Source organism: Acipenser ruthenus, chromosome 3 (genome assembly GCF_902713425.1).
Source record: "Acipenser ruthenus chromosome 3, fAciRut3.2 maternal haplotype, whole genome shotgun sequence".
NCBI classification, from domain to species: Eukaryota; Metazoa; Chordata; class Actinopteri; order Acipenseriformes; family Acipenseridae; genus Acipenser; species Acipenser ruthenus.
Window position 1 is genome coordinate 100,309,646 of NC_081191.1, and position 144,179 is coordinate 100,453,824.

The 144,179-nt window shown below is 39.0% G+C and overlaps 1 protein-coding gene across 1 annotated transcript; it reads right to left on the reverse strand.

Moving 5' to 3' along the window:
• Positions 1 to 15,437: 15,437 nt before the first annotated feature.
• LOC117435767 (probable G-protein coupled receptor 158) lies at positions 15,438 to 118,586 on the reverse strand. The gene is made up of 11 exons (XM_034059181.3): positions 117,261 to 118,586; positions 105,594 to 105,699; positions 58,518 to 58,620; positions 52,046 to 52,275; positions 48,499 to 48,567; positions 32,951 to 33,060; positions 28,027 to 28,265; positions 23,976 to 24,114; positions 21,411 to 21,516; positions 20,196 to 20,342; positions 15,438 to 19,496 (listed from the first exon to the last, which is right to left on the reverse strand). Exons 1-11 carry the CDS (start codon positions 118,139 to 118,141, stop codon positions 17,637 to 17,639), a joined length of 3,990 nt encoding a protein of 1,329 aa, XP_033915072.3. The 5' UTR covers positions 118,142 to 118,586; the 3' UTR covers positions 15,438 to 17,636.
• Positions 118,587 to 144,179: the final 25,593 nt, after the last annotated feature.

The window sequence follows — 144,179 nt, forward strand, 5'->3', positions numbered from 1 at the left end:
TGTCATATAGAATGATAAAGTATGCTGGAGCTTTCTTATGAAAATAATTATATTATATTTGTAATTACTGTTAGAATACTGATACATGAAAATGAAACATAATTTATTACAATACAAAACACCATTTAAGAAGAATTTTGTTGCCTCATTCTGTTGTTTTATTGCAAAAAGTAAAACTTTATAGAAGTACAAAAATCTAACTAACACAGAAAGCTTGTAGACTGGGAGTTATAATAAGTGCTTTTGCTTTTGAAAACAACAAGCAGGGAAGATGGCTGTCTCCGATTCAGCGAGGGAGACAAAAAAAACAAACAAGCTTACTCAGTAATTATGCATGAACAGCCCACATTTAATCATAGCTTTTCAACATGCACTTTATAATTTACACTTCAATAATGATCCTTTTCTGGGGAGTGTGATGCCCACTGAAGCTGGCCCACTCATTAGATAAAACCAAATGTGCTTATCTTTCACATTTAAATATTCAGTTCAACAACAAATCAATGCAATTATTGTGTGAGTCATTCAGCTGCTGAATCAAACATTGTGTCACTGAACATATTTCAGTTGCTCAGACCTTAATACTGATACTGATAATAACATATTACATAACTGCTCTTAAACTACATCAGGGTCATTTTGAGTAGCTTTTATCATTCTAATTTGCATAAAGAAAACCAGTTTTTTCAAAATCATAACAAAAACAAAAGAACATTATTTACACAAGGTGCTTATATGGTTGGAATTTTCAGCACTAATTTTGTTACTCAAAATAGTGCTTGAATTATTATTTTATTACATTTTTTGCATATATTGTTCAGGAAATCAAGAAGCTGAAATCATAATATAATGTGACCCTTTTATATTCAAATGACACAAGAAAGACGCGAACACTCCATCTTTTTACCAAACCAGGGGATACTTATGGCCTCACGGGTGCCGGAGCCCGGGGTGGAGGGTGGCAAATGGATCCACTCGTTTTTAAAAGTGCTCTGTTCTATTGTCCATAGATCTCGCCAGCCGATCTTGCATTGTTCCACACTCTCCATTCTCCCTGCTTGGCCTGGGAAACTGCCTTTACGCACCTCGTCCTCTCCTCCTGCTTTTGCACCTCATTGACTACCAGCTTCATTGAGCTGGGGCTGCTTTGTGCCATGTAGGAGGAGCTGAACTGAGACCAAGGCCTCCTCTTCCATGCTGTACTTGCCCCATGATATCACCGATATAAAGGGCAAGCTTTGCATCTTCCACAGGTGCTGCCGCCCTCACACATTCATTGTGTGACTTTTATGACCCTTAATAATAGACAATTAACACAAAATAGATCATGGTCCTAAGCAGATGCTCAGAATGAGCTGGAGGGGTTAGTGGCGCATGTGTGCAGTCTATTGCTCCCAACACGTTGGGGAAAACAGAGTGAAAAAAAAGTGGACTGGAAAATGCCAGCAACAATTGCGATTGTTTAAAACATGCTTTCAAAAGTTCTTAACAAATTGATGCAATTGTAAGTGTTGCTTTAGTACATCTCATTATAATATTTGAGAACCCTCATCTGCACTAACTCCACCCCATTTTTGCGCATTTATGCCGGAATGCACATTAACTAAGGTTGAACCGCGAAGAAAACTGCTGCCACAAAGCATTCCCTAAAAAGTCGCCAATAACATTGCGCTTGTTTAGTACATTTCATCCTAGACTTCCAACTCGTTTGAAACAATTGTGACAGACAAAACACTTTAGTACTTCTACCACTAAGGCTTTTAACAGAAGCTTTAATGCCCCTAGCTTGGGAACCAAGAGATTCTATAGAGAACAATGATTATTTAATGGTAACTTGTGTTCCTTGAATGAAAGATTATGTAAGATTATCTAATGACAGACAGATGCCTGACAGGTAACTGCTCCTCTATAATACAGTCTGTAATGGACAGGTGATGGATGAAAGGCACTAAATAATTCTGGAAGAAGTTCTATAAATATCAGAAGTGTTAATCAAGTATTTTTTAAAACCCCAAAGTAATGACTAAAGCTAAGGTTTACAATTTTAGAAAAGCAAACTATGAAGGTATGAAACAGAGACTAACAGAAGTAGATTGGAGTAAAAAACATCCACAGAAAAAGGATGGCTGTTTTTTAAAAATGTAGTACTAGAGGTGCAAAACAATTACATCCCAAAAGTAGACAAATCTAAATCTAAAACAAAATGGCCAAAATGGTTTAATAGAACAATTTAAAAAATATTCAGCGAAAAAAGGCACTTTACAGAGCGTTTAAAAGGGACCAAAAACAAAGTACACAGAAAAAGTACTTGGAACTGCAAACACAAGTCAAAAAGGAAGTTAGAAAGGCCAAGAGAGAGATAAAAATCAATATTGCTAAGGGGGCTAATACCAATTCCAAAATGTTTTTTCAACTCAATTTTTTATACTTTAGTGAAATGCCACACATGAAAATGATGAAGGTCATGACATTTTTCCCTCGCAGCTGTGCATGCCCACCTCAATCTGGACCTGAACACACTTAAAACACTTTCAATTTCAATGCAGAATTGTGAACAATTGTGGGGTTTTTTTGTATTTTATTTTTTATGTTCAGTCTACGGATCACATTCTAAACCAGTTTCAAATCACTTCATATTTTTTTTTTTTATATAAAACCGCATACACATGAAATATTTAATTTGGTACACATAATTAGGGTTCTATCAGTTCAAATGAACTGCATTCAGTACATGAGAATGGTTCTATACAGAACATAAAGACAGGGGAGTCCATACTAAATGAATCAAAGCAGTGGTTCAGGCAGGGAACTCACTTTTAATCAGTCAGTCAAATCAAGTCATCAAGCGTCAATAACCAGACATTGTCAATCGAAATAGCCTTACCTATCACTAACAGCGTAATTACTTATCCAATGAGCATGAAGGAAAGGATTTAAATCTTACCTGAACCATTACCTCTCTGCTGTGAGTTAAGAGTTCGCCTCCTCCTCCCCAGCCTCCACCTGTTTTTTGGCTTCGTCTAAGGGGGAGGGCAGTTATCCTGCCCCCCTGCCCATGGCTTCACTACAGTCAGCCTCTGCACTTATCAGCGGGAAAATTTATGGACAGGGGTTTTCCCGAGGCGAGGCCAAAGATGTATTATATGTTAAATGTTTTATCCAAGAACGTATAATATGCATAAATGTGTTATCGTGTCTAACCTGTAATAAATATTTTACCTATCGCATGAGTTCCCTGACTGAAACCATGTGGTTCTATATAGAGAAATAGAATGGCAAATCAAAAAGGCGTATAAAGTTATTTAGTCTTTAAAGAGATTGCAGCTCACAAGGTATTCCATACATTTTCCTTTCATGCACATTCATTCTCTAATGAAGTCTCAGAAGTGCAGTTTGTCTCCACCCCTTCAGGCCCTTCTTTTCTGTCAGTTACCAGCCTGCTGCTTCCCTAATGACTGCCACTCTTGCAGCCAGTAAGATGCTTGACCTAGAAGACACTGCTGAGATGAAATGACCTGGGAAGTGCCAGAGTAAAAGACAGATAACCTGAGAACACTTTTACCTGTGCAGTCCCAACACATTTAACACATTCTCTACCCTTGCAAATGTCTACAGATTTTAACTGCAGAAATGGTCTTCTCCATTACTTGATAAAGACCAACACTGTAATTATGATTACTTGTACACATTGTATAAAGCATAAATGCTGAACACATTCACCTTCAGCCCAGATGCCAGGGGAAAAGCACTAAACTAATTAAATAAGAAGATATTGCTCATTTATCTGGTGGATTGACCTACATTTAATTCCACTGTATGGTTTTTAGGTCAGCTGAAGGTGTATTAGGGTTAAGCACTCCTGTGTCTAAAGATGACTCACTTAAGGTTTGGAATACACAGATCAGTATCTTGGTTAATTCGATTCTCCAGGTTTACAGTAATCAGGCACAATACACTATTGGATTCCGTGTTGGGACACTATGGAAGATCACGTTTCAAGACAAACACCAGCAGAGTTAAGTTCAAAGTGTAATCCATTACCAAGTTCCAGAGAAAACAGAGCACAAAGCACAAAGACTGAGAGACCCATAATGGTTGTTACAGGTACCTTACAAGTCCAAGTAGAAAAATAGATTAAATACAAGAACATCAACCTCTGTTAGAGCTACAATATAGCTAAAGACTCTCATTTGTAATTTTCTACTTACGTAATAGAACATTCTTCTTTCAGCTCAGTCAACGCAAACAGGTTTCAAGAAGATAGGAAGCTTGTCTCCACAGATAAGCTTTCTTTGAGGAATATAAACATAAACAGAAGTCTAAAAAAAAATGTAAGACACAAGAATTCAGTTTTAATTTTTTTTTTTCTTTTTTCCTTGGCAGTTTTGTTGTGTTTCTGAAAGGAGAATCCACCCAATAATTATACACGTACAGTAAATCAAAAGGTCTCCTAAATAGCCCTCTTTGTCTACACCTTCTTGTCACCTCCTTTAAACTTTATGTTTAAAAAAAAAATCCATTGTTTTCTACTTATTATTATTATTATTATTATTATTATTATTATTATTATTATTATTATTATTATTATGCTAGTATTTTGATATCCAGTATGAGAGAAAAACCCAGTACAACTGTACAATACTTGTGTTACTTTGTACATACTTGTACAGAGATACCGCATAATTTAGATTTTTTTCTGTGCATAATTCTCTGGGGTGTAAAGTTTGAACCACACATGTTTTTATTGTGTTGTTTGTACCTTGTAATTGTTTTTTATACATTGCAGTTGACTCTTTTATTGTTTTCTAGGACCCCCTTGTGAACAAGGCTTCTGTCTCAATGGGTAAATCTCCGGGTTAAATAAATAAATACAAAATGTCCTTCGTTGGTATCATAACTTTGCTCATGTTTCCACTTGTAATGCATTATCTCACCCCATGTGTTGAATTTTAAGAATGTTATCAGCACCTGTTTTGCCTGTGGAGTCCTTCTTCCTAATGAGTCGCTGTTATCAGGCTATTCACCTGTTCATTTCCCTTTCAATGTGATGCACGGCACTGATCCTCCTTCATCAAGCTGGCATCCCATGGGAAATATGACCAAGCTCATACACCGTTCCCCAGTTCATCCACATCCACTCATTTCTTCAAGAATAATAGAGTGGGTTTTTTTTCTAGTCTCATTGAGAGATGAAATGAATCTGATCTGATATTATATTATATTATCTTGTATGACCGCTTACCTTCTAAATAGGGCTGTGATTCACAATTCCACATTAGAAAATATAATTTGTTTGAACTCAGAATAAAGGAGAAGACCTGTTGGAGAAAGCTAAGCATCTAGAAATGAAAATCTCACTTGATTGAGGTATAAAGCATTTGTAATGACCCAAACTACTACCCCACATTTATTTTGAACTCAGTTTTATATTTGAATTGCTGGTGCAATGATCCGGTTAATACCTGTTTAGGGTTTATACCTTTAGATTATTAGGGTCTGCCTGCTACAGTTGGGCTCAGTCTAAGACAGCGAGAGGTTAATCTGATGTTGCTCTGGACAAAGAATCCCACTGGAACAATAAGGCCAAGTAAAAAAAAAAATAAAAAATCTGGCTGAAATTCAAATGGGGAATAATGACCTAACTGACTTTTCCTTTCAGTCTTATTTAAACCTCCCTCATGTCACCTGTTGACCAAATCCCACTTGCTTCCCTCTCCCATTGGGGTGTCGTACCAGGAGTCAAAAACCAATAACATCACTCCTACCTCAAAAGAAGTGAGCGTGAGAATGAGATCTGAGCCATGGTGTTTGTTTTTCTTTATCCCTAGTTGTTGTTAATCTGTTCTTCTTTCTTCTCTTATGAAGATAGCAAGTTCTGCTTCCATGCTACTAATCACACATTCACTTTGGCAATTACATTATCTTTATAGTCTTGCATAATGTTTACGAATGTTACTATCTGATTTACATCAAGCAGCTCGCTTAACTTCTATATTTTTACTACAGCTGTCCTAAGGATGTGGTTTCTCTAACTTTTTCAGTTTGGTTTTCATCCAATAACACAGAATGTGCACTAGATGTGCATCTTTCTTTATGTTTGTAGCTTTTTCTCTTCTTCCCTTCTCCTTGATAGTTATTGACAGTGAGATTTTCAACTCTAAGCTGCTTAGCTTCCTCCATGTCTTCCCTTTTATTCTGAGTTCAAGCAAATTATATTTTCTAATGTGGAATTGTGAATTAGGCCTATAGCCCTATTTAGAAGGTAAGCTATCATACAACATCAAATAAATCAGATCAGATTCATTACATCTCTCAATGAGACTAGAAAAAAAAATGATGCCTCATGATACCCTGTATTTTTTAATATTATGAATACTGATTTAGAAAGTCATTGCAAGCATGTCTTGCTTTTTTCACCCCCTTTGCTACAAACTGAAACTATACTGAACATGTTGCACTTGTTGCACTCAGCTCACTTTACATCTAGTTTCAAAGGCATTCAGCTATTTCTACACCACGCTTGAATACACACATCTAGAGAAACATATTGATGAACAAGAAACTGTGTTACTCGGTTGTAATTCAAACAGGACAAACATCAAGGAAGCAAACATATTGTATTTTCACCAAGTGCTAAGTGTGTCACATCTAAATATTTTAAACATTACAAATAACATTATGTTGTTCGTTAAAAACAAATGTTGGGGGAAAAAAATCAAAGAAGTTGTATTTTATGTAGTACAGTACTGTTTTTGTTCAGTTGGTGTATGCTGCCACCTACTGCTAACATTTGTAAATACCCACGTTGGTTTAAAAAAAGGCTCCCTGCTTATCTAATATTTATATCTTCGATGACAGGTGGTAGGACGTTCCACTGTGTAATTAAGAGATATATAGACTTGGAGGATGAAATCAACAGCCTTCTGTATTTAAGTTACTGAATGGTCTTAGCTTAGCTTTCTGTTTCCAACCATATATATATTCCAGTATCCACTAGGTGGCAGTGTCATTCTGTTTCTTATATACTAAAAGCACCGTATTTCTGTAACTCCTAATACTACAACCAGAAGTATAGCTGTATTTGTAACCCTGTGTATAGCTTCACATTATTGCGCCCTCTAGTGATCTGACACTTTATGGTGCTGTCACTTATTTATATGAAGGTACACTGACTTATCCAAAGAGCTACTTACTGTTTAATTGTCATTATTGTTACAGCTATAGCCAAAACTTTTCTATCACCCTATAGAATTAACAAATGTTGTTTAATAAAGTCATTTGAAACCTGCTGAATAATGTAACGTTATAGTGCAGTACTGTTATGGCTTCCTGTAGACTTTTGCAATATAATTGTGTAGTTTCTTTAATTACATTATGTTCAATACATTTTAGTTATGTCTCAATCCTAAAATTTGATGTGATGCTAAACCTTTGGCCAGAGCTGTACCGGTCCTCTAATAAGATTATTGTGTAACGGTAGTGTTTAATGCAGATAATCACAAACAAAGAGTACATTTAAAGTTATCTGTAACAGGGAACCGGGTCGCTGGTTCCTGCGCAAGTGTGTGCCTGTAGAAAATCAGCTGCAACGCGCAGTTGGAGACGCGTTGCTAAGCAACCAGTTGAGTGGCAGGCTCGTCCTGAGCTAAAGTGATCGGGAGGTCTGGATTGGCTGGGGGGCGTGCCTGGGGATGCTGCGCAGAGCTCAAAAAGCGGCTGTGCTACAGCTCGGGGCTGCTGCAAGGCCATTGCTGTACAGACGAGAGCTGTGAGTTTGTTTACATCCAGGAGGGAAGCGTCCGCTTTGCGGGAAAGACTACTACGGAGCCCTTTAACTGCAAGACGGGGCCTGTGAAGGCAATTGCCCAGCCAGGACCGTCAGAATGGCCCGGAGTCGCTGGGAGGCCAGGACTTCAGAAATAACACAACAGAAGTAGGTCAGCTTAGGGGAGGTGGATCCCAAAACAGTATATACAGGGTTACCGTAGAGTAGTAGATTCCTGGAGCGGGACGTTCCTTTTAGTGGTACTAGCGCTCGTCATTTTGTGTGGCAAACTTTTATTTTTAGCTTTTGTTTCTTTGTTTTTATTGCTTTGTTAAATGTGACACTAGGTCGACCATCGCTGGTACCCTAGTGTCAGTTTGGTGCTAAAATTAAATCTGCACGCCTGAGCGGCGCATCAACACCAATGCTCTGTGTCTGTCAGTATTTTCCAGTGACTACCCACACATGTAACACGTCACCCTGTTACATTATCATATTAAGCCTTTTAAAAACTAGTTTCTCAATCGGACCAAGGTGTTATTTCTAAATGTTCTTATTGTAAATCCTAATCCATTTACCTGACTGCCATACAGCAGCAACTTGCTTTATACAGGTTTATATAAAAGTTTAGGATACTTCAGTTAGAATAACACACATTTGTACAGTAAAGCTATACCTGTTCTTGCGGCACAATGTCAGCTGATGTCAAAGATGGTTTTCTTTGGGAAGTTGGTACACCGTGTCCTGGTCTAATGGCATTGTGTCATTATGCTGAAATTACACAGATTTTGTTTCTAGTTTGTTTCATTTACACAAACTCTAAGGGCCTTATTTTAATAAAATGTACACTACAGTCTTTTAACTCCCTTTTTAAACACCTGTTCATTTAACACAACTCAAACAACACAAGAACGTGTATTAACGAGAGGAGACCTCCCTGGACTTGTACTTGACACTTTTAGCTGTATAACCAAGCATTCTGTTCGCCTTTTTGATTGCGTCCCCACACTGTCTTGTTGCTGACAGTGATGAGTCTTTCTCTTGGTCAGCCTGTTCTACTTCCATACCTCCCATTTGGTATTTGGATCCTACATGTAACACTTTTTGTGTCCACCCTTGCAGTGACTTTATTATAGAAGTCTAAGAGGTTTGTCAGACAGCAGCACCCTTTTCTGGATCTGTGTTGCCTGTTAAATACATAACTGTAATGTCTGAGGAGTCAGCACAGGTGAATTTCTAAAAATAAAGACACACACACACAAAAAACAGACCAATAGCAAAAACCAACTGATAAACAAACCTATCAGAAGGCAGGTTCCTTAGCCCTATTTTAATAGCATTTCATAGGCTAGAAGAGTCGAGTATGGCATTCAGTCTCTACAGTACTGTATGCCCACTTTACTGCCAAGACCTTATGGCATTTTGGAAATTTACCATGCGTTCTGCAGCTAAGTCTCTAGTTTTGTTTTCCTCACTCTGCTGTTTCCTGTATTGTGCTTGCTGGGCAAGATCAGCACAATAGTCTGGCGATTGCCGCCTTTGCTGCTGTTTTTTCAAGCACTGTGCAAAAGAATGGAAGTGTATGGTTTAAATTGTCAAGTATACTATACAAACTCTAAACTACATACAGCGGTTTGGTAATGCAATAATAACAAATCATGTGTATTTTAGTATATCATTGTGGCAGGGCAATGGGCCTGCACAGGTAATTTTGTAAATAAAGCTGTTTATTTTCATTTAAGTTTGGATTAAAATCTCATCCTGCAAATACAGGTGTGAAATGTGGCAGATGGTCCCTTAGGGGGTTGGTAATAATCACAGCTTTCATCTGAGGATTCTGTGCTGCTGTGCTCTGCCTCCTCGCTGGCCATCTGCATGAGGTACAGAATTCTAAAATGAAAAGCCCTTTGGTTACCAGTCCCCTATGGCACCGTCTGCCAAATTCCACACCTGAATTTGCCAAACAAATTCAAATAACCAGAACTTTACAAACACACATATTCATACTGTATTTACAAAGTTACCTGTGCAGGGCCTCAGCCCTGCCACAATCATAATCATAATCGTGAGAGAGAGAGAGAGAGAGAGAGAGAGAGAGAGAGAGAGAGAGAGAGAGAGAGAATCAATAATCAGGTGTATTAAATCAAATTAATTTTTTGGATGTTTATTTATATAAGAACGTAAATCGTTTGAGTACCACTGTATATAGAAAACCAACAGATGAAAATACATTGTTATCAGCTGACAGTTATCATCCTATCTCCTTAAAGAATATATATATATATATATATATATATATATATATATATATATATATATATAATACATGGATATGAGTATCTGTAATAAAAAGAAAATAAACGGGTGTTAAAATTGCAACTGAATTTAATGAATAACAATAACATAGATTTATGTCAGTATTAAAGAATCTTAATATTCATGAACGGTGAATTAAATTGCAAAAAATAACGTGTTTTTAAGGAAAAGTTTTTTCAATAGGGTATACTTTTTTTTTTCTTAGTCGCTATCAGGGTCGAAGATTATTTGTCTCGCTCGCTTCTTTGTTCGTGGAGGATGATTGTAAATTCACAGAGACAGATTTGTTAAAAGTGCCTAAAAACCACGAATTGTTGGTGTTGTTGAGTAATTGAAAGCAAGGCCTTTTGTGTTTGAAAGTGGTCGGGGTGCACAGGAGTCAAATATGGGTCAAAGGTCAAGTATAATCTTCTATATATATATATATATATATATATATATATATATATATTATAACCGAGCAGGGAGGGGGTTAATATCCTCCCTACATAAAACGTGGGTATGCACGGTTTGTTTAATTGTTTATTTTATTTTATTGTTAATTATCTCCTGCACCTGGAAGTAATTGTAAATTAGAACCAGGTGCAGGGTATTTAAGAGGTGCAGTTAGTCAGCACTGGACTGCTGAGTAGGAGGAGACAGAAGGTGTGCTCTGTTTCCGAGGAGTCAATGTAAAAGGAAGTACTGTGTGTTTTTGTTTTTTATGCCAGGTAAACAGCTTAGCCGGCCTGCGAGCTAGTCAGGGACCTGCGTAAATGTGTATTTCGAGCTCCAAAGGAGCTAGGTGTTTATTTTATTTTTGTGCATTAAATATAGCGCGTCAGCGCTTTAAACTCCATTTCTGTGTCCTGGGTCTCCGTATTATAGGGACAAACAAACACGGGTTACAATATATATATATATATATATATATATATATATATATATATATATATATATATATATACTGTATATATATATATATATATAATTACAGACAATGCAGGTTTGAATATCATATTTCATAATGATAAAAACTGCTAATTTCCCAAACCAGGTTAAAAAAAATAGGCTGTTAAAATGATATATATATATACAAATAATAATAAAAGAGAGAGCAAAGCTTTTAGGGTAGGCTGGTCTACAAAATATTTGTTTGTTTGTTTGTTTCAGGCAGAATTGAATGTGAATCCTGGTGTCCTGGATAATTACTAATAATGGTCCATTGATCTCCCTCGATAACATAATCTAAAGTTAATTTCTATACAAACTCTTAGAGAGAAGCAATACGTATGATCTCAGTCCTGGATCTATAATGAACATGTTCATTTAATATACAATCAGTCTAACACACTGTAATTGAGTACATTTTTATTAAGCAAAAAATAACAAATGTTGTTTTGAGAACTGTAATAAAGACCCCTGTAGGAAATGATGGTGCAGTAAGCAAACTGAACCCTGAGGGGCGATGCAATGGTTTAGCCCAATAAGAATGAACTGATATTAAGTTAACTTGGCTCATGTATCAGTGACAGGCTAGTACACTGCATTGAGTGCATTTTTCTTTTTAATATGTGGAGAGTTAGCCTTCATTGACCTCCCAGTTAATTAAATGCAGTATCTAATGAGTGTTGGGTAAACAGTTCCTAGGTGCTTTAGGCTAAGCCAGCAACATGATATAACATGGTGCTGCTGAGAAATAAAGTTTCAAAAATCCAATTCCCAGAACTTCTTTGGCCTTAACTGAAAACCAATGGAATTATGGTTAACACTAAAATATAAATGAGCTTTATCAACTTTTTTATTATTATTATTCTTCTTATTATTATTATTATTATTATTATTATTATTTCAGGGAAAAAAATATTAGAAACTGGCAATAAAATGTTTAAGTACTTGTTGGTGCCATTATAAAAGTGACTTATTTTATAATTTCATCAATGTATGTCAAGAACACAAGGCAGGCTGTGTTGTCAGATTTCGCACTTACTTCTTTTATTGCTCTGAGCACACTCTTAAACTCGGGACACGTTTAAGGAGGACAGAGATGTTTTGGACTATAGTGGATTGTTCGTGCACTGGGCTTGCAACGTATCCAGACAACTTTTTAATAATCAAGAAAATCACACAGACTCATTTAATTTGAAGTTTTAACGAATCAGAGCAGTAATAGTGCTCCTTCGGTTTATATAATGCTTAATAATGGATCGAGTGGTTGCAGGCCACTATGGATCCCTGCTAATAGGCAGTCTGTGCGTTTCCAGTGTCTTTACAGGTTTAACAGCATTAATACTTCAACACAGTAATACAGGTATGGTTATCACATACTCAGCCCTTAGGCTAGATATGCAAACCGCTAAAGCACCCATCGCTAAATCCTAAAACATCCAATATATCACTCTCCAAAACTAAAATGTAAATCCTGTTCGAATTTGTATCCCAAAGATCAGCCTCCTTTCAGTAGCTGTGACAGTCTTGGGTCAGGTTCTGCTCTCAGTGAGTCTGTCAAAGCCACCACAGGTTTGGGTGACAGTCTTTAATAGCCTGATACCTGCAAAAACTGAAATCTTGTTAGCTGGGCTCCCATCTCTACATTCTCATGCTTGTTGTCAGTGGGAAGACTTCAAATAAATTAAGCGGTTTCTATCAAAGAGCCATCCATCTCTGTCGCATACACCTTTCACTCAAAAAAGGTGCTCACATCTTGTACAAGGGAAGACAGGTTTTAGGGTCACTCGTGACAGTATGCTTGTTAATGTATTAGAAACTGCTGAGGATCTTTCAGCCAATCAGAGGTCATGTTTCACCTGCTGTAAGGCACGTCACAAAGAAACCCCATTCATGATATCAGTCGTACCATACTGAGTTTCCAGTATGCTTTATTCTCACCTTTGGAATGTTGCTGGCCTATCAGATCGCTGGAATTTGCCAAGTATTATTTGATATCAAATTTAAAATAGTAGGGAATAAATGACGATGTAGAACCTTCACAATTACTCTGAATTCTGTTAATTGTTGGCTCCTTTAAATTATTACTAATACATTCAAATATTCATTCAAATATTAATAATTATCTGCAGAAGAAATATTAGTATATAGATACACACGGAATGCAGTGCATAAATTAAAAACAATGATACTTTAAATCAGTTATTTTTCAGTTATATTTCCATTATATTTTATATATACTTCCATCTCCAGAAACCCACCATGTATTAGTCACAGCATCCACCCATGACATTATCTATGATTAAAGGGAATCTAGCGGTCATCAAAGAGCTGAAAAAGAGTAAGCTAATATTCCTCAAAGGATACCAATTTAACTTCCTTGCAGTACCTAAATATATGGAATCTCATGACATATTTACTTCACCTTCAACTGTACCGATACAGCCTTATTAATGTTGGGTATTTGAATGGCAAATCGATTTGCCACGCTGCAGACACAACCTGCTGTAAAACAGAAGATATTTCGAAATGCACTCGCTAACCATACTGTGATGGAAATCAAAGAATATTAATACTGTCCATGATGCAGAATGTATAAAAACTAAATCAAAACTTTGACAATCCACTAATCGCACTTAACAAAACTGTATTTAATAGCGTTTTCTTTTTTTTTTGTAAGTATCTTATTTCTTCTACTCATGAAAAGAAAACGCTGTTAAATACAGTTTTGTTAAGTGCGATTCACGGGTTGTCAAAGTATTGATTTGGTCCCAGCCTTTGTCAGGATAATTAATACATTTATTTAGCAAAAGTCATGAATGCACAGCCCTGTATCTGCCAGACATGCAGAGTAAATTAAAATTAAAACTTTGACTGCCTTGGTGGTTCTAGTGTTAAAATTATATCGAGCCGACTCCATTTCTTAATTAAACTCTTGGAAAAGTGTTGATTGTGAAATTCACTTTTGTTTTTTTTGTATTCTGCTTCATTGATCATGTAAAATAAAAAGGCAGCTCCATATTTTTAATTCAAACCAAACACAAAAAGCAAGTTCAGTTAAATTGCTTTTCCCAGATTTAAAATCTTAATGACTTGTTGCAAAAATGTTGTAACCTGTTTGGCAAATAATAGTTTCCTCTTAATTACACTTTAATTAAATCAATTTAACTTCATTCTCTGCTTGCGTTCAGTTTGAATTAAAAATAAGGAGCTGCCTTTTTTTTTACATTATCATTGAAACAGAATCATAGTCTCAATCAAGTTACGAGAGAAAAACTAAAGTGAACTTGTTTCACAATCAGCACTTTTCCAAGAGTTTAATTGAACGGAGTCGGCTCAAAAAAGGGACATCACAAGATCAAAAATAAACACCGGAAACGAAGAGCCCTAGTTATATGTGAAGTTGAATCACCATGCCCCCTATGGAATGATAATTTGAATCGCCAGCATTTTTCTACATGTGAAATGCTTTCAGTCAGTAATCAGTGATATAGAAACAATTGGCACTTGTGTGTGAAAATGTTAGACCACTTTCTTACTATTTTAAATGAATTGCACATGTGGCCTATTAAAGTATTAAAATCATCAATTAAATTAGACAACCACTAATTTGCTTTTGTTGAAAATGTTCCATGATTTTCAGGTGCAGTGATTTGATTTCATATGCACAACAAATCAAAACCACAGTAGCAATGGGGGTGTTCCAATAAATTTGCACACTACTATACTTTTTTTTTTTTTACTTGAAAATTCAAACCCATGTACCCAGATGTGTCAAGTCTTCACCACAATACTTTAAACTGCTTCTATAAATGAATAAAACATTAGAAAGTGCTAGAGTTCAAAATTGCAGTCCCTGGTTCATCTGATTCCTAAGTATACCAAGTTTCACGAAGGTCTGTCTTCATGTACTGTATGGTTTGCCTGTTCAACAAGTACTAGAAGAAGAAAGTGGACACGATGTCTTACTCTTTTTGACTGCCTGTCTCTCCTAATATATCAACAGATATTAAAATATAGTTTTGTGTGTGATGTTAGAGTGTTAAGAGCTGTCTATTTCATGTTATATTTTTGAAATGTCACATTTTTCCATTTTTGACAGTTTTTCGTTAAGCATATGGAAAACTACAAAGCGGTTTGTAATTCAATATGTTAACTTAACATTGTTCCGCAGGTTTCATTTGACTTTATGAAGCAAAATTAGTTGATTCTTTATAGAGGGTGATGCAAAACCTTTGGCCATAGCTGTACATACAGTTTAACCGAAGAATCTAGGCTACTGCTTTTGCATGAGAGGATAAGGTACGTAGCCATGACATTTGAATGATATTCCTTCCAGCTGGCCTGAGAGAACAACACTAATAATCTTGTTGCTGTAGCCACGTTTTTTGTGCGTACGCTTTTAAAGAGAATAACAACGTATTCAGTTTTATATAAATGTTTATTGCAGAGAAGATATTTTATTTACATGCTATCACAACACAATATAAATTTACCAAATATTTTCAGGTGGATGCTATAGCTCGTCATAGAGGATTATTATAACAAGCACAGAATACAGTGGGTAAGGTACAGTTTCACTCACTATACAATTCATAACCGTCCAATAGCTAAAGTTATTTAGGGCAGTGAAATGTCAGTCCTACCAATTCTTGTTTTCATGCAAAAGAGCAAGGCAAAAATACTCTAAAATAGAACAATTAGCACATTCAATTAGAACAAGTTATTATTACTAAATTAGCTGAGTAAAATTTCTACCAACTGGACTTTTTCAAACCCGACTGATTTATTTTTAAAAAATTATACCCAGACAAATCTGGCATTGAATGGCTCTGACACAGCACATGGTTAAATAGGACATTTGAAGGAGTAATCATTAAACAAAGCATTCTGTTTATTACACAGATAAAAGACATAACAAGCATAACTGATTTATAAAGGTGACAGATTGTCAACACTGGACACTGAAGTACTGCAAGCAGGTGTAGTATATTCTAGCCAAGTTTCCCACACAGCCCCACCAATGTACCTCAACCTCCATTTATACACATTTTAATGCAGATAACTGGTAAAAGTATGATACTATATTCAAAGCAAAGTGAAAGCATGGTTAAGCATGGGAAATCCCTGGGAACTACAAAGAAAACATATTTAAGTATGGTGATGCATAGTACAGTATTACAATGGGAAAAGCCTGGTTTAAAACAATGATGTGTGGGCTGAATGGTAGTTCATTCTCCATGCTTATACAATGCTTTCCCTTTGAGCAAATTTGAACAAAATAATTATTTATTACTGATTGTGATAGAGTTTTTAGTGGTGTGTACACATGTCTATTCAGAACTGGAGAATGCAGTTTCACACAGGACTCCAGCTTGCATTCGAGTCTTGACTGGTACTGAACTTGTAACCCGGAAGTGAAATCCTTTTCATGTACTGTACAGCAATAAATACGACTAAAGACTTAGACATGACATTGAAGTCCAATAGAATGTCCATTATCCACAAGGGTTATATCTGATTGAGCTACTTTTTATAACAGGCCGTCCACACACTGTTGACCATGATTCCACCGAGTTGCATGGTATTCTTTTGTAAAAAAATAAGAAGCTTAAAGTTCTGTTTGATTATATTTCTAGCACTTTGGATAATATAAATCCTCTAACTAAGACACGCCTACATCAATATACTATGCTTAAGCCTTAATAGTTTTAAAGAAATGTAATATTTGCTTGTCTTATAATACAAACACACAGACATAACTGATTGAATTAGCTTTACTAACCTAAAACATATATAAACAAATCATTACGGTAAGTAATTTACACTTTAAGACGGGTCTCCAATCCTGGTCCTGGAGGGCCGATGTCCCTCCTGGTTTTTGTTCCAACTGTACCTTAAATTACTTAATTGGACCAATTAAGCTTCTAATAAGAACTTAATTGGTCCAATTACGTAATTTACGGTACATTTGGAACAAAAACCAGGAGGGACACCAGCCCTCCAGGACCAGGACCGTGCTTTAAGATAAATGGATTCTTGGTAGGACCACTGAATGCAATATAAACCAAGGGTATGCATACCTCTGGTGGGAAAATCAAAGCATATAAATTCACTATATAAAAAACCCTGAATAATATTCATTATTAAACTATAATTTTGAAGGATATATACTGGGATCTGTAAACACTAGACAGAACAGAAGATCCACCATATAAACCACAACAAATAAAACAGCAATGTAAAACAACTTGTGACATCAGTGGCCATGTGTACACGTATTAAATGTGAATGAAGCTGAAAGTACCGTACAGTTAAAACTGGTATTTTATGTTGCAGTAAAAGTGCCGTACAGTTGCATAATTTGAAATATTAGAATATTGCCATACATCAGCAAAAATTCAGAAAATACTCACTATCAATCTGGAATGCTTTATATCAGACGTGACAGTTTGTTAAAAGGAAGAAAAAAACTAATGATATTTGGAGGAAAAAGGCAACCTAGGTAAAACCTCCCTTCTGTTCATTCCTGTTACTTCTCTTTGTCTTTTGGGGTTTATGAGGTTCATCATGTGAAAAATAAAGCTCCATGAGCAATGAATATGCTGAATTGAAAACATGTGACGTGTCATGCATTATTGCCAGTTGTTTGGTCATCAAAGTCCCATGGACAAACCTCAGCCAATCTGGTTTGACCAGCTGCTCCCCCTTTGGAATTTGGATTGAGTTTTTCTCTGCAAGTATTTTTGTCAAGTTCTTTAGTATCAGGAAAGCCCTCGAATTCCCAGGGGCAAATATCTGCTTGTTTGTTCTTGGCTGCACTCAGTTCATTCAATGTGCTTTTTCTTTCCTGTGTTGAAGTATCCAGGCTGCTTTCAGTTTCCCAGGGACACATTTCTGCGAGTTTTGATTGGCCGACAGGTTTCTGTGTACCTTTTGTAAACACAGCCTTCTCTCTGCTCTTGGCTTTACCCTTTTCATCATCCCTGTCTCGTCCCCTTTCCTTATCTTTTGAAATTGAGAACAGTCCTTTCTTCTTCTGAGTTGTGTCTTTTGTTTTCAAAGAGGCAGTGGGGGCAGCAGTTGTGTCAGAATTAGGTGACAACTCAGTGTCATAATCCCACGGGCAGACTTCTGCCTTTTTGGGTGTAGGCAGCTGTGAGCTGCTGTTAGATTGTGAGGCATTCGACAGAAGTTGCTTGCCTTGAACATCAACTGGGAATGCATTCTTTTTCTGCCCTCCTTGCTTGATCTTGTCTGGCTCTGGTTGTCTAGCTTCAACTCCGCGGGCTACCATCTCTTCAAACTCCCAGGGACAAATCTCAGCCTTCTGAGCTTTACTAGAGTGCTCGCCTTTAGAAAGGGCTGGTACAGACTGGTGGTTTGCCAGTGGTTTAGACCCCTCTATCAAATCTTGGGGCTCCTCAATGTCCCAAGGGCATATTTCTGACTTGTCAAGGTTCTTCTGAGTTTCTTGTTTAATTTGTGAAGACAAATTCTCCGTAGCTTTCTGCTTGTTCTGTGATTTACCCTTTGCGTGGGACCCATGGGCTGATATGGATTCCATCGGAGCGATAGATACGTGCTTCTGGGCCTTATTTTCTGGTGGAGTGGGAGGAAGGTCCTGAACCTCCCATGGGCAAACCTCAGCCACATCAAACTGATCTTTGGGTCCTGTCTTCCCTGGGTCAGGGCTGAGAGAAGTCTGACTGCTACTCCCCTGGGGCTTCATTATTCCTTGTTTATTGGACTTTTTAGCCTCTTCCGCATGGCTGGCGACATTTTTCTGCTGGTGGTCGCTCTTCTCAGAGTGAGGCTTGTTGGACTCTCTCCCCTTCTGCTGTCTGCTGTTTTCCTCAAGGCTTGGGGCTTTTCCTGTGAGCCCCAGGGTTCTCTCCTTGGCACTGGCAATAACACTGAGGGATTTCTGCAACATGGATGTTCTGGGGTGCAAAGGTTTCTTATCTGCTGTCAAATTGTGTGCACTGGCAGATTTGCAAACTAATGGAAGAGACTCTGTGGATTCAGCCTCAATATTCTCTGTGGACTTTTTCTCCTGTTTCCCCTTGCCCATTAAGGTATCTAAGAGGGAGCTCTCAGTGGTAGAAACTTCCATCTTCTCAGTGGTGGGGCTGCTGGAGTCCTCGCTCTGGTTCCTTACGTGATCATAGCTGCTGTGTGACTTCTTGATGGAGAAGACTTTGCTTTTCAAAGACTCCTCTTTGGTTTTTGTGCTGGAGTGCGCAGGGTCAAAGGGGTTTCTCCTCAAAGTGCTGATGCTGTTTCTGGCACTAGTATGATCCCCCAATTCCTTGTCTTCCCGGCTGCACTGTCTGCTTACAGTCTCTGGAATCTCAGTAATGCGCCTCATTATGGTGCGGCCAAGCCCCTTCTTAGAACTTCTTTTCTTCTGCAAGTGTGGATTGTTGGCGACCATCTTCTTCCTCTTATAGATTTCAAGCTGAGAATAAAGTTTCTTCAGTTCTTCCTGTGCGATTAAAAACAAGAAACAATAATTGTTCCATCTTTAAAAACAGTGGATCTAATTTAAAAACGTCACAGCTCATAAGGCACATATGGCATGCAGCAGTGTACAGGAACATAAATTAAAACACATGCAGTTACTGATGTCATTAAAAAAACAATTTGCATGCTTCTTTCTTTACATAAATAACAGACAAGACTTTGGCTCTTCATAACAGTTTAAATAATGAAACACATCATGTTTTATTGTTAATCCTGAAGACTGCCTCATACTTAGGGGATATTTCTAAAAGAATATAATTCAATAAAATGACTGCTATTTTTGTAGTCCTTTTAATGACATGGTACATTATGGCAGTTCAAGGGAAATAACTGACTAATAATCTGGCATCTCAAGCCATGAAGATCTTGTCAGTGTTGATAAATAAATGTTGCCTCAGGTGATTGATCTATCCTGGCTACGGTGAGAGACATGTTTCAGCACTAACAAACAACACAACCTCTGCTCACATTGGTACGTTTTTCCAAAAGACTGTCGCATGACCTTACGCCACAGCCATTACTAGAACTGAGCTGGCCCATTTCGTCTGGCGTCTGCAATAAAAACCAAACTGGCATTGCCCAATGTTTTTTTTTGTTTTTGTTTTTATTTTCTAATCAAATTTAAAATTAAAGTATCTTCAGAAGAGTTTTGCTTGTTTACCCGGATGTCATCTGGATCCAGGCTGTGGTCACTCCAGGCTGAAGCAATGCTGCTGTTCAGATAGGACCCCGACCTGCCTAAATCAAGGTCATCCTCATAGGCTTCAGCAGCAGTGTCGTCTCTCTGGTTACTCCTTGCTAGCAGGAACTGGATACGGGGCATATAACACAAAACGACCCCTTTCACTTTAACCCGTACTGCATCTTTAGGCTGCTATACACCAAAAATTCAAAAAGGCCTTCATGCCTACAAAGACGTGTTACATGACATGGTACATTATGGCAAAAACAGCAGTCTCTTAGAGCTTGATGTTTATGTATACTAGTGATGAGACAAGGACAGAGAGATACTGTATCTGGGACCATAATTCCTTACAAGGTAAAGAGAACACCTTAAATCTACTATGTACCTGACTGTCAGCTAGTGTTACCTAGACAACAATGGAATTCTGCCTGCTGCTAGTCAGAACCCTACTGCATTTGATAACAGCTGTAATCTCTAAAGTTGTATGTACCATAATGTATGGCTAGTGATCTTCATTTACGGTTTTTATTTTTGATCATGTGATGTCCCTTTTTTTTGAGCGGACTCCGTTTTATTAAACTCTTGGAAGAGTGTTAATTGTGAAACAAGTTCACTAGTTATTTCTCCTGTAACTTTATTTAGACAATGATTCTGTTTGATTGATAATGTAAAATAAAAAGACAGCTTCTTATTTTTAATTCAAACCGAACGCAAACATATGAGTAAATTGATTTGATTACATTGTAATTAAGAGGAAACCGTTACTTGCAAAACAGATTATAACATTTTTGCAACGAGTCATTAAGATTTTAAATCTGGGAAAAGCAATTTAACTGAACTTGCTTTTTGTGTTCTGTTTGAATTAAAAATAAGGAGCTGCCTTTTTTTTTTTTTTTTTTTACATTATCGATAAAACAGAATCATAGTCTCATTCAAGTTACGGGAGAAAAAACAAAAGTGATCTTGTTTCACAATCAACGCTTTTCCACAAGTTTAATTAAGAAAAGGAGTTGCCTCAATATGACTTTTAAAGGGACGTCACGTGACCAAAAATAAAAACCAAAAACGAAGACTCCTATGTATGGCTCACTGGTCAAATATTATTTAGTTTTTGTATCCCCATAAAATATATTATACGGTACATTTTCTAATTGTTGTTTTTACCATCAGGAAAAGATGAAAAAAGAGTACCTTAGGTAATAGCAGCAACCCCAAGGAAGCAGTCACTGTCAAGTGTGTGTGAGCAAAGAAGAGCATAAGCATCCAGTCTGGATGAAGTGTAGAGGCTACAGTGAACCTAGAAGAAATAGAAATCACTTCAGCACACTCACAACTACTTAACCTGCAGACTCCAGAGACACTCTTTCTATGTTCTGATTGGACGACAGCAAACACGCGTTGTATAATAGAATATTCTGTTGATTTATAATGATACCCTAAAGTGTACTAAATGCTGTGAGAAAATAATCCAATATCCACATGAGGCAAAGCTAAGTGTTGTTAAACAGCCAAGGTCTGTGGATATTGGATCATATTTGAACACCCTGGAGTGTGTTATTGCACTTAGAAAATAGCACCCCCACTTAACCCCACCCCTTTCAAAGTGAGCCAAAGTTCCAAACTGTGCTGGTATGGTGACATACTGTATCTGCACAGGTTGGAACATTTGTTAGCCAATGAGATTGCTCCATCTATTCTTGCCATTTTATAACACACTTTATAAGAACTGAATATATGTGATTTATTCATGACATTTTTAATATTGAAGTTGAAAGCTTGCAGAAAATGGGACAGTGACATCATAACACTGCTGTATTGTGATATCCAAATGACCTACAGCTATGGCCGAAAGTTTTGCATCACCTTATAGAATTAACACATTTTGCTTAATATAGCCAGATGAAACCTGCTGAATAATGTTATGTTAAGTTTTCCATATACTTAATGAAAAAGTGACAACAATGGAAAAACATGACATTTCGAAATCTAACATGAAATACTGTACTATTTTTATGGCTTCCAGTAGACTTTTGCGATATAATTTTGTAGTTTCTTAGATTACATGATGTTAAATAAAATATCTAAATGACCATATATTTTTATTTATTTATTTTTTAGTTATGTCTCAATCCTAAAATTCCAGGTAATGCAAAACTTTTGACCATAGCTGTATATTAGTGATTTACACAAATTGCTGTATTATGCATTTACTAGCATACTAATACTTTATGGATACAGCCCCATATGTAATGTGAATATGTTCATGGCCCATGACAAACTCCTTCCTTTGTGTCCCAGTTTATTTATTTTTTGTAACATTAATGGTACTGTAGTTCACATGAACCTATTTGTTTACATTGTGCGAGAGAACACGTTTTACTTAGTAAATGTGCTTTTCAGTGTGGAAGGCTAACCATGGGATCACAAGACATCTGTAACTATATCCATGCTAGAAGATGGTTTACAGATTGAGCCAGCCTCTTCAGTGTAAACCACAATGTGACTGACTGGCCTGGGAAGAGGAAGCATGATTCCATCCTAATTCAATATTATGGTGCTAAATAACAGCTCTGTGACCCTTTTATGAAATCTGAAAGTCATTTAACCCTTCCTCGTCCATACAGCCAGGGGATGTTTGCAGTTTCATTTCCTCATAAAGGTTGGTTTTAGAAGTCATAATAAATATCCACAGATGAAGCGGAATGGTTCGCAATGTCATATTAAACATCACTACCAAGAAATGCAACTGGTTCCTGACAGAGAAAGGGGAAGCAGCTCAGGCTACATTGTTTATGTGTTTCAAGATTTGGAAATGTGGACATTAACCTTTTAATTGATGGGAACCCATGCAGTTTTTATTCAAATTATTATTTGTTTTATTTGTATTCATGGCATACTGTTATTCTCCATGGAATGTGGAGTCTATTTTAATCCCATTGATACCACAGTAAATGGATTTTACAGTACTGGCTGAAGTAACTTCAAGAGTGAGTAGTTTTTTTGGTTTTGTTAACTGTTCCCTTATCTTTGGTGATGTTTGCAAACATTCTTTGCAGCTCTTCAGTAGTAACTGCCTGCCTAAGACATACTGTACAGCATGGAACGAAGGCTAGATCAACCAGGATCTTTATAACAGTACGTAAGTGAAAGATAAAGACTCTGGGTGATCTAGCCTATGATACATTTATCTACGACTATAAAATTATATATCATTCCAACATCATAAAGTGCTACTTACTATAAAATCAATGTGCCTGCACAGTAGCTGGGCTGGAAGTTGACTGCAAGGACTATTTTGGTATTGTTTTGATTATTATTATAATTGTTTTTGATGAGCGTTGTGTTTCAAAGTAAAAAAGTCCAGCTATTAATTTTGTGTCTTGAACAACGTTACATACCCTAGTTTGGCTGAATGAAGCTAGTCCTTTATTTCCAGAGCAATTCAGCTCTATACAGAAGTGCCCTCTGGTTAAAGTTCAGATAGCTGTGGGTTGTGGCAGTGAGCACTAAAGCACATAGCTGTGAGCTTTAACACCATAATCAACATGCTAAATATACAACAGAAATCTGCAGATTTTTTCAAATGATATCACAGTGAAATTTTAGTCCACTGTGACATTGTACAAAATGTATTATTATTATTATTATTATTATTATTATTATTATTATTATTATTATAAACACCATTAAAAAGCCATGTACACACCAAGAGGTTATTTGTTTTTCTCATTAATAAAATGTCTGCAGATTGCTTACCTAATGATATGGAATATTGCAGAGATAATGAGTTCATTATGGACAGCAACGGCCATGTAACGTGGCTCATGAAATGCTGATGGCACTGTCCGTACGGCATAGCAGAGATAAACTCCCCACAAGAGGAAAAGAAATTCAGCTGTTTGGGAAAACACAAACAGGAAAGAGGTTGACAGCCAGCCTAATCTGCAATCAACTGCTATCTAAATAAGAAATGGATTAAACAAAAGAAATCCAGTTTTGGACAACGTGAATTCTAAAATGTAACAAACCCACAAATAGAATGAATATATTCAAAATGCTACATTGTGAATGCATTCACAAACACAGTTTCCATGTATTGCCAGGTTTTTAGGTCCATGTACTAATATAATGTGTTTGTATAATACTATAGGACAAAATAAACAGAATCGTTGTTAGTGTGATTTTTTTCATTTTACTCTTCCTTTATTTGTTTTACTGTAAACTTTTAAGTTGAAGCCGTACTCCAAACAGAGGTTTATTAGAAAAAGTTCTTGTTTTTTTTTTAATAAGCATACTCAGTTTAAAAGTTATATACAATATATAATTCAAGGACACTTTAAAACAGATCAGGTAGTGAGTGTTAATTGCTGAAGCTGCCTCACTACATTTATTTGTTATTTTACTAGTTGGCAGTTATATTAGAAGCACACTCCATTTCAAAGATAAATACACAGTCATGTATTTATTACTATATTTATTTGTTTTTTTCTCTCAAAATTACTTTTCCAAGATAAGTTATTGAATTGTGCTACAGTACTGGTAAAAATATCTCCTTCGGTCATATTTTTTTAATTACATTTTTAGAAATTTACAAAACTGTTTATGTAAACTCCATGGGGTCTGAGAAGTTGCACTGCCAAATGCTGAACATAATTATAAAATATGATACAAGGTACATGTACCGGCCAAAGGGGAAATACAGGGGATCCAGTAAGGTATCACAGACATAAATACCATTCCAGGTGTGAAATGTTTTAGAGGATAGAGGAACACATTCATGTAATTTTGATGTGTGGTGCAGATTAATAGTATTTCCCTTTTCTGTGCTGTTTTTTATCTAAACATTCTAACATCTTTGTTTGGGCTATCATCAAATATTTTTACATACCACACATTGCAAAACGACAGACTACTGTCAACTGTTAATATTCAAACATATGGACAATCTTGTAGTACAATAATATGTCACAAAGCAAACACTTTTCCTAGAACATTTACATACAATATTCCAATACGTCAACAATCAAAAATAGTGAAACAAAGAAGTAAGGATATGTACTGTAGCTCAGTAAAAAGTTCAATGCCAGGGTTGGTCCTAGTTGGTTTAAGAAAGAAAGAAGGTCCCCATGCCTCAGCTAATCATTTCATGTTTTATAATTCCAGACTGGATCTTTAATTAGCACATTTATAAATAAGAAATACAGCATAGGGGCTCCCTAGTGGCGCATCCAGTAAAGACGCGGAGTGCAGGGTGTGCCCTATAGTCTGGACATCGCCGGTTCAAGACCAGGCTATTCCATTGCCGACTGTGGACGGGAGCTCCCAGGGGGGGCACACAATTGGCCGAGCGCCGCCCGGGGAGGGGGGGGAGGGGGGGAGCGTCCTCAGCCCACCGCGCACCAGCGACCCCTGTAGTCTGGCCGGGCGCCTGCGGGCTTGCCTGTAAAGCTGCCCAGAGCTGCAGCTGTAGCTCTGAGGTGGCTACATGGTGAGTCTGCACTGTGAAAAGAAGCGTTCGGCTGATGGCACACGCTTCGGAGGATAGCATGTGTTCGTCTTCACCGCTCCCAAGTCAGTGCAGGGGTGGTAGCGGTGAGTTGAGCCTAAAAATAATTGGATATTCTAAATTGGGAGAAAAATACAAAAAATAATTGGCGATTACTAAATATTAAAAAAAAAAAAAAAAAAAGAAATACAGCATTAATTGAAGAAACATTTGCTTTCTGAAACATCTATAATCATCATTGTTCAGGCTACCGCTGCATCCGTTGTTTGCGTGTTTTAAAGTGCTCGTTGTACTTTCTTAAGATTTCTAGTATTTCTTCTTAGCTGCTTTGCCTGTCAGAATTGATTCCGGCGCTAGTTTTGAAAACAAGTAGCGTGTCTGTTTAGAAGCACACTGTATTCTGGCAGCTGTAGAAATTGAATTTTTAAATGCTCTTTTCCAGGCTGTCAGTACATTCTCTTTCTAGTTCACTGGCTTTTTCATCTACGTTGCTGACAGTCCTGGTAAACGCAACAAATGGATTTTATTTCATTTGATTGATTTTTTTTGTTCTTCTTAGTAAGTATCCATATTTAAATTAATCATAAAATAACTTATCTAAACAACAATACAAAAAGTATTAATTTTTTTCCCCTTATTATTTTGATTTACATTAATTACTCTAAAATCACCTTTTAAATGTATAACTATGATTAAAGATTTAGATGTTTGGGTTTGCTTGTTGGTAAAACTCACAATTGTTTGGTTGTTGGTAAAACTTTGTCTTGGCTTTGAATCTTTTTTACATGAGTTGAACTTCATATCCCATTGCAGCACATTGAAAATGTTACAGTACTGTACCTCCAAAACCCCTTCAAGATTAATTAGATGCGGCATGCATTTTCTCAAATGTAACTAAGGCTGACAGTACAACATTTCGTTGGAATCTAGCCAAAAGTTGAACTGGAATTGGAAATATGAGCTTCTATGACAGATGTTATGTTATTTATATTTTAAGAATATAACACAGTCACATTTTTTTTTCTACTGCACAATATGCTCAATATTAAGTATAACTTAAAAACAAATAGATGCATTTTGTGAAGTACTACAGACTTAAAGTCCCACAGTCTACCAGTATGGAATAGCTTCAGACAGACTCCAACCCCTGATCAGAAGTCATACTTGGGGCAAATAAATAAAGTTGTTTCCATCACAAGACCATACCAGTAAAAATGAGAAATATACTGTACCTGCTTTACTTCTTTACAGAATTGAGTTCCATCATTTATATGAGGGGTAATCAAATATACTATACAGTGATCTGAAGGCTGATCAAAATCTACTATATAACAGCGAATGATGCATTACCAAACAAAACCAACAAGGAGTTTTCAAAACACAGAAAATGCAGTGAGTTCCTATGCCCAGCACAACAGAGAGCTGTCATCAGAATCAGAGGAACTAAATTACACATGATAAAAACATAAATCTAAAGCCTATAAACACAGCCTTGTAAATAACAGGAGATAGGGTATGGTCTTCTTCTAGCAGCTGCAAAAAAGGGGTATTTTTGCTATTTGTAATGTATCTTTGTTTAAAATGACAACTTATTGTGAAATTGGTATTATGGAACTGCTTAGAAGCTCCTGCCAATGCTTCTACCTCAGTCCACATTAACAAATAGATATGACTCATTTAATAATAATAATAATAATTTATTTCTTAGCAGACGCCCTTATCCAGGGCGACTTACAAGATATCACATTATTTTTACATACAATTACCCATTTATACAGTTGGGTTTTTACTGGAGCAATCTAGGCAAAGTACCTTGCTCAAGGGTACAGCAGCAGTGTCCCCACCGGGGATTGAACCCATGACCCTCCGGTCAAGAGTCCAGAGCCCTAACCACTACTCCACACTGCTGCCCTGAATTTATCCTATTCTTTTGAACCGCACATGTTTTTATTGCGTTGTTTGTACATTGGAATTGTTTTTTATACACTGCAATCGTATGTTTTATTGACTCCCTTGTAAATTAAGCATCGGTCTCAATGGTTAAATAAATACATAAAAATAAATAAATACATAAGAATGTGTTGTTTTCTTAAGGAACATTAAACTTTAAAAAAATGTATCCTGTATGTAATTGATTAGAATAACAATAACTGACTGAAAACATTGACTGAATGTCCAGGGGAACATTTTAAACTCTGGAAGCCTACTAGAGAACACATTAAGCTATCTTCAGATTTGGTGCACTTCTGGAGGTTTTAAGTGAGCACAGAGCTTGTCCGAACTGAGCAGTGCAGAACTTACCAATGGCCATCATGTAGTCCCAACGGTCCAGCAGACACCTTTTAAACTGCAGGTTGTCTGAAGTTCTTCCATCAACAATGAAGGACACATTCCTATCCATGTTCTGACAGACAGCAGAGGTCCAGGAAATCAGAAACCAGCACACAATGAGCAGAATCACTGCCAGCATTCTGAGCACTCGCCAGCTCGTCATGTAAGGAATTCTCTGCGCTGTTCGGGACAGGAACACCTTTAGAACTCTGCAACATTACAAAAAGAATACATCAGTCGTGCCACTCCTCCAGATGAATGATGGCTGGTCAAGTATATGCAGATTTGGGATTCACACACCTCTACTTGGTGGTAGTTCTAATCCCGTTTCCCTAAATCTGGTGCCAGATTTTACATCCACCCATATTACTGTGAACTTGCATATGTTATGTGAGGTTAAAATGGGAAAATGAATGAGTTTAAATGGTGGGTATATCAATTATTTTGGGTGAAATAACCCAGAACACAAAACAAAAATACCAAAGAAGGGCCTGGATTGGAACTGACTACACCACTGGTCTACAGCATGACAGTCTACTGAAGGTCCTTTAATGAGAATCCATTTTATAATGATTTCTGCCTGGTTAACTTGACCTTTCCTTGCACCTTTCATAAGAATGTGCCCATATTGCTATTTTAATTAGGTGCTGCATGAGCACGTTCTTGACATTTACACATTACCTGATATTAGCACTCCAGTACAGTTTTTTTTTTACTTCTGCAAGCTTTAAATAGAGCTGCTAAGCATTAATTGTCTTTGTGGTGCAGCACCTATGCAAGAATGCCCTTTGGCTGAGAAACTGCATCACAGTGTCTGCCATATGTATAAATAGCAGAGGGAAATAATGAGGCAGCACTACCCTGATGTAACAGTAGAGGGCACTGCTTAGAGAACCAGTTATCAGTCAGACTGCTTGTCGCTTGATAGTGCAGTGGAATAGCCCACTGTGATTAAAGCATGACATTTGGCAGAAATGTAGTTCAAACATAGTTGATCGTTTTCAAATGTCAACCCATCTCAGATTTTGATCTTGAAAGCCATTTTCAAGGTCATAGGTGAAACAGGGTAAAAACAGTTAACATGTGATTTACCATGGGTTTGTATCTACAGGACCATATCTGTCAGACACAAGTGCTAGAGCGGCATTGTTCTCCTTATGTTGATCAGGAGCTACTTCCTGTTGTTCACCCTTGCTCATGGGAGGTAGATTGATACACATGTGTCAGATTTACCTTAAACATGGTAGAAACATGGAAATCATCACAGCACTGTCGATACATAACATTACAGTCGAGCAATGCTGTCTGTAAAAATGCAACAGAAGTTTAACTGACATTTTGCTTCAGTGGGTCAATGGAAAGATCACAGCTAAAAACATAATTGCTTTTTCCTTACATTTTTTAAGAAACAAAATCATATACACTGTGATGTATATGGAACAAATCTAACCAATGTGTTTGTATACAGAAAGAGGTGATAATGTGTGTCTGACCTTCTCTTCATAGGACAAGGTAGATCAATAAGTACAGTACATTTAAATGAATACATTGACCAATCCTGAGTTAGTTACTCTCACATCACAGCACTCTACATTGTACACAGAGGTAGTGACATAATCATAAAATGTAATAATCTCAAGGCTGCCATTCAGAGTGCTTTTTTGCAAAACAGAAGACTTTGAATAATTAATAGGAAAACCCTTTCCTTGTCATGCTTCAGTGACTGCAGCATAGTGACGTAAGTCTACCAGATTAACCACAACCCATGAAAGCACCCTGTGTGGGCCTGGGGGAGACAGCTAAGCAGTAACACACGTCAATGTGCAATACTCGTCAATGGTTACACACGTTGGATTTGTTCTGTCACCTCATGTCTTAATTATTGAGCTGTCATGACTCTGCAATGCTTTTTTGCTTTTATAGTCATTTTTGTCAATTCATAAAATGTATAAAACGCATTGTTACGAATGTATACAATGTTATGAAATGCATTCATAAAGCGTTTATTTCTTTTGTAAATGGAAATATTTAGGGCTGTAACGAAAGGAAAACATCTGAACATATTTCTGAGTGTCCTATTATTTTACAGGTAATCTATATAATACAATGCAAGATATGCTGTATGGAATAGTAGTCATGTGTTTATAATTTTAAAAAATGATGGCGTGCCGAATATCTGTTAAGAAAATGTCATTTATTTTTGAGAAAGAATAATGCAATAGTAAAAAGTATATTACTTGTTCCGTACACATCATTTTTCTGTGTAAAAAAATACATTAAAATCGCCTCGCAACTGCAGCCCAAAATCTCGATTAAGTTATATTTCATTAACAATAATACAAACTGAATGTGTGAAAGGCAAGCTAATGTATATAGAAATAAGTGTAAGAAGATTTTGCTGCACAATATCAGTGGTCATGTCTTAAAGAATTTAGAAGCTTTTTTGAGTGTGTGACCAGTCCCATCTCCAGAAATATCAACAATTAAACGAGGTATGCATGTTTGGTTTAACATTACTTTGTGGAGACATTCTTTAATTAATATATTACACATTCAGAGAGAGAGAGCGAGAGAGAGCGAGAGAGAGAGAGAGAGAGAGAGGCAGGGAGAGAGAATAATAGACAGGCTGCAGTGACTTGCAAGGTTACAATTCCATCAAAGGCTTCTGCTGATGTAATGAACCACAAGAGTGAAGCAATTCTAACCTAAAGTAGTTCATTTCAGCCCATTTCTTATTTTCTATAATATATGGATTCCACAACATTTATTAAAATGAATAGGTTTTTCATTTTAAAAGACAGTAAAACACCACAAAAGACTGTGACCACCTTGTTAAATACAATGTGGTCCCAACATTTGCTTGTAATTTCCCGGAGACGGCAGTTAATTCTCTCTTACTGTAGGTGATACTGTTGAAATGAAATAGCAGCCTACACTCCCAGGATACCTCTCACAGTCCCAACTTGTTTACATATATCGGGTGCGATCAACTTAATTAACATAAAATAATCAAATATGGAGACGCCAGGATTGTAGTGCATCACTGAGATCAGGTTTATTTACTCACACTAACAGACTAAGGACTCTGTTGGCCAAGCCCACAACCAAAAACAACAAAAACCTATGTCTAAGTGCTTGCTCTCTCCTACCATGCAGCAACAGCCACTCCGCAACAAGCAGTGTAGTGTTTTGCCCGTACACTAGGACTAACCTCCGACCCCAGGAACTACCACAGCCTCTGAAGACAAGCCTCAACTACTACCCCACCCACACTTGGCAAACATACACACACTCACGCACCTGACTATGAACCCCAAACGATCTCCCCACCCCGGATACACACCTTTACAACCCCAACACCCCCCCACCCCGCATACACACCTTTACAACCGCCCCCCCCCCCCCCCCCCCCCAATGGCGTGGGCGGTCTCACAATACACAAAAATGACAAACAAACACACAACTGTTTACAGTCCCTTCAGGGGCAGCGAAACAGGAGTCTGAAAAGTTCCACGACAACTAAACACAACACAGGAACCTACTATTAAACAGGACAGCTAAGCTGTTCACCTGTATTATTATTATTTATTTTTTAGCAGACACCCTTATCCAGGGCGATTGTTACAAGATATCACATTATTTTTACCTTTTTTTTTTTTTTTACACATTATTTTTACATACAATCAAAATTTTTTTTATATACATTATTTTTACATACATTTGCCCATTTATACAGCTGGGTTTTTACTGGAGCAATCTAGGTAAAGTACCTTGCTCAAGGGTACAGCAGCAGTGTCCCCCACCTGGGATTGAACCCACAACCCTCCGGTCAAGAGTCCAGAGCCCTAATCACTACTCCACACTGCTGCCCAAAACAAAACAAAATAAACATAGGTTTAACACAAAACACTATACAAGGTTTAACACCGGGCTTCACACTTCAGCAGCCCTGAACACACTGGCTGCACTCCTTTTAAACCCTGCACATGGCTCTAATTTACAATCATAGCCAGGTGCAGGTGATAATTTCCCAATTGGAGGCTTGTCAGCCCCATGGCCTTCTGGGAACTGTAGTCCTGTGCTCCCCAGGACTACACATTCTCTGCTCACTGTTTCACAGTATATACTGTATATATAATACCTTGAATGAGCATTTGCATAATGATCTTGAGAAAAGAATGAAGTATCTTCTGTTATACTCTTTTAAGTCTCTTTAAGAAAGCAGTCTTGTGCAGTCTGCTTTGAATGTGAAGGAGAACAGCTGTTACAGCCTGTAACGTTGATGAAGCACGGATATCTTTCATCTTTTTTGCATAATACAATAATACAATACAATTTGCTTTTTATTTAGCACTCTTCAAATGGAGTATCCCAGGGCACTTTACAATAAAAACTCTTCTTAAATAAAAAGAAAAAAGCCACAGGCCTATCCAACTTAGCTCAAGAATAAGCTAATGCAAACAAATCGGTTTTTAAATTTGATTAAAAAGACTCGACTGTGCCAGCATTCCTGACATGACTTGGGACAGAGTTTCAAAGGCAGGGAGCACAGCACCTAAAGGCCCTCATCACCCCTCCTAATCTTAGATAATAATCAATTACACTTGTTTTATATATTTGTCAGTGCTTGAATAATAAATCGTGACAAATTAAATAAATAATCAGCCGGTTACTTTAATGAATCCAATAAATCCCTCACTATTAAAATCAGAAAATAGAAGAAAAAATCAAAGGTTGCTAGGTGAGAATGGTATCTCATGTGAGAAGATGCATTGATGTTGAATAGGCTGCAGGTGTCGTATCTGCTAGGGCTGAATAACTGCACAGCTTTGAATTCAAGCCACACATTAAAACAGAAATTATTATTTTCATGTTATCATGAACAAGGATGTACCTGAAGAGCTTGAGAGTCACTGTTCCATAAACAATAGCAAAGCCGAGAAGACGAACCCATCTCAGAAGAATACATCGGAATATGCTCGGCGGAAAGTATAGAATAATAACCTACAGAAAGAGAGAGAAAAGAAATACAAGTTAAGAAGTAGGCCAGCTGTATTTTATATATCACTAATATGTCTTGCTTTGTCTACATGTACCTCAATGTTTATTTAAGGCAAGCTGTGTTAGATGCTTCAGTAAAGCCTTTTATAATGTAAGTATATAGATCTGTTTCTAAACATTGACTTTGTCAATGGAGCTTCACTTCGGTTAATTACTACTTGGAGTAGAAAGGAATGCAGGTCCTATTTTGTAGGTAAAAATGTTTGTTCTTTAAACCATAATAAAGCCTTTACAATTTAGAGGCCATTGTAACAAAAATAGATTCATGTGAGGACAATTTGTGGTTATGTTAAGCAGCAGAAGATTGCATCCTATCTACTTAACATCAACAGCAAGCAGGGTCCTCTTGTTGAGGCTCAGGAATTAATGCCTTGGATGAGATGTCAGCTTTTTTCTCATCTCTTTTAACAAAGGCAATAATAGGCTAATACAAGATATTTCAACTATGTTGTGGGCTAACAATCTGCTCCCTTTTTTATACAGCTTTCTAAATTACTATCATTAAAAGGACCGTGGTAATTTACCCTTAACATCACATACATATTGTGAATCAGATGATAATTACAATAATTTGATAAATGGTACCCATATTTATGGCCATGGCAATTACAGTCTGCATTACCATTCGCCATCATTTATCTACTGCTGAACCATAGCCTCTCCTTTTTGTACAGCTGTTGAAGCACCAATTGTTAATGCCAATATTTGTAGGTATTGTGGATAGAACTCAATTCTCTGAATTTTTATCCTATGTAGTTATGGTATTATTTATTTCTTAGCAGACACCCTTATCCAGGGCGACTTACAATTGTTACAAGATATCACATTATTTTTACATACAATTACCCATTTATACAGTTGGGTTTTTACTGGAGCAATCTAGGTAAAGTACCTTGCTCAAGGGTACAGCAGCAGTGTCCCCCACCTGGGATTGAACCCACGACCCTCTGGTCAAGAGTCCAGAGCCCTAACCACTACTCCACACTGCTGATAGATGGTAGTAAGTGGCCCAGTAAATCACCCGTGGGTGAAAACTCCAGCTGGATTAATATAGCATTAAAAAGCATCTGTTCAGATCATTAAAATAGACTCCTTATTCTATTTGACATATTTGACCCATTGTTGTTTTCGTATGATGGTGTTTCCTTTGTTATAGTATTTTCCTTTGTTATAGTATTAATGAAGCCGCTGTCATGAAGGAGGTAAAATTATTAAACCCAGAAGCCTAACTCGAATAGAAAACCCAATTGGTCTTTCGTACACCCTTTTTGTTGTATTGCAACTACAGTATTTATTGACCCAAAAACATTTGAGATTTCAGAAAAAGTACCATTAAGCCATTTCCATAAATAAAACCGAAGGGACCCCACAGTGCTATTAAAACGCCTGGACTGGGGCAGCTTTGCAAAGCAGCTCCTATTAGCTCTGGCAGTCTCTGTGCAGTTTGGCAAACATCCCTCCAGATTGCACACTGTATATCATGGAAGAATTCAGTTTGAAAACAAATGAGGTTGGGCTAGCTTAGGTGAAGTAGCACAGTCAATTCTAGCTAAAGGTATACGGAACATCTCTTTCCTTATAGCCATGGCTAACAAGTAAACATAAATCAATAAATAATAATATTTTCAGTTAGGCCGTGGCATATTGGATTCATATAAGTGTATCGAGCAGCCGATTGCTTTGATCTATTCATTTACGTATTTATTTTGTTCTATTTTCAGTTTAAATTGGGATGTTGCATCCTTCCCCTGTCTGCAACGTCTACTGTCTCGTTAGTGTCTTACTATTGGTTGATGACTGAAGGAACTTTCCTTTGATTGGTTCTTTGTTTACCAGGGTCAGGGGTTGTGGGAATGGTGTCTCTTTGACGCTCAGTTGAGCTGCGGCAGGTGAGGAAGCAACGTCTGCTGTATGAAGTGATGGATTTGCACAGACAGGCCCTGAACCGTGTACAAAGACATCTGCTTATATACGATACACTCAGTAGCTTCTGCCATATAATGTTCCTTCCAATTTTTTTTATTAATTTAAATCAAATATGTCAACAGCTTTTTTTAACATCTGGGCTACCCTAAGAAGTGCAGCCTAGTCCCTACCTATTTGATATTTTCAAACAATGCCACCAAAAATATTTTGCTCCAAAATGTTGTTGGGGAAGCATCATCCCCAGTTATTGCAAATAGAAGAAGCATGAAGTTGTGCCTCAAGCACGTTATTAAAACACCTCTTCCCAATTTCCACTTGGCTTATTTGGTGTAACCAGAGAAATATTATTTTGTAATCAAATAACTTCCCACACAAAAACACACAAGCTAGTAAAATGTGATTATTTTTAAATCCATGTTATGCAGAACACAAAAAAATAGCATCTAAAACACTTATTCTACCAGAAATGGGAGTTTTTGTGAACAAAACAAAGCATCAAATCTATGAATTATCTAAGGGGTGTGTCATATAAGATTGAACAGTTTGTAAACATGAAGTAAAATGGTTTAAAACCAATGGAGCTTTGTTGAGAGAATCACTGGATACTATTACTAGATATTATTTTATCTAAACAGCACAGAGACCATGTTCTACCAGGTTCAATTAGCCTGTGGATTTTAGACCTTGAAATGCTGTATCAAATGTACTTTATGCTCTCCTTTTACTGAAAGTATCGTCAGTCCATTTTATCTGATTTTCTCTCAGGAATGAATCTGTGCCATATATAGTGTGGTTACTACTTTTTGCATGCTAAGGGATGAAGGCATGTTCGTGTAACGACCTTTGGTAATGAAGCCATGGCAATCTTTTTGTTTTAATGCGATATATGTGTGATGTATGCTGCTGCCTTGCTTTAGTTCCTGCTACACAGCGGTGTTCCAATGTTTCATCAGTTAACATTTCTGCTGTTGTCCAGTGAAAAAGTACCTTTGCTGTCACATTGTTTTAACCTCTGGCCATATCAACACACACACACTTTTTTATGACTGTATACATCTGTCTTGTTTTGGTAACTGCTGTTGTCTGAATGAATGCTAATCAGCAACATGGATGCTCATTATAAAGCCACTTAGCTTGTTCCCCCCGGTGCTGATATACTGTAGTGGAGGCCAACGTACATGCATATAGTATGTCACACTTCACATGTTCCATAGATCTGGAAAACCACTGTCCAACTGTCATACAACTTGGTACTAACATTATTTAGTTTACGTTGTTGAGAATATCGCATTGTGGAGGTCTAGGGAGGTGTCTGTCTGTCTGTCCGTACGTCCATCCATCTGTATGTCACACTTACATTTGTGCATATCTCTGCAGAATCACTTATCCAGTTGTGAAGATCCTTGGTATTCACATTATTTAGCTTACATTTAATCAGAATATTAGATTCTGGGGATATAGTAGAGGTGTCTGTCTGTCCATCTGTCTGCATGTAAAACATGTTTGCATCTATCCAGAGAATCATTTATCAAATTGTAATTAAACGTTGCATTGCTAATCTGTACTATTCTGTATGTATTGTTGATATATGTCATGGTCATCAACTACTTCATCATACTGATAGCTCTCATTTTGAATGCACAGCTGTGGCAGATGATGTATGTTACTGTTTACTTTACATAATACATGATCCTACGAGAAAAAAAAAGATGTCTTAAAGTTGTAAATCCTATCACACACAATCCAGATTGCAAAGGGTTCATTCTGCAGGAGCCTACAGTTTGCAGTAGGTGATAATGACTGCTTACGTGTTACGTTATGCAAGTGAGCAAAATCAACTCTATTTTGAACCTTAAACCTAGATGCTAAATGTTAAGGGATTCACATCAATATGAACTCAAGGGTCTTTACTGGATTCCTTTCCTACGTCAGTGTCGACATCACCTCACTGTGTGATAATATATTCTAACCCATATGAAACTGCCACAGACAACCGTGAGTTCAAGTGGAGGTCCATAAGAATAGCAGCCATTCCACTGGAATTATTTTCCATTCCACTGGAATTCTTTGCCATTCCATTGGAATTCTTTTCCATTCCACTGGAATTCTTTTCCATTCCATTGGAATTCTTTTGAATTGTTGGCTATTGCTTTAGTGTGAAACCGATGTGGGTGCATCATGCACAGGTGGTCTCTCGTCAGAAAACTGGAACTATAATATAACCTATTGCAGACTTGCTCAAGAATGCAAACAGCCTTGCATCCCTTGACAACCATCTGTTTTAATACCTGATAGCACTCTGATTTATTAAGGTCAATGAGCACAGGGTCAATATGTAGCATCCTTCCATCTGTCAAACATAAGGATTCAAATGCACTGCAGCTTTGGGAGCTGCGAAACGCCAGAGACCAAACAAGTGCCAAACCTACATCGACTGGCTCAGTAGAAAAAATGTTCAGCAATGTTGTATTAAAAGAAAAAGGGTTGTAGCATAGCAATAATAGCACATTGATCGCTCCATTGCCTTTAAATTAGAAGTGGGCAAAGCTCATTGGGTTTTAGATACAGCCTTACCAGTAACACCCCTCCCCCCTTCCTCTCTCTTCCATCTATTGCTAATCAATGAATTGTTGGAGAATAATTGATTATTGATTGCCATGGTTTTTATTTTTTAAAACCTCAATTAACCATTAATCACCTCGGTGCCCTATTCCGAGTCTCCAGTAGCTATGCACAAACTGTTGCTAACCTTACACACTGCTAGACTAAAGATCTTCTGCTTGTCTTTGTTTTTGTGATGAGAAATAGCAGAATCTAATAAAAAAGGATGGCATATAGCTTTTTAATAATAGTGTTCCCAATGCATGTATTATATTACCATGTATAATAATATGCGCGTTCATGTTTTCAGTGGAAGTGTAATACGTCTTCTGATTATGAAATGCTGGCGGCTTGGGGACAGACTTTGACCTAAACCACCAAAGTTAGCTGTCTGAAGCAGGTGATTGTTGGCACTGCATTTTTTATTAAGTCTAATCCCCGACTCTCTCAAATTCCATCAGCCCTCACGAGGACTTCAACAACATACTGCACTTCTCAAAATCTATTTGTTTATTTAGCAGACACCTTTATCCAAGGCAAAAATGTCTTCATCTCACAGGGTCTGTTCACTTAATATGAACATCCCTTCATCTAGCAGGGTCTGTTCATTTAATATACATGGTGGTGGATCTATATACATGGTTTAAATCCTTAAAAGAAGGGGACATTGTGAAAAGTAACTCTCATGTATTTATGTAACCAGGGTATTAGGACCCGATACTCTTTAGATCAACTGAATAAACCCCAATGTCTTCTAAGCACAGATCTGACCGATTCGGTTACTTAGCCTATAACCTAATGTTTTCCAGTTTCTCAGAGAAAAAGGCTTTTTGTGTGTCAGACTGTTATATCTTTGAGCTGAGTGACAATGAAATAATGCCATCATATGTGAAATGAATCCACACCGAGCTTCCCAATTTCACCATCTGCCAATAGCTTTCTATAAATGTGTGAACCAAAAACTAATGGTGAGAAAAATCAGTTTTTGAGAAGAAATAATCTCCTACCTACTGTACAGTGCTGGGCATCATCACACAAGGCTAAGAATCTGGAGCTTTGTTTCACTGATCCATTTGATTATTTTATACATGAGAGATGCTAAAAGTAAGGAGCATGCATGAACAAAAGCACAAGGAATACTAGTGCTTCATGGGCCAAGGAATTCTATATTCCCCAAAAGCATCCTGTACAAAAAGCTACATTGTTTTACAGGCTAATTTAATAAGTCTCTAACTACTTATCATCTGTAGACAATAAAAATGTAAATGAACTGATTGCAATCAATAAGTTAAAGTTACAAAACATTGATTAAAGGATCGTTCTTCAAGTCAAGGTCAGTATTTAAACAGTCCTTATTGATCTCCATTGGCTGCTTTATTTCCTGCATCTTCTAGATTTCAATTATACCCCCTATACCATTGGAAAACATTGCATCTTCCATAAATTACATCTGGAAGCCATGCAGGCTGCTGCTTATTTACCTGAACAGTCATGGAGCTTCATCACATGATAGTACTAGAGGTGCAAAACAATTACATCCCAAAAGTAGACAAATCAAAATCTATCATAAAATGGCCAAAATGGTTTAATAGATCAATTAAAAAAATATTCAGAGAAAAAAGGCACTTTACAGAGCGTTTAAAGGGGACCAAGAATAAAGTACACAGAAAGAGTACTTGGAACTGCAAACTCAAATCAAAAAGGAAGTTAGAAAGGCCAAGAGAGAGATAGAAATGAGCATTGCTTAAGGGGGATAAAACCAATTCCCAAAAGTTTTTCCAATATTATAACAGCAAGAGAATATTCAAAGGGGAGGCAAAATGTCTAAGAGATACAAATGGCAAAATCATAGACAAAGAGAAATAAAATAGCAATAGTTCCTATCCAGTCTTAAATAACTTTAGCATAACAGAGGCAGAAGTGTTAAAGGGACTAGGAGTCTCTCAAAATAAGCAAATCCCCTGGGCTGGATGAGATCCTCCCAATAGTACTCAATGAAATGAAAGAAGTTATTTACAAGCCGCTAACCAAGATCATGCAACAGTCTCTTGACAAAGGGGTTGTACCGACAGACTGGAAAATTGCAAACGTAATACCGATCCACAAAAAGGGAGACAAAACCAAACTAGGTAACTACAGACCAATAAACCTGACTTCTATTATATGTAAACTTATGGAAACTATAATAAGATCCAAAATGGAAAATTACCTATATGGTAACCAGTATCCTGGGAGACAGTCAGCATGGTTTTAGGAAAGGGAGAACATGTCTGACTAACCTGCTTGATTTGTTTGAGGATGCAACATCGACAGTGGATAATTGCAAAGCATATGACATGGTTTATTTAGATTTCCAGAAAGCTTTTGACAAAATCCCATATAAAAGAATAATTCTCAAACTGAATGCAGTAGGGATTCAAGGAAATGCATGCACATGGATTAGGGATTTTTTTTTCTTCTTTTTTTTATAAATGTAGTCGTCGCCAGTGATTTTTATCCCAGTTTTCTCCCCAATTTGGAATGCTCAATTATTTTTATCCCGGCTCACAGCTGCAACTCCCGAGCCGACTCAGGAAATGGCGGAAGACACATGCATCCTCTGAAACGTGCCCCACCAAACTGTCTTTTTTCGCACTGCAGGTCAACAGCGAAGCCAACAGACCCATAGTGCTGGAGGACAAAACAGATCTGAGTGGCTTCTACAGCAGACACACAGGCGCCCTGTCAGCCATAGGTGTCGCTGATACGTGGTGAACTGTGGATTACCCTGCCGACCGGAGCCCTCCCCACCTGGGCAGCGCTTGACCAATTGTGTGCCGCCCCCTGGGAACTCCCAGCCTCGATCGGCGATGGCATAACCTGGACTCGAACCTGCGATTTCCAGGCTATAAGGCACATCCTGCTCTCCATGCGGAGCGCCTTTACTGGATGCGCAACTCGTAGAAAACAGAAAGTACTGATTAGAGGAGAAACCTCAAAATGGAGTGAGGTAACCAGTAGAGTACCACAGGGATCAATAGTAGGTCCTCTGCTATTCCTAATCTACATTAACCCTTTGCGGTCCTATGTCGTACCCTGTCCGACATCATCAAAAATATATAAAACACAGGTCTCTAGTCGTTTTTTTTCCAGAAAAAGCCGAGAAAATCATTCAATGGCCGAGTGAGACTAATAGGAGCCGAGAGAAGCCGGAAAAAAAGGGGGCGGATCTGAGCAATACACACAGCCCCGGCACCACAGAGATAACACAGACATAAACAAACAAGATAGCTGCTTCTACATCCAACGCTCAAAGAATCACAGACATTTGCAGAGCTTTTTGCGACGTTATAGTAATAAAATAATGACTTGGATCGCATTATTGAGGAGTTTGGTGATAAAACGAGTGATCCGGAGATGATTTATCGGTATGCACGACTATGAAGAGGTATGTAAAAAATACAGCGAACAAGGGGTGGGGCAGGGCTGGAGATGCAGTACTGAGTGTCCTGGTGATATGCAGTGCCTTTCAAACCTGTTTTACTGTGAAAAAAAATACTTTTAAACAGCGTGTCTAAAATAAACGCATCTGAATAAATGGACCGCAAAGGGTTAATGACTTAGATTCTGGTATAGTAAGCAAACTTGTTAAATTTGCAGACAGCACAAAAATAGGAGGAGTGGCAAACACTGTTGCAGTAGCAAAGGTCATTCAAAATGATCTAGACATCATTCAGAACTGAGCAGACACATGGCAAATAAAGAAAAGTGTAAGGTACTGCACTCAGGCAATATAAATGTGCATTATAAATATCATATGGGAGATACTGAAATTGAAGAAGGAATCTATGAAAAAGACCTAGGAGTTTATGTTGACTCAGAAATGTCTTCATCTAGACAATGTGGCAAAGCTATATAAAAAAGGCCAACAAAATGCTCGGGTATATAGTGAAAAGTGTTGACTTTATATCAAGGGAAGTAATGATAAAACTTTACAATGCATTAGTAAGACCTCATCTTGAATATTGTCTCCAGTTCTGGTCACCTCGCTACAAAAAGGATATTGCTGCTCTAGAAAGAGTGCAAAGAAGAGCAACCAGAATTATTCTGGATTTAAAAGGCATGTCATATGCAGACAGGCTAAAAGAATTTAATCTATTCAGTCTATTAATCTATTCAGAACAACGAAGACTATGCAGCAATCTGATTCATGCATTCCAAATTCTTAAAGATATTGACAATGTCGACCCAAGGGACTTTTTCGACCTGAAAAAAGAAACAAGGAACAGGGGTCACAAATGGAGAGTAGATAAAAGGGCATTCAGAACAGAAAATAGAAAGCACTTTTTTCACAGATAATTGTGGGAGTCTGTAACCAACTCCCCAGAAATGTTGTTGAAACTGACACCCTGGGATCCTTCAAGAAGCTGCTTGATGAGATTCTGGGATCAATAAGCTACTAACAACCAAACATGCAAGATAGGCCGAATGGTCTCCTCTCGTTAGTAAACCTTCTTATATTCTTATGTTCTTATGATGTAGAGGGAAGGGCTGAAGCCTCTTGGGAAGAATTTACCATTGGTGCTGCTTTCAGTCTTAATAAATGAGAGTGGGTCACTGCCAATAGAAACCCCTTATACTAATGGTGCTCTCCACAATTAATGTTTTTCATAATCCTCTGTGAATAACCCTTTGCAGTCTGACAAAGTTTCAAACACCCACCAGCTGGCTTATAGAATCCCACTGAATTTGCTTTAATGATCTACTACTGCTGTGCAGAAAGCAGGATATTTTACCTGACTGATGACAGATTTATCCCACTGACTGAACTGATAGCTGCTTGTCACTGAAGCGTTCAGCTTCATACCTTGTTTTTGATTTGTTTAAAAACATGGATAGTTAGACATTTCAGAATCAAAAAGGACTTGCAGCATGTGTTGCTACAGGATAGATCTGCATTACTGGAGCCCCTAGATTATTCCACCTAAGAAGACACTGGCATGCTACAAGAGATATCTAGTATGCTTGAACTGTAGTCGGATAACAGCCGATACTCGTTCAACAGCCTGTCTGTAAAAAAAAAAGGATCAAGCCAAGTTAGCAAATGTTTCTATGTATTGTTTTTTCAATGTCTGTTTTGATGGACTTTAATACAAAAGAAAGTATTGCACTTCCGAGAGCTGAAACACAACCAAATGCATAGCATTCTTTATTTTTGTCTATTTAAAATCAAACTAACCATTTCCAACTAGTGTGGATCTATATTAATGAGGTCTGCAGCCGAGCAGTGTTGAATCCATGTAGGTGTTCTGTACCCAGACATGGGGATCAACAGGCCAAGACAACCAGATGCAAAGACGGAGAAGGGGCATGAACTTGGAACCATGTACTTCCAAGAATCTTAGCGTCTTAGTAACTGTACCAAGAAGCCAAGCAGTTTGAGAAGTATTGGCTTGCATGCATTACCTCTCTTTTCCCACCCCATTACAAAACATTCACTGACATCTAGCTTGGGTTCCCCTCTCTCCTCTTGACCATGAACATTTGCGTTTGATAAGACTGAAATATTATGATTTGCCCTGCACCCCGTACCTGCTTAATAATGACTTGTTTGAAAACAATCTTCCCCATGTTAATTATGCTTTGTTCTGTTTAAGATAAACTAGTTTTTTATGATATTGTTCCCTGGGTTCTGCAGATGAACAATTACAAATCTACACTCATGCAGGCTTATTACTGGTTCGTTAATTCCTGTAATTAGTCTGCTCAGTTCAAAGCAGATTCAGCAGGTGCCTGATTGCTCTGATGGCTACCACTTCATCATTTTAGCAACACATCTCAACAAGATTACAAAGTCCTAAAGACTTTGAGTATGGCATCACCCTTATAAAAGATTCCCATAATAAAACCATGGCAAAGTTTAACAAGGCATAGTGAAAACAGGTAAAGCATAGATAAGCATTGCAAAGAACAGCAAGGTATGGGAAAGCATATTAATAAACATGGCAAACCAGGGTAAACTAAAGTAAATGCATAGTACAACCATGTGAGAAAGAATGGTAAAACTACAAAAATACCATGCAAATATACAGTGGTAAACTTTTATAAGAGTAGAAACTGGAAATAGACAAGACCCTTCCCTATTTACCCCACTAAGAAACACTGCAATCTTTTTGTAAAATATTTGGACTGTTAATGCAATCTTTTTTTATTTATTTAGATATATTCATGTACTGTATTATATGGCAAATATATTTCATTTTACTGAAATAAACGGTGGTTACCACTGTATTACACGGAGCCCGGAAAGGGACGAGAGAAAAGAATTGTGGGAATGATTTAACATCCCGTTGGAACGATTTAATATCTCATGCGCACGACACAGGTATCGCGTGGCCACGAGAAATGTGCAGAAAAGATATATATATATATCTTTTTTTTCTCTCATAGTATTTCCACACATTTCCAAAAAATAAATAAATAAATAAATTCTGATGGTGTGCATGCATAGTTTTTTGGGGGTAGATTAGATATTGAGAGCAGTGTCTGCCTCTTTATGTATCTTTGTTTTTATCGTGCTTAAATTTTTTTTTTTTTCCTGCATGACCAAAAGGTCACTTCACTGTAAGTGTATCATTATACAAGCAAAAACTACTTTGTACATAAGGCCCTATTTCCAGACATGCTTCTCAGCCAGCTGTCACATTTCCACAAGCTAAGTAGACAGGGAAATTAAATGAGTACGCAAAGCTTTCTTTACTACTGGGCTAACATACGGTACTGTTTATACATAAAACCTTATCCCCTTCTAAAAGTATTGAAAGGACTGGTTTCAATTAAAATGAACCCCACCAGGAATTAGCTGGGACAATTGAAACATCTTGCAACAGAAAAAAATATATACAGACTTGTCATGGGAAATGAATACTGTCCTAGGCACTGTATCAGTGATGGGCCTAACTCCTATTGGCAGTGTTAGGACAGAATTCTAAATGTATTGTGGTTTATATCTCTGTTCCATCCTTCATCTTTAGACTGATATGGTTAACTTTTAAATAATGACTTCATCTTTCACAATCCTTTATTGTTTGACATTAGCATTTGATCAACCTTCCGTCTTGCCTTTTTATTTCACTAACTTCTCTTCTAATCTATACAACACTTGGATGTGAAGTCAGAGCCACAATGCACAAATGAATCTTATTTTCTCAGTGAAGATGACATCTTGACCCGGGGGGGGGGGGCTGCTGCACACTTGATAATGGGCCTGCTGCTCTCCAAACTGGGAAGTGTAAATTACTTTCTGTGGAAACTGTACAGACGAGGATTCCTCCAGAACAGCGCTCTGTCATTCACAGCACGGTTTTCATTCTCCCAACCGAGGCGCTCTTTCAGTATCAGTAAAGGTCCCATGTTTTTCAGAAGAGCGATTGGGACCACTCTACATTTCTGTGATGGTTTTTTCAGCATGTCTGCCAACAGAATTCTGATATTTCTATGAGACTGCATGGGACATAAATTGGGCTCAATTGAAAGAGAAATATGGGTATACTGTATGGGTATGGGAAGGGACAATGGAGATAAGAAAACCAAGCAAAAGAGAAAAGCTTGTCCCTTAAATATCATACTGTATATGTAGAGATATGCCTTAGCAACCAACAGAAACATTCTGAATTTTAGAATTCAGCACACACTAGATTAATCTAATGGAATCTCAACCATTGACACTTCAAGGATGCCTGGCAAAGCCAAAACAGGCCTTCTTCCTCATGAGATACATACATATACTGTACATACTTGCATTCATGATACAATTATACAGTATGCTATACACGTTGGTGGAGATTGGTGCCAAAGGAAGGCAGTTCTCATGTTAACTTGTTAGAGTTTGACCGACGGACAGACGGCCGTATACGGGCCTAAACAAAAAATAAAACATTCAAACCAAATAAAGAAACCTTTTTTTTACTCTAATACAGTAGTCTTTTCCCTTACTGCACAATGATTCATAGTGTTGTGTAGGTTTGCTTGCTCCACATAAAAGACTTATTCAAACAGAGGCTGATGTTATTGCATGTGACATGCTCAACAAAACTGCATTACTCTACGAACCAAGATGACAGAAGACTGGGACTGTAGATATTTCAGTTCATGATGCATTGGAGTTATTTCAAATGGTAGTGCTTAAGAACCACGTATAATTTATTCCATTTATGCTGTCTGATACAAACCTGAGCGAAGTCTTTCAACAAGCAGATGAAGAAAAACAAGTTTACTGTGACCAAAAAAAAAACCCACACCAGATTACATTGGTAATAATACATTGGTAATAATAATTGGCTATCTATTTATAGAAATGATTATTATGAAGAACAGTTAAACCTGATCTTAGAAACAGGTTACGAATAGTTTTTGGACCGACCTTTTTCCCTTGATCACCAACTTTATATATCATCATCAACATCATCATCATCAACATCATCATCATCATCTTCAGCCTTTTTCAATCCACTGCTGAATGAAGGCCTCCCCAAGATTCTTCCACAAAAGCCTGTCTGCTGCATCCCTCATCCACGTTGCTCCGGCATGTTTCTTAATTTCATCTTGCCATCTTCCTGGAGGTCTTCTTCTTGGTCGCTTTATATCTCTTGGGATCCAGTCTAATATCTCCTTGGTCCAGCAATGGTCTGTTCTCCTTGCTACATGTCTGGCCCACTGCCATTTCATATTTTTCGCTCTTATAATAACATTGCATACTTTTGTTTGCGCTCTTATCCATTCCTTCCTTTTCCTGTCTCTTCTTGTTATTCCCAGCATGCATCGTTTCATACTCTGTTGAGTCATTTGTAATTTTGTAGTCATTTTTGCATTGAGGGTCCAAGTTTCGCATCCATAACTTAGCACTAGCAGCACGCATTGGTTGAATACTTTCCTCTTGAGGCATAAGAGTAGTTTCCCTTTCAGAACCATGCTTAATCTTCCAAAGGCACTCCAGCCCATTTTGTTGATTTCGCACATTTGGTTCTCCGTTGCCGAAACTATGGAGTGGTATATTTATTGAACATGACTTGAGTCTTCTTCAGGTTCATTTTCAAACCCGCTTTAATGCTAGCCTTGTGTAGTTCTTGTATTCTTGTTTGTAATTGTTCTGGGCACGTTGTAAATATGAGGATATCGTCAGCAAATCGTAGGTGATTCAAGTAGGCTCCATTGATCTTCAGCCCCTTATTTCCCAATCCAGTGTTTTGAAAATCTCTTCAAGGGTGGCCGTGAAGAGCTTTGGGGAAATTGCATCTCCTTGACAAACTCTTTTTCAATCTTGATTTTGTCGATGTTTTTATGGAGTCTTACTGTGGATGTTGCATTCTTGTAAATGGTGCTGATCAAGTCTCTGTATGTTTTCTCAATTCCTTGTTTTTTCAGAGAGCTTAATACAGATCTTGTGTAAACAGTCAAAGGCTTTTTACACTAGCAAATACCCGAGCCGAGGCAGAACCAAGCTGTGAAACTCCAGCCCTGCAACATAACTGACTCTGACTCGGGGCCGAAGCAGGCTGTGGGCGGGGTTATTGCATTTTGTCATCACGCTCAAGCGTCATTACAAGAAAAAGTGGCAACCCCCAGGACCACAACCGCTAAATGTTTTCTTAACTCCTTAGCTTTACGTCGCGGGGCACATAACACACATCTGACTGAAATAGAAAATAAAATAACTCCCTCTCTCTAATGCACATATAGTGAAGCAAAAATGTAACTTTCTGTGAATTAACCATGCATAAAGCACTCCATGGGCTCGCTCCAGGTTCGGCTGCCGGAGAGGGGCTGAAGCGTCTCGTCTCCCGGAGAAAGCTGCAGCTCCTCCCCAGCAAAAAAATAAATACATTAGGAAAGATAACCATGTAATAGACCTAATATTTATTTAGTTATAAAATGAATGCTGAATAAGATGTCTGTGTTATAAAGTGCCAGCGCAGCTTTTCTTCAGTTCAGATGCTGAATCAAAAGGGAGAGACAGAAACGGAAGTTACACTGATAAGTTGTTTACAGTTTGAACACCGGTACTGTATTTATGTAGAAATACTGCACTATAGGGAACTGTATTTCCCCCCCCGCCCCCCGCATTTTCAGTACTCCGCAAAAAAAAAAAAAAAAAAAAAAATCCATGGTAAAAAAAGATTTTATTAAATTAATGTTCTATTTTTGCAGTCTGCGATTTAATGTAATCGACTCAGCACGTTCATTATGCGTGACGTCTCTCAGCTCGGCTCGTCTTTCTCTAGTGTAAACGCAACTCAAGCTACCTTAGCCGTACCAGGCTGGCTCTGCTCAGCACCGGCTCGGCTCAGGTGTGCAGATGTAAACGGGGTATAAATGGGTCTGCGTAGCAGGAGTGATTTAAAATATATAGTTGTATTTAGGCACAGGGATTGCACAATCACTTCACCTGCAGATAAAGTATGTAATAGTATGTGAGCACGGGGATTGCACAAATGAGTTCACGTGCTGAGATTCAACTGAATAATTAATTAGTAATTGAATGCCGGCACAACTGTATATATAGAGGCACGAAGCACTCACTAGGGGTTGTGTGCTCGTGAGTGGAGAACGGGTGTGGAGAGGAGATAAAAGAATAATAATTGTTAAGCGTGCTGGCTTTTAAACCAGCACCATACTTGTTTCTTCGTCCACTGTTTCTTAGTGTCTGTTCGTTTTGTCAGTCTGTTTTGGCCAGCGCGCCGTTTTCTTTTTCCACAAGCCACCCTGGACAGAGTTTCATGAAGATCACATTTTCACACAAGTTCAAAATGATTTCAAAGGGTATTTCATCAAGCACTGTTTTAGTTTGTATTCATTTAGACAGAATGTGTTACTTACAGGAAAGTAAAGAAGCAAGCCTCCGAACAGAATGGTTTCCAGAAGAACCAAACCCGAAGCTCGGATACTCTGAAAAAGATACAAGAATTATTCAGCAGGGTCACAACAGTAAACATCTTCAAATGCCATTTCAATGTATATTTTTTCAACTTTCACCTGTTACAGTCTAACCCTTGTAATTATTCTGCAGTAAGGGTTCTGTTTCCCATACTGAGATTTAATGATTTCACTCTCCCTTTTTCTAAATTCACAGCTGCTGTGGAATGTTAATTCCTCCTTGTGTTTGACATGCAAGGCTTATGTTGACTTCAAATGCTCGACACTTGAAAAGCATCACATGTCTTTCTGGAGCACTGACATTAAAGACAATAGGCAGCTAGTTACCGTTACAAATTAGCACTGACTGTATGAGAAACAAAACATGAAAAGATATACTGTATCATTTAAAAATGTCCAACCAATCAGATGCCTTATTCATGAGTGTCTCTACATCTACTGGGAATATTAAAAAACGTACAATTCCAGAACCTTTTTATTAGGAAATAGCAGAAGTAGTTGGGTGGTATGAAGTTCTGATTTTTGGGCACACATTTTCTTTACAATAACCACAGAAAATAAACAGAAGGCCTAAATGCATTATATTGAGGTAGAGACAGTGGTAACTGTATTCAAGTGGTCACTTTAAGAGTTAACTTCAAAGAGCGAGCATGTTCAGACTTGTGTTTACTACAGGAAATGCCAGTAACAGGAATAGCATCCCAAGATACTGACAGCCTGCATAAACACACACAAATGCTATTTAGCATCAATTGCACCTGACATGTTTTAAATGAACACTGGCAACCCACATTGGACAAAGAATAACCAGCTTGACTTACACAAATGTATAAAGAGTTAACAAGCTAAACTTTTTCTTTTAAAAATCTCTGCTCTTAAATGTCCGAATAGGCCAGGCTTCAGACACACAAATAAAGAAAGCTTATATAGTAGAGTCAGTTATAACTAAATGGCCAGCCATCTATTTCGGCAATGTATTACTTTATTTTGTGCTGGCTGATTGTCATGTAGTTATTCTTTCAGGATCAATGCTAGAACCTGCTTTTATGATTTAAAAAAAATGAGTGGAGAGCAAAGGTTAATTATTATTATTATTATTATTATTATTATTATTATTATTATTATTATTATTATTATTATTGCAAGAATGCCCACGGCTCGTTCCTTATGTTATTAAATCCAGTGATATTCTTGCAGATGCCAAATCATATTTTCCTTCTGACCCACTGTGACCCTATTTGTAGCTTTAATGCTCCCATTTCTATTTCATGAAATGGCTTTTAAGCCTACAAGCTAATTTTATTTGTAAGTCAGTCAGCAGTTTGCTTTAGTTTTAAGGGGAAAAAAAGCAATGTGTCACCTTGAGGCAGACTAGAATAGAAGCTAAAAGGACATCATCTCCCATTTGAACACAACATGAGAAATAATAATAATAATAATAATAATAGGGCTATAATGTTCCAAATATCTATCTATCTATCTATCTATCTATCTATCTATCTATCTCTCTCTCTCTCTCTCTCTCTCTCTCTCTCTCTCTCTCTCTCTCTATATATATATATATATATATATATATATATACACAAAAATCCATCAATGCAATGAATGGAACAAATCATGCTTTCAGGGAGAAATTCTTTCAAAACATGCAGCTGTATTTCTTTTATACAGTATAACTTTAACATTTTACCCAAATGCTGAGAGTACTGCAAGTGCTTATGGTCCCAAATATGTACAGCCTTAAGCTGAACAAAATTGAATTAAAACTAAATTCACGGTAATGCCACCAAGACCAATAAAGCTCCTTCTGTATGTATTCTTCCTGACAGACTTCCAAGCTAGATAACATTTTCTTGGATTAAAATGGTTTGAAATGTAAGACTGACCTCATAATCTGTTTTAAAAATGCATTCAATACATTGAGGTGAAAATGGACCGACCCTTACATAAAAAGCTGCATTTTCCTGCTGATGCTAGCATAAGTGTCAGGTGCGTCTGTATTCTGGACTGCAGAAGTGTTTCTTGAGGAACAGTGATGACCATATGAGCCATTTTTTTTGCCGTAGATTTTTAATGCAAGAAGTAATCAATGAGGAATGGTCATGTATTGTTCTGGAAACCATAGCCCAAACCTTGCTGACTCAAACCAATGTAATCCTAACTGTAGTTTATAGGACCTACAGTATGTTAAATATTCATTTCAAGTGGAGTGGGATTGGGCACAGTTTGTTATTAAATGAAATTATATATATATATATATATATATATATATATATATATATATATATATATATATATATATATATATATATTAGCAATCTCAGTTAACACAGGCAGACGAAGAGTGGGCGCGAACCCGGGACACACTAAAGCATAGCGCTGATACCGCTGTACAAAAGAGCCGGCTCCTTTGCAAGGAGTGTATATCGGGCATATGTCTTTCTTTGTGTGATTAAGTCACCTACCACCCCTGCTGCTGCCTTCCCCCATGCACGCTATAGTACATATACACTGCTGTGCAAAAGTCTTAAAGGGGGGGTTATACTACCATAGAATCAACCCACACCATCTACAGAACATCATGTCACGTATACATTTTAAATAAAACAAAAAAAAAGTTTTACTTTTTTTTTTTTTTTTGGACGCTTCTCACGTCCCCCCTTGGACTGCTTCGTGCGCCCCTCCTGTTGAGAACCACTGGGTAAATGTGACGGATTGGCTACTACAAGACTTCATATTAGCTGCTCATGTATAATTTATTTTGAGTTGTTGTGATGACAAGTTTTTGAAGATTTTGATCAATGTGTATTAAAGATTGCTAAATGACAAGCTTGGTTTCTTCTCACCCAAACTAAGCTGTATTAATAAAAGTCAAAGTTGTTATAATAGTGGAAAACACTAGTGGAGGCTTTGAGTAAATTGTTGATGCTCATGACATCGATATATATTGTAACTTTTGCATAGCAGTGTATACTGTGTGGGTTTTTTTCATAGCATTTTTATATTACGTAAATTGGTAGCTTCTGAAAAAAAAAAAAAAAAAACATGTCACAAATGCAAGCCAGCCAAAGCAGGGTTTCACATCTTTCAATGGGCAATTTCACGCAAATCAAACATATCCTGCGCAAGTAGCTTTTGTAAAACCACTGAATGGTCAGAAGAAAAGGGATCAGTTTTGTGTTCCTCATGGTTAAGTCCTCTGTCACTAATTGTTTTCTGTGTTACCCACACAAATCATGTTTAGTGTTTATCCTACTCAAATACCTTTTTAAAACCTTATTCATACTAATAAGTGATAAGAGGAAATACGTTTAATATCAGATAACATGTTGTTCTTATTAAATCCACAATTTAACGTAGAGCTGGCTGCGTACTTTGATCCAGCTATTTATTTTTTCCCCAATTTCGAGCATGAGAACATTTGAAGGATTAACATATTGCATGTACTGTCAACTAAAAATGCACAGACAGCAAGAACTTGTGTTTTTACCTTGTTTCGCCGAAAATGATAGACAACCAGCATGCTGATGAAATCCATCAGCATGCAGACTGCATGGAAGGAAAGGATAGATATCCGTAAGTACCCATCCTCCTGGGCATAGCAGGGGCTCTCGTCTGTGCAGTAAGAACATCCTGCTCTGCAGGGCAGACACTCGTGCACTCCATCAGACAACTCCTCTTCATATGGGCTCCCAGAAACTGGATTTTCTTTTGCTTTCTCTGAAAATACAAAGTCAAAGCTATATATTAATTTGGGTTTGTTAAGAAAAGCGTAACAATAACCCTTAGATGTTATGATCCAGGGCTTCTCATCTTTAAATATGTACATAATTATGGTTATTAAACACTTTATTTTATTTGCAGTAAAAGCCTGGAATTGTTTCCCGGTTCAGTCATGGCAGGATTAAAGCATGCTTTCTGGGTGACTGGGGCATCTCATATTGACACTGCTTGTGTTATCTCTGTCTGGCCCCTAGTGCTGTCAACTCAGCATGTTTCATGAGCACGGAAAATAAGTCACAAAATTATTGTAATTGTAATTTTGCACTTACATGTTTGTTCATGAATCACGATGGCTTTTGATGACTGCCATACTTGTTCCATGTTTGGTATTTCCTTGTGTAAATATAATAGATGAAGCCAAGTTCTCGAGATGGTATGGGAGATAAAGTATAGTAAAATACATACAAATAAATAACTAGATACAAAAATAAGATGGAGCACCAAAGGAGGAAAAAGTACGGTATAATATGCTGTGGATAGCAGGGGGAAGTACGGTATAATATGCTGTGGATAGCAGGGGAAAGTTCTGTATAATATGCTGTGGATAGCAGTGGAAAGTTCTGTATAATATGCTGTGGATAGCAGGAGAAAGTTCTGTATAATATGCTGTGGATAGCAGGGGACAGTTCTGTATAATATGCTGTGGATAGCAGGGGAAAGTACTGTATAATATGCTGTGGATAGCAGTGGAAAGTTCTGTATAATATGCTGTGGATAGCAGTGGAAAGTTCTGTATAATATGCTGTGGATAGCAGGAGAAAGTACGGTATAATATGCTGTGGATAGCAGGGGAAAGTACTGTATAATATGCTGTGGATAGCAGGGGAAAGTTCTGTATAATATGCTGTGGATAGCAGGAGAAAGTTCTGTATAATATGCTGTGGATAGCAGGGGACAGTTCTGTATAATATGCTGTGGATAGCAGGAGAAAGTACTGTATAATATGCTGTGGATAGCAGGGGAAAGTTCTGTATAATATGCTGTGGATAGCAGTGGAAAGTTCTGTATAATATGCTGTGGATAGCAGTGGAAAGTTCTGTATAATATGCTGTGGATAGCAGTGGAAAGTTCTGTATAATATGCTGTGGATAGCAGTGGAAAGTTCTGTATAATATGCTGTGGATAGCAGTGGAAAGTTCTGTATAATATGCTGTGGATAGCAGTGGAAAGTTCTGTATAATATGCTGTGGATAGCAGGAGAAAGTTCTGTATAATATGCTGTGGATAGCAGGGGACAGTACGGTATAATATGCTGTGGATAGCAGTGGAAAGTTCTGTATAATATGCTGTGGATAGCAGGGGACAGTTCTGTATAATATGCTGTGGATAGCAGTGGAAAGTTCTGTATAATATGCTGTGGATAGCAGTGGAAAGTTCTGTATAATATGCTGTGGATAGCAGAGGACTCTCTTTTATTATACAGCATATTACAACCTGCCAGTCCATCCAAGTGTTGACTCTCAAGGGAAATATAGCATTAATTCTGTGGGAGCAGAGCTTCTTCAGGTTTTCAGATGAATTAAATAAACTGTTGACGACAGTTTTAGAAGTCTTACTGGATTGTATTTATCTGCTATAAGCTGTGCCCATGCAGTCCAACTGGGATTCCTTCACACATTTCAAGTTTGCTCATTTTGTTTTCCATGACATACCATTCTAGTCTCGCCATTTCACTTCTATCCAACCTCAACATGTTTAAAGTAATTATAGCTAACAATAATTCAATAAAACCTAGCAATCTTACACTATCGTTAGCTACATGGGTCTCAGCTGTGCAGCTTTAAATGAAACGCATGTCATATATATGGGGTTGGAGTTGCAGGTACACAAGTTCAGCCTCTCAATACACAGTGAGACTTGAAATATAGGTCTTGAACAGGTCAACCAAGTGGTATGGTGCCCGGCCAATAAGGGTTTTTCAAGGCAACCAAGAGGATGTTGTTGCTGATCTAGTAAGCAACGTGAAATGTGAGGTACCAGTAAAAACAATAAGAAACTATAGACACTGGTGTTTTTGTGAACATTAGCTAAGAATCCCTGGTTGTATGGTGTACACCTCTGATGTGGAGGATGAAACAGTTTAATTGAACTTGACTGAGAGAATGATGTAAGGCAGCTTTGCACTAAATATACACATTCTCTCTCAAAGCGTGTGGTCTGATTGAAATGCTACTGCCAGATGTAATTACTTCGCTTGAGTGGCACCATCCAAAACCTTCTGAGAAAATGAAAGTTTGTTTTTCAGTATATGTAAAAGCAATTCATGAAAATAAATGAAAAAAATATAATAATAATAATAATAATAATAATAATAATAATAAATACATTAATTAATTTGGATAATGTGGGTAAATTCATTATCGCATGGATACAATGGGGTTTGTCTTGACAACATCAATAAAGAAGCAAAAACACTGTTGGGCAATTGAACTGGCATTAGTCTACAGTAGTTTTCACAATACAACATGCAATCTTTGCATAACGTACATGGCTGAGCAGCTTAGGGTTACATCTCTAGTATAACGTGCACCTCAAAGCAAGGTATTACACTGTCTAGAACAGCATAACCCGGGTATACTGTGCGGATACTATGTAAGGAATAACACGCAAGAAGGGGGCGTTGTGCGAGGTGCAGTCGCACAAGGGGGCGTTGTGCGAGGTGCAGTCGAGAAGTGGGCTGTATCAGTACAACCCACGCCTTCAAGAGTTCACTTTATTTTCTTGTAATGTAGCAGTCTGTATGTTCAGTTTTTATATTACATGAAGTCTATACTTTCCCCCATTGGAAGATAAAGCTGGGCTGTGATAAAAAAAAAAGACCCTATTTCACTATTGTGAAAAGGTGGGCTGCATCCCGCTGCAATAGATGAACACAGGTTTCAGGCCTTACATATCCATACTGTGGGCCATTATTAGTACTTTGGTTCTAGGTTGTAGGAAAATTAAGAAAATGGAGTGTCTGGCTTTGGAAACATGGCCATGTATTTTCAAAGCAGAATGAACTTGCATAGGCGAACAAAGAAATACAACATTCCCCAGAAGCTATTGGACACGCACTGCGCACCAGATAACGTTTTGTTTATTTCATACTTTCTCTGTAACTTTATTGCTCGTATTCCTCCAGGCCTCCAATCACTGTTTATTTAGATATTATTATGTCACCATAAGAGTTTTCTTTTTTTGAAATCTAACTCTCCCGTTCAGCTGTTTGTTCCAAGCATTCTGCAATTTCTCTTTTTTTTTTTTGGATACCCTGGCAGTTAGGGAGCTTAAATTTCCATCACCTTCATTTGCATGTCTCAGAATGAGGATGTTTTCCAATGGTGAAAAACTATGCATTGCAGGTGATGATGGGTTTTATCACCATGTCCTGTAATACAGCTGTATGTGCAATTATGTTATTTATTTGTTTATTTATTCATCATTAAGGCTATGCTACATCAATGTTTTCCAGCAATAAAGATTAGGGGAAAGGGGAAAAACCCTCCAAGAAAATATTCTTCAGACCCCTTAAACATCTTAATCCCAGTAGGGATGTACCAGTGGTCCCTTTTATAAGTATTGCTTGTCATTGGCCCCTGGGGAACTGTTGTAACGTCTGTATAGATCAATGTGGTTAGTGGGCATCAGGGTCTAACACAACACTTATTATGTATTGGTCTTTCAAAACAGCTTTGACAATCTTGGCAACAGTCCGGACATTATTGTCCCCATATTTTAGCTGTGTCTTTTCTGGTTGCCAAGTTATTCAGAGTAAAATGCCCCTGACACAAATTATGTAGGAGGCTGTGTGGTCCAGTGGTTAAAGAAAAGGGCTTATAACCAGGAGGTCCCCGGTTCAAATCCCACCTCAGCCACTGACTCACTGTGTGACCCTGAGCAAGTCACTTAACCTCCTTGTGCTCCGTCTTTCGGGTGAGACGTAATTGTAAGTGACTCTGCAGCTGATGCATAGTTCACACACCCTAGTCTCTGTAAGTCGCCTTGGATAAAGGCGTCTGCTAAATAAACAAATAATAATAATAATGGAAACAGCACATGTATGGATACACTGTATATATGAATTCAATTAACAAGCCATTTTTAAAATATGAAACAAGCTATTTCTCAAAGGCAATGTTCTGCAAAACACATGATTTACACAGAAGTCCTTTATCATTAGTATTAGAAACTGCTCTGTAAAAATCAATGACTCTAATTATAAATTCTTATCTTTGTTCCTTGCACAAGCTCTGGATCGTGCACTGCTGCACTTCAAAAGATAAAAACAACAGCATGCTAAATTCATTATATTGTGACCTTCATATGTACCATTTCTGTATTTCCTTATTTATTATTTCTAATGCTGACACTAGTTGCTATTTTGCTTTTCCAGTTTATAAAAAAAAATAATAACTTTAGAGCAGTTTGTATATTAAACACACACACACAAAAAAAGATTTTATAGCATCTTTTTTTACCATGTGCATTTCCAATAGGTTCAGTCTGATTCTATAAATCTTAGAAAAGCTTTAACTGAATTTCCAGAAAAACAAATAGACTTATTCAACAATCAGGTAGATCAGAGAAGTTGAGGGGCTAAATATAAAACAGCTGCTCACGCAACTAAAGTACAGATAAAACAGCATTTTAAAACAGATCTTCTCTCAATCACAGTGTGCCAATCAGAATCACAGCCACAGCTTACCTTATTATCTCTTATGTACCACAGTATTTTTCCACAGCATTTTTGCAGTTTTGTGCAGTAACTTCTTTGTGCTTTACAATGCTTACTCGTGCTTTACCATGCTTTCACTATGCCTTTGTTATGGTTTCACTATGGTCAACTTTTTAAGGGAATTCAAGCTGATAAAAATGATAAAGTGAAATGTATTTAAATATAAACACTTCAGAATGTAACCTTGCCTACGTTTACTTCCCTAAGGCTTGCTTTTAAATCTAAGCAGCTATAACTTGGTGTTTAATGTGTCCCAAGTACCAGCTAAGGAGAGCCCCCTTGCCTACATGGAACAAGGGGCCAAGTGGAGCTGAAACATTATTGTAGGATAATTGAACATTTGTGGAGGAACTGCAATGAGGAGCAGTACAATTAAACGCAAAAACTGTCCATTTAAATTGTCATTGTGTGGGATAATCTGAACAACTTAAATAGAACAGGGCGCAAGTAACAGACCACCACCAAATCTTCCCAAACAATGTTCTTCTCCCTACCATATATATAAACATATAAAAGGATGGATTCCTACATTACTCTGCAAATATAAAAATTTTCACAAAGACTTTCTTCTCTAATATACTTGATAAGATGGTGTACTAGCTAGTTGATTTTGATAAAGTTTTCTAAGAGGAATGACCTAATGGGTTAGGCACTGGGCCACCCTAACCCCCCCCCTGTATAATAACCCCCCCCCCCAGTATAATAAACCTAACCTTACATTAGGTTTACTATACTGTTTGGCTCCAGGTTTACTGGGGCAGTCTGGTACAGTTCAGGGTTTTCAACATCTGAATGCTTTTACCGGTCTATTTTCCTTAACAGATGCCAGATGACAAGCACCAGATTTCATTGCAATTTGAACTGTTAACCTGGAGCGATATGGTCACTCTACCTTTTAACCACTGCAGAAATCATGTTTATTCAGAGGATTCAGAAACCACCACTTGACTGGCACTGGGTAGGTTCTATTTCTCTGGTGTGTGTTGTCTTCATGACCTCTCTGAGATCCTGCTGTCTCCCCTGAATGAGATGTTCTGCTGTTGACATTGTGTTCTACAATGAAGTCCTTTACTTTCCAGAGCACAATCGTTGTGCACTATGAGACAATACCATTCCCCTTCACAGAATACTTTTTAAACAACAAGCTGCCAAACCATCCCCCAACATATCTCCTAACCCTCTCAGTTTCTTACATTACAAACCAGGGAGCACATTCATATACCCAGTAGGAAGCTTTTGTATTCGCTTCATTCTATAAATAAAGCTTGTTAAAATGAGGTATGTTTTCTGGATACTTGGGAGCAATACTGGTGACAAAACAGCAGGGCTGAGACTCTTTATAGGGGTATATAACCCAAAACCCCCGAGCCAAGGGGAATTGACTGTGTAACCCTTATCAGGTTAAAAAAATGAATGGTGCATTATTAATGGTATCCTTATTTCTGAGGCAAGGGGCACTTACTTGTATAGCCATTGACTGAGAGCCGGCTGGGATGGTAGAATCCATGTCTGCAGATGCATTGGTACGCATCAAGAACAAATCCAAGTCCTTTAATTGGTTTGCACTGGGAAAAAAAAGAAAAGAGCTTTCTTAACGGGAATGTTGACGTATATCTATACAGTGTGTATTTGTAACTGCATGTTCCCCCTTAAAAATAGGAATACAGGACAAAAGTATAAATGATGGGCTCTACTGTACAGTATTTCTAATGCTATTTTACCCACATCTGCAATAATATAAAGTGTGCAACAAATGATAAGACAGTGTACACTATTGATATGGCCAGAGGTTCAACAATGTGGCAGATAAATACATTGAACAGCACTTGCAATTGAACTTGACTGACACTAAATAAGCCTGTAAATATGAATTGATCTCTTTCAAGCGGTGATCTCGTGAGGTTTCTCAGCAAAGGGGTCATTCAGGCCTATATATTGCCTCCAAAATATTAATGAATATAGTATGAATATTCCCATGGCATATACAATATATATATATATATACATTTCAACATTTTATTATGTGGCCATACAACTGTATTTGTTATTGATGCCCATTCTTTGAAGGATTTCTTCAGGGCTTTAATCACAGAACCCTTTCGCACAGGCTGGGATCCACTGTTCAGTCAGGAAACTCATGCGCTAGATTATTTATTAAAGCTTAGACTTAGACGAAGCCCAAAGCAGGCAGAGGCTGGGGAGAAGGAGGCAAACTCTGAAGCACAGCAGGGATGTAATGGATTAGGGTAGGATATAAATGCTTTCCTTGACAATCACTGGCCGTATTGTTTATCAAAGGGCACATAAGATACTATATTCGTTTGACAATTTGATCTGGTCTTGGAAGCACCTAAAACAGGCCTGATGTTTACATGATTTTGACCTAAGGTTAAAAGTGAGTTTCTTGCCTGAACCACCACTGTGCTTAATTTCTAAACATGAAAGATTTGATCTATCTTCATTTTAAAATGAATCTTAAAAGTACCAGAATGGCAATTAAAATATAGATTTTTCTAAAACAAATTCACGTTTTATTTGTACATTGAACTTGAGATAACATTTAATAGGTAATGCATGCGCCTCACATGTGACTTTTAGGCTACTCCTCCTTGAAAGCATCTAGCAGGTAAATGTTGTCTTTGGTGGTTTGGTTATTTTCTGGCTATTTTTATCATGCATGTTTTTTTCTATTCCTTTCGATTATGAGGTCATCACCAGCGCAGAACTTCAATCACCACGCTGTCCTGTATAGTACATCATGTCCTCCCCCTATCTTTGTTCTGGAGCTCTGCATCCACTAAAATTACAAATTACACAAACGTTCAGTTATTTTTCATTCGTCACCAATTTAAGAACTGTATCAGTACAATCTGAATTGTTTTTGAAAGTATCTTAAAAGTATTTTTTTTTTGTTCCTAGTGTCTATTCAATGGAAAGACTAATTTGATTTCTAAAATAGATCGCTTCATTGGTGCCCAGGCACCGAAATTAGACCGGCCAGGTGCCATATAAGCATTTTCATAACAAATTGGTAAAGATTCTTAAGGTAATTTTTAAGTCAAGGTTCTGCCTATAGAAAAAAGTACCGGAATAGTGTTCGGATGCCTGGTAAAGTAAGAGGGTAGGTGTAGCCCCGCCCCCCCCCCCCCCCCCCCCCCCCCCCCTTCAGTTTCCGCATTCTAAAATAGATTTACAATAAAATGTAAATCTATTTAGCATGAAACACTAGGTCTGCATAGAGAGGAATCATGGACTATTTTTAGCCCATTGTCTGTGATGTGTGGTATCAATTGTATGTGCATATACAGCGTGGCTGTGGGCCTGGCTCAGAGGTGGCAATACAATGGCTGCTATAAACCATAGAGCACATTCCCATTAAACCTCATCATTTATTAGGCTTAATGAACTCCATTGTGAAGATGGGAAAATCAGTTATAAATGGAACTCTGGTTCCAGGGGCATTATTAACTGAACAAAGTCTGTCAGGAAAGGCAAACCCCATGTCATTTTTTGAACATGAACTTCATTTTCAACAGCATTCTGTGTTGTACACGCATTAAAACAGTAGATTTAGAATAGAATGGTTTTCTATGAAGTTGTCTGTTATATTAGTAGTAGTAGTAGTCGTAGTTGTAGTCGTAGTAGTAGTATTTAAAAAACAGAGAATAATATAAGCCTCATTTTATTTATTTATTTTTAAATTATTGGGACTTTACCAAGCCATTATATAAGCAAAGTGAAGTAGCCACAGGCAACGGTACTGTACACATCACCCGCATATTCGTTCAGCCAAACATAAAGCAAACAATGACTCAAAAAAGCAAAACATGCTATATTTAATTCCATGCCACAATATAGGATACTTTTCACCTACAAAGTTAGGAAATCAGCCTTTCAAGATTCACAAAAATAAATCTGTGTCGATAAAGAGTTGCACCATCCTCACTTATTTTGATCCTCCCTCATTTGTTTCCAAGCTGCCTCACAGCAGATGTCAGTTATATCAGTGTAGGCAGCATGGTGTCACCCAGAGTAAGAAATTCAGAACGGGTAGAGACTTTGCTTCATGAAACCTACAAGCTCTGCTTTAGCAGAATCCAATTAAATCATCTGGATGGAAGAACGCCTTGTCCTGCTTTAAAAGAAAGCACCCTTATTATTGAGATGAAAGCCTCACGATGTTGAAGAGACTGCATTTTACATGTCAGGGGCTGCAGTCATCTAGCGCAAGCTCCAATTCCCAAGCTCATGCAAGACAGTGAGGCACAATGCATTGTGGAAATCTCTTGCACTCTAACCCTTGCACTCTAACCCTTGCACTTGGCAGCTCTATTGAAGTTTGCTTTATACGAAGGATTATGGTCAATAGCCAAGTCAAGTGCTGTTTGACCAGTTCACAGTACTATTTAAAGGTTTGTTTAAGGACAGGTATAAATAATGGATTTCAAGGGATATGTAGGCACACATTTCTTTCATATCTCTGCCGCATTTGGTAATTGAATGTTATGATAACACTAATTAAACTGTCTAAGGATTACTGAAATACACCCACAGGGAAAATGTCTGGATCATAAAAAGAAGGGGAAGTTAAATGTAATGTGATTTTAAGCTACTTTCTTTTTAACTCTTAACAGTTAAGGAGCTGTCTTTTAAGAAATGTATGAATGTATCTGTCCTGTAGTTTCAGCATAAAAAAAACCAAGGGAAGTTCCTTATTAAAGTCACATGGGTCCAGATTTTTGCAGGTAAAAAGAAAAGTCCTTTACCTTCTTCACAAGAAAAAGTGTGAATCAAGCCTTCGCAAAATTGCATTAAATAAATATATATATATATATATTTAAATACGACTAAGAGCTTCATAAACTTGAATGGTGGTTAAAAAAATGAAGGTTTCTAAAAAATAAAAACATTTTCTTAAATAATATAAAACTCCTAGTCTATTTCATACCTGTAGGAAGTAACTTTCATATTTTGTGTGTCAGTTTGAAACATATGCAGATTTTCCAAAGATCAACAGCAGCATAATAAGTGAATATTTAAATTGAAAACGCTTTGGGACTAAAGTACTTCCAGAAAGTATGCTGTATGAGGTGTAGGCCTATGTATTTTACAAAAACCCTTCATACAAATTTATATTCTTCACAGCAGCATATACATCGTAAATAAGCTCTATTGTAAAAGGCTGGTAGTATGTATGAGAAATATCTATTTATGAATATATCGAAACACTGCAATCGCACATGCAAATTAATGTAAATGTTTCTAAACAGAGCACTAAGAAATCGTGCTAGGGCAATAAAGAGCAAACTTTTCTTCATCAAGATCACAGCAAAGAGAATGCCAGTTCCTTTACTGGTCTAACCTAATTCCATCAACGCCCAGTTCAAACTCCCTACAGCATAATCAGTGAAATCCTGCGCAAATAGCACTTTGCCCTTATGTTTGCATTTTACTGTGTTTCATCAAAATCAGCCCATTTTCTTTTAGATTCAGTACAATTTCTAGTCATAAATACCAGTTACGTTGCATCACCCATGAGTTATTAGATTTTATTTTACCATTATTCATTCTAGTATCAGCACAGTCTATATCACTTTACCTCCAGTCGAGTGTTTTCTAGTTTTTGAAGAATCTCTTAAATCAGAATGACAGCTCACACAATAAACACTGAAAGGATTTTAACCACTGTTGGCAATGTGGTGATTTTTAATAGATAGCTACTTAAAACCAACCTTAAAATAAACATGCTAACTACAGTCATCCAGATGTATCTAAAAATAAAACGAACCTGTCTACACTGTTCACACGTGTCCCCTATTTAAATATAACACAATACAGTCTACAGAGATCACTGCGACTGTTGTACAAATTGCTGTTTTATAAATCACTGCAGTATCATTTACACCATTTTCAATACTGCCACTTGTGAAGTCGTTTGCTTTTGCCAATTGACCCCACATTCATAGTACTGCTTAGTTTTAATGCTTGAATGTTAATGATGCTTATCAACTGAATTTAAAACAACATGTTCTTTTTTTTTGTTACGCAAATGAAAACCGCAGTGTTAATGGCTAAACATATTAGGAAAGTGATAAAAAAAAAAGGCCGGGTAGCATAATCTACTACTTTCGTGTACCCATTTAAATGAAATATTTTATATTTCAAATGAGATGGAAATGAACCGGGAATTCTAATCTAAATGAAGAACATATTTATTAGATGGTCCAAGTCACGTTTTGTTTGCAGCACAGTAGTGTTTTTTTTTTTTGTTTGTTTGTTTTTTTAATTACACTCTACAGCTATGGCCAAAGGTTATGCATCACCTAGAATTTTAGAATTTTATATTAAGTCGATACCCCATAGGTCATATCCTTTAGGGTTAGGGTTCGGGTTGGCATTAATGTTTTGGGTTAGGGTTCAGGTTAGGGTTATATCGTGCAAAAAAAATGTACATTTACTAAGTTACTACTATGTAAATACACAGGAATTGCACTGTTCCTACTAATGCTGCATTGCAAAAAGCAGATGCAGAGCTTCATATAAGGAAAGCAATGCAATCCAAAATGTGATTCTAACATTACTGTAAAATACTCTTTATACTAAACAGTTACGGGGATTCAAATTAATGTTTTATTTAACTATAATTAACATGTAAAAAAGAGAAACTGACATTAATCTGTGATTAACTCAAATTATTTTGTCTAATCTCTCACTAATAACTGAATAATTTCATTAACCTGAAACGAAAACATAATTTAGTGATGTCCTAAAAAATAGTTTTTTTTCTTGTTGTTTACATACTTTACGATAATAGTGAATTACTGAAAAATGCTTAAAGAGTGAAATATTGCTCATTAAAAAAGAATAATAGCAATGCCTTTGTGCTCCTGTTATTTGGTTAATTTAATTTGGCAGGGATGGCAGGGCTTGTCTCTCACAGAACTGCAGTATTGCATGGAAAATCAAGAATTAAGTTATAATGCCAAATGCATACCACTACTAAGCAGAGCCTCTGCACATGGGAGGGAGTTCTGCTCTTTCATTAGCTCCAGTACAAATTGGAGGTATTCCATGCTGGAGTTGTGCTCCTTTCTGATAACAGGATCGCCCCAGGTAATTCTGGACTCATTTAATAGCATCCTGGTGAGAGCAGCAGGTGTGCTTAGCGCTGTTTGTGGGAAGGTCATTAGGACAGTGCGCTCAACTTTCTTTCCTGGACCTAGTGATATGGAAGTGGGCAGATGCTGCTCAAGCTTCCAGAACTTTCCGTAGCTGGGGAGTGGAATATATCTTTTTAAGCATATGACTTGAACCAAGAGAAAAGCAGAGTCCATTGAGCCAGTCCATTAAGAGGCTCGACTGGCAGTCTATCAAATTTAAAACATTACACATCACCTCTCTTGCTTGACTGTGTAATTTCTTGTTCTATATGAGGAAAGCCAGATCCCATCACTGCATACAAGAACAGGGTATAAAGACATCTGGCTTGCAATTTCACAAAAGAAACAAGCTTTCGGTTCATGCCACTGTCACCCAATCAATGTAAATATTTTCAAATGCAAGCATTAACTCATGTTATGTGTTTTATTTCCTGACATGAAACAAGTTACTGCTATAATGGACTGCAAATGTTATACTGGAAGTATCTTTTTGAGTGTTTTGGTCTATGTTTGCTAAATGTTTAGTGGTTAGGAAATGTACGTCTAAAAAGTCACATTTTAGAATTCTGGGAAGTGGTTTCTTTATAAGCGCTGTATTACTGCATGCGGGATTTTCAGATGTTCACAAGATTGTTCTGAGCGACAGTGAAGGGCAATAGCGGACAGATTTGCCGGTGCAGTTACAAACAGTTTTGCTAAATAGGGCCCTTAATTTCATATAGAAAATGGATATTTCAACCCAGTAAGCGCAATTGTCCTCATTTGAGGACAGGCTATTTAAATGTTCTCTTCAACTACATTGTTATGATAACTAACTCTAATAACTGCAAAAGTTAAGTCTAGATGTAATGTATCAAATTACATAACTACAGCTTGTGTTCTGGTTTTTTCCAAAAAAACATTTATTTGGTACTCAGTGGGTTACATTTGTCAATAAGCTAGAGATACCACCTGCTCCACCTTTACATCTTGCTATATGTCAGTATATATAGCATTTGGTAAATGAGAAATGTGATGACAGAGACAGCAATAAAGTCTATATAAGATCAAATTCAACAAGCACAAGGATTGAAAGAACAATTGAAACTTGTGAGGAGAGACCAATGGAAGGACTACGTTCCCATTATACTTAAAGACAAGGACAAACGACAGCTGTGAAACAGAGTCTTCTATCACAGCTCATGGGGTTTAAAGAAGTGTACTCAAGTGAAATATCAATTCAGGTTCCGCTCAAACAGATTGTGCTCATTAAATATAACAAACCTTAACTAATCGCAGCTTTTTCAAAAAAAAAATCTTTCCCAAAATGTGTCACTCAATGGTTGTAAAGCAAAATAAGTGTCGCCATAACCTGAACTTGTTTTTATATTGCCTACATTTATTAAAACTGCAGCAACACATTGATTTGTTACTGATGTTTACTTCACCCAAAGCCTTTTGGTCAATTAAACCTGAGGGAACACAAAGCCACTTTTTTAGGAACAGTGGCTTGAAACCTGGTTCCAGGAGACCAAGTTTGAGGAAATGTTGCTGTATCAAACCCAAAGTCTCCCCTGGTGTGCCATGCAGTGGCCTGAAACCTAGTCTCCTGAAACCAAGTTCCAAGTGGCTTTGGGTAGGATTTTCAAATGTTTGTAAATGATAACTCCAGTGTTAATCAAGAAATGGGTATGTTGCATTGATTTTGGCATTTTCAAGCAGTCGTTATGACTATTTCGTTCTTAAATAATCGTGCCAATGTGATTTCCGAAATTATGTTGATTTAGGAAATAATGTTAATATCTTAACGAGTAGAACTTCTTGCGACTATTTATTTTGTTTGTGTTGGAATTTAAAAACAAATCCATGTTAATTGTCGTTATTTATCAGGAGTTAATTTGCACTGAAAAAGAGGGTTTTAATTAATGAAAGAGTATATAACTCACCTTGAAACAGATATTTAACAGACCGTGGCTGTGACGCCGACGATACAGAGAGTGTACAGGACCACGGTTAATTTCTTACAGACTACCTAGATAATTCAATATTTGTAGTTATGAAAATATTTTCTATACTTGTGGTTATGAATAATGAGATTTATTCACTTATTTTAACCATCTTACGGAAGGTTTGTTGTATTGTTAAAGTGATACACCGTTATTTGCACCCAGTGTAATGTTACTACCAAGAAATTATCAATGCAACTGTAGCCTATTTGAATTCTGTATACGTACATTATGTTACAGCTGACATCTACTATAGATTTTATTTGAATTATACAACTGAAACCCTGGTATAGAAAATGGCATATTATATATTACAATAAAGTTTGGTGATTGCGGATTTGCAATGTGTCCTTGGCTTTTAACAGCTGTGTCTTATCCACACAAGAATGAAGAACAGGCATCAAGGACACACAGCGATGCACTGGGAATGTGATCGAGATCATTGACATGGATTTTGCCTAAATGTATTTGTAATGTTGTTTGACTTCCCCCACACTTTATGTACAATGTACACTGTCACCGTCATACATTTGTATGCATATAAAATGTTCTTATAATACTATAAATGTTCAGTAGCTACTTCTAATCATGTTGAGTTTATTTATCGCGAGCAAAGAGTACCAGAGAAAATGCATGATTAGAGGAATTCAGCGAACAATTAATTATAAACAAATTGTGTGTTGGGTTAGGGAGTTCTATCATAATTTTAAAAGCTTAATAAATATATAATGAAGTGTTATATACATGGTATACATGTATAATATAGTTAACTACAAACTCAAATGCCACTTCAAACGTATGTATTTATAGCCTACAATCGTACATACTAAAATACAGACAAAAGTGGATGTCATCATAAGAAAATAAATTCCAACCAAGATGGTTTATGGTATTTTTTTTCTTTTTAACCAAAAAAAGATTGCAAAATGCACATTAAAAGAGTTGTGTATGTGGCAAAATATCCCCCCAAATGAGGGGAAATTACCCATGGAATATATATTTTTTTTAATCCATGCAGTCCGATTTTTACCCACATGCCAAATAATGGTAAATCATCATTTTATATGTGAAGTGTTCTAAATAAATGTACATTCTGCATGACAAAATGCACTATTTAAAATGGAGTTTACCAATTATACACAACATAGATATTCCCATTATTTTTTTATTTCCATGTGGCTGCTGCTCGCTGGTGGGAGAGCCGCCTCCCTGTATGCTAGTAGTTTCCATAACAGTGAATTATGCTTCCATTCATTTTTCTTGATCTCGTTAACTAAAGCTCTCGTTACTATACCACGAGTTAGATACAATAACACTGGTTTTTGAAAATCCAGCCCTTTGTGTTCTCTCAGCTTTACACAACAACCATGTTTACCATAGGATAACTGTGTCACATTATGTACATGAACAACGTTATTACGTAGGTACTTCAACCATAATGTTCCCACGCAATAATACAAACCAATTACATTAATTATAGTAACTAATGCAACCCATGTAATTAGATCATATGTTTTAAGGAATTTGTACTTAGGACATCTTCATATTTTGTTTTCTTCAGGTGACTTTTCTGCTTTGAAACTGTAAAACAGTCTAAAAGGAGATATATTGTTTGCTGCAGATTTAAACAGAGATTAGATTCAAACAACCTAATACCTCTTGAACCTACGGCATGTTAACTCCACATCCAGGAATCAGCTTCCAAGAATATATAAGCTCAGCATGACAACATGTCTCTCAGACCAATAACTGCTTTGGGTCCACTGAGTTCTAAAATCAGGGAATTTTCGTGAACAAAAACAAAGACTCCCCGGTGCCATAATCAAAGGGGCTTGTCATATACGACTGAAGGGCTTGTAAACATGCAGTGAAATGTGACGATGGTTACCATAAAACACAAATGTGACTTCAATCACAAATCACTGCTTAAATCTCCCATCAGTGTTCTAAGATGCAGCCGTTCTAAAACAAAGAACACACAGCACTAAATTTAAACGATTTTCCCTGCTCTGAAAGCAGTGGGGTAATCAGCCCTAATTTAAACTCCTGGTGCTGTTATTCAGTGCTATGAAGATTATACCAGCTTGGACTGTTTCTCAAATTCACTACTCAGGAACCGGCAGTGGGAAAGGAAGGACAAGTCGTTGGGGACTACAGTAGCATGGCTTTTATTTTAGCATTTACTAATCAAACGCTGGCTTTTTAGGGACTTGCCGCTTGCTCTACATCCTGTGGGATACATTTGTGTTATTCCACTTAAAGAGTAATAGCGGGGTTCCAAAAAATAAAGCATTACACATCTCACATGTTGCTACAACTGTTTAAATAACATACCTGTAATTTTTTCTTTTCATTGTTAACATCCTGACAACTTTTTACACTTATAACTTTAAAGTCTGTTCAAAATGTCCGCTCTAGTGCACTGATAGTGAAATAATTATTGCCCACATTGTCAAACAGGTAACACAGCAATATGATCCATGGCAGGGGGTTCAAACATCAGCGTTATTGTATCGAACTCTCGGTATAGTAACAAACGCTTTAGTAGCAAGTGATTTTCAAATGAAATTTGTTAATAAAATCAATCAGATATGCTTTGAAATTGAGTCGATGAGATCGTTAATGTACAAATTTCTCGTTAAAAAGCTTAATTGTCGCAGGTCATGTACATCACTTTCTGTCTCAACTAGATAAGGGGAACTCCTAAATCAAAATGCATGCTAACAAGATCAAGAGAAACTAATGGAAGCATAATTCGCTGTTATAGAAACTACTAGCACACAAGGAGATGGCTCTCCCACCAGCAAGCAGCAGCCAAATGGAAATAAAAAATCTGGAATGTGCATTTATTTAGAAAACCACTATAAAATGCTGATTTACGATTATCTGGCATGTGGGTAAAAATTGGATGGCACGCTTGATAAAAAGAAAATACAATAAAGAAATATATATATATATATATATATATATATATATATATATATATATATGTAATATTACAATACAAGGTACAGAGTTTGTTCCTAATTTATGCAGCTGCTCAAACCCAAAAGGATGAGAGCTACAAAATGATGGCACCTTCACCATCTCCCAGCACACCATTTAGAATAAGAGCAGGATAAAATATACTATCAAGACAGGAGCCCATCCCCTCCAATTTCACCTGCAAGCTGGACTACTTCCCCTGCCAGACGAACAAATACCGCAGCCGACGTCAGATGGTTTGTTTCAGTTGCTAAATGCACAGAGGGAGGTAAATAGTGGGCAAGGTTCCATCATCAAGATATTGGATGCCATGAAGGACCAACAAGGACATCAGTTGGTAGTTGTGCAAAACCTAACCGACCACCAGAGTCGTATGGTTGAAAATCACCAGGCTGTGATGCAGCAAATGTCAGAGATAGGCACTTGCCTTAGGGATTGTATGGCTAGCTTGGTTCCTAGTCTACAAATTCTTAGTTCTCAGCTGCATCACATGCTGGAAGTGTACAGGGACAACAGACATTTCCTGTTTCCCAGGCTGTCTGTCCCTCTGCGTCGCAGTGACCGACATACAAGTAGAGGGGAAAAAATAGTATTTTTAATCAGCCATTTTTATTAATTTATTTATTTTTGTGTGAGGTGGGAGGTAAGCCATCTATAGGCTTGGTTGGAATTTATTTTCTTATGTTGACATCTACTTTTGTATGCATTTTAGTACGTAGGATTGTAGGTTATAAATAAATAAGTTTCAAGTGCCATTTGTGTTTATAGTTGTTAGTTATTATTAGTGCTGGGACATATATCCGAATATTCTAGCGCATATTTTTTGACATGTATTCGGATACAAAAGTCAGATGTTCGTATTCGCTACAAATGACAAAAATACCTTGCAGTTATTAACCGTATCACCAAAATTTGCATGACAGTTAAAAAAAATGGCAAATGAAAAAGAGCTTTCTGTGATATGTGAGATTATATATATATATATATATATCACTGCAGCTCTTGAGCCTCTATTTCAAAGTTTTAGACAGCAAAAAGTACACAAACCAGATTATGCGCGCGCATGCATAGTGATCTCTATGGAAAGGGTTAAAAATATGTTGTGCTGCTTTAGAGCGAGTCAGAATCTCATGGGACAGAAAAGAAGGCAAGCATGTCATTCTGAAGTGCCTCAAAATGCCTTGCTTTATCGCCTGCTTGATAAATAAACTAAAAGTAGCCACAGAACACTTAAATTATTATAAAAACAGTTTATATGCATACAAATGTGTGAAGGTGAAAATGTACATAGCACATAAAGTGTGGGGGGAATCTGACAACATTACAAACACATTTAGGCAAAATCCATGTCAATGATCTGTTGCCTGACAGCCCTGGCCCTGGCGGCTTCTCCGGGAGGAATATTCTGAGGAGGCTCCAATCATTCAAGATGAGGCGCTTCCTCCTCACCTTCCTCAAGTGCTCGAGCATTTCTTGGTCACCCAGCAATCATCGACATATAGTGCAGGATACAACACGATATGAAGATCCTAGCCACAGTTTGGGGGTTGTATTGAAGCACACCCCCTGATTTGTCGAGACACGAAACCTCATTTTTAGTAACGAAAGGTTTGCTCGATCACATTCCTAGTGGACCTGTGTGCCCTATTGTATGCCTGCTCTTTGTTCATGTGTGGATTAGACACAGGTGTTAAAAGCCAAGGACACATTACAAATCCACAATCACCTGTAAGGAATCTTTATTGTAATATCTAGTATGCCGTTTCTATACCAAGATTTCATTATTGTACAATTCAAATAAAATCTATAGTAGAGGTCAGTTGCCATATATTGTACGTATCCAGAGTTCAAATAGGCTTGCATTGATAATTTGATAAATTTGCATTGATAAATTGAGAATTGATAACAATACACTGGATGCAAATAACAGTATATCATTTTAGCAATACAACACACATTCCATAAGGTTACAAGTGGATTAAACAAGTGAATGGTTCATAACCACAAGTATAGAAAAGGCTTAAATATTTTCATAACTACAAAGATTGAATTATCTAGGTAGACTATAAGAAATTAACCCTGGTCCTGTCCTCCCTCTCTCTCTATCGTCGGTGTCTCAGGTTCGCACTCAAGCTTTAAAATTACATTTGCTGCTACTGCTGCCTCTCCCAGCAAAGCCACACTGTAGTTTGTTTATTCTATTTTTTTAACACCAAAGAACTTAAATGCTGTTTCAAGGTGAGTTATATACTTTTTCCAAGTGCAAATTAACTCCTGATAAATTATGACAATTAACACTTTGAAACTGACTTTAAAGTTCTAAGTGTAAAAAATGAGCAGGATGTCAACAATGAAAAGATAAATGACAGGTACGTTATTTAAACAGTTGTAGCAACACGTGGGGATGTGCAACGCTATATTTTTCAGAACCCCGCTACTTACTCTTATAAGTGGAATAATGTAAGTGGGATAACATGCTTGCTGGGTTTCAAATGTGTCTTTGGTTACATTCCAATCCAGTAGTGTGCTGCTGAAATTCAGGACGGAGCTGAGCTTCGGCACTTCAAACAAAACTGCCACTGATTTGGGTTTTATAACAACTTTTAAATGTCTGAAATAATTTCAGAATGTCAGCCATAAACAGGCTTTGAAATGAATCTGCATCAAAGCATAGTCTGTTGACTTAATAGTTTAAAAAATGTACACTGTTACATCGAGGGCCATGTAGAAACCGTATACCACAGTTACATCAAGAGGGCCGTATACAAGCCGTATACCACGGTTACATCATGAGGGTCGTGTAGAAACTGTATACCACTGTTACATCAAGAGGGCCGTGTAGAAACCGTATACCACTGTTACATCAAGAGGGCCGTGTAGAAACCGTATACCACGGTTACATCATGAGGGTCGTGTAGAAACCGTATACCACAGTTACATCAAGAGGGCCGTATACAAACCGTATACCACGGTTACATCATGAGGGTCGTGTAGAAACCGTATACCACTGTTACATCAAGAGGGCTGTATACAAACCGTATACCACGGTTACATCAAGAGGGCCGTATACAAGCCGTATACCACAGTTACATCAAGAGGGCCGTATACAAGCTGTATACCACTGTTACATCAAGAGGGCTGTATACAAACCGTACACCACGGTTACATCAAGAGGGCCGTATACAAACCGTATACCACGGTTACATCAAGAGGGCCGTGTAGAAACCGTATACCACTGTTACATCAAGAGGGCCGTGTAGAAACCGTATACCACTGTTACATCAAGAGGGCCGTGTAGAAACCGTATACCACTGTTACATCAAGAGGGCCGTGTAGAAACCGTATACCACTGTTACATCAAGAGGGCTGTATACAAACCGTATACCACGGTTACATCATGAAAGTCGTGTAGAAACCGTATACCACGGTTACATCAACAGGGCCGTGTAGAAACCATATACCACGGTTACATCAAGAGGGCCGTGTAGAAACCGTATACCACTGTTACATCAAGAGGGCCGTGTAGAAACCGTATACCACGGTTACATCAAGAGGGCCGTATACAAACCGTATACCACGGTTACATCAAGAGGGCCGTGTAGAAACCGTATACCACGGTTACATCAAGAGGGCCGTGTAGAAACCGTATACCACGGTTACATCAAGAGGGCCGTGTTGAAACCGTATACCACTGTTACATCAAGAGGGCCGTGTAGAAACCGTATACCACTGTTACATCAAGAGGGCCGTGTAGAAACCGTATACCACGGTTACATCATGAGGGTCGTGTAGAAACCGTATACCACTGTTACATCAAGAGGGCCGTGTAGAAACCGTATACCACGGTTACATCAAGAGGGCCGTATACAAACCGTATACCACGGTTACATCAAGAGGGCCGTGTAGAAACCGTATACCACGGTTACATCAAGAGGGCCGTGTAGAAACCGTATACCACGGTTACATCAAGAGGGCCGTGTTGAAACCGTATACCACTGTTACATCAAGAGGGCCGTGTAGAAACCGTATACCACTGTTACATCAAGAGGGCCGTGTAGAAACCGTATACCACGGTTACATCAAGAGGGGCGTGTAGAAGCCGTCATAATGATGTGTTGCAATTTGAAAGCTGATCAAATCATGAATTTTCCTGGCTGTTTCAAATGTTTGACTGGTATCTAGTAAGGCATTTGTTTCAGGTGTCACCTTCACCATAAAGGTATTTTAAATAATAATCATAGCTATCTCCCTCTCTCTATTTCTTTCTCTCTCTCCAGTTTGCACTCAGTTCTAAGGCTACAATTAATCTGCAGTAAACCTGACATTCTAAGATCTGCCTTCTATAATTAAGTTCACCTGCCTGTCTCTGCAGCAGCTAATTAAACACATTACTGTGAGAAGGAATCGTGATGACAAAGCTGCATGCACTGGTAGTCTCAGCACCATGTGATTCTGACATGGCCAGCCATGTCTGCTGCTGATTGAGGAGATGGCAGCAGTGATGACCACAATAATTCCAGGTAGCCAAACATGTACCTCAATCTACATCTGCTTTACATTAGCGTGAGGAGGAATTCATTGTAAGCACAATTGTTTTCTTTACCGATAAACCGTGAAAGATGTAAAGTACCATCATGCGCAAATGTGAAATCACTCTTTTCTTGGCATATTCCTTTACTGTTTTTTTGTAGCTTTGTGTCTTTTTTTCTCTGATGTCTTTATCGAAACTGTACATTAGGAACAAATTAACCTTTCCCTACAGTGGCTGTTTTTAAATCAATGCCACCTTTCCCTGGGAAAACTTGAAATGTCTTTGCTTTATTCAGACTCTGGAAATAACAAGCGATGAATCTATTCAATCTTTGATTTAATCAAGTTAGCCTTTAAGGGGGGGTGGGGGGGGGACACTAAATAAATCCAGGATCCTATACTTTATCTATCTACATCGTGTAGAGAGTGCTGTAATAGCAGACAGAGCTGTAGATGTTACTTTGGAATGTATCTTTTTTATAATGAAAACAATGTGATTGTCATTTGTTTGTAACTGACTGGGTACGATTGTCTGCTACTGTTGTCTTCCAAGTACCCCTTGGAGATAAGATGTATCTCTCAACGGGTTGCCATTCTTGTTAAGTAATATGTAATTAATTTGAATAAGTACACTACCTATACTGTTGTATAATGCCCTGTATGACTGCTGCATTTCTACTTCCTTATAAGTGCAAAAGGGAATACAATTATTATTTATTTCTTAGCAGATGCCCTTATCCAGGGCAACTTACAATTGTTACAAGATATCACATTATTTTTACATACAATTACATTATTTTTTTTACATACAATTACACATTTTTACACTTGGGTTTTTACTGGAGCAATCTAGGTAAAGTACCTTGCTCAAGGGTACAGCAGCAGTGTCCCCCACCGGGGATTGAACCCACGACCCTGTGGTCAAGAGTCCAGAGCCCTAACCACTACTCCATTAATCTGAGCCTTACAAATATGTACAAAACAACTGGAGCAGCCATATTAAGATGCTGGGTTAGCATCTCAAAGTTGTATTTCACTCCAAACAACTCCAAAATCTCAGACATTTAATTTAGGGACTTGTAAGAAGCCTAATAGATGTCAATCCTTGTTTATTTTGTATTGCTCCAGCATTGCCCCAGTGTCACCCCAGTGTTCCTGGATTCTGGTACATTGTAGCACCTATTATCTTGTTGCACTGTGTCTGGGGTGCAGCAGACTTTATAGTTTACTTCAAAAACAGGCCCTATTTACATAACATCAAATTGTTTTTCATACCAGGATTTCATAACATATGTGGCACAATTGATACTTAAATGAGCCCATACTGTATAATTGAAACCCTGGCCTGAGGTTGTTTCGCTTCTGCTATCATTAAGTAATTAGGCATTTTGTGTAAGAAGATTATCAAATTTACTCTTGGTTATGATCAAATTGTACATCAGTGTACTGCTGCAGCACGAAGAGTTGCATTGCATGGAGCCATGTCAAGCATCATTGGTATTCCCTACTGCACAACATAATAGATGGTAAGAGCTGAACGTGTCTGACAAAGTGTTAGTGTAGTCTAATTGTAATGTCATTGTGCCAGAGGTGAGAAGAGACTTTAGGAAGGCTTCCTGTCAATACATTACTCCTCTAGACTGGAGGCAGCCTGACAATCAAAACATTACATGAGTCACGTTCCAATTGGAATCTATTAGCAGCAACTACGCTTATAATTTCACTGAGACTGTAGATCTCAATGTCAAAGAATTCTAAATGTTTAAACCACAACAGAATCTACATGAACAGATTAAACGTTAATATCTGTTTGAGTCTATATTTCATTTAGATTTAATGACTTATAATACGTTTATAAGTGTCCAGTTACTACTTCTAGTCATGCTCATAGTGTAGGTACATCTGTGAACCAAGAGACAGCATTAAGGAGAACCATCACTACAAATAAACACTTTTTATTGTGTTGTATTGACGAGTTGCATCAGGTGGGTTTAATGAGTATGATGTCACAAGCATGCTTTATTTTCCATTCCATTATTGAGAAATAACTAAAATTATAGAGAGAGCAGTGTCCTGTCAACTCTGTTGCCTAAATATTGTGCATTTAGCCTCAAGTATAGTCATTTTTACTATGTATTTTGAGTACACAACTTAGAAGGGCTTTATTGAGGGGAGGGGTTATTCCAATAAAGGCTGTTACTGTAATATGACAGGATGCACATTTCAAAATGTAATTTGTGAAACAATTGAGCTTGGATACGCACGGTCAAGCACAGATGTCTGTTTATGACAGTGACTGTAATTACTTCTTGAGGTGACTCATTCCCTCTTCCATTATCCAAGCGACAGATGTGAATCTGTGGGGACGTTGCCCATAACCTTTAATCCAATCACTTTGAATTAATAATATAATCACAAATTACAAATTAATATAATGTATCAGTCTCTGCAGGTGGTGTCTTGGCTAAGGCTTTAAACGTGAATATGGTATACGATTCCACACAAGTGGTAAATATACAACCAACTAAATGTTTTTTACTGTGATAATTGTTTGTTTAAGTAGCGCCACAAAACAGAAACACATGCTTTACAGTTTTCCAGGTTTGGTTTCAGTCTCATGCTGGTTGCCATTTTCATCTATATTTTGAATAGTAAGTCAGTGACATGGCAGTGTGTTTCAGTTTTATTCTGCGTTCATTTTATTTGACGAAGCTAAACCACAAAATTCAAGTTTGCAAATGGAACAGTAGTGATCAAAAAAGACAGTCCATTAATCAAATTTGGCCATTAACAGCCACTTGATAAGGTCACTGATGATTGTTAAGTGATAAAAGTCTATTGAAGGTCACTGTATTAAAAAGTCAGAACAGTTTTAATGCTTTAGATTGAGGTCAGATCTTTGCACACAGGGCATCCACAGTGTGGTACTGTATCCCAGTCAAATAACAATAGTATGATACATTGAATTAATCGATATACTGTAATAGTTCAAATGACCCTAACCTTTTGCTATTTTTAACAGCACCATTATAAAACACGTTTATTTGATAATTAGATAGCTCTTATAATGCGTTAAAATATGTATGTATAAAGAAACACACAATTTCTGATTGCCTGCCCAGTTGCGGCTCTCCATACTGTACTTGACACTTAATATCGATAGGTTGCGGACGCAACCCCAGTTCCCTGAAAGAGAAAATAACCATCAACGTATGGGATATTGCCGTCAGGCAGTAGGGATTGGCTGAGCTGTATAGCAAAGCTGCCGATAGGCCTCCGCGCGAGCTGCCGTGTAAGCCCGCCCCCATGGGAGCTTACAATGCACCGCGCGTGGAGACTCCGTTCCTCTTTTGCTTCAGGCCGTGAAGGCTTCTGAAGCAACCTCGCAGCTTGATGGTTATTTTCTCTTTCAGGGAACCGGGGTTGCATCCGCAACCTATCGTTCCCTTTCAAGTCGAAAATAACCATCAACGTATGGGAACAGTGTACCCAAGCTGTCGCGAGGGAGGATTCTCGGCAGTAGGACAGACTTACGTCATAACGCAACTGCGTAGGCAGTACATCTACGCATATGCGGAGCTGCGCCTCAGCGTCTATGCTCGCAATGACACCTGTCCTAAGGTGGAATAGTCACACCATATTGACAACCACTCTATATGTCCGCAACCTGAGGCGTCATAGAGTGTAACACAGATGCTCCAAATGACGGAGCAGAGGATTCCAGTACATTCAACCGGTAGAACCTCGTAAAAGTATGCGGTGTAACCCAACTGGCTGCAGTGCAAATGTCAGACACCGGCACCCCTCTAAAGAGGGCCCAGGATGTTGCCATACCCCTAGTGGAATGTGCCTTCAACTGCCCTGGTGGCGGAAGGCCCATAGAATCATATGCTAACTTAATAGCATCCACTATCCAGTGGGAAAGGCGTTGCTTAGACAACGGCTGACCCAAAGTCTTAGAACCATGGCATATGAACAGCTGTTCTGTTTGCCTCACAGTCCTTGTGCGGTCAATATAACACCTCAATGCCCGCACAGGGCAGAGCATGTGTAACCGCTCTTCCTCTGGGGAAGAAAAAGGAGGAGGATGGAATGCCATCAACTCGACTGGTTGGTTCATATGAAACGGGGATATGACCTTGGGTAAAAAGGCCAGATTTGGACGCATGGAGACCTTAGAACCGTCTCCTGCGAAACGAGTACATGATGAATGCACCGAAAGTGCATGTAACTCGCCCACGCATCTTGCTGATACCACTGATAGCAAAAACGCAGTCTTCATAGACACAAGCTTCATATCCATACTGTGGAGAGGCTCGAACGGTGCCTTGGTAAGGGCTTCTAAAACCACATCAAGGCTCCATGACGGTAAACTGGTCGTCCTTGGAGCCGCAAGCGTCTTGCACCTTTCAGGAACTGAGATGCCAGAAAATGGCAACCTGGTGATAACCCGTCAATGCGTACATGGCAAGCCGATATGGCGGCTAAATACACTTTAAGTGTAGAGGGAGATTTCCCCTCATCTAGCAGCTTCTGCAGAAACTGTAAGATCACTGCCATAGGGCAGGAGACCGGGTTATGGCCCTCAGCCAGACACCATCTTTGAAACAATTGCCACTTATATGCATACTGCGACCTAGTAGAGGGCGCTCTCGCACTCTAAATGGTCAATATAACCGCCGTCGAAAGCCCTAAGGCTGACAGGCGCTCCCGCTCAGGGGCCAAGCCCATAACTGCATGAGCTTGGGGTTTGGATGCCATAGCCCTCCTTGGGCTTGGGACAACAGGTCTGCTCGCAGAGGGAGCTCCCTCGGGCGACCGTGCAACAACTGCACCAGACTCGGGAACCATATTCTCAGAGGCCACCGAGGAGCGATCAGAATCACTGTCGCTTGCTCTACCCTGACCTTCTCCAAGAAGGAGGGGAGCATCGGAATCGGTGGAAATGCATATAGGAGCCCTGGCGGCCATTCGTGAGCCAGTGCATCGACTCCTAGGGGGCTGTCGAGGTCATTCACCGAGAACCATAGGGGACAGTGCGTGGTCTCTCGCGAAGCGAAGAGATCGACTTGCGCTGTGCCGAACCATTCCCAAATGCGCTCTACCACCCGAGGGTGAAGACGCCATTCGCCTGCAAGAGGACCTCCTCTGGACAGGAGATCCGCTGCGTTATTTACTCTGCCCGGTAGGTGAACCGCACGCAGAGAGGCTAAACGCGGTTGTGCCCAAAGCAACAGCCGTGTTACCATCCGGTGAAGACCGGGGGACCGCAAGCCGCCCTGGCGGTTGATATACGCCACTACCGTGGTGTTGTCTGACCGCACTAACACGTGCTTGCCTAAAAGCACTGGCAAGAAGTGCCGAAGGGCGAGGTCCACCGCTCTGAGTTCCAGAGCACTGATGTGGGCTGACCTCCAGGGTCCTGACCACACTCCACGTGTCCCTGTCCCATTCCAGACTGCTCCCCAACCCTGGTTGGAAGCGTCGGTTGTGATGACTTCCCTTCGGAAGATGGGATCCAAGCGTACGCCCTGGCGGATGTTCGAAAGTACTTTCCACCAGCGTAGTGCTTCCCAGCAGGTTTGGGATACCCTCAACCTGCGGTGCTTGTATCTCTGCGGATGCAACGCGAAGGCATTGAACCAGGCCTGTAGTGGTCTCTGGTGTAGTAAGCCCAAGGGAAGGGCTTGTGAGGCGGCAGCCATCAACCCCAGCATGCGCTGACACAGCTCTATGCTGACTGTTTCTCTCAACTTGAATAGGGAGAGACATCGTTCCAACGAGGCAACTCTTTGTGTCGACAGGGTCGCTTCCATAGACACTGAGTCTAGATGCAGACCCAAGAATTCGGTCTGTTGGCTCGGCACGAGGCGGCTCTTCTCTGAATTCACCTTCAGACCTAGCCGCTGGAGATGGTCTGTAACCATCACTGTGTGCTGTGCCAACTGCTCCTTTGACTGCACGCAGACGAGCCAGTCGTCCAGATAGTTCAGCAGTCGGACGCCTTGAGCCCGCAGGGGAGCTAAAATGGCATCCATACACTTCGAAAAGGTTCGAGGAGCTAGAGACAGGCCGAATGGCAGGACACACAACTCGTAGACCCTGCTCTGAAATGCGAACCGCAGATACTTCCTGTGACCTGGACAGATGGGAACGTGAAAGTACGCATCTGTCAAGTCCACGGTGGTGAACCAGTTGCCGTGTCGGACTGACTGGATGATGTGCCTGTGCATTAGCATCTTGAACGATAACACCCGCAGGTATTTGTTCAGTACACGCAGATCTAAAATAGGACGGAGCCCGCCTTCCTTCATGGGCACCAGGAAGTACTTGGAGTAGAAACCCTGGTCGATCAGAGCAGGGTCTACTTGTTGAATAGCACGCTTCCTGAGCAATGCCTGTATTTCCACATTCAGAGCAGACGACTGAACCGAGTCCTTCACTGCAGTTACCACCACACCCCGAAAGGGGGGGGATTTTAACCGGAACTGAAGGGTGTACCCGATGAATATAGTTTTGTGCACCCAGATGTTGTCAGTGCAATGTTGCCAGAAGTGGAGCTGTGGGACAGTGTAAGGGTGGGTCAACAGCTGCCTGGGTTCCTAAGGGTTGCTTTGGCTGTGCTCGTCCGCGAGGGGCCTGGCCAGAGCCACGAGGATGCTGTCTGCCACCTCCTCTAGGGCGCCACCCTGTGCACTGCGGTCTCCCAATTGGGAATTGGCCACGCGCTGCTGTACTCGCCGGGGAGGTCTTAGTACCCCCTGAGCACTGCTGGTGCTGCGGTGGTGTCCTACGCCACTGATGCTCTTGTGGGCGCTTGGGCTGGAAAGGCCTATGCAGCCACATCTTAACCAACTGCTGCGATGCTTCTCGAGCCTTAGCTGAGCGTTGCAGCATCTCCTCCACCGCTGGGCCAAACGTGTGCCCCGGTGTAATAGGTGCATCTAACAAGGGAGCTTTGTCAGGCTCCTGGACTCTCGCCTGTGAGAGCCAGAGCTGTCGCCTGGCCACTACCAGGGACGCAATACTCCTGCCCTGAGCCCGTGCGTTGAGCTGGGCTAGCTTAACCAAGAGCTGAGCAATTAGCCCCAACTCTGTTCGCAGAGACACCGAAGAGTACTCCGGGAGGTCTTTCACCAGCGCAGCTTGATAAACGGAGAGGAGGCTGGCCACATTGGACAGCCTAACCGCCTCTGTAGCCGCCGAATAGCCCTTCCTGAGGTGCACCTCAGTGATCCTGCACTGCTTGTTAGGGCACGCAGGATCCCTTGTCAGTCCGGAGAGCATTGGTGTCTTCACCAAGGCTGCGAACGCAGCGCCAACTGGTGGGAAAGACGCCAAACCCGCCTCGCTCGCTCCCTGCATAGTAAAGGCGGAAGCCTTACGCGAAGTTGCGGACGCCGGAGTCCCCCAAGTGGACTGCACCTCCTTAATAAAATCGGGGAAGGCCGGGAGCACCCTGGACTGCTGGGATTGCGCCGAATGCGACTCAAAGAGAGACCGCCGAGGTTGGTCTACGGCAGGCCATTCGATCCCCAGATGACGAGTTGCCTGCTCCACCAGTGAGCATAAGGAGTCATCAACGTCCAACACCTCCATCTCAGACTCTGAGTGGTGGGACGCCAACTCTGCCTCCACACTGTCTTCTTCCATGGAGCCCACTTTTGCTCAAAAAGCGACGGATGGTGCGATCAGAAACTGACGTACCTTCACCTTGGAGTTCAGTTTGTATCTCTTTGGCAGTTATCCTTGGTTCTTTTTCTACCATTCGCACTATCCTTCTGTTCAATCTGGGGTCAATTGAACCCGCGCCCAGGGAGGTTGGCTACAGTTCCATGGACCTTAAACTTCTTAATAATATTTGCAACTGTTGTCACAGGAACATCAAGCTGCTTGGAGATGGTCTTGTAGCCTTTACCTTTACCATGCTTGTCTATTATTTTCTTTCTGATCTCCTCAGATAACTCTCTCCTTTGCTTTCTCTGGTCCATGTTCAGTGTGGTGCACACAATGATACCAAACAGCACAGTGACTACTTGTCTCCATTTAAATAGGCTGAATGACTGATTACAAGATTGGAGACATGTGTTATACTAATTAAAGAAACTAATTAGTTTGAAATATCACTATAATCCAATTATTTATTATCTTTTCTAAGGGGTACCAACAAATGTGTCCAGGCCATTTTAGAATATCTTTGTAGAATAAGCAATAATTCATCTCTTTTCACAGCTTCTTTGCTTTATTCTATGACATACCAAAGGCATGCAAGTATACATGATAAAATAGCTTTTAATTTCATCACTTTTCAGGAGGAATGAAGCATTATTTCAATGAGCTGTAAGGGTACCAACAAATTTGAGCACGTCTGTATATATATATATATATATATATATATATATATATATATATATATACACTACTAGATGTCAGGACTGCCCAGTCCCTGACCACATTCCGGCGCCTCCTTAAGACTCACCTCTTCAAACAGCACCTGTAGAACTCCTCTGTTTGTATCCTGGGACACTATCACCCTTCATGTAAATGTGCTTTATTTTGCTCTTATCTGCCCCCTATTTTACTGCATTTAATCCTGTACTTCAGAATACTGTAATCTGCCAAGTGTTTAACCTGTAGTACTTTGTATTTTCTCACATCCTGATGTAACTATCACTATTTAATCATATCCTCATTTAACTATCACTATTATCTGCTGTATTATTGAATTGTGGTTTGTCACACTTGAACAAAAGTTATTGTATTTCTTGCTCTCATTGTATTACTTGTATTGTAACACTTGAAATGTATTTGCTTACGATTGTAAGTCGCTCTGGATAAGGGCGTCTGCTAAGAAATAAATAATAATAATAATACCGGTCAAAAGTTTTAGAACACCCCCATTTTTCCAGTTTTTATTGAAATTTAAGCAGTTCAAGTCCAGTGAATAACCTGAAATGGTACAAAGGTAAGCGGTAAACTGCCAGAGGTTAAAAAAAAAAGTTTAGGTTACCAAAAACTGAAAAATAATGTACATTTCAGAGTTATACATAAAGGCCTTTTTCAGGGAACAAGTAATGGGTTAACAACTTACAGCTGTTCTGCAGCAATGGAATTAAATTAAGCCTTGAAAGTTGATGCTAACAATTCCTACAGGTGTCCCAACTTTTGTTGATTACTTACAAACCCTCTATCTGTATAAAAGCAGTGTTGGAACAGACTGTGTTACTACACCCTCTTAAGCATTATTTGGAAAGTATTGTACTGCAGGAAGTAGTATATTGCTCTCATAATGGCGAGAAAAAGGCAATTAACAAAGGAAGACAGACAGACCATTATAACCCTTAAAAGTGTAGGTCTTTCCTTTAGAGAAATTGCAAAGAAAGCCAAGGTGTCAGTGAGTACAGTTTCCTACACCATCAAAAGGCACTTGGAAACTGGAGGAAACTCTGACAGGAAGAGGTCTGGCAGACCCAAAGCCACAACAGAATCAGAAGACAAGTTTCTGAGAGTCAACAGCTTGCGTGATAGGCGGCTCACAGGACAACAGCTTCAAGCACAGCTTAACACTGGTCGAAGTAAGCAAGTCTCAGTTTCAACTGTGAAGAGAAGACTTCGAGCTGCAGGTTTGACAGGTCGAGTGGCAGTAAGAAAGCCATTGCTAAGATGGCAAAGTAAGAAAAAGAGGCTTGCCTGGGCCATGAAGCACCGCCAGTGGACTACTGAAGACTGGAAGAAGGTCTTATGGACCGATGAATCAAAATTTGAAATCTTTGGTTCATCACCCAGGGTTTTTGTATGCCGTCGAGTAGGCGAAAGGATGGTTCCTCGGGGTGTGACACCAACTGTCAAACATGGAGGAGGAAGCGTGATGGTCTGGGGCTCTTTTGCTGGATCCAGAGTCGGCGACTTGCACAGAGTGAGTGGCACCCTGAACCAAAACTGCTACCACAGCATTTTGCAGCGCCATGCATTACCCTCTGGTATACGCCTAGTTGGTCAGGGGTTCATCCTACAGCAAGATAATGACCCAAAACATACCTCCAGGCTATGTCAGAACTACCGTAGAAGAAAAGAACAAGACGGTAGGCTTCAAATCATGGAATGGCCAGCACAGTCTCCAGACTTAAACCCCATCGAGCTGGTTTGGGATGAACTGGACAGAAGGGTGAAAGCAAAGCAACCTACAAGTGCAACACATTTGTGGGAACTTCTGCAACAGTGTTGGGAAGAACTTTCTGAATATTTGATTTCCATTGTAGAAAGAATGCCACAAGTGTGTTTGGCTGTTATATCTGCAAAAGGTGGCTACTTTGATGAGTCAAAAATTTAGATTAAATTTTGTTAAACAAAACGATTCCATGATTTCTTTTTTATCTCCAATTGTTTATTTGTTCTATGCTTTAATTTCAGAGTACATTGAGACATTAAACTGCATAAATTTCAATAAAAACTGGAAAAATGGAGGTGTTCTAAAACTTTTGACCGGTAGTATATATATATATATATATATATATATATATATATATATATATATATATTGTAACCCTAACCTTTGTGCACAAAATTACATTTATAACAATGTAATGAACCAAAAAAAAATAATGCCCTATGTGCTTCCTGCATTTACAAATCCCTTAATTCACTTCAAATCATCATTATTTATTAAAAATACGTATATTGGATTTCTCCAGTGAAGCAGTGAACTGATCCTTTATTCATTTACTTAATAAAGCAGCTATCCAGAGGGGTACTGTGTGCCAGACATAACACTTCAGATATTACAGCATTTATGCACACACCAAAGCAAGATGTCACACAACATGTATAGCAAATAAATAATATAAAAAGTCATACCTATCATTTAGAGAGGCATATAAACTGTATTTATATGCATAACTGCTCTGCTTTCACTGTTTTGACACTACCTAGGTTAAACTGTTGTCTAAATTGCACTTACTGGTTGATTGATTTCTGGTTTGACTGATCACTTAGTTTTCTACCACAATAACACTCATGCCCCTGCCTATCATCCCCAATAAAAAGTTTGTTTTTCAGCTTTATTTCCAAGACCATTTATCATTTATCCTGCATTTATCTGAAGAGGGGAGGTAATTCTAAAAGATAATAGACTAATTCCATTTCAAAACATATATAAATTAATATGAAGACCATGAACTATATATTACTGCTATGCAGAATGTGAACAAGTTACCTCCATTTAAATGAAGAGTGTTATTAGAATAATTGTCACCAAACACCAGCGGTTAACAATAGAGAATTTACAAATCTAAAGACATATTGATTTATAAGAAAACGTATTCATAATACTTACGATAAATATACAGTTACAAACAAATAGCCAGCAATTCAGGTTGTAGCTAATCTAGTCTCATAGATAGTTTTCAGAGTGGTGGTGACCATATTGATGCTGTAGAAATGCATTACAGTCGGCCTCTACACTGATTATCACTGACTGGTTCACTGAAGAGGACTTCCTCCTTGTCTGAGGTACCTGACTCCTAAAATTGCTGACAACATAACAGTATAGTCTCGGGTTTCCAGTGCATTACTGAAAAGAAAAAAAAAAAGAATGGACTTGAAGCAGTCTTGTCCAATATTGAAGGATTCTGTAATTTTTCTTATTTTTAAGAATTGTTTGTTATAAAATCTGTAACTGTGGCTGTTTCATTCCCACACCACCATTTTGAAAAAAATGTTTCTGCCTTTGTGTATTAAGCATTATATGAAAATGTTGACAAGTAAAGAGCATGTCTTACCTGCCCAATAGCAATCCTAATGGTTAAATCGGAACAGCTTGTCTATTAAATGACAAGGGGAGTGTCCATCACTCATTCTGACAGATTCATTATTGACTGGCTGACAGCAGAGCTGGGGGACTGTGACTCCATATATATATATATATATATATATATATATTTTTTTTTTTTCTTCCTTCAGATGTAAAAAAGAATCGCTTACAAGTCAGTTCCAGTTCCAGATGGAAACAGAGCATTAGAAAGAAAGAGAGCTTCAACAAATCCCAAACCACAGGACACTAAATCAATATGAATGGTCAGTGCGGCAGTACAAGGTCATGCTTCAGTTTTACACCATGATGGAGGACACGTGCCTCAACTCTATTCTTGCCACGTACATTTAGCAAATGGGGCAGCAAATTACACAATGACGTAAAACATTGTTTTAAAGTATACATTTTTGTCTTTTAGACAATTTCGAGACCTGACTTTTCAGCTATATCATAAACTGCAGGACTGAAGGTCAGTTTAAAGTCAAATGAACCCACACTTTTGCATCAGCTCGATTACTATCATTAATAGGATATTGCGCAAGGCAGTGAACTGCATGCTACTGCTGGGTATATTTTATTTTACTGGATTTAACCCTACAGTGATATGCTATTAGCTATTTACAGTACACACATTGTTTTTCTTTTAAATTAACATCAGAGGAAGGAATGGAAGAAGACAGGAAGCTTGGCTACCTCTAAACACAGGGGAGTTGTTTTGCTACCTTTGTGACACTAATGGAGGCAGTGTGGTCCAGTGGTTAAAGTCCAAGGCTTGTAACCAGAAAGTCACCGGTTCAAATCCCACCTCTGCCACTGACTGACTCACTGTGTGACCTTGAGCAAGTCACTTAACCTCCTTGTGCTCCATCCTGTGGATGAGATGTTAAATCAATGTCCTTTTGTAAGTGACTCTCCATATAATGCACAGTTCACAGCCTACCTCTGTAAACCGCTTTGTGATGGTGGTCCACTATGAATGGCGCTATATAAAAATAAAGATATTATATATATTCGTATTATAATGCAGTTGGACACTTATGATCGCATGTCTGATCTCAACACTTTCTCTAATTAAAGCATTAGAAAGCAGCACTGTAGCATTGAACTTATTAGTACAAGGCATCAGAGGAACTCCAGCTGTATCATTGCATTCGGTTCTATGTCATTTTGTGTGTGTGTGGGGGGGGGGTGGGGGGGGCTTTATTGACTGTATTCAACGAGCATTTTGCCGCCATGCCTCAGGCTACTAACATCATAAACGAGATTGTCGTGTAAACATGAGTGTCCAGCTACTAGAATATAATTTCATTTAAAAGGATCCATACATACTGTACATGTATAAAAGTGTGCTACATTCATAAGAGTTCATTAAAATGATAAATATATGACATGCAGCTTCCTGGGGAAACTGTTGGCCAATCCTGCTGGTTTGTTTACTTGACTTTGTTTTTTGTACAGTAGTTTTACCTTAGCATTGTGATGAAGAGGTTTGAAATGATGGATGTCTATAATTCACCTGTGTGGCGGAGTGTCCCGCCCCTTTGTTTATTATTTATTTATGTTATGATTTATATGTTTATATTATTTGTTATTGTTTTGTCTTTTGATTATTAAAACCTTGTGAGGATGCGTGACTGATCAGCTACTGATTGTTTAACTAGCTGACAGTCACGCATCCTTATTAAACTCGTGCAGACTATGGCTGAGGGGTATCTAATTAATAAATTAGTAGCTAGTTAACCCCTCGGCCAGAATATAAAAGCCTGCAGCTGTCTGCGCTTAGTGTGAGGGAGTTCGAGAGTGGAGAACAAGTGAGGAGTTAGGAGGTAAAGAAACTAAAAATATAAACAACTGCTAAGCGTGTAGGTTTTTATACCAGCACGATACTTATTTGTGTATTTCTGTTTGTTTGGCCAACGCGCCTTTTTGTTTTGTAGTGTTTTGTGTTTGTTCAAATCCTTTGTTTTGTTTATTTAATAAAATAGCTGAATGCCGTAGCGCTCAGTTTCACCACCACCATTCATTGCCTTTGTTTACTTCCTGGTCCGTGACGTCACTACCCACACGTCACTGCAACAACAGCTCGGTCACAACCTGTAATTACATACTGACTAATATTATTTTATTCTCACTTCATGCTGAATTAAAATGATAAACAGGTTTATTCATGACACAGTTCAGTCCTCATATATTATAATAAGCACTCACCCTACCCATTAATTTGTGAGGTCCTTCATTTAAACTGTGACCGTCAATGTTGTGTTATTGTCATGCCAAAACCATTTTTCCTCTGTGTCCAATTGGCCTTAATGAGGCTTTGGCAAGCTAACCTTCTGTAGTGAATGTTTTCAGAGATACTGGGTTAACAACCAATCATTTGTGAGCCAGAGAAGCTGCAATCTATTCCCATGCAAGTTAATACAAAACACTCTGTTTCCTGTAAACTGATGTTTTCCAATCAACATGGAAATGCCAGATGTCATTTTCTTACATGGCATAAAACAACATTCTCACCAGTCACTCAGGGTTTTAGTGTTTTGCAGGCATTGTTTTCACTTAGACAACGCTATTAGTTTTATGGAAGTGCTCGGTTTCCTCTTCATTTTCACAAGGTCATATAAGGGTCATAGTTTCCCATTTTTAAATACAGTCTTAAATTAGCTCCTATTTTTTGGAAGGAGAAAAACACTTGTTAATTATTATTATTATTATTATTATTATTATTATTATTATTATTATTATTATTATTATTATTATTATTACTTATACAGACCCAGATAGCTAAGTAATGTAATTCAGGATGTCTTAAGGACTTTCGGTTTTCATTTTATAACATCAGGGTTGCAGGAAGTGTACTTATAGTGCTTGGCAGGAATACAAAATGGCTCCACTTGAGTCAAAGAAAGAATGTGTTCATGTTTACAGACAATACATGTTTGAAAGCTTTGGTTATTTTACTTCAGAGTAAAATAAAAAGGTAAAAGGAACTGGTTTTACACACAAGATATTTACAGTATACTCTTGCCAGTTTCCAAATATTAGGGCTGGATTATGATTGTTTTAACAGTATGAGCTGCATATACCCAGAACTGAGAATATCACAATCTGGGGATATGTGGAGGTGTTTGTCTGTCCTTCTGTCCTTCCACCTCTATGTCACACTTACATGTTTGCATGTATCTGGAGGACCACTTATCCAATTGTCAATAAACTAGGTATTAACCTTATTGAGTTATTGAGAATATCAGACTCTGTGGATATGCTGTGTTTGTGTGTGTGTGGAGGTGGGGGGGGGGGGGGGGGGTTGTCTGTATGTCCTGCTTACATTATTATATTGAGAATATTAGATTCTGTAGATATGGTGTGTGTGTGGGGGGGGGGGTATGTCTGCCACTATGTCATGCTTACATTATTAAACTTATTGAGTTTAAGTTTATTATATTGAGAATATTAGATTCAGTGGATATGGTGGGGGGGGGGGGGGGTCTGTCTGTCTGTCTGTCTGTATATCATGCTCACATTCTCACATATTAAATTGTGATTAAGTATTTCATTGCTACTTCTTATTCTCTAGTGTTCTGTACATACTGTTGATTTAGGGTCATTCACTTACAGTAGCTCTGATTTAGAATGTACAGACTGGGATGGATTCAAAATACAGACTAGGATATATGTTGCTGACGACTCTATCCTAACTTCTAAATATAATTTTATTTAATTCACAAATATATGTTAAATTGTAAAACTCAAACAATAATACTCATTATGCCATTTTACATAAATTAAACCTGATTAAATTAAATAATCAGTAAAAACAGATAGATAGATAGATAGATAGATAGATAGATAGATAGATAGATAGATAGATAGATAGATAGACATTTCAGTATAGCCTAGGTAACCAAGACAACTCATTTATAAACCTTTGTCTGTATATGACAAATATTAACCTTTGCATTGATTAGGTTCAGAGCTATCATCATTAATAATGACATTATACAGTATATTTAAATATTGACTATAAAACAGAGGTAAAACACTTCCTTCATGTTTTATATATAAACAGATTCTTCAAATGCTTTTTTTGTTTGTATGCTGGGGCAGGTCAGTGACCAAAATAAAATAAAAAATGTGTGTTCAGAAACCTAGATGAAAATATCAGTGATGTTTAAAAAATAACTATACACTAAGCTAGACTGAATTAAATCATTTTCGTTACAACTCCCTACACAGTTACCGTGACAACAGAAGGTGCATGTTGTCAGTGCCGCCCACACAAATATGATAAAACAAGTTATGTACTAGGCTACAGTTAACTTGAGGGGATCTGGCCTTCTGGACTGTTCTGATGAGAAACTTTCTGCTGCTGCACTGTCAGAGAACTCATATCAGTCGATGTACAGGTCACCTAGGGACCCGTTGGCATATTTTTTTATGCCAGTTAATTTAATCAGTGTTTCCTTATTTACTTTCAAGGCAGACTATTCTGTGACACAGATTCCGTTTTTGGATTAGCACAATACTTTTGTCCTAGTTAAGTTTTTTATGTAAATGTTGCCAAATGTAAGTACCGTACAGTATTAACCATACCAACTCAATGAAGCATGGACTGAATGTGCTTGGAAAACATTTTTTATAATACAAAGCAACTTAATTGGAATATTAAAATATCAGATTGCTTCAAACATTGCATGCAACCGTATTGCATGTACAGTAACCTTCACATTATGAGATTTTCCTAAACTGTGGTCCAGTTAATTGTCTAATTAGAGGAGTATTTGAAACAGACTGGATGGGTTCACTTAATCTTAAGAACCAAATGATTTTTAAATGTAATATTTGTAATAAGAATAGACACCAGAATTATGATCATCAGAGAGTCATTCTGAATTTCGGGTGGTTACTGTCACATTGATGGATTAACACTAGACAAAGTTGCGAATTAATTAAATGAGCTTTATTTGATCATAGAACTTTACAGCATTTGCTGTACTCTATCACATAGTCTGTCACTAGTCAATTTCAGTGCTGTTGCAGGTTCGACTGGCCTGCCTGCTTGCTTTCCACTCTGACCTTTTACACTAACTCCCCGCTTGCTCTGGCTACGTGTCAGAAATTTGGCTGACATTTTTAAAACACCCCTTGGAGTCTGGAAATCCAAATGCTGTCACTCTCCTTTTCTAAGCTCCTTTTCTACTGTTTCCATCCTACTCTATAACTGTAGCGTCAGGAACCATTGGGGTTGTATAATACAGATTTCATGAACAAGGCCCCCCTGATACAAATAAATAGGACTGATTGGAACTGCTTTCCATGAAGCTAAGCAAGTTACAATTATGTTTCATAACACAGGATAGAGCTTTCTTCAAATAGAGTTGAAAGGTCTGAACTGGACCAAACTGCACTAGTGTACATGGAGTCATCATCCTCTGTTTAGCAGGGAATCAGACATTGGTGTTCATGCTGATGTATGGAAAATCACTTTTTGTATTGTCAAAACATCTTAAAATGCACATCCTTCGGGGCTCCCGAGTGGCGCATCCAGTAAAAGCACTCACTAGAGTGCAGGATGCGCTCTATAGCCTGGACGTCGCCGGTTCGAGTCCAGGCTATTCCACAGCCGACCGTGGACGGGAGCTCCGAGGGGGAGGCGCTCAATTGGCCGAGCATCGTCCGGTGGGAGGGAGGGTTAGGTCGGCCAGGGTGTTCTCGGCTCAACGCGCACCAGCGACCCCTGTAGTCTGGCCGGGCACCTGCGGGCTTGCCTGTAAGCTGCCCAGAGCTGCGTTGTCCTCCGACGCTGTAGCTCTGAGGCGGCTGCACGGTGAGTTTACAGTGTGTAAAGAAGCGGGCGGCTGACGGCACACGCTTCGGAGGACAGCGTGTGTTCATCTTCGCCCCTCCCGAGTCACCGCAGGGGTGGTAGCGGTGAGCTGAGCCTAAAAATAATTGGGCATTTCAAATTGGGGAGAAAATAATCAAAACTGATTGGCAACGACTAAATTAAAAAAAAAAAATGCACATCTTCGGAAATCAGGAACATTAGAATCGTTAAGCATACTGTAAATACATTACTCCCATTAAGAAATAGCAACACATTTCTCCTGTGCTGGGATCTGAATGTATAGTTAATGTTGCAAATGCAAATTTGCAGTTTGATCCAATTCAAGCAAATGCTTGCAAAGATATATTGTAGTCTTGGCTAGAAATAATAATAAGTAGGTCAGCAAGAGCTAGACTCCAACACTCTCGATAATTTGGGCTAATGAACAGACAAGGTATTGTTTCTTCACAGTGGGTGAACTGTAAATGTGGCACACTGCACACACCTGCAGAATAGCCTAAGATGATTTTGTTATGTGGCTGTAGGTCCTGGATCATTTGTGCTGTGCTGTAGGTCAAATTGTCTGATTGCTTTGAGACCGACCTATTGTAAGTGATTATGTAGCCGGATTGGCCCAATGAAAAGTTTGCGTGAAGCATGAAGACTCAAATCCAAACTTCTTTCCTGATTTGTATCTTTCATGTTACAGCTTTAGGGAGTTCCTTTCAGGGTTTAATGTATATGTGTGTGTGTGTGTGTGTGTGTGTGTGTGATGTTGCAATGGTCAATGCATATCCACATTTCCATTATTGATAAGAAGTACTCATCATTCCAAAGCTATGTTATATTTTACTCACCCACAGTTACATCATCAACAGTCTCAAATGTGCCTTTTGAATGGTACATAAACACCTTTCATCCTTGAAGTATTTCTAAATTTAGCACTATTGACTGTTTAATAGTTAGGGATGACTCATCTCCTGATTCACACACATACAGGTTTAGAAGTGCTCTCCAAAGTGTAAACAGATTTCAGTAAACCTTTGTTTGCTTACACAGTATTCTCTTCTAGGAACAATTTATCGGCGAGCCACAAAAAACAATAAACACCTTTCTGTCTTCAGGAATTCATGACAGATTTCCCATTGCTTTCAGCAAAACTGGGTCTTGTGAAAAAAATGAACACGAAACTAAGATCCTATGTACTGTCTTGTAAATCATGTCTCTTATGTTCTCTGGTCTGCCCAAGATTGTAACAGTATTGTATTAAAAACATAAATGTTTTCTTCTGAATTAACTACAGGATGAGAAATGTATTCCGTGTCAACTAAAAAGCTATGCCCCTGTGAGATAACATGTGGGAATGGAAGACAACAAGAAACACAACTGCCTCCGCTTGCAGTGCCAGAGATGGGTAAAAGGTAGCTGAATGCATTGGGATGCAGGCTGAACACCTGCCCTGCCATGCTGAACCTGCAACCATAATTTTAAATGCAAGTGAAAGGCAAATCTTCTCAGGGGAATAATACAGTTAACAGTATGCAACCAGCAAGCAACTCTTTGCCTTTGGTTTTTGAAGCGAGAGCAATTAAAATGATTTTTGCATCTGCACTCGCTTCAGGATAGGGCCCCGAGACTTAATTTATTCATTGAAAATGAAGAGCCATCTAATAAGAAAAGGCTCCACATGACAAAACAAATAAGAATGGTGTTTATATCAGGACTTTCTAATGTGTTTGGATAGGCCTTTTTGGTCTCCGAGGGTAGCCTGGTTGGGTTAGTCTGTCGTTGGTTCCAGTCCTGTGTGTGAGATTAATAAAAAGAGCCTCACATTTCTTCCACAGCAGCTACAATATTATATATCCCAAGAACATGTGAAGCTTTCACACTGAATGCCAAACAAAATTTCAGGGAACAAAATGCACAGTGTGAAAGGACCCGCACTGCCATTAATCTTCATCATAGTGCAAAATTAGGTTCCAACCAATGTAGAAAGCCTGGACTAATACGTTTGTCTTCCAATAATGACTTTTAGTGTCACATAAAAAAGTATAATAAATGGTATTCCCCCAGAGTGCACTCAAGCAGTGTGAAAGGTTTATGGAGTCACGTTTGTTGTGAACAGTTAGGTATGACACACAGATTAATCTCCAAAACAATAACATAGCGCTGGAACAATTCCAGCAAGAGATTTTTTTAAATTTTTTACCTACAACAACTTTAACCAAAGGTTCCAATTGAAATATAGTTTCAGCTTTATCTAGTTTGGTGCTCAAATGCCATCATTTACATTTAAAACTACTTAATTAACTACTTTCATTATTGTCAGGGGTTATCTATAATTACAGAGATAGGAATGGAGATTCAGGCTTTTTTCTCCAATTGTGTACTTCAGAACCAATCTTGTTTTTAAATGTTTTATTTTTCTCATACGTCCCTGCATTACATTTGAATAAGAAATTTTAACTATGGTTGTACATTTATGTGATTTATGTCTCCATTCTATTTGCCATAATGCTATAGCAGTATTATTAAATCATAAAGCAAAAAGTGTTTCCCAGCAATGCAATTATGCATTATAATTGCATGCTAATGACACAATTTTTTTACCAATTTAGAAAAGTATTTTATAATTAATGGGAGTTAATTGTATAGAGTAGTGCTATAGTTCTGAATTAAACAAAAAATAAAGCAAAAACGAGCATTACTGTAATAGATCATAATTAGCTCATAAAACGTGCACGTAAAATACATGCCATTTGTAAGGTTGTCATAATCCACAGGATTCGTTAAACTGTTTAGAAATGTTGCAAGTAAATGGATCACTGCTGCAAATCAGGAAAACATGGCAAAACACATTTGGAGCTTAAGGCCTTTCAACCTAAAATAGATGAAAATGAGTAATGAAGTTCTGTATCTCTACAGAGTACCTTTACTGTATCCTTGCTAAAGACGTTACGTAAAAAGAGTCAAAATCAATGCACTTGGAAATGATTTCCTTGAGAGCTCATTCAACGCCTCTAGTTGGTGCAGTTGAAGAAGCACGACCCACAGAAGACGGTCACTTGTTCAAGGAGTAGCGGTCAGGACTGGCTTATCCTGTTTAGCTACCAGGCAGATAGTTTGTATAACTGGCAGCTATTTTGTATAACTGCAGTGTTTAAACCTTTGTAATAGGGTCAATAATATCACTGTCTAGTAGCTTCTTCACTCAGTCTCCTTGAAATATCTTATTGGATACTGACTAATTTAATTATTGATAGTTTTAGACACCTGATTAGGGGCAGCAGTGTGGAGTAGTGGTTAGGGCTCCGGACTCTTGACTGGAGGGTCGTGGGTTCAATCCCAGGTGGGGGACACTGCTGCTGTACCCTTGAACAAGGTACTTTACCTAGATTGCTCCAGTAAAAACTCAACTGTATAAATGGGTAATTGTATGTCAAATAATGTGATATCTTGTAACAATTGTAAGTTGACCTGGATAAGGGCATCTGCTAAGAAATAAATAATAATTATAAATAGCCCACATTTCTTACAAATAGGATGGCCATCCTGGGGGTTTCTGTCTGTGTGTGTTTTGTCTTGGGGTTTTGTTTGAGTGGGAACACAGTGCTGGTGTTTGGAATGAAGAGTAACAGAGGAAAGTGAAACAAGCCTGTAAATGGACCGATCGTACACTGGTTTGAATAATGAACGTGAGCAAAAGCATAAAGTCCAGGAGATATAAGTGATTCATTGTGCGAATGGAGCAATGACAGGCCAGAGCAATCCATATGAACAGTTACAATTCTGAACTCTTGCTGATCACTGTGCTGATTTCCAGTTATCCGGCAGTTGCTGGTGTTTTCAGCAGGGAGATAACATATATTAAACCCACATTTTCTAAAGTATTTATCTGGCTAAAAAAAAAAAAAAAAAGATTTTGCTTGTTTTGTTAATGTTGTTGATTTTGTATAGTTCAGATAGTCCCAACCAAGGACAATGCTCAATAAAAGCACATTGATTGCGCTACATTGGTAATTTGTGTTGATATCCAAGACAAACTGTTTACTTAGCCATCACGGGAAGCCTTTAAACATTACTTCAAACATATCCCTGGGCATTATAAAACCTCCTGTCACTCTAACAGAAAGTATAAGGGCTTAGAAGATTTGTAAAATAAGTACAACTTAACCATGTATCTTGATTACAAGTAATCAATACTCCACTCTGCTGTTAGATTTGTTTAGGGCTGAAACATCTTTGTACCACACATTTCATGAGACTTCATTAAGGAATCCATTTACTGAAGGTTATTCTGTTTCAGTTTCTCAAATGAAATACCTGTATTCTTCTAAATAAAAATCAAATACATTTCTTCTGTTGATCTTGAACAAATAAAAGTGGATATCACTATTGACATTTTTTAAATGTGATTTTTACATTTTGTGTCCAACTCTTTTATTGTAGTTAGACGTAAGTAGAAAGATGTAAATATTTGCATACATACATTTAAACAGCAGGCTCATATAATTTCTAGCACACCTGTACATACACTACTAATATACAGTATATAAATACATTCACCTCCAAAATTATTGGCACCCTTGATAAAAATGAGCAAAAAAGACTGTATAAAATAAATAATACCAGTACTGAGCTATATTGTAATATTCCATCATGTGGAATATATTTGACTTTATTAATGATTCAATGGAATCAACCAAAATTACACATTTCTCAAATTATAAATTTTTTTCCAAAAAAAATGAAGTGTCACAATTATTGGCACCCTTGTTTTCAGTACTTTGCACCCTCCCCTTGCAAGGATAACGGCACTGTCTTTTTCTATAATGTTTAATGAGATTGGAGAACACATTGGGAGGGATCTTAGACCATTCCTCCATACAGGATCTTTCCAGATCCTTGATATCCTTCGGTCTGCGCTTATGGACTGCCCTCTTCAATTGAAACCACAGGTTTTCAATGGGGTTCAAGTCCGGAGAGATGGCCATTGCAAAATGTTGATTTTGTGGTCAATTAACCATTTCTTTGTGGATTTTGATGTGTGCTTGGGGTCATTGTCTTGCTGGAAGATCCACTTGCGGCCAAGTTTCAGCCTCCTGGCAGAGGCAACCAGGTTTTTGGCTAAAATGTCCTGGTACTGGGTAGAGTTCATGATGCCGTTGACCTAAACAAGAGCCCCAGGACCAGTGGAAGCAAAACAGCCCCATAACATCAAAGATCCACCACCATATTTTACAGTAGGTATGAGGTTCTTTTCTGCACACGCATCCTTCTTTCGACGCCAAACCCACCGCTGGTGTGCATTGCCAGAGAGCTCTATTTTCGTCTTCATCTGACCATAGCACCCGGTTCCAATCGAAGTGCCAATGCCGTTTAGCAAACTCCAGGCGCTTATGTTTGTTGTTTGCTCTCAATAAAGGCTTTTATTCCAAATAGCCTATTGGCATGGAGGTGGCGTCTAATTGTAGATTTGGAGACTTGGTGGCCCCAAGATGCAACCAACTTCTGTAATTCTCCAACTTTGGCCCTTGGATTTCCCTTTGCCTCCCGAACCATCTGCCTCACTGTGCGTGGGGGCAAGATACACTTGCGTCCTCTACCAGGCAAGTTTACTACTGTTCCAGTGGTTTTGAACTTCTTAATTATTGCCCTAATAGTGGTAAGTGGTATATTTAGTTTTTTAGCTATTGTTTTGTACCCACTGCCTGAATTATGAAGGTCAACAACCATTTGTCTCTTTCATTTGTGAGTTCTTTGCCTTTCCCCATGGTGATGGATGACAAATGGATTTCATATGCGTGTGTTACGAAGTGCCCGCCCCTGTGTGTATTTTGTGTGTTATGTGTTGCGTGTGTTAATGTTGGTGTATAGTCATTGGTACACGAGATATAAATGGGTCTGTGTTTCACGTGTATTTAAAAAGTGTAGATTTGTATTTAGGCACGAGGAGGGCACAAATCACTTCACGTGCTGGTTAAATGTAATATGTAAGCACGGGGTTGCACAGAATTAATTCACGTGCTGGGATTCAAGTGAATAATTAATTAGTAATTGAATCCCAGCACAACAGTATATATAGACACATTTTCTTTCACTCGTGGTTGGGTGTTCGAGAGTGGAGAACGGGAGAGAGAGAAGGAGAAGCAAAATAAAACGTAAAGTGTTTGTTCTCACCGTGTTTGTTTGTCTCCGTGCACCGTTTGTTAAGTGTTAGTTCGTTTTGTTTGTCTGTTTATTTTGGCTACAAGTGCCGTGTCCTGTTTTGTGTTCAAACCTTTTATTTTCTGTTCTGTTTATTAAATGCTGAGCGAAAGCATTCGTTCAGCTCCACCAAACCACACCTCCCTGTTGTTTTATTTCCTGCATCTGGTCTGACGCCACCCACTCCGGCCGTCTTTGTGACAGCGTGTTACCTCATTTTTATACCCCAGTGAAACAGGTAGCCATGGAAGGCCACAATACAGTTCCTTAAGACTGAGATGAACTTGAAGAAGTAGAATGTTAATGCAGATTTAATTTTGTTTGATTTTATTTATAAGAATCTTTAGCGGTGCCAATAATTCTGACAGATATCTTTTTGAGAAAAATGTTATTACTTGTTAATAAAAAAACTTTTTCTCTTTTTTCTAAAAGAATATGGTTTTCCCATATATTTGAGCATAAAATATAGCTCATTACCTGTGTTGTTTATTTTATACAGCCTTTTTTGCTCATCTTTATCAAGGGTGCCAATCATTTTGGAGGTGACTGTGTGTATATATATATATATATATACAGTGCCTTGCGAAAGTATTCGGCCCCCTTGAACTTTGCGACCTTTTGCCACATTTCAGGCTTCAAACATAAAGATATGAAACTGTAATTTTTTGTGAAGAATCAACAACAAGTGGGACACAATCATGAAGTGGAACGAAATTTATTGGATATTTCAAACTTTTTTAACAAATAAAAAACTGAAAAATTGGGCGTGCAAAATTATTCAGCCCCTTTACTTTCAGTGCAGCAAACTCTCTCCAGAAGTTCAGTGAGGATCTCTGAATGATCCAATGTTGACCTAAATGACTAATGATGATAAATAGAATCCACCTGTGTGTAATCAAGTCTCCGTATAAATGCACCTGCACTGTGATAGTCTCAGAGGTCCGTTTAAAGCGCAGAGAGCATCATGAAGAACAAGGAACACACCAGGCAGGTCCGAGATACTGTTGTGGAGAAGTTTAAAGGCGGATTTGGATACAAAAAGATTTCCCAAGCTTTAAACATCCCAAGGAGCACTGTGCAAGCGATAATATTGAAATGGAAGGAGTATCAGACCACTGCAAATCTACCAAGACCTGGCCATCCCTCTAAACTTTCAGCTCATACAAGGAGAAGACTGATCAGAGATGCAGCCAAGAGGCCCATGATCACTCTGGATGAACTGCAGAGATCTACAGCTGAGGTGGGAGACTCTGTCCATAGGACAACAATCAGTCGTATACTGCACAAATCTGGCCTTTATGGAAGAGTGGCAAGAAGAAAGCCATTTCTTAAAGATATCCATAAAAAGTGTCGTTTACAGTTTGCCACAAGCCACCTGGGAGACACACCAAACATGTGGAAGAAGGTGCTCTGGTCAGATGAAACCAAAATCGAACTTTTTGGCAACAATGCAAAACGTTATGTTTGGCGTAAAAGCAACACAGCTCATCACCCTGAACACACCATCCCCACTGTCAAACATGGTGGTGGCAGCATCATGGTTTGGGCCTGCTTTTCTTCAGCAGGGACAGGGAAGATGGTTAAAATTGATGGGAAGATGGATGGAGCCAAATACAGGACCATTCTGGAAGAAAACCTGATGGAGTCTGCAAAAGACCTGAGACTGGGACGGAGATTTGTCTTCCAACAAGACAATGATCCAAAACATAAAGCAAAATCTACAATGGAATGGTTCACAAATAAACATATCCAGGTGTTAGAATGGCCAAGTCAAAGTCCAGACCTGAATCCAATCGAGAATCTGTGGAAAGAACTGAAAACTGCTGTTCACAAATGCTCTCCATCCAACCTCACTGAGCTCGAGCTGTTTTGCAAGGAGGAATGGGCAAAAATTTCAGTCTCTCGATGTGCAAAACTGATAGAGACATACCCCAAGCGACTTACAGCTGTAATCGCAGCAAAAGGTGGCGCTACAAAGTATTAACTTAAGGGGGCTGAATAATTTTGCACGCCCAATTTTTCAGTTTTTTATTTGTTAAAAAAGTTTGAAATATCCAATAAATTTCGTTCCACTTCATGATTGTGTCCCACTTGTTGTTGATTCTTCACAAAAAATTACAGTTTCATATCTTTATGTTTGAAGCCTGAAATGTGGCAAAAGGTCGCAAAGTTCAAGGGGGCCGAATACTTTCGCAAGGCACTGTATATATATATATATATATATATATAGTAAAGGAGCAACGTTTTACAAAACACAATAAAATAAATATTTCAAGGGAGAACTCTTTACACACTTCAATTTCACAGATACATTTGTTGTATTGTGTGCGTAACATAAGTGACACGCATCTGAACACCCCTGGAAATCAAAATGACTATAGGCTTGTTCTATGGAGAGCAATGTTCCATACAGTTTGAAAATGGTCTGTATGGATGTCTTAGTATCAAGCAAGAGCTCCCCTGGCGTTAATGCAACCTCTACATGGGTGGGACATGCTTCTAATCATGTGACCGATGTTCTATGGGATTAAGGTCTGGACTTCCTACTGGCCGGTACATAACCCCCTGCTCAAGATAATCCATGGCAATTGAGGATAGTATGACAACAGGCATTATCTCGGCTCTGAATAAACCCAGGGACAATTGCACCAGAAAATTGTCATACAACTGTGTCTATGTACCGTAGATATCCCCCTTGAAAGCATAATAAGATTAGTGTGACCGCAAAGTCAGATACCTCCCTACGCTATAAATGAGTCGCCTCCAAAACGGCCATACTCAACCATGTTGCATTCAGCAAATCATTCTCCAGAATCAAACCCATCGATCATTAGTAGGCGTGATCATTAGTACTGCATTAACTCGCCATAGAATTTTTATTGCTCAACTCTATATACCACAATGCTTTGCACGCAGTGAGATGGAAGTCTCCATTGAAAATCAGTGGAGTCGAGTATCTTGTTAAGAGAATATCTTTTGAAACGCCCTTCTAAATATTATTGGCTGAAGCAGTTTTGAGTGAGGCTGGATTTTCATTGATTAAAATATTAGTGTGTGCTCCCATTGGTTAGAAAGGTTGCAGTGTTTTCGTCACAGTGTGATATTGACAGTTGGAAGTTTGTCTGTTTGTTGGGAAGTTTGTCTGGTTGATTGGAAATTTGCAGGTCCGTACAGCCTTTCGTATTAATGAATTGACAAATTAATTAATGAATTATTAGATGAATTAACAAATACGTTTATGAATTACTGTATGAATTGACAAATTTATGGATGAACTGCTGGACAAATTGACCAATTCACGAATTGACAAACAAATTGACAAACAAATTGACAAACTAACGGCTGGATAGTTTTGGCACAAATGGCGCTCCATAGAAAACAGTGGTAAACCTGTATCTCATCAGTCAACTGCAACAATTCATACACATTGTAGCCTGTACAACTTGGCGAGCAACCTCAAACGTCACGAAAACACATTTTCATCTGACTATCCTTCTGGATCAGGGGCAGATGCTGCTTTCGACATTCAGTAAAGAAGCTGATTTAACAACTCAAGCGTGTTTATCGCTCGTGGCAAACGTCCTTATTCAGATGAATGAATCTTTTTTTTTTACAAACTTGGAGTGTTGGAGCTAGACTGAAGAATGTATAAATGTTTTATTGCAGGTCTAAAATTAGTATTATATTTACATATCTTACGTCTCGTCATGAGCAGATAGTGTAATCATTTTCAAAATAAATACAGTGCATTTGTCATTCACAAAGCTCAACAGTATTTAAAACACGCAACAGTCATACAAAAAAAAACGCGTCTTTTTTTTTTTAAATCCAGCATTCAGATCTTCAAGGGAAGAGCTTGTCAAAAAGAATCCTTACAAAAATGTGAGTTTTTATGTGGTGTTTCTCGTGAAATCAGGTCAGTTATTGTATTTTGCTTCATAATAACTAAATATATTTTATTTAAAGTGCATAATACATACAGAAATAATGGAGAAACACCATAGTGTTACATTTTACAGTACAATACAAATTACACAGAAACTGTGTATTTTTCTGCCATCAAGAGATACTGTACTGCACAACAATGCTAGTATTTAAAATGTCTTGCTCTCGCAAACATTTCATGTTCACACTATGTGTCTTGCGGCTCTCGACTATATGGAAATTTTGGTATGTGGCTCGTAGGGTGAGGAAGTTTGGCCACACCTGATATATTGTTTCATAATAGAGGTATGTATTGTTTGTATCATGGTAAGACCAAACATACAGCATAACCCATTGTAGTTCCCCAAGTGGTTCTTAAATTAAGTATGTTTTATAGTTGGTATGACTACAAACTCTACTAACTCATTTAATTTGTGTCTTTTAACAAAATGGTCTGTCATGTTCATTTGATCTTATTATGAATCATGCAAGTAGCCCATCAGAAACATCACCTGCATATCATGATACATATTGTGTCATGACATTAGTGTATCTTATCCAGTTTCTGTCATGAAGTGGATATTGAGCCCATGTGCAATGTACTGGAGATTCCTCAGTGCCACATTGTCACAAAATCAGAAATTGAGTGGTGTGGTTGACTTCCCATAACCTTCTCCATGATGTCTAGTATACAAACCTGCAGTCTGATAACATGCCCACAATCTGGAAGCAACAGAAGGTGTCACACCAAATTGACCAGCTACATGTGTATCCCCAGATTCCAGCATTTGGACAGCTCTGGCAGTCTGGACCAGTCAGAAATCTTTGTCTGCCATGATTCCCAAACCACCAACAACAGACAGTGTTATCACCTGAGCAGACACTTGACTAAGGATTAAATGTGTCTAAATGGGGGTATTTACTTTTAAACGGAGAGGGGGGAGACTGGTGCAAAATGCATCTCAACAGCTGCCACAATTTATTGAACAACACGCAAAAGGTCTGCCTAGCGAATGCTGGTACAATTTTATGGACTGTATGTTCATGGTGTTTTTTTTTTTTAAATATAAAAGTAAAATATAAAATATTTTATAAAATATAAAATATAAAAGTACTTGAAAGAGAGTATAAGCTGTCTGCAGAGCCAGGTTTTATGCCTATCCAATTTTGTCTGTATTATGCATGGCTTTTTGAAGCTTATCTTCATTGTGTGTTTTAAAGAGCAACAGAAGAGCTCAATTAATATTTATTATTGCCACTCGCACATAAGACCCTATAAATCCTGCCAATTATATAAACCGGAACAAAGTCATAGGTTTACCAAGTCCTGTGTCCGGTCGAGTGTATAAAATCAATTGTTGTACTTTGATCCTGATGACTAAGAATGCATCATCTTTTAATATGAGCATTTACAAAAACTAGTCGACCAACAAACATCAGGGCTAAAAAAGCAAGAAAACCTTGGCTACTGTATGAGTCAGCACGCTAAAGGAACACATGTCTCTACAAGGATCCACCCTACCCTCTTGATACACCACCAGAATGTGTGTCTTCTCCAGCATTTAGGATTTCTGTGATTTACGCCACTATAGCAAGTAAGTTGCTTGTCATAATATGTTGCACATGTTTGCACACTAACTCAGTCAAGACCCACTTGTGACCAGAGTGGTACTTTCCGATGATGATTTTCTGCAGAATTAGTCAATACAGCTGGGAACGAGATGGGTACACTGGCACCCACTAACATGGCCTTTGCAAAATCACGAGAACCTTCTGCTTTCCGATGATTGTAGCTGAATAGTTGCACACAGCAACTCTTACATAGTGTATATAGACCTAATGATCACAAGTCATGCCACGTTACCAAATAAATGTGCATACAATGCAGACTGCCGTGCCTTTATAATGTTACTTACATTACATGTCATTCATTATACACTTTACAATGTGTATACATGTTTAACTATGCTTCATGATCTCCCCAAAATTCCAGTGCTAATGGATAAGGTGACCATTATTTTAAATCTAACATTATTTAAAAAGATATACTCCAGTATAAATATGTGCACACAAAATAACAGGGAAGAAAAAATACTTTTTTGGACAAATGCACGGTTTTAATTTAATACCTTTCTCTTTGCTGCAATCCTCCAGTGAAAGAACTACAAAGACAAAGAGCACTCTTAATTATTTATCATGCCTGCTGTAATCCATTAAACTACATGTATTATACAGGAGTCAAATACACGCTGGATTATAAAGCTGTCTAAGTAATAAAACCAAAGGCAATAAGCAAAACGAGGAAAAATACTACTGACTAGGGTTTCTCCCCTCTAAAAATAGACATGTGAAGTGTTGATTCATTTACTGTGGGGGTGTTCAGTAATGAAATCAGCTGCCAACAGGCCAATCCGTGATGAACACATGCACAGTGAAATGTTATATAAACAGACAATGTATTTCAGTAACATAAGGAGGATGTCACTTATAAATACCAGCAACAAAAATCCCTTTTGGTAAAGAATATGCTACAAAGGTTGGCAGTACGCAGCCCACTGGAAGCAAGTAATATGCATTTGTCAAAATATTTTCATCTGTATGTCTTAATATTGTCAGCCATTCACTTTTAAATACTCATACAGCATTTCCTTAAACCTGTAATCAAGCATTAATGCATACCTGCTAGATACAGTAATTGGCTGAGGTGACTATTCAGTGCTCCAAGCATGCAAATGTGTATGATTGCATTGGTAAAATGTGTGCCTGTGTAGCAGGGCATGAACCGGCAACCCCACACACCGAAAGCGAGCAGCTAAACCACAATGCAGAAGAGCTGAGCTCATCTGCATTCAGGGCTACAGAGCTTTTAACCTCATCTCATCTCACCGACAGGGGACAGGACGGAATCTGTGACGGCCGTGTATCACACAACCCAGCCCGTTACACCTGGATCGCTGAGGCTGCTTGAAATATATGTGGCTAAAGCAAGTTTCTAGATTATAAAGTCCTGTTAGCTTTTGGAGGGCTTCTGCTGTAGGACCATTGACACGGAACCTGAAACAATCTGAGGATTATCACCTGCTTTTCATCAAAAGCAAGACCAATTAATTAGCAGCCTTTAATTCGAAAGTTGTTTTTTTTATAATCATTTTTATGCTTGTGTGTGTGCTGAAAGGGGTATGCATATTAAGTGGTTCAGTACAAAGAAAGAATGGGTTCTAAAGTAGTACAAGCAGAATGCATTAAGCTGGATGTGTAAAATACTCCACCATCAAAGAAACTTCACCTACTTGCCTGCACCTTGTAGATACTGCGTTATTAATTGTATTACAAGAGAAAGTTACTTTGCATTCTAACATATTAATGGATAGTTAGCACATTCCTTGTTCCTCTTGGGTATGGTATTTCTATGTTTTATAGCTAATTCCACAAATGGACAGTGCTCACAAGTTAGTGTCATTCTCATCTGGAAAAGACCCTTTCTAAATACACCTACCTAACAGCAGATCTGATGATTTTAAAACTTAACTACCTGGCGTTTCTCAAATGCAGCTAATAGTGAGGCCACAGCAGAGCCATTTGCCATTCTCTTGATCAACATTTCAATCGGGTTGGTAACAGTATCTGATATACTGCTTTTCATTCCGCCCATTTGATTGCTGTTGTCCTGGTCCCATTCCGAATCCTCCGGTATGGGGAAAATGGCATAGCTCATTCCAATAAGTGTAGATGGAATACCTTGTGCATCTCCAGCAGGGGATAATAAGCAACGCTCAATAACTGAAGCTATGCTGTTGCTATATAGAAATACTATGGCTTTATACAGCAGTGTCCAAGAAAAGGGGGGGATACCTTTTTAGTTTAAATAACACAAGGAATTTGGACTCTGAACTGACGATAAATGAAGAGACAGTTAGGTCCTGGTTTTTGCAAGAGCGGAGGGCAGCTGAACGTAGTGCAGCAGTGTTCTTACAGTGTTGAAAATGGATTTATTGCACTGGGCTGCTGTCACAAGGTGTTCCTTTCAGACAGAGCCTGGTGTTCTCAAGCTCTAGATGCTCTGTGTCTGGACCACTGGCCTGATCGTGACCCACTGCCCTGTTAGCAGCCTTACCTCTGTGCTGTTCAAGTGGCACCTATGAGTTCCTGCAAACCATCCATCACTGGAGCACTGGTCAATGTCCACATCTTGGAGGTTAATGTCCACCCTAACCACACCCCTAGAGAAAAAGAACATAAGCTTAGTAATAGTTTACTTTTTCAGTGATACCTTTTAATAGGATGAGCTCAATATGTATGTATTATAAGTATACATTTTATTTTGCATATCAGCTCCCAAAGATGCTGTTTCCATCATAGTATGAGGATGGAATTTGATAATCTTTCCTTCTCTGATTTTAAAGATCATATTTGGGAATTGCTTAGAAGCTCCTGCCAATGCTTCTCCTTCAGTCCATATTAACAAAAAGATATGTCTTATTTATCCTATTCTTAGATCTCTGTAGCTGCTGATTAAGTTTGAACTGCACATGCTTTTATTGTGTTGTTTGTACATTGGAATTGTTTTTTTACATTGCAATGGTCTTTTCTATTGTTTTCCAGGACCCCCTTACCAATACATTGGTAATAGGACAGTATAATACATCCGATATGTAAAAACATGTACTGTGCTGTATGAAGCTGTGTTGTGTATGCTATGAACTGTTTTTATGAGCTGTATGTATGAGTTATTTTTAATAATCCTTATGGCTATTATACCACAGATCCCATTGATATGTCTATGGATTTCTCTTTCCTTTTTATCATCTACAACAGATCTCAGAAACATTTAGAATTTTTGTAAACAGCAGTCTATTATATCAACATGGATACAGAAAACAAATACCAACGGTTAATAACTTTAGAAACATAAAAGTCTACAGTAGACAAACTCCTCAAGAGAATATGTCTTTGTTTTAAAATATGTTTTGATAAAACGTTTGTCTACTTTCCCATTAATTCACCTTATCATTGAGTATTGGAAGTTAGGGTTGACTTGCCAGAAACCTTGTCTAGCATTGATCTGGCAAGTCTTACCATTACATATTCTGCATCTTACATGGACACATAAACAGCCATAATACAGATTATTTCAAAACACAGTATCTGGAACTGATGTGGAAGCCAAAGAACTACTTGGGCACGGTAATGAACAATATTATTATTCCATTTCTATTTGTACAGTATATTTCTAAACAAAAACAAAAAATCTGTATATGCTTTAAAAAGCAAGGCTGCTCTGAAGTGCACTGACAAAAACAAATTTGAAGCAAACTCCAGCTGTTTTAAAGAACTGTAGTTGCATATAATTTCAGTGAAGTATTTAAATTATTAATGTGTCAGCTCTCAGTGCTCCTCATCTTTAAAAAGCCATTAATGCTCTGTAACATACCTATAAAAACGCTACACGTTCCAGCTCTTGGGCACAAAGAAAAACCCTTTCATTTAACAGGAGCTGTCAAGATGGTCCTCTGCAATTAATACAAACTGCTGGAATTACTGTTTTGTCAGCTGTTTTAATCAGAGTAAAAGCTTATTTGTGAGCTACAGTTTTATTAAATTTGATATTTGTCAAAGGAAATTTGGTGACACCTTGGCCCTACGTATTAGACAGAGGAAGACGCAAACTTGAAATGTATGGGGACAGAGCAAAATCAATAGTTCTGTTTTATTTCATTCATTTTTATTTGTTTTGCCAGACTTCTGGTCATTCAGTACATTTACATGACAAAGCGTTTTCCCGAAAACTAATGTTTTCAGAAAACTGAGTCAGAAAACTGATTTTCTTAAAACGTCACTTTTCTGTGTTTACATGATTAACGACAGCAAGTCTAATTAGAATTCAACTGTATACATGGATTGAAGTTTTGGAAAACGCAGGATATTTTGGCATACAAAGTACTGTAGTAGCCTAAGTACGATTTGAACAGACCGGACATTTTTTTCTGCGATAGAACGTAGACCAATCCAATAACAAGCGCTTTATCGAAGTGTCAGGTCTTAAATTCAAAGATTACTATCCTATACCTCTATTCAGATTCCCGAAAATGTGCAATCAGCCTTTCCAACAGCTCATCCTGTTCCATATTATCAGCTTCTTTTGCAAACATTATTTATCAAGTAATTTTAAAGTTGGAAAACATGTGCTGCTTCAGTATGGGCTATTCAAAAAATATATACGGACAAATATTACTTTATCCCTAACATTATTATTATTATTATTATTATTATTATTATTATTATTATTATTATTATTATTATTATTATTATTATTATTATTAATATTTATTTCTAAGCAGACGCCCTTATCCAGGGCGACTTACAGTCGTAAACAAAAATACATTTCAAGAATCACAGTACAATAATAAATACAATTACGAGCAAGATAAAATACAATGACTTCGGTTCTAGCAAGTAGCCTACAAGTATATGACAAAATACGATTCAACAGAGCAAATGGATGCATGCAGACTGACTACATATTATTATTTTCTCTGTTTTCTAAAACCATGTGCAAGAATGAAGGTCAAAGTTTGCACATGTGCAGTACGCTATCGGAATAAGTTTTCCGAAAAGTGCGTTTACATGATATATTTGGTTCGTTTTCGGAATTGAATCGGAAATTTCTAGGTGCTGTTTTCCGAAAACTGACCTAAGGAATATTCCGATACATTTTCCAAAAAACTGTGTTTACATGACTTTTGATATCGGAATTAGTTTTCGGAAAACTTAGTTTTCCGAAAAATATCGAAATTCTTATGCTCATGTAAACGCACTGATTGTTATTTCACTTGGGGGTCTAACCCTAATCCTTTACAGACTATTGCCTACAAACCCAGCACCGCCACTGGAACCCCAGCACACCATCTCTACATTGCTGTCAGAAGTGGAGGCGAGGCAGGTACCCCGGGGACACACTTGGAAGCTGGCAGGGGAGAGTGTAGAAATGCAAAACTAGACTCGCCCAAATAATTGGCATAGGCAAAACTAGATTGGCCCAGCATCGATGTTGAAGCTTTGGATGAAACTAGACTGCCTAAACTTATGGCATGGGTGAACCAGATTCACCCAGCATAGATTTTGAAGTGTTGGATGAAACTAGACTCGCCTGGGCTAGTCCCAAAATTCAGTGAAAACTGTTGAAAAAACAGGTTTCGCCCAATCATCTTTTTCAAGTTCCGAGCGAGGGCCGAAAAAAAATGGTAACTTCGGGATTTGCCCAGAAACCTTTGGCGATACTAGATTGGCCTGGGCAAAACTAAACTCGCCAGACCAACGGGTCTCGCCCTTAACATACAGGCTAATTTCACTATAACAAACCCTTTTTATAACGAACACCCATTTTTAATGATCCCAATAGCAAGAACCGATTTTTTCAATGCAAATTAACCCTATTAGAACGATCACGTACAGGATCGACCCGGATACAACGATCTCAGTACTGACTGACACTGAACTTTCTCCAGTGTCAAGTGTGTTATTCTCTCAGTGAAAACAAAGACCATGGTTGACTAATTCAAAGATAATGCTAATTCAAAGATTACCTATTGTAGTACGAATCATGCATGACGAATGCAATCATTGCCTATCCGTCATCTTCACACAAACTGCAACCAGGCAACGGGTGTGAGGAGCAATCTACGCTGGATAGGTTTTTCAAGAGTAAGGACATGTAATTACTTTATTCAGCATGTAAGTGTACATTCTTTACTTTTTAAGGAAAGGGGGAAATTAGTGTTGGTGTAATTTATATGTGGAAAGTTGTTATGTTTGATCAAATGATTGTTTACAGACTGCAACACGGTACTTGTGCCCAGCCGAGGCCGTATGAAGAAGCAGGAGTCGTCGTAAGAATACCGGCTCATAAGTAGTTTAGTTTAGGGGATATTGATCCCAAGTAATGTAAAGCGAGAGTTACGTTGTGTAGCAGGTTCCTGGAGCAGGACACCTCGTTTAGTAAGGCTAGCGCTCGCCCTGTGTTGACCCTTTTATTTGTAGTTTTTGTACTGTGTTTTATTTAGCCTTTTGTACAGTCTTCTGTATTAGAGAGTGTAAGTCACCCTGGATAAGGGCATCTACTAAGAAATAAATAATAAATTATAGAGAGTGACATGAAGACGGGACTCCCGTGGGACCCATGGGATTCCCGTGGTATTCCGTGGTACGGGAAAAAAATTGTGGTAAATTTTGCGGGATGGGATGATAAGGAGTGAAGTTCACGGGAACAGGCGGGACTGGGAAATAAAAAAAATAAACCTCTCAGGAAGGGCAAGAACGGGATTTAAGCTTCCAGGAATGGGTAGGAATGGGACTACTCTGCCACCAGCAGACAGGAAGTTTTTTTGCTCTTTAAAGTCGTAAAAGAGCCTATGACATGAAACTTGACTGTTACCATAAACATACAAAATAATATTAACAGGTCTCACTTGAACATGTAATCACATTAATTGTACCAAATTATGTTTAATCGCGCTGCAATGAATCAAATAACACCTGGAAATACACAGAGGGTGATCTCCATTTCCTGTTGTGGGGCCAGGAGACTGTGACTTCAGGCTCCTTGCATTTGCCAGTATGGACAGCGACAGTGAAAGGGAGAGTAGCCTAATTTTTGTATTTGTATTTGCTTGCGATTGTAAGTCGCCCTGGATAAGGGCGTCTGCTAAGAAATAAATAATAATAATAATAATAATTTTATCAGTTTCAGACACCTCTTATGAATGTGAATTATGTAGTGACGGATCTGACGTAGAGAGAGAAAACAAGGATTGTCTCCTGTATCAATTCGAACCGTATGCTTCCGAATCAGAAGGGTCAAACTCTGAAAGAGACTCCGACAGCACCAACACGGACGGACCAGCAGGATAGCAGATGTCTGTGGAGAATCAGTGTCTTGGCAACACAGAATGGTTAATAAAAACCCTTACGTTTAACATAGATTGATACTTAAAATATTTTATATTACCCATAATTGTATAGTTATGTCAGTCCTTTAGTTAACAATATTAATACATGAATTATTGATACTAGCAGAATAACCGAACGCTGTGGATTGCTACTGGCATGTATATAACATATCTCTCTCTATATACATATGTACAGTATATTAAGGATGTGCACATCATAATGCAGAGATGTCAAAGGCTACGATTTGGCCGTAGCAGCTACTATTTTTTGGAGGTACTGCTTCGGTGCTACATTGAAGGGGTATGTATAATACTACGATTTTTAATAAATAAATACATGATGGATACTCCCTGAACGTTTATGAAATATTATTTCAATACCATGTTTTTTGTTGTTTATTTTTTTAATGAATTAATGGTTTGTAATACTGTATTTCACTGACAGTTTATTGTGGCATTGACATTCTAAAATCTCTGAGCCGGGTTGCTTAGTAACCGATTTAGAATCTGAAACTGCCGCACAAAACTCTAAACAGTTGTTTTTATATTACTGAATTTATATATTACATCATTATATTGCACATTGTGCTTATAAATACCCTGTGCTTGCACTGTATTCTTTTCTGAAAAAACTAAAACTAAAAACAAATTACTAGAAGTATACCGGTAGTATTTAATGCAAAACCCTATAAACCCTAATTTTCTACATGAATACGAAAAAATCTGTACCTCCAAATAATAGTTGATCTCTGTTTATCATGGGATGGGATGGGACGGGATTTTTTTTGACAGGACAGGATGGGACAGAATTTTTTTTTTTTAAAGTTATGGGACGGGAAAAATTTGGACAGGACAGGACTGAAGTTTCTTTCCCGTGCCACTCTCTATTCTGTATGTGTCCTCTGTGCTTTACCATCATTGGTAGCGTCACATGACCTGTTTATTTCCTTTCTGTTTTGTGTTTAATAAATCCTGCACGCCTGTGCCAGCGTTTCAACTCCAGCTCCTCTGTCTTACAATGTGGTTACCCACACATGTGACACGAGTACCTTGTCACAATACTGTTTAAATGTTGATCAATGTGAGGGAATCTTCATAAAAGTACTATGTATTGATGTTCAATTCAAATTTGCTGTTTTGTCATTATTCTGATACAGAAAAATGCCAAACCCTATGTGAACAGGATGTGCAAAGGGTGTAATAAATGTAATGTCCAGACCAGGGTTTTGCTCCCAAAAACTGTCTGTGTTTATTTAATTCAAATAATAAACAGAATAAAACTTCTCAAAATAAAGCAGGTCGCCCCTATACCAGCAATGGTATAGGGGTACCACAACACAGTGGGTTGCAGTCACATACAAAATAAACCAAACAAATCAAAAACACTCCAGTAACCACAAGTCGACGAAACTGTGCTTTTGGTGCAGGTGTCTGTGAAGTGCTGCTGGTGCTCCGTTGTGCTATGCAGTGCAGTGAGACGGTCAATCGGGTACATGCTGGCTCCCTGGCTGCAGCTCCGGTCTCTGTGTTACTCCTCTGCAAAGATAAAAATAAACAACAAACGCAGGCTCCGCGTAAAGCAGCGTACTTGCGTAGCTGCGTCCCCTTTGTACTACCCAACTCCTTCCTGCAATCAGCACGGCACCCCGGTGTAACCAATCGCTGCTTGGCCCACAGCTGATCACATGAGTCGTTTCGTGTACTGACAGCTACATGCCTCCAGCAAGATGGCCGCCTTCCTGTTTCCGCCCACCATCGAGTCGACCCGTCTATGGGGAAGCGTACTACCAACCTTACATGGCACCCTTTCTGAGATTTAGAGTATCGATTCTTTCTCTCTTTATCACACCCTATTATAGTGAACACCCTGATATAACGAACATTTCGTCAGGTCCCATGGGGGTTCATTATAGTGAAGTTAGCCTGTATATACTGTACTGTAATATACTACGGTTTATGTTAGCCTAGGCATTACCAGTGTCTTGTGTGGATTCACACATAAAAGAACAATGCCTACTGTTTCAATTGTATTACAAGTTTTTAAGTTATGTTTTTGTTATACCTCATTTCCACTGGCCCTAAAAAGGGTGTTTCCACTGCTGGCAACATCAGCCCTGGCCAGCCGCAGATGCTTTTTCTGGCCTGGCTTGCTATACTCTACCCGAAGTGGCTAGGCCTGGACACAAAACAACTGCGTCATCCCATAGCATGGATGCATGTGCTGTATAAGAAGCTGACAGGGGAACAGAGCGACACAATCAAGCTTTTTTCACTACTGCATTTCCTCTTCTTTTAGAGGGTTTGGACAACTGGGTATTGGGAAGGCTGTCTGAAATCGTAGAGCGAAAATAAAAATAGCGCTGAATGTTCTTTCAATTGCAGCATCTATTGCTCGACCACGGCCCACAGTGGAAATGGCATTAGTGTGTAGAAGAAACAGGACTGTACAATGAGCCTCAACAGTGTACAAGCAAGGGCCTCTCGTCAGCATAATGTTAGTGTGATGATGATCTAGCTGGCGCCAATGCGTTTCTGTCTGTGAGTGATAAGGTAATAATAATATTAATGGTAATCGTAAGCCATCTCCTAGACTAATGCATTTTGCCTTTTGGGGGGTAATCCCCTAATGACCTTAAATAAATCTTCACTTAATCTCATTTTGAATACAAACAAATTATTACACAGGGTGTCCAGCTCTCTGTGTAGATTTCTGCTGATTACTCCCGAAGACAAACTTTTGGGTCTGTGTTTAATCAATAAATTTTATTTTCATCAAAGTTTTTCACACAAGCGTGTCCCTAAATGGACAGGGAATTGGAAACGGTTTTTATGATGGCTTAATTTAAGTTGTAAAGTTTTCCTCAGGTGCAGCTGTGTAATAAAGAATCTGAAAACTTATTTGGAACCTTTTCTTTGTTTCTTGTAAAGACATAGATAACTATGTACAGAGGATGCCTATATATATGGGCAGCAGTGGGCAGCAGTGTGGAGTAGTGGTTAGGGCTCCGGACTCGAGGGTCTTGGGTTTAATCCCAGGTGGGGGACACTGCTGCTGTACCCTTGAGCAAGGTACTTTGCCTAGATTGCGCCAGTAAAAACCCAACTGTATAAATGGGTAATTGTATGTAAAAATAATGTGATATCTTGTAACAATTGTAAGTTGCCCTGGATAAGGGCATCTGCTAAGAAATAAATAATAATAATATATCTACTTCCAATATATTCTAATACTCTTAATAAAATATTGCCCATAATGGCTAAAATGTGGCAGGGTTCCCTGTTATCACAGCTAAATTAACTATCTAAGGAGAGACAAGTTTGTGGTTTGTCAGTTTAAAACCCTTTCATAAGAAAATACACAATCCTCTCTGGGTTTGTTGCTGAATTCATGTCCAATTTATGGTATAGCAATATTTCCTGATCATACCCCCTCCCTATTTTTTTTTTTTTTTCAGAGCAATAATATCAAGATCAACTATTTTACACAACTAATTTAAACACTGGAGTCACATTTTTTATTTCACTGTAGCTTTTTGGTCCCTTGCACAGTAGTTGCCATGACTGTTAGTTACACTGTAACCTCTGCTGTGTGCAAGGTATTACAGCCAGCATGAAATCCTGATGCCTGTGCATAGGATTGCACTGTTTGAGAATACTGGTGTTTAACTCAGACCTGCAATGGTCATGGGCAACAAACAGCAAACGCATCTTACTTTCAGAAAATGTTGACTGTGTTATTCTAGTATCCATTTTCAATCAACATGTTCATATGAATATACTGCACAAGAGCAAACAAGCCTAAGAAAGTCAACAGTCTTTAGAGTCACCAGGAAATAACCCGCTGAGAAAGTGTCTTAACATCCTCATGGATGACAAAAAAACAGTGAACAATGAAGTGTGTTATGCAAAATCCAGAATAATAATAATGTGATTACTTTGTGTTCACTCACAGTGTGAGAATGTGATGCTGATCATTTCTTTCACAGGGTTGGAGTTTCCTTGGTTCCATCAACAACAGTCTTTTAACTGTGTTTTGGAGATGACATTGAACTTAGCTTTAACTTTCAACGTCCAGTGAAGGTGGGGGTTTTGCTGGTGGTCAGTGTTGAACTGCTGTATTACTCTTGGAAGCTGCCCTGTCATATTCATTTTACTCTTCACAAGTGTGACCTGCCTGTTGCCCGGTTACCTGCTGCAGCGTGATTCTAAATCTCTCACAGGAAATCCCAGTATAACAGAGTAGTAAACTAGAGTAAGGTATAAACAGGGCCAGTTTTATCAAGTAATGGAAAGACCATTTTATGACATTTTTGAAGCACAAATCCCATGACGAAATGGAAAATAACTAAATGAGCTGAAAATTGTCAGGGCAGATTCATTTCTGAAATGCAGATCTTTGTCATTTTGGATTTTATTTTCTCCTATGAATTGTATTCCACTTATGAGGAATGACTTTATATAACTTTGCAGCACATTCCTCATCTGTGGAATAGAACTGATAAAACATAAAAGTCCATGCACTGACTGTATGTGTCTCCTATTGCAATATGGGGTTTTCTTAGCTGAAGATGGGTTTGAAGAGTGAACCCTAATCATCTCAGAACAAACTACTCTTATATCACTGTGTTATCTGTTAACTAGAACAGGGAAGTTATAAAAGTAGAAAAGAATGGCCCTGTTAAAATATATGGCACTTAAGACTTTGCTGTTAGTGCTGATAGACAATAATGCAGTCATTGGCAGAAAGAAGACTTTGATGATAATCGTATCTAGTGAGCAACATATTGCCTTAGATTAGATTTAGATTTGATTTGTCCTGCCTATTGAATACATTTTTTTGTATTTTTTTCCAACATTTCTAACCCTGGTTACAAATGCCTTGTGAAATGTGTCATTACAGTGAGAGTGCAGGTCAGTGCTTTAGTAATCAGGCCTGTCCTATCATTTCAATAAACAGCAAGAAGAGTGTGGGGCTAATTATTATTATTATTATTAGTAGTAGTAGTAGTAGTAGTAGTAGTAGTAGTATTTATTTATTTATTTATTTATTTATTTTTGCAATCACTTATTCCTCCCTAGTAGCTTGGATACTAGAATAGTAGCCTTCCATTCGTTTGTTTTCCCACATCCTGGTCACCAAGGAAACTGTTAGCCAGACAGTGAAGAAGTCATAGAGCAGACACAAAATATATACCAGAGGAATCCAAATTTTGTATATTAGGATAGGTCCAAACAAAATAATGCTTAAAGGAGGGTTTTTGTTTTATGTAAAAACCCCAATGATCTAAACTGGCAATTTGTAAAGGTGTACTTGTTTAATAAATGAAACAACGCCATCGTTATTGGTGACACTAAAGGTTTTGAAAGTCCCTGCAACAAAATGTTGCACCAGATATTTTTAGAACTGTGCATTATTTGTCTTCCCTAAGTCTCTTAATCTTTCTTACCAACAAATATTACATTATAAAACTGTTTGTCCCCGTAGTGAGCATGATCAAAGTCCATGCTTTAAATATGATATATATAGTATTAAATAAAAAAAACCATGTACATGCTTGGAACTCTTCAAAAACCATTCCATTCACAATATTCTAACTGAGAAACTTCAGACAGTAACACATATGTTAGCAATTACCTCATTATGACTTCAAGCCAACTATTACCATATGTGAAATCACAAAAGTCAACTTGAAACTCTGAAGAGCCATTATGAAACTGCAGGGAGTAAGAATCCAGAGTGGTTAACGCAAATGCAACGTGACATCACTCCTAATCAGGTTGTGGAATATGGGAAAGACACCTACAGTAGAAGTGCAAATGAAACAAACTGTACAGCAAGGAGAGAGAAATCCAAGAAAATCCCTGGAGAGTTGAGAAGGCACACAGAGGAGAGTAAACAAAATAATAGATGCACTGTTATGGGCAGCTGTTACAGTCTTAACATTTAGACCTTTCAATAATGATGCCATTATCCTCATAGCAACGTTTAAAAATGCATGCAAATACATATGTTTAATGCCCAGGTAATGGCCATGAAGCAGATTCATGATCTAAAATAAAGTTCTTAACTGATGTTGCAGTAGAACGAAGCACGTGATATAGCCTGCTTTGGGCTTGAGAAGGAAGCCAGCACTTCCTCTCTGAGGGGAAACCACGTGAGTGTACAATGCCAGAAGCCTTTCTTCAGTACGGTACTGTACATTGCTTTTTCTCTGCTTAAACGCCGTTTATAAAAGTCATAATATACAGTGTGATTTAAAAGTAAGTTTACCACATCAACGCACCATATCTCATGTGGTAAACTTACTTTCTAATCACCCTGTATAACCCATTTCACTGTGTTATAGACTATATCGCGGCTTTTAGAAGTACGGTATTTATGACTACAATAATACAGGTTCATTTTACAATGTTCAATTACTGGACGCATATTGTGTCATCCACCCCAAACCTCAATGTTGCCTTCATACCAGTCCGTCTCGACCCAAATAGCAATTTTGCGATAAACAATGAAATATATGAAGAAACCGACAACAACCAACGATTCAATCATTTTGGAAAAACGCAGCACTAATACACAAGGAAATTGAAAAAAAGTAATGATTTACTGTAAATAAAAGATTTATACAAGCTGCATTAGTTTGTCCCAAACTTTAAGACTTCCCGTACAGTGTATCTTATTCTTAGACTGTACTCTTACTTTATACAAAAATATGTCATATTTACAATCTGCTATAATAAAAAGGAAGAACGCGCTACTGGAAGTAGAAGGTGAGTCACACATTGCAAAGAATAATATCAATAAAGGGACACAAATATACGCTACATTCCCATACCTGAATTCGGGGATGAGGTTTGGTCTAAGTCCATAGAATCCAGCCGATAGAGTAAGAAGCCAGTGGGGGATAAAATTTCCATTTTGACACTCAAGGTAAGGTGCAGACCACTTGATGTGAGTTTTATCAACCACGTAACTGTCTCCTCTTCTCAGTGAAGCGTCCAGCGACGCGATGTCGTGGATCAACACCCTCCTGTGCAGGTGAGGCTTCCTCCTGGATTTGAACTCATTGAACCACTCTGTTTCCAGCGTCTTGTTTCTCAAGCGGTGGGCCGTGGAGGACAAGTCTTGGAGTACTATTTCGCTGTCCGTTCTGGTGGCTTGCAGTAACACATGTGGACCTGACGACACGGGTTCCTCGTTGAAGGTGACCACGGCCTTCTGAATTTTGGGGTCCCCTTCCAAAATGCTCCTAACTAACGCGTGGTACCATTCGATGTCCCCTCGGAGGTTTTTCTCCCTGTACCTGTTTGCTTGCAGGATCATGTTGAGGAAGTTGGTGGCATGCAGCACCGTATCCAGCGCACTATGCAGAGAGGAATGGGATGCAGTGTGTGACATGCCCCGTAGACTCCCCAGTTCGTATCCCTTGGAACAGTTGACATTTTTCAATTTAGAAGAATCCCCCGTATGAAGAAAAGCCGTTGCGACCATGGGTAGATCTCCCTCTATTTTCTGTGCTAAGAAAGAGCGATCAGTGGTGGATTTCATCAAATAAGACGTATACTGTGGGTTGTTCATATGACTGTTATAAATAGGTTGCTTTCCTTTAATAGTCTTTTCCCTGTGGTGCACAGCCCGCCCATCAAATCCATGATTTGATCCAATAACAAATCCTATTTGTACCTGAAAGAGTAGGCAAAGCAGGAAAACAGCCATATCGGGTTTACCTCAGTCTTCTTTTTTATGATATGCGAAGAAGAAATGCAAATGCATGCAGCCCAAACCGTGGCTAATCTTCAAAACACCGAATGCAATTATAATCACCTGTAGATAAGCTAACGCGGTCTCAGCTGTGGCTTAGCTCTGGAAATACGCTAAGGACAGTCTTATTCTCAGCAGGTCACATCCTTTTCTCAGAGATATTCTATAGTTAGCTTGCTTACGTCTGTATCCACATCCGCCTGTCTGTGATTGTTATTAAAAAAATGTTTTGTATGGGAAACAAAATCTTCCTCCACGCAAAGTAGCGCCTCCAGTTTGCCAGTCACTCTTTATATACTGTGATACTCGCCCACAAGCAGTCTGAATTGCAGGGGAAAATACGATGACTATTCAGATGCAGAGAAGCGTACCGCTCACACACTTCGGCAACAAGCAAACTCCTCCCTCTTCTTTCTATAAAACAAGCAGTAACTAAACACAGGGGCAGCTAAGAACCAATTGCCCTTAAATCCCGTCTTCTTAATATTCTAATAGGGTTTCTAAAGTGGGCTTGATTCGTGTATGGCTATTCTTTCTGTCAATCGTGATAGAGAAAGGTTAGGTAGAGCCGAAGGAGCTGTCCAGTGCTGAAAGTAGAGCAGCGCTTTCAGGACATGTTAAGAAAAGTGTTGCACAAGACGGGCTTGCAGTCGTATATATATATAGCTCGCCTTTGCATGGTTAATGCAACAGCTGTACGTACATGGAAAAAGTAATAGTTACAGCAAAATATAACTCGTTTATTTTTTGATTGGTACGGTGTCAGAGGCGTTATAGAATGCCCAGAACCTGTAAATAGTACTCTATTAAAAGCACTCAGAGTTTTTAAAATCTATCTATCTATCTATCTATCTATCTATCTATCTATCTATCTATCTATCTATCTATCTATCTACCTGTTCTGTCTGTTGGTGCATGCTGGGAGTGTGAGGGGTGTGTGCTGCTGCAGGAGGGGTTGTGGAGAGAGTAGGTGAGTGATATGTGTTTTTTCTTTTTTTTGGGATATAAGTGTTATTTAGGTTTATTTATTTTGGGTGTTTTCAAAAATTTAGCTGACTTTTGTCAGCTTGAATAGGCCAGTATGGCCAGTTCCGGGGGGAGGGAAGCTCCCACAAACTTTTCTTTTGAAAAGTTAAGTCGCCGTCATGGAGTAAAGATCATAACGGAGGGGTTTGTGTCATTGGAGCAATGTGTTTTAGCGTTAGGTGAAGTTGTCGGATGCGAGAATATCAAGTCTGCATCTCGAATGAATGGTTCAATTGTTGCTTTTCTGAATGAAATCAATCTCGTTACTAAAGCTGTTGAAAAGGGAATTGTGGTAAATGAGACATTTATTACCGTGTTACCTCTGGTTTTACCATCCAGAAAAGTAATTCTTTCAAATGTTCCCCCTTTTTTAAAGAATGACGTGTTAGAGAATGCACTCTCTAGACACGGGAAAATTGTTTCGAGTCCAAAGAGAATCCCCTTGGGGTGTAAATCTCCGAAGCTGAAACACATCGTTTCTTTCCGCAGGCAAGTTAACATGATTTTAAATGACATGAGTCAGGAGTTGAACGTAGCCCTCAAATTTAAAATAGACGAGAATAGTTATATTATTTTTGCGACTACAGATGTCATGAGGTGTTTTGGTTGTGGGAAAGAGGGGCATGTTGTTAAAAACTGTCCCGAAAATGAGGCTAGCACGGCGGAACAGGACAAGGGGAAAAAGAGTGAGCATAAAGAAACAGAGAGGAGAGAGGAGGGGAAAGAAATTGGGAACGGCTCTAATAATTCTGCAGATGCAGGTAACGAAAGTAGCCGACAGACAGAAACTCAGGGGGATGAGAGACTGGAACAAGAAGCTAGTACTGAGGTGAATGTAGGAGAGCTGGCAGTGACTGGAAAACAGAGCAGAGAGACGGCAACAACTAGCGCTGAAAAACAGTCAGCTCTTGATGTAGACAGCGCTGTGGAAGCAGGTTGCAGTAAAATGATACAGAATACGTCTGAGTGTGTAGAGCTCAAACAAACTGAGAGTATTGTTAAATCTGTAGAGGTCAAACAAACAGAGAGTGTGGTTGAGGCTGTAGAGTTAAATCCAACAGCAGGTGATGAAAGTAAAATAAATTCAGTTTTAGAAAAAATGGATGTAGAAACGGTAGGGGAAAAGTTTAAGTTCAAAACTCCGAAAAAGAAAAGACAGAGGAAACGGGAAGATGATGAAACTGTAAAGAAAAGAGCTAATGTTATTGAGGAAAGTGAAGCGGCGCCTGGGAAGAGTAAAACAACAGTGCCGTGGAGTGTTAGAGTTGCCAGCAAAACTCCCGAAGAGAGCTCAGAGATAGACAGTGAAGAGGAGGCAGTTTTGACTGACTGTTCCCAAACATCAGACTCGGCTCTCTCTGGAACTGGCTACAGTGTCAGTAACATAAAAGATTTCTTGGAAATCACGAAGGGTAGAAGAGGGATTAATATTGAAGACCATTTCCCAAATATCTCTTTGTTTTTATTAGCGGCACGTTTTACCTCACAGAAAGCGTCAGGCTCCGACCTCACTGAGCAAGAGCGTTGGCGTTTGAAAAACCTGATCGCTAGAGTCAGTAAACAGTTAAAAAAAAAAACCTAGTGATTAAATGGATTGGATTTTCTTTACCTTCTTGTCAGTGTGTCTGGTTCTTCTTTTTCCAGTTTCCTTCCTTCCTTTTCACATTAAAATGAATTCGTTCACAATTGGGTCTTTAAATATTAATGGGTGCAGAGATGAGCTGAAGAGAGCTGCTTTATTTGAATACCTTGATCAGAAAAAATGTAATGTTGTTTTTTTACAAGAAACACACACTGATTTTAATAACCAAGTCGACTGGGTTGGTGACTGGAAGGGGGACGTGTTTCTTAGTCACGGCTCCAATGTAAGCGCTGGGGTGGCCGTGCTGTTTTCAAAAGGTTTTATTCAGTCTCCCCCTGTTGTTACTGAAGTGGTGAAAGGGAGATTGTTAAAAGTTGACTTAAAGATAGGGGAAAACATGTTTGTTTTTATAAACATATATGCCCCGAATGATGGACGAGAGCGGGTCCGGTTTTTTAAGACGTTAGATCAAGTTTTAAATGGCTGCAGTGGCAGAGATAGGGTTGTTTTAGCTGGTGATTTTAATTGCACAGTTAACCACATGGAGGACCGTAATCATCCTGAGCCACACCTTCAGTCAGCTTCAGAACTTAATTTGATTTTAAAAAAGCATGACTTGACTGATGTGTGGAAACAATTTAACAATTCAATGAGACAGTATACATGGGTCAAATACTGCAATAATAATGTTTCCTTGGCCAGGTTGGATCGCTTTTATATTTTTAAACAGCATTTTAATCTGGTCACCAAGTGTTTTATTTCTCCAACTGGGTTATCCGATCATTCTCTTTTAACTTTAAGTGTAATGGTTCCCTTGCAAAAGCCAGGAAAGTCTTACTGGCATTTTAACACTCAGCTTTTAAAAGATACCCATTTTAAAGAATGTATGAGTTTTCTATGGGAAAGGTGGAGAGAGCAGAAGACTGCTTTTACTTCCCTGGCTGAGTGGTGGGATGTGGGGAAGGTGCAGATCAGATTGTTCTCTCAGCAGTACACTATTAATGTCACAAGGAGGATGACTGCGGCTCTGGAAGAGCTGGAGAGGGATATGTTAGAGCTTCAGGGAGCTCTACAGTCCAATCCCAGTAGTAGGTCGATTCAAGACCTCAAGAACAAAAAACAGCAGATGGCTGAACTGCTGAATGTCAAGATGCAGGGGGCGCTGGTGAGGTCCCGAATGCAGCATATAGCTGAGATCGATGCACCCACACAGTTTTTTTTTGGATTGGAAAAAAAGAGAGCAGAGCGGAAAGTCATTCACTGTTTAAAAACTTCGACAGGGGAAGAGCTGAGGGAGCCTGGGGAGATTCGGCGACACGCTGTGAATTTCTATTCGGAACTGTTCACAATGGAGGTTGGGGAACAGGCTGAAGCGACACAGCGGTTCCTGGAGGCTCTGCCAAGGCTCGCTGAAGAGGAAAAGAAAGCACTTGAGTTTCCCCTAACGTTGCAAGAGCTCTCTGATGCCCTCCAGGGGCTAAAAGGGGGAAAAACTCCAGGAATGGATGGGCTGCCTGTTGAATTTTTTAAAGCTTTTTGGACATTATTGAAGGATGACCTGTACGCAGTTCTAAATGAATGCATGGAGAAAGGAGTGCTGCCTATGAGCTGCAGGAGGGCAGTGATAACACTATTACCCAAGAAAGGGGATTTGTGTAATATAAAGAACTGGAGACCTGTGTCCTTGTTATGCACAGATTACAAAATAATGTCCAAAGCCCTGGCCAGAAGACTAAGCACTGTTTTGGGTCTTGTTATACACCCTGACCAAACCTACTGTGTGCCCAACCGATGCATCTTTGACAACATTTTTTTAATTCGAGACATATTGGCTGCCTCTAAGCTCTTTAGTTTCCCTGCTGGGCTTATCTCTCTTGATCAAGAAAAAGCCTTTGACAGAGTCGACCACAGTTATTTATGGAAGGTATTTGAAGCCTTCGGATTTGGCCCGAGATTTATATCTCAAATACAGTCCCTATACTGTGACATTTTTAGTTTGCTGAAGATCAATGGGGAGCTGAGTGCACCTTTCCCAGTCCGCCGGGGTATAAGACAAGGTTGTCCTCTCTCAGGAATGTTGTATTCTCTTTCTATTGAGCCGCTTATCAATAGACTTAGACAGGTTTTAACAGGACTCACTATCCCAGGTAGCCTAGCTCAACCAATTAAGGTCTCCGCTTATGCAGATGATGTTTCTGTTTTTATTCAGAGTCAAGCAGATGTTGACAAATTGTATGAAAGTCAGAAATGTTTTGAAGCAATTTCTTCAGCCAAAATAAACTGGCAAAAAAGTGAAGGGTTGTTAATAGGGGATTGGAAGGGATGTGGGATCCCAGTTCTGCCAGGTGGCTTGCGGTGGAGTCAAGAGGAGATAAAGTATTTGGGAGTATACTTAGGGAATGAGAGGGCAGTCAGGAAGAACTGGGAGGGGTGTTTGGAGAAAGTAAAAGGGCGCCTGCAGAAATGGCGTTGGATTTTGCAAAAGATCTCTTACCGGGGAAGGGTCTTAATTATAAATAATTTAGCTGCTTCTATGCTCTGGCATAGGCTTATATGTATGGAACCTCCGAAAGATCTTTTAAAAGAAATTCAGAGAGAGTTTTTAAGTTTCTTCTGGGACGGGTTACATTGGTTGAGGCAGTGTGTGTTGTTTTTGCCGCTGGAAGAAGGAGGGCAAGGTTTGATGGACTTGTCTAGTAGACTCAAAGCTTTCAGGCTGCAAACAGTTAAAAAACTGCTGTATAGCAGCGAGAAACTTCCCTGGACTGATGTAGCTCAGTTTTTACTGCATCAAGCTGGAGGGCTGGGTCTGGACAAACAGCTTTTCCTCCTAGATAGTGCCCTGTTCAACTCGCCCAATCTGCCACCGTTTTACCAGAGTTTGCTTAGGGCATGGCAGAGTCTGAGGGTTAAAAGAGGTGAGGGAACTCTTGACTTCTATTGGCTGCTTGAGGAACCTGTCATTTTTAATCCTGGATTTAGAATAAAATTAACAGAGTCTCAGTCGTTTACAAAATCAATGATGAAAGCTGGGGTTATAAAGCTTCGACACGTTGTGGATGTGAATAGGGCAAAATGGAAAAGTCCACAACAGTTGTCCTTAGCTCTGGGTTTACATTCTACGAGAGTAGGTGGCAGGTTACTTTGTCAGATTCAAGCAGCCCTGTCTAGAGAGCAGGATGACATTTTGAAAAATGGGTTCTCAGCAAAGAACCAGGCCTTACTTGAGACCCCGTTCCCCTCCTTATTGATTTCCCCATTGGCCCCCTTGAGTGGGGAAGATGAAGGTCGCCTGCTAAAAATGGAAAAGTTGACAGATCTCCCCCTGGCAAATACAGAAGGCAAAAAATTATATGAATTGTGTGTTAAATTGTGTCATGAAAGACAGTTACAAGAACTTCCAGACACACATTGGAGGGAGCGGTTGGAGGTGGGAGAGCAGGCCAGACCGGCCTGGAGGAGCCTGTATAAACCTCCTCTACCCAAGAGATCAGGGGACTTGCAGTGGCGACTCCTGCACACCATCATCGCTGTCAATGCTTACCTGTGCATCATAGACCCAGGAATAACAGATAAATGTCCCTTTTGTATAGAAAGAGAGACTGTTTTTCATGGTTTTGTTTTCTGTAACCGTTTAGCCCCTTTGTTTGTTCTCATAAGGCGCCTGTTTATTGACCTAGGCTTGGATTTTTCTGAGTGTGTTTTTATCTTTGGTGTAGCTTACACAAAAAAGGAAAAATATGTGTGTCAGCTAGCAAATTTCCTGCTAGGACAAGCCAAGCTCTCTATTTTAAAAACTAGAAAAGCTCATATTGCTGGTGTTGGTGAAATCAATGCAGTTACTGTTTTTAGAATGCTGGTTATCAGTAGGATTAAACTGGATTTTAAATATTACAGTATGGTGAATGATTTGGAAATGTTTTCATCGAATTGGTGTATTGCTGGTGCACTTTGTGAGACAGATGGTGGGAATTTAATTATTTATTTGTAAATTGCTGTTGTTGGTTATTTATTTAATTAAAAAAAAAAAAAATAATAATAAAAAAAAAAAAAAAAAAAAAAAATGTAAATATTTGACTATGTATTAATGTATTTGTTTTTATGTGTTTCTTTGTAATGTTAAAGATTTGTGAGTAGTTAATAAAGGTATTTTGAAAAAGTAAAGTATCTATCTATCTATCTATCTATCTATCTATCTATCTATCTATCTATCTATCTATCTATCTATCTATTCGTGCTGTCTGTTTGTCGAGGTGTCTGTTGGGAGTGCTTGCAGCGTGTGGAGCTCAGAGTGAGTGAGGGGTTTTTTTCCCCGTTGTTTTTGTTCATTTCTTTTTTCACTTTTCATCCTTTTTTTATGTTATAGGTTTAAAAAATAAAAGAAGGGAAAATAGTTGGGTCTTATCGGCCGTGATGGCCAAAGTCGGGGGAATCCCGAGGGGATCAGTTCCCAATTTTGAACATATGACACGGAGAAATGGCATAAAAATTGTAGTGGATGTGTCTGTCCCGGTTGAGAAATGTGTGGTAGAACTTGGAAAAGTAATTGGGTGTGAGAATATCAAGTCGGCGTCACGGATGAATAAGGTTGTAGTTGTATTTTTGAGCAATGAATTAATAGTTTCCGAAATGGTTCAGCAAGGGCTGGTTATTGACGGAGTGTTAGTGTCTGTTCTGCCTCTTGCGGCTCCCGCTAGGAAAATAACAATTTCCAATATTCCGCCTTTTCTGAAAAATGAACTTGTAGTGAGAGAGCTAAGTCGTCATGGTCAATTAATGTCAGGCGTTACAATGATTCCTCTGGGTTGTAAGGCCCCTGAGTTAAAGCATGTAGTTTCTTTCAGGAGACAGGTATATATGCTGCTGAATGACCCGACTGGAGAGCTGAATGTAGCTTTTAGGTTTCGGGTGGAGGGTAGCGATTATGTAGTGTTTGCTTCTTCTGATACAATGAAATGTTTTAAATGTGGCCGTAAAGGGCATATTGCAAAGAACTGTAAGAGGACTGAAGGAGAAACTGAAAGTGAGGGGGAAGAAGTCACTGAGGTGAGAGAGAGCGTAGCTGAGCTGGGGAGCCAGGCTGAGGGACCTTCGGATCGCAGCACTGCGGAGAGTACTAGAACGGAGAGAGAGACTGAAAAAGTCAACCCGGGTGTGGTTGAGTCTGGTATGGTAGATGGGGAAAGTGAGTTGCAGGAATCGTCTAAAACACCTGTGGTGGGGGTGGTAGTTGACGGACAGGGTGGTGAGGGGAGAGAACAGATTGAGGAAAGCTTTGCACAGAATAAAGGTATAGTTTTAGTGTTAGAGAAGGAGAGGGAAGTGGGTGAGTTTAAACTCCCCAAAGGGAAAAGAAAGGCTAAAATTAGGCATAGTTTTGTAGCAAAACGCAGCCTTGTTTCTGAGGATGGAGTCGACCAGGCTGATGGATTAGTGAGTGAGTTATCTGAGAGAGTGGATTGCGCTCAAATGCATTGCGCAACAGGCAGTGGTGGCGATTTTAGTGAGGACGGGGGTAGTGATACTGACTCATCGGTTAGCTCTGATCTCTCGGCTAGTCAGCAAGCGAGAGGGGGGTATAGTGCTGAAAGCATACGGGCATTTTTAAGTGCTATTAAAGGGAAAAGAGGGATTGAAGTTATTGATCACTTCCCTGATTTAAAATTGTTTTTAAATTCGGCACAACAAATTAGACGTAATGCAGCTGTATTGGGAATGGAGCAAAGGGAAAGAGATCAGTTAAAAAATATAATAAGTAAAGTTCGTGCCTCTCTAAAAAAGTCATAATGGATAAGTCTACACAAGCATTTTTTCTTTTTCATGTCTACATTTTTATTAGTGTGTGTATTTTTCCTTTAAATTCTATAATGCATACTCTTAATATAGGAACTTTAAATGTTAATGGGGGTAGAGATTGTGCAAAGAGAGCAGCTCTGTTTGAATATTTAACCCAAAAGAGAGTTAACGTTGCCATGCTCCAGGAGACCCATACAGATGATAATAATAAATCTGAGTGGATTCAGGATTGGGAAGGGGAGGTTATTTTTAGTCATGGAACGAATTTTAGTGCTGGAGTTGCCATATTATTTGCGAAGGGGTTTAAGTATGACTCTATCAATGTAAGTGAGATCATTAAAGGACGCTTGTTAAAAGTGCAGGTTTCGGTAGAAGGTAAGAAGTTAGTATTTGTTAATATTTATGCACCAAATGATGGGAGAGAGAGGGTGCTGTTTTTTCAGACTCTCAATGGAGTTATTGCCCAGAGTCAGACTGAAGAAGTGGTTTTATTAGCTGGTGATTTTAACTGCACAGTTGACGACAAGCTAGACAGAAATGGTCCAGAGCCTCATCCCAGGTCAGTTAAGGAGCTGGTCACTGTTTTAGCAGCGCAGGATATGGAGGATGTGTGGAGAGTAATGAATCCTGATGTGAAGCAGTATACCTGGGCTAAGGGGAATGATGGGAATATATGTTTAGCTCGATTAGATACGTTTTATGTTTTTAAGCATCAATTAAATTGTTATTCTAAATGTACTATTCACCCCACAGGTCTATCTGATCATAGTTTGGTCAGTTTGAATATGATTATCCCTATTGCACGTGTTTATTCGTCTTATTGGCATTTTAATACTAAACTTTTAAAAGACAGTCATTTTTTAAAATGTTTCAAATTCTTTTGGGAACGGTGGAGGAGGCAGAAAAAGGCATTTTTATCAATAAGGCAATGGTGGGATGTGAGTAAAATTCAGACCCGACTGTTTTGTCAGCAGTACACTATGAATGCTACAAAGAGCACTAGTGAGGTGATGAGAGAGCTGGAGGAGGAGATTACTGAACTCCATAATGCACTGGAGACCACATACAGTGACAGGCTCTATGCAGATCTGAAGCTCAAAAAGAGGAGTTTGGCTGAGTTGTTGGACTCACAGGTACAGGGAGCATTGGTACGTTCAAGGTTTTTAAAGCTTTCCCAGATGGATGCTCCAACTCAATACTTTTTTGCATTGGAAAAGAAAGTGGTTCAGAGTAAAGCAATACACTGTCTTAGAACAGTGAATGGTCAGTTGTTGTGTGAGCCTGAGGCTATCAGGGAACACACTGTGGGTTTCTTTTCACAACTGTACACGGCAGAGGCTGTGGATGGATCTGAGGGAGCCAAGCAGTTCCTCCAGGGGCTAACGCAGGTTCCAGAAGGCGAGAAGGAGAAGCTGGAGAGTGCACTGACGTTGCAGGAACTTTCTAAAGCTCTGGAAGGGCTCAACACGGGTAAAACACCCGGAATTGATGGAATACCTGTTGAGTTTTATAAAACTTTCTGGTCTGAGTTGGGAGGTGACCTTTTGGAAGTGATGGAGGAATGCATTGTGGAAAATGAACTGCCACTGAGCTGCCGGCGCGCAGTACTGACTCTGCTGCCTAAGAAAGGGGACTTGTGTTTTATTAAGAACTGGAGGCCCGTAAGTATTCTTTGCACTGACTATAAAATCTTGTCGAAGGCATTGGCAAACAGACTAAGCGGAGTAATGAGCACTATTGTGCATTCAGACCAAACATACTGCGTACCAGGCCGAACAATATTTGATAATATATTTTTGGTGCGGGATTTAATAGTTGCCTCCAAGCTCTTTGGTTTTAAAGCTGGATTGCTCTCTCTGGATCAAGAGAAGGCTTTTGACCGGGTAGACCACCGGTATCTTTTTGATGTTATTAGGTCATTTGGCTTTGGTCCCAATTTTTTGGGAAAAATTAAGTTGCTCTATAGTAGCATTTTTAGTGTACTTAAAATAAATGGTATATTATGTGCTCCTTTTAAAGTTCAAAGGGGAATTCGCCAGGGTTGTTCTTTATCGGGAATGTTATATTCTCTGTCATTTGAACCCCTGATGGTAAAATTGAGAAAGATATTGATTGGGTTGTCTATCCCTACTGTGACAATGGAGCCTGTTAAGGTGGTGGCTTACGCTGATGATCTTGCTATTTTAGTAACAAATAAGAGAGACATTCAGATAATAGAGGAGAGCTTGAGGGTATTTGAAAGAGTGTCCTCAGCTCGGGTAAATTGGGACAAGAGTAATGCCTTTTTAATGGGAGAGTGGGAGGGCAGCAGACCACCGGATTTACCATCAGGGCTTAAGTGGAACAGGGAGGTTTTCAGATATTTGGGAGTTCACTTGGGAGAGCAGGGACTGGCTAAAGAGAATTGGGAAGGAATACTGGATCAGGTGAAAGGTCGATTGGATAAATGGCGGTGGCTTCTAATTAAGCTTTCATATAGAGGAAGAGTTTTAATTATTAATAACCTGGTCACATCAATGTTGTGGCATAGATTAATGTGTGGGGATCCCCCTCCTTCTCTGCTGTTGGAAATTCAGAGAGTATTGCTGAGTTTTTTTTGGGATGGGCTGCATTGGATAAAGCAGGGGGTGCTATACTTGCCTGTAGAAGAAGGAGGACAGGGATTGATGGATATAAAAAGCAGAATAACAGCTTTTAGACTCCAGTCGCTTCAGAGGCTGCTGTACTGCCAAGAATCACTACCCTGGAGAACAGTGGCTTTTGCTTTTCTTCGTTTAGTAGGGAGGTTGAATTTTGATAGGCATCTGTTCTTATTAGATGGTGGAAAGTTAAATCTCTCGGTCTTGCCTGTTTTTTATAGGGGGATGCTGAATGCTTGGAAGGTTTTTAGAATTAACAGAGATTTGAAGTCTGTAGGGATGTATTGGTTGCTTGAAGAGCCTCTAATTTATAATTCAGCATTAAAATGCAATCTTTTAGAATCAAAGAGTTTTGTTTTACTTTTAATTTCCAGAGGAGTAGTGAAGGTCGGTGATTTAATTAATCTTGATAACCGAGCCTGGAAAACTGCAGAATTGCTAGCAAGTGAGCTGGGTGTGAGATCAGTGCGTGTGATGGAGGGGTTTTTAGTGCAGTTGAAAGCGGTTTTGCCTGCAGACATGTTAAAACAGATGAGTCAGTTGTTCTTAGGAAAAAGCCAGCTGGAGACAGAACCGCCAGAGTTGGACCTGCAAGTTGAACCTGCAGTAGGGCAGAGCACTGATACCCCGGGGCAGATCCTAAAGTTTGCAGAAGGATATAAGGTTCAGTTCGGGGGGATACAAAAAAAAGAAATGTATCGGATGTGTGTGAAAGTGTTGCATTTTCAAAATTTAAAGAACTTGCCTGATACACATTGGCGAGAGAGGCTACAGGTAGAGGACTCCATCACCCCTGCATGGAGGAATCTCTATAGATCACCAGTTCCTAAGAGAGTGGGGGATCTACAGTGGAGAATATTGCATACCATTGTGGCCACCAACTCATTTCTCTCCATCATTCAGCCGGGGAGAGGAGATACATGTCAGTTCTGCTCAATAAGGGAAACAGTTTTTCATTGTTATTTATTTTGTGGTCGGTTAAAGCCTTTGTTTGAGTTATTGAATGATTTGTTTAGTGAATTGGGTCTGAGTTTTACTCAAACTACTTTTATTTTTGGGGTGAAGAATGCTAAAGGAAATAAAAATCTTTGTCAATTGGCAAATTTTCTACTGGGTCAGGCAAAAATGGCAATTTTGAAAAGTAGGAAGAATAAAATGAATGGAGTTTTAACTGATGCGGTAATACCTATTTTTAAAGTGTTGGTAATCTCAAGAATTAAAGTTGATTTTACTTTTTATAAATTGGTGCACCAGCTAGAAAAGTTTCAGGCAATTTGGGCAATTGGGGAGGTGGTGTGTTTGGTGGAAGATGATAATTTAAAAATGTGCTTGTAATTGTTGTAATGGAAGGTTTGTATGGATATTTGTGCTATTTGTTTTGTAATGTTAATATGTTTCTGATTGATTGAAATAAAGGATATTAAAAAATAAAAAATATCTATCTATCTATCTATCTATCTATGTGTGTGTGTGTTTATTTTTTAATTTACCTGCTACATGATTATAGCCTAAAATGTGTGACATTGTATATTTAAAAAACAAATACTATTGATCAAACATTTATACACACAATAAATCAATATAGTTATTATTATTAAATATAAAAATAGACAATCCCACCTAATGAGCTGATTTTAAATGGTTTCTAAAAGTGGAGACGCGTTGTGTCTTATAGAGCTTTCCTGGTCTAGGCGAACGAAATCGCATAAACTCAATAACTCTTTATTGCGTAAAATAAATAAATGCTAAGAATAGCAGAGGGGTGTGATGCTGTTAGTTAACATTTTTATTAATTGCACTCCCGAAATGAACACAGGATATTCAATTATTAAAGTGATCCGACAACAAAATCTCTCTAAAGCGGCAAAGAGAGGTGTGCTGTACAACAAGTTTTGTTTTCTGCCAGTAATGCATTTAGTGTATTGGCACTGCAAACTATCCTGACTGCTACTGATGTATAATGATATTGCTAGGCTAATCATTTTGCCTTTAGAGTGCGTGTGTGTGTGTGTGTGTGTGTGTGTGTGTGTGTGTGTGTGTGTGTGTGTGGGCGGTGGGGCGGTGGGGCGGTGGGGGGGGGGGGGGGGGGGGCGTTGGTATTTACTATCAATGTACGGACAAAATTTGAGAAAATGTTCCCACAAAGATAGTAACCCACTTTGTAAAACACCTTTTTAAGAACTAAATATGCCTTAAAAAATGGAAAGTGCCAAAATATTTAGTTTGTTGTCGACTTTCACCCTGTGTGGAGTTTTGTCTGATTGGAGTTAGAAATAGTAAATAAAAATATAGTGAGAGTCAAGGAGAAGTTCCCGCAAATATAGGAATGCAAACATGACTGTGTGTGCGTGTGCGCGCGCGCGTGTGCGTGTGTGTGTGCGCGCGTGTTAACAGACAATAGGTTTCAAGGCATTGTATTGGTGTGTTTAGTACACAACTTGTAAGAATAGTGCACAAATATAGTTACAATAGTAATAGCTTATTTTGTTTAACTTGTGTATCTTTTCGATTGTACATTAATTACTGTTTATACAGTAATTTAGCTGTGTTGGTTTACATAATAATTCACATACAATGACATAACTTTACTTGACAAAACAGTATTCAAAAATAAAAACAATGAATATCAGTTATTTTCAAATTATTAAAGTTTTTTGGTGTGGATTAATAACAGAAAGCAGCCATTGAGACAGAAGCCTCATTTACAAGTTTGAGTGGATTAAGGGCGTCTGCTAAGAAATAAAAATAAAACTGGTGATAATTGGGGATACAGACCAAGAACTTTGATGTTTAATCAAAATCCACATTTATTGCTTGTTGCTTACAACCATAAACTAATGGAGAAATGAAGATATCAATTAGTACTGAAATTATTAAATGGTCTCAGTACTTATGGACACAGCTGTATAAATTGCCACTGCATGTAAAGTTTATCTTCTATACTACAGTTAAAATATGCAACCGGATTCTGGTTTGGAATCCAGCCTCATCCAATAGCCATGATGACTCAGTCTGCACTGAGTGAGTCATTCCACCTCCTTGATACTCAGTCCATTATCTTGCTATAAAATTTGGCATAGGCAGGACCAGAATAGAATGAGCATGCTCCCAGATGTTATTTTATGCTTGCCCCAAAAATGACTCAGGTAGCAGGGGCATTTCTTCACTCTTATCCGAACAGAATGCTTTAAATATATCTTTTACAATTGCTAACTGGCCACTTAATTAGTACATGTAATATCCGGATGCCTTGATGACAGCCTTGACACAATACAAAGGTTCTGTGCACTTGATGAAGAGAGGGAGTCAGAGGAGCACAATGACTAATGTATTGTTCAAGTTCTTCCAAGCATGCACTATTGGATCTAGATACAGTGATGGGGTGGCCTGAAGTCTCTCTTGTACTCTTTAAACTATCTGTGCACAATGTGGTGCATTATCGTCTTGAAATTAGCCGTCACTATTATAATAAAAGTGTAGCATTGTTGGGTGTATTTGAGCTCTAATGATGCTTAAAACACTGAATTAGCTTTATAGGACTGCAGGGATCACATCACATAACCAGTCTAGTTTGCATCTCTATTAGGGCTGTGCAAATATGCAGGTTTAGTGCCCTGCAACATGTTAATTAAAAGACATTTTAAAATGTGTTCATTTAAAAAGGAAAAGTTGCCTTGCTTTCGTTTGCCTTCATATATACAATTGACTTCCAATCAATGGCAATTAACTACTCCATTGAATGATGTAAAAGCTGCTTGGAGGCAACATTTTCCTTACACCTGGGGTGCTGACATTTTTACTGTACTGTCTTATCGAGGCTGTACTAAAGTGACCTTTCCTTATCCCTACCTGAAGAGCCAATCACGCTGTCTGAATTTTCTACTGCTGTGTATACTGGGAGGTATTTTTTTGTTGTGTTTGATCAGAGGTTAAATCAGGCCTATTGATTGGTGCTCAATAATTGTGTAGACAAGTGTAAATAAAGGTTTTAGTGCTGTGCAATTAACTTGTTTTATTCCATTAGTACTTAACAACTTAAAACATGTTTTAGGGAATTACTTGCATTTTTATCTACAGCCCTAATCTCTATTTCAGGACGATGGTGAATCTAATCAGGTAGACAGGTCTAATACAGTGGCATGGTTACTATAAATATAGGCATAGTAAACAAAGTCTTTGGTGTTAATCCATTCAGCATTATCCATTTCCTCATATACTCTAAAGTTGCACACAATTATCAAAGGTTTCATTTTGTTTTGTTTATTTAAGATTTGCGATTGCTGTTTCAGAGGTTTCAGTTAACATGAAGCGAAAAACTACTTAAATCAGCTTTAAGTAGTTTTAGCCACCTCAGGAAAATGACTAATCACACTATACATATATATATATATATATATATATATATATATATATATATATATATATATATGTAACTGTATATAAAGGGTGATTCCTGGGCTACAGGAGAGTTATTATATTTTGAGGCGGGTAAAACTACTTAAAGCTTTCATGTAATTTTTCTATGTATAGTGTGAATAGTCACGTTCCTGGGGTGGCTAAAATGTTTTTGAGATGGCTAAAACTACTTAAACTGATCTGATCTATTTTATCTTCATGCAAACTGAAACCTCTGAAAAAGCCATCACAAATCTTAAATCTATTAGTCTCTCCTTGCACACTATCTGTAAATGAAAAAGCAATTGGCAGCAACCATTTAAATAAAAAAGGAATCGACAAATCTGAAATCGATTTGTCTCTCCTTGCACACTTTGCCTTTGACTATTTCTATTTACTAATACTATTTCTATAGGGATTAAGAGTATGGGAATTAGAAGATTCTGCAGAGTGATGCAGTTTAACATAATTTGGATATTCTACATCCCTATAATCCCTCTCATATGATATCGACAGTTACCAAACTACAAGGGATCAAAACTTTTTTCTATACAGTATTGTTTTGTTTTTCTTTACTTTCTTTTGGCCTCCTCTCTCCTTTACTGGCAGCCTGGTTCTCCAGTAGAACATGGCTTCACAAACAATGTTTCTAGTCAAGTTTATTGTACGTGTCAATAACTGATTATTTACAATGGTATCCCAGATCAGAACTGAACCATTCACTGAGGTGAAAAGAGTCTTTGAACTGTGACATCACTTGATACTTATTAAGGACAGAAGTCCATCTGAAGGAAAGCTCCTATGCATTAGATATAGAGGATGCTGAGTGATTGTTCATGTTATGTGTTTTTTATTCACTGCAGGAGGATACCCCAGTAAATCATGAGTGCCACCAGGGGCGAGTGGTTAAGGGCGTCCTGCTGCAATTAAAAAATGTGTACCGTGAACGATCATTCAGCATTCTGTTTATACCACAAGTAGGGGACTATATTTTTTAAAATAAATAACACTAACATTTAAAATATATATATATATATATATATATATATATATATATATATATATATATATATATATTCAATTAATTCAGGGATTATTTTACCTGGCGGACCTTTACTTTAATTTTAACAGATTGTGCTTCGACACGGATTCATTTCAAACGCGGTTTATGGCCTTTTTAGTAGAACCTTGAAGCCGGTCTCTGTTACTTTGTGCTGTTACCGGAGTAGTACTGTAATGTCTGGGCTGGTGTACAATGGTCATGTTTTGTAGGTATTGTTTGGACGCTTGATTATATTATTGTTACCTTGTTAAACAGGGGCAGCAGAAGTATTTAAGAGCAGGTTAGGAAGCGAGCGAGAGGAGATCAGTGGGGATGCACAGGCGCAGGAGGGGATAATAGGACCAGTCCCCTCCTTTACTGAAAAGTATAATGCCTTTGTTCCCAGAATTGTTACCTTGGGTCCCTGCGATGGCTGCACAACTTTAAGGAGCCAGAAGGCCTGGTGGCTCAATGGTTGGAGCGATTGACCCCCTTTCAATATTCCATTATCCATCATCCAGGCCGTCTACATAATAACGCAGACGCCTTGTCTCGCCGACCACCAGATGTTGTTGTGGTCCCAGTCCACGCAGCCATACCCGAAGAGATTGACTGAGAAGTAGATGAGGTGGGAGACATATGCGTGGCTCAGACTCAAGATCCCGAGTTGCAACATTTGATGCAGCTGAAGAGAGAAGGGCTGGACTCTTGACTCAGGGCTCTGGACTCTTGACCAGAGGGTCGTGGGTTCAATCCCAGGTGGGGGACACTGCTGCTGTACCCTTGAACAAGGTACTTTACCTCGATTGCTCCAGTAAAAACCCAACTGTATAAATGGGTAATTGTATGTAAAAAAATAAAATAATAATAATGTGTAAAAAATAATGTGCTATCTTGTAACAATTGTCGCCTTGGATAAGGGCGTCTGCTAAGAAATAAATAACAACTGGAACTGCACCCAATATTGGAAGCGCATCCAGTATGAATTACGCAAATTTCTGGGAGTGTGGCAGCAATTGACTATCCAAGATGGCATCTTGAAGAGGTGTATAGAGGGCCCAACTAATTCGACGTTGGCATATCAGGTGCTGTTACCAAGGTCATTAGTACCAGTAGCCCTGCAGTCCTTGCATAACTATATAACAGGTGGTCATCTGGGGGTAGCCAAATTGAGAGAGAAGGTTCGAAGAAGGTTTTTCTGGCCTGGTGGGGGTAATGAGGTAGAGCAGTGGGTTAAACAGTGTGAGGCATACAATATGTACAAAACTACAGGTACTGCCTCTCATGCTCCCATGTGCCCAGAACAAGCATTACCCCCTTTGAGAAAGTATTTAATGTACTAGTGAGCTGAATCAATGTATGTTTCCAGATAACAATCGGAATGACCGCAAGGCTGTAACCAGAGTGAAATGGGACAACACAGCGATTTTTAACCCTTCTGATCAAGTCAGTTTGCAAATTGTGGTTTATAATACCTTATTGTTTTGCAATACATGTTTCATAGCTTACATGACAAAAAAGTAAGTCTGCAAATAGAGAATATAGAATCCATGTAAAAAAAGGTTCTTAGAAGCACCTAAAAAGGTCTCCCCTCAGTGGCAAACCAAGGTTCTAACGAGAGCCTTTACTTCTAGAGTGTAGGGATTATTGTAAGAACGGTGGAGGAGATTAAGAAAAGATGGAACGATATTCTGAGGCGCACTAAAGAAAAAGTCTCATATACATGTTATACAATGAGGGCTCATCCTCCACCGTTATTTTAGTAATGCCTACATAATTTATGTTTTGTAATATGGCATGCTGGTATTTAACAATACTGGTTCAGGCAGTATTGTTAAATTTGAGTTTGAAAGAAAACTGTAAAAAAAAAAGGACAGAGGGACAGGTGACACAGTTAGTTTGTAGCTAGAGCAAATACAGTACAGCTGGTTCTAGGCATATCTGAATAATGTAGCTATATTATAGACCATACAGATATGCTTTAAAATCATACATAGAGTCAGAAATACAAACATACATAAAAAATAGGAGAGTTGTAACTGCATAAGAATTTAAGAAGATATAAGTCGTAGTTAAACTGAAGACTGTTCGTATGAAGCTGTATGGAGTTAAGCATTGCACAAATGGGTTTTCTCGCTTTGTGGAATATATTACAACTAGCTATACTGTTCAGTTATCCTTATTTAACAATATATATATATATATATATATATATATATATATATATATATATATATAGTGCAGGGTGCAGTGCAGGATACAAGCTGATTCAATGCTTCTGTAGAAGATCAAGTTACTTAACAGTGATCCTTAAGATAACAAACCAGAGTGCAAAGCTTGGAAGGATCAAACTTAGGAAGTCAAAACAAAGCTGTTAATTGAAAAAACCTGTACAAGAACACTATGTAACACAATTTTTGTTCCTGGGTAGTAAGTGTTATTTCCTAATTGCTTATGCCTCAAAAATATAGAAAATGGCTATTATTCCCCACAAACTTTGCTTTTGTGACCAGGACAGTGATATTTTGAAATTTACCTATTTCCAATGAGAAAAACGGGCGAATTTGTGTCTTTTCGTTAGAAAAAAACAACATATGAATCCAAATTAACATGTATTTATACTAAAGTAATACAAAAATGACTACAAAAGATTTAGAAGTGAGTAGTTTTTCGAGATTTACGATTATACTGTAAATCACTTTCACGAATCAGCCCCCAAATGTAGTCTCCCATCATGTTCTCATTATACTGTCCTTGGTAGCGCCGTTCAAAGTCCAGTATATCCTGGTGGAAGCGCTCGCCTTGCTCCTCCGAGTACGATCCCATGTTCTCCTTGAATTTATCAAGATGAGCATCAAGGATATGGACTTTGAGGGACATCCTACAGCCCATTGTGCCGTAGTTCTTCACCAGAGTCTAAACCAGCTCCACATAGTTTTCGGCCTTGTGATTGCCCAGGAAACCCCGAACCACTGCGACAAAGCTGTTCCAAGCCGCTTTCTCCTTACTAGTGAGCTTCTTGGGGAATTCATTGCACTCCAGGATCTTCTTTATCTGTGGTCCGACGAAGACACCGGCTTTGACCTTTGCCTCAGACAGCTTAGGGAAGAAGTCTTGAAGGTACTTGAAGGCTGCCGACTCCTTATCTAGTGCTCTGACAAATTTTTTCATAAGGCCCAATTTGATGTGCAGTGGTGGCATCAGCACCTTCCGGGGGTCCACCAGTGGCTCCCACTTGACGTTGTTCCTCCCCACAGAGAACTCGGTCCGCTGTGGCCAGTCCCGCCTGTGGTAGTGCGCCTTGGTGTCCCTGCTCTCCCAAAGGCAAAGACAGCAGGGAAACTTGGTAAAACCGCCTTGGGGACTGTGGCAAAGTGCCCCGCCCCTGTGTGCATTTGTGTGTTCTATGTTGTATGTATGCGTGCGTATGTTAATGTTGGTGTATAGATTGGTACACGGGATATAAACGGGTCTGTGTTTCACGTGTATTTAAAAAGTGTAGATTTGTATTTAGGCACGAGGAGGGCACAAATCACTTCACGTGCTGGTTAAATGTAATATGTGAGCACGGGGTTGCACAGAATTAATTCACGTGCTGGGATTCAAGTGAATAATTAATTAGTAATTGAATCCCAGCACAACAGTATAAATAGGCACATTTTTAGTCAGTCAGGGTTGGGTGTTCGAGAGTGGAGAACGGGTGAGAGAGAAGGAGAACGTAAAGTAAAGGAAAATAATAATCTAGAAGTGTTTGTACTCACCGTGTTTGTTTGTGTCTCCGTGCACCGTTTGTTAAGTGTTAGTCCGTTTTGTCTGTCTGTTTATTTTGGCGTCAAGTGCCGTGTCCTGTTTTGTATTCCGTTGTTTAAACCTTTTATTTTGTTATTAAACGCTGAGTGCAGCCATTGCACTCAGCTCATCACAACCACCGTGTCTGTGTTTGAAATCCTTTCTGGTCTGACGCAACCCACTCTGGCCGTCTTTGTGACACGTGGTGTCATCGTGGGATAGCCGCGCCTCCAAGCGTCAGACCAGGAGGGGTCTGGATTAAAAAAAAAAAAAAAAAAAAAAAAAAAAAAGGATTACAAATATTGTTTTTGGGGGAAAAAAAAAAAAAAAGTCAATGGCAGAAGACGCCATCAAACTACGGGGCTGGTTCCTGGAGAATGCTGGGCTGGAGGCCCAGTCTCTGCCCATAGTCGTCCGGGCCCTGTGGATGATGGACAGTGAGAGATGGGAGGCATATCAGGAGGAACACACCCCAAACACCTTGGAGGAAGGTGTGGAGTTTGTCCTCAGCTACCTGGAGGCAACCATAAACGAAACAGCAGCCCAGGTAGCAGGACCACCAGCAGAGGAGTACCTGCTGTCCCCATCTCCACCAGCAGAGGGTGAGTACCTGCTGTCCCCATCTCCACCAGCAGAGGGTGAGTACCTGCTGTCCCCATCTCCACCAGCAGAGGGTGAATGCCTGCTGGTTTTGCCTTCACAGCCCAAGCGGGAGGCAGAGACGGATAAAGAGGTGAAGGACAGGGGGGAGGAGTGCCGCCTAAGGGCCAGGCATCCACGGCGATGTAACAAGCCATCGCCGGGGTGCCTCCTCTGCGACCAGGATCACCTGTTCGTCAACTGTCCCTTCCGCAGTTATGGGGAGGAGCCTGAGCGTCCACAGCCCAAGCAGGAGGAGCCTGAGCGTCCACAGCCCAAGCGGGAGGAGCCTGAGCGTCCACAGCCCAAGCGGGAGGAGCCTGAGCGTCCACAGCCCAAATGGGAGGAGCCTGAGCGTCCACAGCCCAAATGGGAGGAGCCTGAGCGTCCACAGCCCAAATGGGAGGAGCCTGAGCGTCCACAGCCCAAATGGGAGGAGCCTGAGCGTCCACAGCCCGAGTGGGAGGAGCCTGAGCGTCCACAGCCCAAATGGGAGGAGCCTGAGCGTCCACAGCCCAAGCGGGAGGAGCCCGAACGTCCTACGCCTGAGTGGGAGGAGCCCGAACGTCCTACGCCTTAGTGGGAGGAGCCCGAACGTCCTACGCCTGAGTGGGAGGAGCCCGAACGCCCTACGCCTGAGTGGGAGGAGCCCGAACGTCCTACGCCTGAGTGGGGGGAGCCCGAACGTCCACAGCCCAAAAGGGAGGAGTCGGTGCGTCCACAGCCCAAAAGGGAGGAGTCGGTACGTCCACAGCCCAAAAGGGAGGAGTCGGTGCGTCCACAGCCCAAAAGGGAGGAGTCGGTGCGTCCACAGCCCAAAAGGGAGGAGTCGGTGCGTCCACAGCCCAAAAAGAGGGAAGTCGGGGCTTCCACAGCCGTAGGACCCAAGCTGCCAGCAGAGGGAGAATGCCTGCTGGTCCCACCTCCACCAGCAGAGGGTGAATACCTGCTGGTGCCGTCCCAAGAGCCAGAAGGGGAGGAGTTACAGGCTCAACCCCCTGAAAATTTTTTGGGGGGAGAAGGGCAGGATGCTGGTGTCCCCCAGCAGCCTCTAGCTATGCTGTTGAAGGCAGCACGGCGCGCACATGCCCAGCCGCCACAGCAGAGGGAGCCAGCACCGCCACAGCCTCCCTCTGAGTGGCCAGCATCAGCCCCATCGCCTCTACCTCCGCCACCTCCACCAGCAGAGGGTGAATACCTGCTGGTTCCACCTCCACCGCAGTGGGAGGACTGCTTGCCCCTCCCACCTCCACCAGCAGAGGGTGAATACCTGCTGGTCCCACCTCCACCAGCAGAGGGTGAATACCTGCTGGTTCCACCACCGCCAGGAGCAGAGGAGCTGGAGCTGCCTCTGCCACCGCCCGGAGCAGAGGAGCTGGAGCTGCCTCTGCCTCCACCACCGCCAGGAGCAGAGGAGCTGGAGCTACCTCTGCCTCCACCACCGCCAGGAGCAGAGGAGCTGGAGCTGCCTCTGCCTCCGCCACCGCCCGGAGCAGAGGAGCAGGAGCTGCCTCTGCTGCCCGTACCTCCGCAGGGAGTACGGTGGCTGGAGCCCCAGAAAGGGGAGCTGCCGGCCACGAAGAAGGGGGAGGAGGTCTCGAGACCACCAACCCCAGCAGCAGTTTCGCTGCCGGAGATCGTGGGGGAGGTCAGGAGACCTGCTCCCACTGCAGCAGTTTCGCTGCCGGAGATCGTGTGGGAGGTCTGGAGACCTGCTCCCACTGCAGCAGTTTCGCTGCCGGAGATCATGGGGGAGGTCTGGAGACCTGCTCCCACTGCAGCAGTTTCGCTGCCGGAGATCGTGGGGGAGGTCCGGAGACCTGCTCCCACTGCAGCTTCTTCGCTGCCGGTAGTACTGTGGTCGGAGCCCCACCAAAGGGAGCTACCGGCTACAAAGACAGGGGGAGAGGTCAGGAGACCACTCTCCCCAGCAGCAGTTTCGCTGCAGGAGCAAACCAGCATGCTGTCAGCCGTGCCACTACCGGCAGGGGTGCTGACAGCATGGCCAGCCATGGGCCCACTAAAGCCTCCCTTCCCAGCCCGAGACTTTGGCCTGGACTGCTGGGCATTTAAGGGGGGAGGTGGCCGTTGAGGCCATGTGTGCTGCGCACAAGGGGGGGTATATGTGGCAAAGTGCCCCGCCCCTGTGTGCATTTGTGTGTTCTATGTTGTATGTATGCGTGCGTATGTTAATGTTGGTGTATAGATTGGTACACGGGATATAAACGGGTCTGTGTTTCACGTGTATTTAAAAAGTGTAGATTTGTATTTAGGCACGAGGAGGGCACAAATCACTTCACGTGCTGGTTAAATGTAATATGTGAGCACGGGGTTGCACAGAATTAATTCACGTGCTGGGATTCAAGTGAATAATTAATTAGTAATTGAATCCCAGCACAACAGTATAAATAGGCACATTTTTAGTCAGTCAGGGTTGGGTGTTCGAGAGTGGAGAACGGGTGAGAGAGAAGGAGAACGTAAAGTAAAGGAAAATAATAATCTAGAAGTGTTTGTACTCACCGTGTTTGTTTGTGTCTCCGTGCACCGTTTGTTAAGTGTTAGTCCGTTTTGTCTGTCTGTTTATTTTGGCGTCAAGTGCCGTGTCCTGTTTTGTATTCCGTTGTTTAAACCTTTTATTTTGTTATTAAACGCTGAGTGCAGCCATTGCACTCAGCTCATCACAACCACCGTGTCTGTGTTTGAAATCCTTTCTGGTCTGACGCAACCCACTCTGGCCGTCTTTGTGACAGGGACCCATCAGGAATGCCACCATTTTGAAGTCTCCTATGACCTTGATGCCATCTCAGAAAAATGCAGATATGTATCCACTTAGGCAGCTGGAACTAAACTGAACTGGTGGGCTTAAGGCCCCTGTATTTATACTACTATTTATATTACTAGAAAGTTCTAGAAGTTACTCCAAGTTTACTCAGCACTGAATCTATCTGGAATGTTCTGGAAAATAGGTAAATTTCAAAATATCACTGTCCTGGTCACAAAAGCAAAGTTTGTGGGGAATAATAGCCATTTTCTATACTTTTGAGGCATTAGCAATTAGGAAATAACACTTACTACCCAGGAACCAAAAAAAAATAAATTGTTACACGGTGGAATGATCTGAAGACTGTTAATGTGAAGAAGAACTGATGAAGAAATGGACTCTGAAATACTCAATATTGATTTGAATAAACTTGTGAACTTTTGAGATGTCTAGTGGGCTAGGTGGTCCAGCTGAGCTGACTCATATTTTATATTTATCTCTGGAGACATGGGTTGGAAGCACCAAGGTCATATCAAATAATCACTGTGGCTGAGATCCAAGAAGCCTTGTGATTGTGTAAAAAAAAAAAAAATCTCTTAATTCGCAAAAAAAAGACAACATGTGAATAATGCCATTAATGCTACAGCAAGCAATACATGTTAGGAAATGGACCTAGTCATCCCCTCAAGCCACTGTGGTCTACTTAACTAGATCTTAATAGAGGCCATCTTATGTAGAATGTGATTGGCTGTGATGATCAGTGATGGTCACGTTATGTATGCTGCATCTGATACAAAAAAAAAAAAAGTTACTGAATCTTGGAGACTGGAAACCAGCCTTTGCATTTTCTGTCTGGACTACTTGGCCAGTAGCAGTTAATGAAGCACAACAGATTAAACAGTATGTTTAATGGGGCATGACGTGCTTCAGTTGCCTGTTTAATATCCTGGAATTGGTGTCATCCAGAACTAAGGCTTTATGAGTTGTGCTTTGTTTCAAACTGGCAATTCCATCATGCATACTCTCCTGAGAAATCTGCCTTTTGTAAGTATCAGTGGCTGGCTGATCCATTTTACATTAATATATTAACACTGTTTCTATTTCAAGCAGCATCTTGAGACTTTTGTTTAACACATTTCCCCTCATAAAAACAAAACATAAAACAGTGTTATAAAAATAAAAAAGTGTAACAACCAAGTTGTTTCACAATGTGTTTATTCCTTTGATATTAATAGCCAGGGCCCAATAGTTTTATCAAAAATTATACATCCACAATGGGTGATAATGGTCATGTATTTATTTGCATTTGGCACATTATACTGCAATATACATAATTAACTGTAAAATATTTGACGAACTCAGAGGACTGGATTAAATCAAAATAGCCATTATAAAGTACAGGTATAGCAGTGTCACAACCTTTGATTTACCTCAGGCGTGTGTCGTCCTAAAGCTGGCTGAATGATGATAGTGTCGATTAAATAAATGGATGCATGAACGAATAAAGCCAGAAGACAGAACTTAAACTGATATTATTTCTAACAGCACTTGTTCTAGGGTAAAGGTTTCTGTCCATTATACTTTGATTCTACAGTAGCTTTGAACATCAACTCTTCTCATGGGAGGAACTGCTTATGGGAAGGAATGGTTACATATTTTCCTTCCAGGAACTGCAGGGTATTTAAAAACGGATCAGATGTCCTTGATGTTAATGTGGTCACCCTGCCAAAATGGATCTTTCACTTTCCATTCCACAGCCTGTTGAAGCAGTTCAATTGTTTATACCGCAAGCGTGGGTATATCTAGCGTGGTATAAGATATGTGGAATAACAGAAGTGGAATAACATGCTTACCAGGGCTAGTTTTGAATGTGTCTTTGCTTACATTCCAATCCAGTGAAATTCAGGACGGAGCTGCGCTTCGGTACTTCAAACAATGCTGCCACTGATACGATACGTGTTTTATAAAAAAAATTGCAAATTTAAAATGTCTGAAATAATTTCCTATTTCTATTGTTGTTTTGATTTGGACTCCAATTTCCTTGAGAATGAGTTTAGTCAAGAAATGCCAGCTACTGATCTGCATGCGTCTGACTTATCTGAACAGCCTGTAGCCCCTTCACTATCACCAGTGTAGGACGCCCAAAACACTACACAGTATAAAACACTCTCGACCAAGAGATCATGCACATTGCTCTCTATCATCAGGAAGCGGTTCCAAAGTGCATTGAGTCTGGTGTAATTGCAGAAGGCTCAGTTGCTGGGGTGATGGAAGGTCGCAAGTACAACCATGCAGTCCGACTTCACAAGCTGGTGTACGAAGCA

What these genes read in the sequence shown, in the direction of transcription:
- LOC117435767 (XM_034059181.3), bottom strand. Translation starts at nt 118,141, where the DNA reads ATGGCTGTTTTCCTGCTTTGCCTACTCTTTCAGGTACAAATAGGATTT. An exon ending in GCCACTTGAACAGCACAGAG is followed by an intron (nt 58,621 to 105,593) that starts GTAAGGCTGCTA and finishes TTTTTTTCCCAG; the next exon opens with TGCAAACCAATTAAAGGACT. An exon ending in GCAATATTCCATATCATTAG is followed by an intron (nt 21,517 to 23,975) that starts GTAAGCAATCTG and finishes TATTTCTTCTAG; the next exon opens with GTTCACTGTAGCCTCTACAC.